Below are 136,354 nucleotides of genomic sequence, written 5' to 3'. Positions count from 1 at the left end.
GGAGTATCGGTGTAGGCTGCAGTTCCATGGGCATTTCTTCATGCAATTGTGGTGCTTTAACTGAAGAAAGACAGTCTGAAAGTAACCCACAGAATAAAAAGCATCCATTTAAACCTGGTTCTGTTCCTGCATCCAGTTCACCACTCAGCCGCATAAAAGCTTTTCTGAAGGCAAGCAGTGACAGTGATGCTGGCCTTTTCATGTCTGAAGTGTTTGTGAAACTGCCATCTCAGGGCCCTGGATATGAAATCACTGCTATAAAATGTACGATGTTTGTTCCCTGTGACACTCTCCATGCAAGGCAATTACACACGGCATCAGAATTTGGCACATAACGTGTCTTTGCAGGCTGTGTGTGAAGGTCATTGTCCTGAGAAAACAGGAATATTCAACTTAGTGTTCATTCCTAATGAGAACCTTTCAGTTCCTTCAAGTAACTGCTTCAGATGCTTTACACCACATTGATTCTCATTGCCATTAGAAGTGAGAACATGTTCCTGATGTCTTCTTCCTTTCTCCTCAGATAATCTGATCAAAGCCATCCTGTCAGCAACCAAAGATTATCGTCTAACTCCAGCTCTTGACAGGTAAGATGAGTCCTTCAGAACAGAAGGAGTAGAAGTGATTCCTTTCCATATGTCCTAAATAAACTGTTAGATATTTTTTGCCAGAAATTGTTGCCAGTACATTTGGATGAGGATGAGTAAATCAGAAGCTGAAAACTGAGTCCTCTTTATAGTAAATCTGTAGACTCTGGAGACCTCTGTTAAGTCAAACATAAGTAGAAAAAAGCATTTAGCTTTTGACTATTTCCTAATCTTTTGTTTCATATATTGTTACAAGACGTTCTCTTGCCTCATTTTCAAATAAGTAAATAGCAGATTTTCAATAACCACTTTGCTCTTTTCCAGCCTTTCTCACAAAGCAACAAGATCACAAGAAACTTTAGAAAGAAAGAAGGGACTGGCTTATTTCAACAATGTTTTTTACTAATACCTCACTCTCAAAGTAGGAATGTTTGGTTGTGTTGGCCAAGCCTGTGGAAGGATGAACAGGATATCAGTCTCCTGGGTCCTGTGGTATTTGAATTGATGCCTTTAGAAGCTCCTTTGATTCTTTCATTCTGTTGTAAATGTTGTTTCTGAAACTTATTGGCATGTTTGCAATCAGCCTCCCAATGATAGTCCTTTGGTCCTTCCTATCCTTGCTTTTCTGTCATTCCTTCCATTTGTCCTGCAGGTTTGGTTTGGTGCCACCTCCTGAATTAGGGGTAGCTTTTTTCAGAAGCTGTCAGAGGTTTTTACTCTGGGACATGAGCTCTTTTCAAAGTCCTGGTAATACTTCTTTCCAGTGGTATTTGACCCAGGCTGACAACACAGTTCCTGCTTTCTAAGCACATGGGTTTTATTTCCTGGCCCAGCTCCTCTGCTGCCCACTTTTCATGACAAAGTTCATAAGCTTTTCCAGCCTTTCCATAGGTCTCCATGTCTCTCATGCTGATTGTAAAGCTTGCCTGCTGTAGTTGGGAGTTACTATCTGTATGGAAGCTTCTTCTTAGTCTTTCACAGTTCTGTGTGTTAATTGAGGTTTCTTTGAAGTTTGCCTTGCCTCAGAGCAATGCCAGATAGGGTTAGCCTTCAGACTTCTGATTAATTTGAAAAATTATGTCCAGAAGATAAAACCATTTTACGAATTATCTTCTTAGAGATTTTGCACACAACTGAGTCTCATCCGTCTGGGGTTTATCTCCGTTCTGGTTGAAGAGTTAAGATTTTAATCTGTTGAAAAATCCACATACAGACTCTTTCAGAAGGTTGCTCATATGAAATTAGTGTTAACAACAGGGGGCAGGTGGAAGATTCTTGCAGTGAAGGTTAATGTAGTTGTGACCCTTGCTGCTCACCTGTTTTGTGAGGAGTAGAATGTTTCACGCTTTTTAAAAGTAATTTTTCAGGAGATTCTGTAACATAACCACTCTAGCATGAGCTGCTTACTTTGGTTTGTGTTCTTTATAACGGGTTTGGTGCAGAGATAGGAAATATCTAACACTCAAGCCCCGTGAAATATATGCAAAATCCCTGAGATACCAAGTGCAAATGAGACCTCAGGAACAGGCTAGACATTTATTTCTGTGGTACTACAGTAACAAGGTTTGGTGGTGTGTAAACACACAGATATCTTGGGGAAGTACTGTTTCCTTGGGAATCGTGAGAAAGCTGTATCGGTGGATGTTGGTTGTGTAGAACATATGCATCACAATCAAATACCTTCCAAAGCCCTTCCAAGTGAGCAGGTCTTAGGAAGGATAAACATAGAAGTGTGTATGAAAGAAAGGGACTCAAGAAGGCTTGGGACAGCAAGCTGCAAAGTGAGAGCCTAAAGGAGGAGGTGGATGGAGTTGCAACAGAGGAGTTATTAGGAGAAAGAGCTTGAGAACTGTAGGAGGTGTTAACGCTGCCATAGTGCTGCTGTGGTAAACCAGCTTGGTGGTTTACCAAGATGAGGACTTGGACAGCATTCCTGAAATGTTCTTCAGCTGTGGTCATCACTGAATTCCAGTGCTGGCAGCAATGGGTATCTGCCATTTGGGATTCCTAAAAAGTTGATGGAGAAGACTGGTGGAGGAAGGTTAGCTCCTTTCTCATCTTGTCTCAAGCTCCAAGCAGATCCTAACAGTTCCCCCCCATGGCAGCACCAGTGTGCCAGGGGCAGAGCCTTGAGTTTAGCTGCTCCCTTCCTGCTCACTGGTCAAGGAGAAAGTCTAGACTTCTCCCTTTTGCTCAGCACCTTGAAGCAACTGGAGAAACCCTGACTTAGGGAGCCTTGAAAGGTCCCTTCCAACCCCAACCATTCTTGGTTCTGTGATAAAGGACTGAGAAAATGTCTTATTGTGGAAGAATTAGGTAAGAGACACAACCTAAGTCTGTGAGGTACAAGGGGCCTGGCTTGGGAGATCTTGTGGAACCCTTCCACTTGTAGGCTCTTAGAAGTCTAGTGGACTGATTCTAGAAGCAGGAAAAAGGCTCCAGGTTCACCCTCTTTTCAGAATGGAATTACACCAATGTTTTCCCTGTTGGCAAAACCAGTGAAAGAAGCCATATTTGATACTGCTGCTGCCTTTCTTGTGCTGCCGCTATTGTTTGAAAAGGGACTTTAAAGTGGATCAGTGAGATGATTCCAGTTTACAAGTTCTTCTCCCAACCCAGGTCATTCCAGTGACTTCATTGCCAGAGCTCCCCTCTCACTGAAGAGTTGTGTGGGCACAGAGCTGAAATGGCAGCAGGAGAGGCGGAAGCTGGGATGGGTGGGGAGGGTGAGCACTGCCCAGCCCACTGGAATAAGTGTTCATGTAACTATACACTGAAGGCAGCTTTCCCAGGGGAAGGGTGGGAGAGGCAGGAAAGGTGAGGTCAGAGCAGTGCGTGAGAGCATAGGAAGCAAAGAGAGGATTAGAGTTGTGTGGTGGAGGATCTCTACACCAAGCCTTTGTGAAGCCACCCGAGCTTCTCCGTTTCTGTGCACCTTCACAAATCTGGTCCTTGACAAGTCGCATTCACTTGCCTCTCATAAGCCCTGGAAATTAACTTGTTTGTTTGATTATTCCTGCGCTAAAGGGCATCCTGATGTACCTTTCCTGACACAATGTACTGACATGGTGCTGAAATGAGGCAAACGTGATCCTTCCGGGTATGCGTGCACTTTTCATCATCACACAGCAGCTTTGCCAGCTCGCTTCAGCTAATCCCTCCATTGTGTTATAACTAGCAGCAGCTGGAGGGCATGTGAACAAAGGCTGTGGTTCTCACCTGTAACACAGTGTACATGGTGCCCTGCTTTCTTCATGGCTCCTTACTACAGCACCGTTGTGTTGAATAGTAACCTGCTCCTGCTCCAGGACAGGGGTGGGTAAAGCTGCAGTCATGTTCGGGAGGGTAGCTACAACTCACCCCTGAGCTTGTCCGGAAAAGTTTGGAGATCCAGGGTTCTTTCTCTAGAACCACTGACCTCTTTCTTCTGAGCTGGCGTGTCTTTGTCCCTAACAAGATGTCAGTGAGCCTCATCTTTGAAACTTCTTGCCCTCCGTTGGCTTTTCCAGTCCCACTTATATTGCTGACATTTTTATTGCTTGATTTAGTGGCTTTTCCAGTGGCCTGTCCCTCATTCTGCAAATGGATCAGGGCCTGGTTTATAATTCCACAGCCCATCTGCTGGCTGGACTTCAGTGGATTTTTGTGTTACATCTCTGTGGTGATGACATGTAAATTTCCTATGAAAAGACATAAATATAAAAACCGGACTGACTTTTTTTGTATTGACTCCAGCTGGTAATGAAAGAAAACTGAGAGTTTGAGCTTACAACTGTCACAGTCTTTACTAATGCAATATATTACCTGAACAAGTGCTGAAGGGATTTGATAGAACAAGAGAGGTGTGTGTGTCCCTCTGGTACAGGTTGATAGCACCCATTTAAGTAACAGCAGCCAGATCAAACCAGAATATAAGCTTCCTTAAGCACCAGCAGCCCTGAAGATGTATGTTTTAATTATTCTGTTATATCTTTCCTCAAAGCCTTCAGATCCAAAGTTGCGTAAGGAAAAGCTTTGTGGCTTTTCTCCCCTGGCAAATCCCTAAAGCACTTTGATAAGAGAGAAGAGGAAATAGGAATTGCTACAACGCATACATGTGTTTACAGTTCTATATTGTTCAAGAGAATCTGAATGAATCCTGCTTTTCATGTGGATGAACTGAACCTTGGAGTATCTGTGTCAAGAGTCTGTACATCTGGCTGCAGCTCCCAGCTTAGGGCTTTTGGGAGTATCTGTTGTGGAAAGCCCATGACCGTCCTTCATACCACCCTGGTAGCAAACTGAAACGTGGGCTGTGTCTGATGTGTTCAGTCCTTGAGCTCTTCTGGAAAAGAAATAGGGCTTTGACATACTGTGTAAACAAGCACAAAGGTGTTTGCACACTTCTTTGTGGAGAAACAATTGAGCTGTAACTGATGCTGCTTGCACTGTGTATTTCTTCACCCAGAAACTTGCCTGGAGCCAGCAATGACTGTGCAGGTTTCCCATGCTCAGGCACAATCAGTAGACAGAGTACATTTGAAAGAAATTTAAGCTGTTAGAAGATCAAAGATGAGACCTTAGGGTCAGAAAGTTACTAATGAAAAATCTTATCTGCAGACTTAAGGAAAAAAGAGTATGCATTTAAATGTGTCAGAGCCACAAGGGTAGTAGAGTGGTTGGGATGTGAAGCTGGGCAAAAGTGATTAACCTATCAATTATGATGAGTAAAGGCAGAACCATTCAATTAAGTATTTGTTTTACTTTGGGAGTGAAGATAGATGTCTTATTTTACAGCAACAGTGAAATACTTTGTGATTTAGTAACTACAAGGATATTAAATGACAATTATATATATTTTAACGTTAGCAAGCATTGAAGAGTGTTTAAAGAGTTAAATAAAGAATTCTTTTTGTTATTACTGTTTGCTTTTTAGCACTTCTTGGAATGTTTGATAGAATAGGAAATGTTATGCCATTCCTGGAGAAATTTGGTAGATAATAAAGAGATAACTGTAAATTGGTTTGGTTTTGCAGGAAAAATCCTGCAGAGGACAGAGCCAGGTTGGCAGCATAACTGATGTTATGTTACTTTGGGTTCATGGAAATTAAATCTTGCTATGTAGAAGATATATTTTTAGATGAACTAGAAGCTTGAATGATAAAGGTAAACTTTTAGAGGCCCACATTAGTTATTTGTCTCTGTCCATTATGTTCTGATTCTATATTACACCATTTAGAGGTATCCTTTTTAGGAATAGGATATGTTACACAGCTTTAAAAAGTTATTGTCAGGGTTGAGAATTAATCCTTTAGTGACACTTCTAGTGTAATCCTGCTGGCAGGTGTTCACAGGGGCTGAAACCAGTTTGCAGTATGTGTGAAATTTCACTAGGAAAATTTGCCAGAACCAAAGACTGAGAAAGTAACGAGCAGGAGGGCCAAGTCAGTGCTGACTATTTTGTTGCATCCTTCACTGGCGCCAAATCAAAAATCAGGCATCACAGAGATAACAATGCAGGTCATGTTGAAAAGATGAGGATTATATTCTGCAAAGCAATGACTGTAAGAACAGGATTGGAATGATGTAAGTAAAATCTCTGTGTAAAAGGCAGTCTGCCTTGAGCAGCATTAGCTCTGCATGCTGGTCTTCCAGAATCCATACTTTGGAGATCTGGGGAGAAGTTGACAATCGTTCAGGGAGGTACTGCAACTGTGACTCAAGATCTAGAAGAGTTGCCATACCGTGCAAGATGTGATGAGCTCACTCCAGTTTGTATGGTCTGAAGATTAGGAGTGGGGTTTGATCAGTCTATGAATCCTCTGTGGGAACAGGGCCATGAAGCTGCTGGAACAGCTTTGGCTGGTGGAACTGGTTCTTTTATCTCATGTGCAGCCACTCATGCTCACCAGTCTGTCCTGTGAGAGGCAAATGTTTATACACAGTGCTTTGTCAGTAAGTGGATCTCATGCAGATGTGGAAGGGACTACTGACAGTAGATGGTGCTTTAATTTAGCAGAAAAGCGAAGAAAGCGATTATGTGGTTTGAGGTTGAAACAAGCAGATCTGTATTCAGAACTGGTAAGAACATCCTAACAATAAGTGGGAAAAGGATAGAGCAGAGTGCCTGGAGCTTGCAGCCTTTGGATTTTAGCATGGTATTTTTCTTCAAAACAGAAAATTCAAAAGGAGTCATTAGCTGAGAGCTGAATAGAGAAGGTACAGTATTTCACCCAGCAGTCTGTTGTTTAAGAGGTCAAAATAATCAGCAAAAGAGTGTATTTCCTTCTGAAATATCACTTGGCTGGAACGGAACTATGTCTCTTTCTCCCTCCTACAGCACCTTTTCTTTCAAGGTTTTGACAAATCTTTTACCATCTTTGTCGCTCATTTTGGTGAACTTGGGGCTGACTCTCCCTTCCCTCTTTGTCACAATATACTCCTTGAACTGGATCTTGTGTTCGATTTCTCTTTGTTGCCAGAACTGGTTTTTAGTTTTTTAGCTATGCCATCATCTGTAAAATTCTTTTTCTATTGTGGTTTGATTATCACAAACACACATGGTTCTTCAGCCTTTGGGGACACTGGGCTAATACGTCCATCTGCATGAGGAAGTTTTTTCTTTTGGAAAGGCTCAGATCTGCAGTGGAACTTCATCTGGGCAGGGGAAGCTGTTCCTGAGCATTTCTTGGTGCTGTTAATTCTGCACGTGTCTCCAGCTGACGGCTCTGTCAGCAGAGTGACCTTCAGTGGTTTAGCTGAGTCTTTTGAGTGCACTCCAGCCCTGCTCTGCAAAAAGGGACCCCACATAAGCAGAGCTTTCCTGATGCTGGCTCTTTAGACTTATCACAGAGAGGACAGCCTAGAAGTGACCAGTTGACTGTGCCTGGGACTTAGGAAGGCTGCCTAGTTCAGGGATCTGCTCCAAACAACTGATTGCCTTGGACCCTTTCCGAAAAAGGCTCTGCAGACACGTATTCCTTCAGTGAACTACCGGAGCTGGAGGCACATTGCCAGAAGAGCCAGCTGCGTTTGGGATTAGATGGCTGGAAAGAAGTCCTTTCTCTGTCTTCAAAACAAAATCGCTTTTTAACATCTGCTGCAGAGAGTTCTCGTGACTCAGGGTTCCACGAGAAACTGTTCTCTTCCTTGTCTTTCCTGTTTCTTTGTTAATTAAGGTTATTTTCCTTCCCTTTTCTCGCCTGTTGTGTCTCCATATATGTTTCCTACTGGACAAACATGGGAGGGGTCTTTTTTTCCTCCCGATTTAATGTTTTTCTGTTTCTTTAAGTCTCATGATAACAGCAGCAATTTTGCTCTCAGCAAGGTGAGCACACCCCAGATAACCTGGCAAGATCTGCCTGCACTCATAAAATTGCTTGGAGAGAAGACTTCCTCACTAAGCCTTTGGTTTATTGTCATTTCAGTGCTGAATGAATAATGAGATGGTTCAAGTAAACAGATGGGTTTGATTCCAGCCCATCATACCAGGGGTGTGCAGGGAGAGGAGCTGCTTGTCCTGACAGCTCATCTCATTAGGCCACACGTGGGGTGAGGTGTTGAAAGCAGTTTATCACATGTAATGCCTGGGCATGACGAGGTGAGCTGGGGATCAAGTGTATCTCTGTCCCCCTCTTAATTCTTAGTATGTGCAGAGGTTTCCTGTAGTTCTCAGATGCATGCAAACTAAATATGTGCTCTCTGTGTGTTTGAAGTTCTGTTACAAAAATCTCTTCTCTCCTCTGTTTCTTCCACAGTCTCAGCTGCCGGCGATGTATTATTGTGGGAAATGGTGGAGTACTTGCAAATAAGTCATTAGGGTTAAAAATTGATGACTACGATGTTGTCGTCAGGTGAGTCTTTGACATCACGGTTCTTGTCACATATTCAGCTTCTGTATCAGTTCACTTGCTATGCAGGCAAACTTTAACTGTACGAGTGACTTTATCCCTTTGTATGGAAGCATTAACTTACAGGGAGGGTAAAAATAGACATGAGCTGAAAACAGTTTGTTTTAAATGATGATGGCATCAAAGGGCAAGGGCATTCCTCAAGCTTTCTCTTTTCCAGAGCTTCTTGGGAATGTGATCTCTGGTATGATATGACTTGAACCTTCCCTTCATGGCTCCTTTCTAAAAGCTGCTGCTTTTGTGATACCCTTAGGTGGTGAAGCAGTAACTCATGCTGTTGGATCTGCTCCCAGGTGTATCCCTGTGGTGGCTCAGGAGAGTCTTATTGGTCACACACGCGCAGCATTCCCCAGGAAGTGCACCTCACAGTTAGGATGGGCAGGACTAAGAGTGAATAGGATGTTAGGAAGCAGGAAGCCTCTATGAGAGAGGACCCAGCAGTGATTAAACACCTGTAAGTGTGCCCTAGAAGCTGGCCATACTTTGGCTCTGTGTCACTGCAGATGACAATGTTGAGTTAGGCAGCAGAAGCAGAGTGGTGGGAGTGCAAAGGACCACAGTCAGAGGTAGGACTTCTTGCTCTTGCTGAGGATCTGGATCATGGCCATCTCAGAATGCTTGAAAAACGTACTGATATGTGAAATCACAGGTCTAGTCATAACTCTTAGTAATAAATCTGTCAAGTCAGGGAGGCGTTCTGGGTGACTGGAGATTAACAAACATAATACCTGTACTAATGGAGAGTGAGAGAGTGTGCGTAGGAGGGAGGGAGGATGTGCTCTGGGGAACTACAGACCCATTAGTCTGACCTGAAAAAAAAAAAAAAATGCAGTTTTCCATCAGGTTTTGAGTCATGAGTAACAAAATAGTACGATGGTAAATAATAAAAGTGGGATAAACTGCAATGTAAGTTTATAAAACTGGTTTAACATGGCCTAAGTTGGGGGTTTTTTTCCTTAGTAAGATAACTGATTTTGTATTAAAAGAAATGTATCTGATATAATCTCTCTCAACTTTTATCAACTTTAAGATGTGGTGAAAAATAGCAGATTCTTAGCTAAAGGTAGAAGGAAGAAGGGGATTAATAAAAGAATTTAAAGCAGGTACTATTTAGCATGGTCTCTATTCTCTCCCATGTGTAAGGAATGAATAGGACATACAGAGAGAAATAAATATCTTCTAACTCTGGTCAAAAAGACCAAGAAGATCCCTTTCAGTCTTTGGTTCCTTTGAATAGTTACCTGCTTCTCCATCAGTATGCTGGACACAGGAATGGCTGTTCAGAACAGGACGAAATTTTTACAGCCCTTCTCCTAGTTCATCCCACTATCAGTTGCTAACAAAGAGCTCTTACTCCTCGTCATAGTTGGGTGACCTGTAGTTATTTCAGCTGAGTTAAAATGTAGTTTATAGCCTTTCCTTGGGCTCAGATTGTTCAAAAAGTAGCAAAAGAACAGTTTCAATCCATCTGGACTAAGCCACCCACTAAGATTTACATCAGAAAGGCCACTACTTAATTTCCAAATGAAAAGTTCAACCTTTTCTCTCCACATCAGTAAATCTGTCAGCTTGCAAGCTGAGAGGATAAGAGGGCAGCTAAGCACCTGTGCTGTTGGGTGGGACGGATAGAGAGAGAAGTCAACTGTAAAGGTTAAATGAAGCCAGGTGCTTGGATATGTATCCAACTGCTTGCTTTATTCCTGTGGAAGCTGTGGAAGTCCCATGTATTATAACATCCTTTTTCATATGCTTCAGAACTCCTTTGAAGGGTGGTATTTAGGACCTAGGGAATGAATTTTAAATGAAAAAATGTGGTACGTTTGTGGACAAAGGAGTGATCCAGCAGTATGTGGAGGTCTTTGATGCCTCCCATGTTACCATGTGAAAATTGCTAATTGCAGCAAGAAATTTTGTTCTTTGCAGTGAAGATAGTTCAATTCAGCTTTGTCAGTTCTAAGAGAGCTTGGAGTGAGTTACTGTTTTTCTTTAGCTAGACCTTATCAGATTTCTTCAGACCTTATGCAGATGTTCTTCCCAGCTGTCACACCATTTACCTGGCAGGATTTCTTGCAGCAGCCAGTCATCAGTGCTCTGAAATGCCTCCTTAGAATAGACTGCAGACTGGGCAAAGGTAAGTGTGTATCAGAAATTCCTGATTAGAACCAGAGAGGGATTCACCTGATGGTGATACTTGAGCATCTGAAAGAATCTTCATGGTGCCAAGGTTAGGAATTAGTGTCTCCGTATGTAATCAGTGAATATAGACAGGAAAACACTCTGGAACTTCTTGTGGAGAAAAATGCCTGTCCATGGGCAGTACAAGGAGGCCTGATGTCCTAACTGTGGTTTTCCAAGATTTAACTGTGTTTATAACCACCAGTGCATCCTGCCTGGGAAGGGGTTTGAGCTGTGGAGTCTGCACCTTTGTGGACATGGGCTGTGTCTGCCAGAACTTTCCATGCTCCATTACCTGCACTGCCCTCGGGGCGCTGCCCCTCGACCTTGCTGGTGCTGGCTCCATCCCTGTGGCTCCATCAGCAGCTCACACTCGGGCGCTTTGCTGGAGACCCGAGTTCATTTCTCTTGGGGAAATGGTTTGATTTATTTCATGTCTAGATATGAAGTAGGGCTCCCAAGTTTTGGGAGTGTTGACAAAATAAGCAGCAAAACAGTGAACCCAGCGGCTGGGGATGGGAAAAACCCTGCCAAAGAGCTGCACAGTGACGTTTGAAACAACTGCAGACACCTCCTCATCCTAAAGAAAACAGATGAAAATATGTAAAACTAGCTTTCTTTGCAGAGTGTTGATGGTATTGGTAGTATTCTGTTACCTCTAGAGCCTCATGCTTTTGCTTTATATAAGGTCATCTGCCCCAAAGAGACACAACACCTTCAAGTTTAAATGCTGCCCACAGAAGAAGTGGGTGATGTGTGAATGCACCATCAGCAACAGAGGAAAAAGCAAGGGATCAGCCTGGCTGGGAGCACTGTACTCAAGTCTAGTTCCTCAGAGTCAGGCTACAAAGGGTTTATAAACCATGTAAAAAGACTTCATCTGCTGTATTAATTGCGGTGGTGCTGATTCTTAAATTGTTTTGCCTTTAATATTTTATCCCTGATGATAAAATAAGTATTTTTGCTAAAAATGCCTAAGAATGTATTCCTCTAGATTTTTAACATAATTTCAGATTTTATAGAGATTTTTATTCTACTAAAAAGTTCTGCAATGTAAAATGCTTACCCAGGCTGGAAAAGACAAATCTAGATTCTCATTAACATTCCTACATGGCAAAATCTGCAGTCCATAAGCACTTTCCAGTATATTGAACTACACCAAGTCAAGAATGCTGCAATAATTCAAGCAGGCAATCCTGTGCCATCGGAGGCTGCTGTTTGATGTCAGCAAGATTTGTATTCCAAGTTACATGGAATTTCCTCAGATTTGGACTTTTAGTTTTGAATAGAAATTCTGAAAACTTCAACATCATGAAAGTCATCATTGCTGTTCATGCCAAAGCAGTTTGCTTTTTCAAGGGAGAAAACTTTGTGCCTGAGAAATGTTTTAATGAAAGCACAGCTAAATACATAGCATCTCCTCGGAAATCAGTGAGTGTCCCTGAGAGCAAAGCTGTGTGGCTGCTTGGGTGTTTTCAGAGTGGGATGAACTTCCACAGCAGAAACTCGGAGTTGTTGGGGCTGCAGTGGTGCTGAGCCTTGTCCCAGCCCAACCTCCTCCTTTGTGCTGGCATTGCAAGGCAACTCCCCCTCTGGATGGGCCACTTTGGGGAATTGAACCAGGTGTGGATTGTTCCTATGGGAATTATTAGTTGGCCTATCTCCCTATGCAGCCTCACTGAAGCTGAGTGGTGTAAGGTCCGGGCTGGGGTTGGAAAATGAGGCCAGTTTCAGTTTGTTTAAACTGAGGAAGAGCCGCATCATCTCTTTCAGCACGGCCTTGCAGAACCCAACTCACACGTCACAGGAGCAATGGGCTGTTAAAATATTAATGCTTAGTTCGTTCGCTTTCCTTTTCCAAAGCCTCCGACCCTATTTAAATCGCAGGAGATGATATGCAGAAATGGTTTGTATTATATTCAATGATAGAATTTATGTAACTTCTAATTAAGCTGTTGTCACTCGGTACAAACCTTCCTTAAGTGTTTGTGATGAAAAAGAGTTAACATTTGCTACTGTAGCAGCTGCTACAGGGGGCTCTTGCCCCCCTGTGATTGCTGTGTCCTCAAGGCACAGGAGTGTAAGTGGGAATCTGAGTGTGAGTGGGAATCCGTGACAGTGTCTTCTCTGGTCGCCCTGCAGGCTGAACTCGGCTCCGGTGAAGGGCTTTGAAAAAGATGTGGGTGGCAAGACAACACTCCGGATCACATATCCTGAAGGTGCAATCCAGAAAATGGAGCAGTATGAGAAGGATTCCCTGTTTGTTCTGGCAGGATTCAAATGGCAGGATTTCAAGTGGCTGAAATACATTGTTTACAAGGAGAAAGTGGTAAGAACTCTGTCAGCTGACACTGTGAAGGTCACCTAATTAGTAATGATGGGCAGACGTTATATCACCACCCTATCTGCCACATTTTGGTCTGAGGAGAGTTCCACTCCATTTAAGTGAAGACTTTCTTTACCTACACAGACTTCAGCTTTAATTAAATATGTTTACAAAGACACCTCTCTGTAATCTGTGTTGAATCACAGATGAGGCTTGCTATTCAAGATTGTTAGTGTGTACTATGAACAATTAAATTAATTTTTCCTTATCTTAAAGAGTATTTAAAAGGACCGGCTTTTGCATGGATTTTATGGACTCTTATGATTTAAGAGCAGAGTAAGGAAAAGACCAATGGGAAGGGGAAGAAATGGGAGTTTGGGAACAAGAATGTGGTGTCAAAGGAGGGATGGAGGAGAGCAGCAGCAGCACAACTTGTTGAAAAGGCTACAATCAGACTTAATGTGACCTCCTGAATAGCACAAGCCATTATATTTTGCTCAGTTACTGAGATTCACGATTTGTATTTGGTTAAAGTATCATCCAGAGCAACAGTATCAAGTCTCATTTTAAAACACTGTAATTATGGATGCACTGCTTTCTCCATGTAAAAATTGTACCCCCTTATTTGCATTAGTGCCCTTCTGAAGCGCCAACGACCTGTTAATAGTCAGGGTTGCTCTCTTTAATTCACCTACCCAGAACAGAATCAGGTTGTGATCAGTGACTTCTCACTCAAGTGGATGGTTTGTCTCTGAGGAAATCTCAACTAAATAATGGGTAATGACTTTTCAGCAAATAAGAAGACAAACAGATTAGCATTCAGGGGATGGCATATTCTATTGTGTGTTTAGAGACAGAGAGGAGGTTGGCAGCTCACCACACACAGAACGAAACAGTCTGGGAATATAATTGTATACGGTTGTTACAGAGAGGGCCTTAAGGGCTCATACTTTGCTCTTGTCTAACATTGGCACCAACTTGCAATTATTTTCTTCTTACCAGACAGATGAAGTTACCTGTCAGCCTCTGGGCAAGCACAAGTGGGCTTTCGTAACATGGATAATTGAGTCGAAAGTCATTTTCTTTGCTTTATGTCAGGCTCTTGTTCCTTATTCAGGGAAAGGGAAAGCTCTGGCAGTGTCAGTGCCCTGCAACCCAAATGCAGTTGCAGGGACTCCTAGTGTTTAGCTTGAAGCTCAAGGGATGGGTTGGTTTACTTCTAAACAAATTGAATTTCCACCTGATGCTTCCAGTCAAGTGATCGTCACTAGATTCTTGTGTGGTATCCCCTGCTCTTGGAAAGATGCAGCAAATAGTCTACTAAAACCTGCTAGAGTGGGGAGAGTGATTGCAGTTCTCTTAGCTGAGTGCTTCAGTGCCCAGCTTGGCAGAGAGCAGAAAGAACTTGAGCTTTGTGTATTACTTCAGTGTTCTTGTGATTGGCTCCTTATCCTTCAGCTCTTCAGAATAAACACTCTGAGGTTTTTTCAGTTCTTTTAGGTGATGTTTTCCAGATCTCTTAATTCCTGTTGCTCTTTTGAATGCTTGTAGTTAATTCATCTTTTTCTTAAAGAGCAGTGCCCAAAAATGTACAGACTACAACAAAAAGGAGGAGCAAGTAGATAATTCATTAACTTTGCAGTTCTCATTCTTTATGCATCCACTGTTTCAATGGCCTTTTCCACAACAGCATGGAACTAAAGGTGAGTGTCAGGTTCCTGGAGACCTGAGGTCTTGGGAAGAATTGGAGAGCAGCCACTTCCCCCACTCCACACCCTGTGTTTGTGCCGTTGGCTCCTCGTGCCAAAGAGCAGCTCTGTGCACTTGTCCCTACTGATCCTTTCTTCCAGAACACTCCTCCAGTTTGCCAAGTTCCTTTGGCAGAGCTTCCCAGCATACCTGCCATTCTTTCCAGATTCATGTCCTCTGCAATTTAATAAACATACTTTTTACTTCATCATCCAGGTTGATAATGAAAACACTAAACAACGTTGGTTCCTAGGCAGACCCCAAAATATTAACGTCCTTCCATTCCTAGAGTGAGCCCACTGAGCCTCCTGGATAGTTTTTTTGGCCACTTCTGGACTTGTATCACAGTTGTATCATTAATAACGCTTTTGGCATATTTGAGGAAGTGATCTGTCAGCTTTACTGAATTCCAGTTCATGTCTTGCTTCTCACCTATGATGATTTTTTTTGTCTGTATAAAGCAATTTTTTTAAAAAATAATTCACTCTTCTCTTTAAATGATTCACAAATCCACCTGGGTTGCTACTCAGTCTGGTGGTTTTTTGGGTTTTTTTTCAGGTGCTTATAAATAATTAATCCTGTTACTCTGGGAGTTGAAATCATAATTCAGCTCTCTTCCCCTTTTTGCCTTATTAAGGCTAGGCACTACTTTTGTCTATTTTTCAATCCTTTGACCCCTCCTACCTGTTCTACACAAGTTCCCAAATGGAATCCATGCTAGTTCTTGAGGCTGCTGAGCCAGTTCATTGAGTACTTTAGGATGCAGCCCAGTTGACTGGAAAACATCTGTCTTGTGCTCTGGTCTGATTTCTCTCTACTTGAGGCTGAGATCTTGCTGTCACTGGCTTTAGCTGCAAGCAGGTGGCTCACACAGCTGCTTTTTCTAGAGGAAACCAATGCAGAAAGTGCTCTCTTAGATAGGAATGACCCAGTGGAGAACTAGCAGTGCTGTGGGAATAGCACGTAGGCGTCTGTTTGTTCTGGTATTGAGTGTTAATATTTTCATCAGTGTGTCTAAGTTCAAAATGACAAATGTTTTCTGTGTGTCAAGAGTTTGTTTCTCTCTCAGCTGGTTTTCCAGAGAAAGGGGAGTCTTCCTTTCCTGGATATATCTGGAGGCACTCGCATGACCTCAGAGCTCTGTATGCCACTGTTGCTTATTCCTTTTCTGACATGTCCATCTGCAAGACTTCGTCCCACTGCAAACCAGTGGTTACAGTCAGGAGTCTGACCTCAGGATGGAGAAAAGGAAAATGGAAGCATTCTGCTAAAGAACACAACTGCTGTGGAAGTCGGCACATTCCTCAAAAAAATGGATTGATCTCTCCCCTCTGATATTTCCTTTGTCTGTGACTGCTGATGGCAACTGCAGTGTCCATGGGACAGTCACAGGTGGTTAATGAGACCTTCTGAATTCCTTCAGGCACCTGGAGCAGCTTGGACCTGCTGGACCAGAGATTCCAGGCCAGGTACTGGGATCCTTGCTTAGTCCTCTCTTGAGTAAGTGAAATCAAAGGGAGCTTATCTGAGGAAGAGTAAATGAAAGGCGAGTGGGTATTTATTGCTGGGTCAGTGGTCAGATAAGCTTGTTCTCCCTGCAGCTGAGAGGGATTTGCTCTGTGTTGTGTTAGTCTTTTGGCAGCATTTGCATACTGGAGAGGGGATAAGTGCTGTGTAGAGAGAAGGATTTTCAGGAGATGTTATAAGGAAAAAGAATCAGTGTGATGCAGAAGCAGCAGAACAGTGGGGCAGGGTCCTTTATGTGTTACATACAGTCTGGTGCAACAGCCTCCCAGATATCTGTGTGATGCATTAGTGCCCTGGGAGACACTATATCCAGAAACAGGAGCAGTGGAAAAGGGACCTCAGGAAACATAAAAGCTGCTTTTCATTTCACACTAAGCCAGAAATATCTGGAAGCAAGTAAAAACTTGAGAGAAAACATTAATCTAGAAAAACGACAGGTTTGGCTAAATGTTCACTGTCAGCAGCCAAACAAAGGTAGTCTCCATCACAGAGTTCTGGCTGAGCTGGCACTCCAGACTGAGGTCTTGTAGGTAGATAGTGCATAGTGTATCACCAGAGAAGGTAGAGCTGCCTTTAAGAAGGGGAAGAGTGAGTGAATCTGAGCGACTAAAACGCTGGTAGCCTGATTTCAGTCATTTGACAAGCATTAATATAAACCAAAGGAGAAAATCATTGCACTGATTGCAGCTGAAAGGAGTATGGGATGGAGAAAGATGACATGGTTAGCAGAGGGGAGTATTGCACCATGCTGACCTAATAAGTCAGTGTACAAGTGGAAAGGAAGTGGGTTGGAGTCCCAGAGCCTGCAGTTCCATGAACTCATGGCTGTTGCAGAAGGATCACAGATGGGAGCTGTTCGTGCGTCTGTGGTGACTGGCCTGGCAGTGCTGACTTGGAATCATTGCTGTAAGAGCCTGTGACACTTCCAGGCACCCCTTTGCTGATGAAACAACTGCTGCCAGTGCATCCCCAGAGGGGGATTACTCATGGACAGTTACTCAGAACAGTTACACTTTCTCCCGGACTGTTTTTTGCCATCTATATATGTTGTGATCCACCCTGCTGCTTCCCACTTCTTGTACCCTTCTGCATCCGCCTGGGTGTCTCTCAGTGACAGCAGCTCTTTCTGAATACACAAAATACCAGAGGAATTGCAGAAGGATAGAGGCTTGGTCATATATTGTTCTTCTTAAAATAATGGTCAAAAGCTGAAAGCTTCTCTGTTTCAAGGAGGGTAGATGCTTCCTGAAACAAACAGGAATTTACAAGTTTCAGATATACAGAGCAGCTATCTCAGCCTGGTACTGAGGCCAATTCCAGGGTGGTTTCTTGGCTGTCATTAGTAAATTAGAGGGAGCTCTCTTGCTTGCTAGGGCTCACATCCCTGAACATCTGGCACATGGCAGTAAAGCAGCCAAGTGAGGGCAAAGGTGCCACTAGAAACTGGCAGCTCACAAGCTTCCTGCTCATGTGGTAATGAGCCTGTGGACGATTCCAGCGGGGATCTCTGCAGTCTTTGCCAGGAGGAGTCACTTGTGCAGGAAACGTCTGCGGCACCTAGAAGTTCTCTTTGATAGTGGAAGTCATAGGAGCAAGTGAGCACCTGCCTGTGAGTGAGGCCAGCCTGGGTTGTGTGTCCCTTGCAGGGACATGTCTCTGACAACTGGCACACAGCAGTGGTGCCCAAGGGCCGTCACCTTTCAGCAGTGGGCATAACATAACCCCTGCCCCTGTGTCACAGCACGTGACTGCTTCTTGCAGAGACCTTGTGGATGTGGCACTGGGGAAGGTTTTATTTAACTTTTTATTGGGGAACTACATTATTATATTAACCCAACAGCATACTCCTAGTTGTGGTAAAATGTGTGCTATGATACCTTCCTGGCACAATCAGTGAGTGTTGCTGTGCTGGAGCCAAGGCCAGACTGCTGCCAGCTCTTGTGCTGTCTGCTGAGCTTTTGTTTAGAGCTCCTCCTCTTCCATTAGTTAATGGCCCTGTCATGCTGCATGTTTGCTAGGGCAGCCTGTGAATGTCACAGCCCTGTAGTTCACTGCATTCCTCAGATTATAAAATAGCCTTACCTGTGGGCTGATTTACATCCTAAAACAAACCTGAGGAGCCATCATGCTCCTCCTGTCATCTTCAGGAAGACAGCGAGGCTGTGAATCTGTTGTTGCTGTCCCATCCCAAGGAAAGCTTAATTCACATGCATGTCTTTTCAGCTTGCTTGGAACTTGAGACCAGCACTTGAGCAGGTGGTTTCTCTGGGTCTACACTAGGGAGGGAAAATCTGCTTTTTCCAATGCTGTTCCTTGCCTTTGGTGACGAAGGGAGTGGCCACTGCAACTGGAGGGTTCACTCCAGAGTGTGCTTTTGAATTACAGATGATTTCTTACCCTTTTCTTCTCCAAGGGACTTGTTGCTTTAAGACTTGTTTGTCTTGTGTACCGTGGGTCTTAGCAGGTTTTAAAGGACTGTGAGAAAGACATGTGGGAAGACTCTTGAAACAGCATTCTGGTTTGGTGGAGCTGTAAATCCCCTACCAGTTTTCTTAATGCATTGTGAATGTAAAGCTTGGTTACAGATTTGTGGTGCCTCATCCTGTGCTGAAACACAGCTTCAGCTCATCTGCTTAGAGATGTGCTTGGGTGGGCATTGCCTTGTGTCCTCCTGCTCTCCTTAGACTCAGATGAAAGAGAAAAAAGCTGCTCCGCCATAAAAGAGAAAAGCTTTTGAATTGAGAAGTCAGCTTAAGGGTTGTTTAATTTCTTTCACAAATTTGAGTTTTCACCTAAATAGCTATTTATAACTAATCCCTTCGGAAGTATAATTTGGGAAGGCATGGCTGGTGAGTAAGGCAGCCCGCCTGCCCAAGGGGCATGACGAAGCTTGCAGTGAGGAAGAGGCAAGAAAGCCTTTTCAGTGGTGGTTGTCCTGTGGTCCTAGCGCATGGTTTAAAAACCATTTCCACTCACAGAATGTGGGGGAATTCTAGGAGGAGTTGTAGCAGGGAACACCTTACCACATCATCAGGATGGTTCGGTGCCTCAGTCAAGGCACCTGAACCATGACTGAATGTTGAAGCACAGAAAATGCTTTGTAAGAAAGTGAAAACATGAGGCAGACTTTTCTGGCTCCTACCAAATCTCTGACTAAGATGAGGTGGAAGAGTCTCTGCAATGCATTCTGCGGAGAATATTCCATATCCCTTTGCCAGAGAGTAGCTCCAAGTTAGCTCGTCTTTCTGGTATGATTGTTTTGCCATCATTGTTTGGGGTTTTTTAGGTTTTGATCTCTGGCTGTGTAGAAAGCTAGTCCGTACTGTCTGGGGGTTTGTGCTGCCATGGTCAGGAGCTGTTTCACCATTGCAGTGCATTTTTGGGAATGGGCCAAGGGAACCATGGAAGACTTGCATATGAAAAAAAAAATCCAGTTTCCAGAAGATTTAAGGAGAAGTATGAGAGAAGGTAAGCCAGTTTTTTCCAGTTATGGTTTGAAGAGAGGCTGGAAAATATGTAGATATGCTATATAAAATATTGTCCCTGTTGACCAAGAGAGGGAGAAAAGTTTGTGTATTTTGTGGTTTTTAACAAGCTTTCAGGTAGCACTGTGGTGGGGACCATGCAGTAGGCAAATGACCCAGTTAGCAACGTGGGCCTTGGGGGAGACTTCCTGGCCACATTCCCAAAGGAAGGTTGTTGGTATGGAAAGGAGTATGGATTGCAGGCTGGAGCTTGCCCTTCATACATACCTGCATGCAACAGCATAATGAGATTAGGCAGGTCACTACATAGCTGAGAGCTGCTCCCACCCAGGCATGCACAGTGTGTCTGTAAGTGCACTGTCAAGCATCAGCTGGTAGCAGGGGCTGCTCTGGTGCCTTTGTAACGTGCCTTCATAGCATTTAATATTGCCAGGTGAATGTGTCCTGGACAGTAAAACTTGTCCACCTGGATTGGGTAGCCATTAATATCTACTTAAAATCTGTAACCATTCCCCTAAGCTCATAGGGCAGATGAAGAAAATAAAAAATAGCCATGACCACGCTATTTCCTGGATGAAAAAAATCCAGGTATCAAAAGTTGCTAAGTATCTATACTTGTAGGAATGACATCATTTTAGACAGTTTCTCTTTAAAATTAAAATAAAATTTGTTGGTGTCACTGCCCTTTTAGTCTTTCCCACACCATGCATGGGGTTTGTCCTTTTATTTTTGTCCCTTGCTTTGCTTGCTGTTACCTAACGCCAGTCATCCTTGCCCTATACTTTTATTAATGGAGGACAGGCATTTAGCCATGCTAGGCATCAGCAGTCCTTAAAGAACCTTTATCCCACATCTGCCAAGACAGCATCATCTTCATTTCTGGCTCAGTAATCCCAGCTGTAACGTGAAAACCAGAGAGCTCCAGTCAGATTTTTATTTCTTCAGTTTCTATTCCTGTACATCATTCTTAAATGAAGAGACCCAAACAGGATTTACCCCTGAAGAGAATGTATCATTGCCCTAGAAGCACATCCTTTCTGGGATTGCATCCCCATCCTGCTTTATCTTGAGACGATTTCTTCCTAATATTGTCACCATCTAATCTCTTCTGATGTCAGCTGCCATCCAGCTGACAGTTGCTGCTCTTGCCTAGATATTTGATCACTCCTTCCTTCTCATCCAAGTCAAAAAAGATGGGCAATTTAGAGCTGCGGTTTTTCCACATCTTGCAAAGTCAACGTGAGGGCCAGCTGAACAGCTAGTGCAGATGTCTTGAAAATGCACCAGGAGGGTGCTCTTGTTGCACTCACTCTGTTTGGCAGGCTCTGGCAATATTCAGACACCAGTATTATGCAAATCCAGGTAGGTGCATTTCAAGGTCATAGTGCCTGTAAGCTCAGGTTGCCTGCCTCGATTGGAATATCTGAGCCAACGTAAAGAAAATAATTCCAAATCTGATGCTCATCTAAATGAAACACACAGTTCCTAAACAGCAGAGCTAACAAAAAAAATGCCTGATTGCCTGTGGATTTGTGTCCTGCTCCCTTTTGCACCACAGTGCTCTGTGATATCCCCCAACTCGCCCGCTGCTTGCATGGCCTCACCTCCGCCTGGCCTCCCCAGCAGCAAGGTGTGTGTCCCTCCCACCCAGCCATACGTGGTTTTACCACCAGTGCAGCCCACGCCTGCTGAGGGTATTGCATGGCCCACATGTGCAGCAGATGTTCCTCCATATGATGAATCCAGCACATGGAGAAAGTGCCAGGACGTCGCCAGCAGTGAAACTGAAACGTCACCCGGAGGGTATCGGCTATTTGTGCAACTGTTAGCAGAATAAAGTTATTCTGTGTTAACACTTCAGTAAAGAACTACAGGAATCATTTGAATTCTGCAAAGCCTCCCTTAGTCTGAGAGATTTGAGTTCAATTTATTTAGTTACGGAGTTCAATTTATTTAGCTTATGTATGAGATTTTGAGGGGATTTACTTGTAGTCTCTCTCTCTACCTAGAGGGAACATTTTTTCTCACAAGACTTTTTAATTTTGTCAGAAGAAGTGTATCTGAAGCTAGGCAAACGACCAAAAAAGGCAGCACATTTATATCAGTGTAAGTATTTTTGCTGCATCTGCCCTACAGGCTTGATGAATTTGCTCTTGGTGTCTTAAAATCAAGACTGGATATCTTGGTCAAGTTCTACTCAAACAGTGTGAGAGTAAAGGACTGGAAGAAGTTGCTGATGGAGGAGCACTGCTCAGTGCTATACAGGGTGTCCAGGAAGATGTCAGCAGGATTTCTCTCAGCCTCTCAAGCCATGCTGAGAAGAAATAGCAGAATGTGGTGGCTAGAAGCTCAACTAGATAAAATCAGTCTGAACACACATAATTTCCTTGAAATCTGTCCTTAAAATTCTCCGATGGCATACTCGCAGAGGAGAGCACTGACTGCTGGTATCTTTTTTCTGTAATGCAGACTTAATCCAGTATGTGGGAAAAATCTGTGTCCTGGGAGTACAAGGGACAGGGCTGCACTCTGGTGTTGCCTTCCCACCCTCCTGTTCTGTGACTCTGGGACCCTCTGTCCTCACTCTCTGTGACCCGTTTGTTGACTGTGGGGAGCAGGGTAGCCAGCCAGTCATCCACCTGACAGCTTGTCATGGAAGTAAGTTATTTACTTTATCCAGTTGTCTGCAAAGGTCACAGCAAATTTTTCTCTTCTTGAGGCACAATTAGCCAGATCTGTTTCTGCATCCAGAGGGAGAAGGCTTTGTGGAGTCTCTGAGGTGAGCAACCTCCAGCATAACAAAATTCCCCAGAAGAGCTCTTTGGAAAGCATTGCAACACCACAGGATGCTGTAAGTTCACCAGTGTGGGGTATGAAGACTCACAGAGGAGGGGAAAGACACTGATTTGATTTTGTAAATAAAATCACATGCTTTCTGTCAGTGGCTGAAAAGAGACTCCCCTTTCACACCTCCAGGAATTTTGCTATCTGCATTTTTTATTTAAAGTGGGGGGTGGGGGGAGAAAGTCTGAACGGTAAATATTTATCCAAGATGTGTGGTTGTTATTATGATCCAGTCTTCAGCCATTTTGAACGGTGTCATGATGACAGATGTTAATTCAGAAAGGAATAGATTGGACGATTTATGCCTGGAACACATGTGTTCCTTGGCAGGCTCCATGGATTACTTGCATAGTTAGAGCTGTCTGAGCAATTTGTAACATTTTCTCTGCCTCGAAGCACCGAGGCCTCCAGGACAGGGGGTTGACCTATATCTTCAGTCTGCTATAATAAACACTGAGGTAACTAAACTCCCCGGGTGCTTTTATCTTCCTAAATTTATCTCTTCCCCCGCGCTCCAGCTGTGTGTGGTGCTTCTGGTTCTACCCAAGAGGAATGGCAGCTTCTTTCTGCAGGAGAGAAGGATGCTCCTGTGTTGAGCTGTGCATCCCTGACCTCCTTCCTCTCCTGACTGAGCAACACCCCTACCTCAACACTCACAGCTACTTAATGCAAACACTTGGCCTGACAACAGAAGTGAAAATAGACCAAGCCATATGAAGGCAGTGAGCAAGAGGGATTCAGGAAAGACCTGACTTTTTTTTGGTAGTATTTCTATTCTTGCAGTGATTTTATGCCAGGTGTCTGAGGGTGTTTCTTCTCTTCTTCTCTTCCTAATTAAGACAGATTTGTAAAACTGTTAGTGTCTTAATTTTTATTATTTATTTAGTCAGAGGGATAAAATTGGAGGAAAATGGCCAAATTGTTGAGTGCACAAGAGCTTGGTTGGTCTACGTGGAAGTCTTTCTCATCTTGACCATCACTTGAGTTCTGACCATTTTTGATTAAATGAGCTTTGCCCACAACTGACAAGGATAGAAAACATGGAGCCTGGCCCAAGCAATCAGCACTTCTGCTATTTGGAGAAAAACTCTTTAAATGTAAATGTTCTGTTTGGATTACGGTTTATTTAAATTCTAATCTCTTAAGAATATTAAATAATCTTACTTAAAAACTCTTCTTCTGTAAAACACCAATTATTAATGCAAGTCTAGAAAACAAAGTAGGGCAGGAGCTTCCTGGCATCTTCCCCGTTTCTTGTTATTTTGACCTTTCTGCCTTCTCCTCTTAGAGGACACTGAATAATTTGTATATATTCTATATGAACACTCAGTGAATATACAAATGATTTGGCTTCTCATTTCAGCAAAGATGCCAAAATAGAGGAAGACAGATTTTCTGTGTACTCTTGCTGTAAAAACAATGTAAAAATTTCCCTGGAGTCTCACTTTGAGATAACTTCAGAAAGCAGTGAGGGTTTTTAGGCCATAATTCTTCCTGTGGTGATCCTTTAGCTTTTTTTGTTGTAATGTGCCAAGATTTTAGTCTAAATATGTGTTGTTTAATGAGTTGCTGTTTGTATTCAAACTCATGAACCAGTTCAGCTCCCCGAAAAAGACTTTGCTGATGGATGTCCTCAGATGCCCTGGGATGTCCTTGTGCTTTGTCACCCAAGCCTGCAAAGACAGCTTTTTAATAATTTTTTTTTCTTTTCTTTTCTTTTTTTTTTTTTTTTTTCCTTCTGAGCAGGCATATGGTTGTAAGTGGAGCAGGTAGCTGAGCTTGTAGTTGGGGTCATAGTTGGGATCACCTCATATTTTCTGTTATAAGCAATGGGGAAAATGCTTTATGGTTTTATTACACTGGCATCTTTGAGCTGATGTTTTCCATGCCACATGTTTGGCTCGGCTGGAGAGTTCAGCTGAAATAACTCAGCTGTCTCAAGATGAGGCTACCAAAAATGCACAGTTGTATCCCTGCTTTTTTTTTTTTAAAAAAGAGAAGTCTCCCACCCTATTTTGCTGAGGTTGTCCCATTCTTGAGCCTGGTGTGGCTGCTGCTGTTCTGTGAAATCCAGGGCTTGGTCTGATGTTCCATGGGGGCTGTTGGACGCTGTCAGTGCTGGGCACAGTCAGTCCCGCTGTGGCTCCCCTGTCCCTGTCCCCTGTTAGCTGGGATGCAGTATCTCAAGGGATGTAAGAACCAAGTAGGATTTTCTCATCAGTTACTTTTCCACAAAGTGTTTGGGGTAAGGGCAGCAGACCAGGGAGCAGGGAATATCTCCTGGACTCTCAGGAACCCCTTTTCCTCCTCCCAGCCATCTAGACAATGTGAAGGAGCAGTAGCCTGCTCTGGGACACGGCAAGAGCAGGAGTGATGGGGACAGCAGAGAAATGAAGGGTTTATAACTGGCAGGAAACTCCTAAAACACTGGCACTTTAAGACTTTTTAAAGTGCTGTATGATTATAGAAATCAAGCTGCCAAAAGTTAAAAAAGGCAAAAAAAAAAAAAAACACCACTGCATTTTCAATGTTAATTCAGTTCTCCTGTGCAGATGTTATCCTTAATTACATAATTATATCCTGGCTTGCTCAGAACACAGCTGTCTATCTAGTGGAGAGGGAAAACTGAGATTTGGACTAATTTCTGTAATGTAAGACATTCAGCCTTGTATGAGTAGTTGTGGGAGCTGTAGAACATGTGGATAGCAGAGAGGAAACGCGAGGAGGAGGAATGGTCTCCTGGTTACAGACGCTGAGGGTTCCACTTGAGGAGATGTTATACACATGAAGAATTGCAGAGATACTCAAAATGTGAAAGCATAGTTTGTAAAACACTTAGATACATGGTAATATAAGAAAAATCTTGTGAGAAGATGAGAAAGTCAGTATTCTCAACAGCAATCCTGAGCTGAAATTGCAAGAAAGTCCTACTTCAGCAATTACGAACCCTTTCAGTCCTGGTGTCCTTTTAATAGATGTTACATGAGTATGACATTTCATAAACTGTGTCATAAAAATAATAACAAAAGTAAGAAGCTGGTCCCTTGTGGGAATAAAACACCCTATATATAATGATGATATAGGGCCTATTCTTCTTTAGGATTTTTCTGAAACTACTACTTTCGATATTTTTTCATTGAAGGATAATTAGTCAGAGACAAAAAACCACAAAGCAAACGTAAGTTACCTAAATCCATTCCTTTCACTAAAAACTTCCATCTTTTCTAAGAAATTTCAGAACAGGAATACTTCTTCAAATTTTGGCTCAAAATCCAGCTTACATTTTGAACAAAAGACTCTGTAGGACAGTCTATCCATCACCCTGTTTGCACATAGAAGACACATCTACTGACACACCGTATGTGAGCCATCATTTATGCTTCAACTTGTGAAACAGCATTCATCAGAAAAATCTTCCGTTTTTCTGCAGCTCCTCTGACATGTTCCAAGTTCTGTTTCCTTCACAGGACAATCTCTTTTTTGACGGTGTTTTGTTATCTTACAACTGTGAACTACAGTTTGCTCTCAGTTGCATGGATAAAACCATGAGAATACTTTTTTTTTTTTTTTTTTTTTTTAAGAGGAATTCCTTTTCATTTACAACATGTCATAAAAATAGCTTTGCTCTCCTGACTCCTTAGAGCTGGTCTTAGCCTTGTGCTGTTTAATCCTGTGAATCAGAAGCCAGCAGCTTGTATTGGACCAGCCACACAGGAGGCCCACGTGTCTGTATTTGGGTTAGCACTCGGTTATGTAGGTCAAATGAAGCTGGAAATTCAGTAGGTCTGGTTGAATATGTTACCTGCTTATTCACAATATATGTTTGCAGGTAAAACAGGGCAGAAACTTCCTGACAGCCATGGGAATGAGCACATTGCTGAGTTAGAGCAAACTGGTGTGTGACACACCAGTGCCACCCTCATGTCCCAGGTGGATTTTGTCACCACTGAGGTTGCTGCTTTCCGAGCTGGTATCTCTGCACGGTGTAGCCAGGCTGCTGTGTAACTTACGTGTCTGTTTAAAGTTTGCAACTGCTGCTTGGATTGAGTTTCCTTTCTCTCATGGTTTTTGACTTGGTTATCAAGCCTAAAGAAATTTATCTCTAGCCAATATAATGAACTATTAGCTTAACTATATCGACAAAGAAGAAAATATTGCTGCTTTAAAAAGAAAAAAGCTCTAGTAGTGCCATGTTTTGAGATGCTTTTGTCTCCATCATGCTTTGCTGCCTTTGTTTGCTAGGTATGAAATATATTAGGGTTTCACACTGAGAAACATTAGTAAAAACTAAGTTTGTGGCCTTTATAACCTGTCAGGAGTTCTTTTAGGTGCTGTGAGGTAGTTGGCAGGTGGGGCATAATGACTGGGGAATGGCCTGGGAAACTACAGCCAGTTGATTTTAGGCCTGGTCAGGGGGAGGGTGCCTCGGGAAAAGAAACAAAACTGGTAAAAAATGACAAGTGTCGTGTTGTTGGGTAGTCCAAGAGCTGCATCTCTTTTGACAGCAGAACAAAGAGAAGATGAGGGGAAAGCTTGAGCAATGCTCCTACTTCAGGCAGAGTAAGAGCTTTTCAGTGGGGCAGATAAGAGCGGAAATAGTCTCTAGAGCATTTCTAGGCTCTAGAGACTGAAGATAGGTTCATTCAGGATGAATGCTGGCCGTCAGAGCCGTGTGCAGAGGATGGGGAGGGGTTCTCCATGGCTTTTAGAAAGTTGGGTAAATATGCTTGAAGTGTGGGCTAGTGGGTCTGGCAATTGACCATTAACCCAGACTGCAGGCTCTCAGCACCTCTGTTCTTGTTGCTAAAAATTCCTTGTTGCTTTGATAATCAGTGCAAATGATGCAACTTCATTTATATTACCACTTGCAGAAGAGCATTTTCTAGGCCTCTGTGTCTACTTGACCGCTGAGAAATGCAGCGTTGGCTGATAAGATGGTTATTTTCTAGTGGAAACACACTTTCCATGTCTAATCCGGTCATGCCTGAGCAGAAATCTTTCAAAAGCCTCTGCAGATGGATTGCAGTGGTTTTGCTGTACCTTGTTTGTGTGACAGTGAGAGCTTGTGGATGACGGGTACAGAATAAACCACATTCCAGCCTTGGTGGGGGCAGAGATTCCAATTAACAATGTGCTCACAGGCACGGTGAGGTCTTGTGACTGGTGCATCATCCTTTGACTCTTTTTTTGCCTCACGTCCTTCTTCCTCTCCATTTCTGGTGTTAGCAGAGTTTGAAAGAGCAGTAATCTATTTACCACAGGCTGCCTCTCCATTTGGTTGCCTCTCCATCTCCTCTCTTCATTTGGTTGCTCTGCAGCAAAGTATTGCATACCCAGGCTTCATGTTGCATGTAGCTGACCTTTGCAATCATCCTGTCCACTTCCCATCAGAGCTAGAAATCTCAATGAGCTCTGCTGTTTGTAATCCTAAATCCAGCACTGTCACAGAGGCTCGAAAGAGCCAGCATCTGCTTCATCAGGATGCAATGGCATTACCTCTCATTTTTGCTCAGTGTATTAAAAATGTTACTGTGGGAGACTCAGCCTGCTTCTAGTGGCTTGTATTTTCCACAGAGGTGCTTCTTGCCTAAGGCTCTGAGTTTCCATATTTTATTTTAGCCAGTGTTGTGATTTGCCTCGGTAAATCTGAGAACAGGAGATGGAAAACTGGAGAGGAAAAATAGTTTACAACTGGCTGTGCCTATTAGCCTTCAGTATTCTGCAAATGGACAGAATGAAGGGTTGCAGCTGGATTGTCTTGTCCCCGGAGGTATTTGGTGAGCCCTGCCATTTTTTATCCCTTTCTCCTAATCTCCTATCTTTGGTTTGTCATGTCTGTACCAGTTTGTTCCTGGAGTGGTGTCTTTAGAGGTGGTGTCTCTTTCTGCCTTTCTTGCTGGATAAGAACTGTACAAGAGACTGGCTGGAAAGCCCTGGCCTATCTAAATTCTTCTGTACTTTTAAAATACTTTCCTCTAAAGCCTTCAGTGATGTCCTTTGCAATTATACAATTTTGAAACCACTCCAAGATTGCTTAAAAATGCCACGGCCCTCACAGACTTGTTCTTCAATCACGTTCTCCTGTCTGCCTCTCTGTGGTGCTTATTTCTTTATGCTTGTATCATAAAAGCTTCTTTTGGCAGCCTTTGGCACTGTCAATACTGATCTGTGACTGGGACTCGGGGTGCACAGTAATACCAACAAGTAACAGTGGAAGCTTAACACAAGGATAACACAATTTCCAGCCTGGACCCTCTGGTTTCCACCTCGGTACCAGGAGGTGATGAGGCACTGCAGGAACATTGCCTAAGCAGTTTTCAGACTCATTTTCTGACCGTTTATCATTGTGCTGATCAGGACAGGAGTTATTTCATTGTGACAAGCGCTGCAGGTTCAGCCACTGCGGCGGACAGCGGAGGATGCCCCCAACCTCCAGCTGCGAGTCTGAGCTCCCGAATCCGGCAGGGAAAGCGTGCCCTCCCTCCTCATGCCCGCTGCTCCTCGGCTCTCCTGCCAGCCAGAGAAAGGGACAGCGTTCCCCGACGGGAAGTAATTGCTTTGGAAACCTCTCCGAACATCTGGGTCCGATCAGGCTGAGCATCCAGGCGGGGCGCGGCGGTAGCGCGGAGCCTCGGCGGGGCTGTGTCGGGGAGCAGCCCCCCGGGACCTGCAGGGACGGTGCTGTGCTCCAGAGCCTGCCAGGGACAAGCTGCAGAACAAAACCACAGCGCTCGAGAAGGGAGCGCGGGACCGCGGGGCTCGGGGAGCCAGACCACAAGGCTGGGATTTCAGTAATCCTGAGCCAGGAAAAGAGGTTCTGGTTCTTTAGTGCTGCACGGGGCTTTGCCTGCTGTACAGGTGGAAGTGAGAGCTGCCTGCTGAGACTCCGTGTTCCTCCCTACAGTTGTTTTAGAAACTACAGAGGGAAAACACACCAAGATGAAAGACTACCTCAGGTGTCCCCCAAAACTAACCTCAGGGGAACTGCCCAGAAAGGTTACAGGGAAGAGCACAGAGCAGATAGAAATGAAACAAAAGGGAGAAGCCAGAGCAATTTCAGAGCAGTGTGATAGCTAAAGGAAATGCTTAGGGAAATAGTCATGAAGAACAATAGGAGAAACAGCTAAATAGAAGGGAGTAAAGCAGTCTGGTTGTATTTCCAGCTGGGGATAGGCACCCACATTTATTTTGCACTGGCATTGAACTAGCTGAGAGGAGCCCAGGTGTGGTCCTCGTGGTTCACACAGTGCTGGGAAAATGGACAGTGGTGGTATGTGTGGTTATTTTTCTCTGAACAGCTCCAGCAGCAGCAAGGAATAAAACTCTCAAATGTTTATAACCTTTCTTCTTTTTCTGTGGGTTTTTTTTTTCTATTTAATGTTTCGTGTGTGATGTAAAAGCCATGTAAAACCTACTGAAATTCCAGAATTTATACAGACTCTCCTGTGGAGTGTGAGTCCAAACAAAAGGCACCTTCTGTCCACTTTAAATAGCTTGCAGGACTTTGACTTGAATTGTTCACAAAATTTGGGCAATGCCATATTTAGAGTTGTATGTGAAATTGCAATTGAACTTATAAATTTATTTTAGTTTCAAGGCCACACAGTATTTTTCCAGGGTGTGCCTGCTTAAGCCCATGATAAGATGTTTTCACTGAATGAGTAGCTGTTCAAGATTTTTGTTTATCATCTTCATTTTTGTGAGACCTGGAGCATGCTTAATGCAAGTGGAGTCTGCAACTTTTTTTTTTCCCCCCTCCTTTCCTGGAACCGAAAGACCTCTACTTTACATGTGCCCTTAGGAAATTCCAAAGGTTTAATATTTATCCAATTTTTAATGAATTTTCACAAGGAGGCAAAACCCAGCTGGCATACCAAATCCCTCAAATCCCTTGGTCAAATGGATGCTGGACTTTATTAATATTTGTAAAGTTTTTTCCTACTTTTTATAAATGCTGGGATCACTCAGTGGCTGAAAATGTCTTATAATGGAAAGTGTTAGATTGCTTTGACACCAGGCATTCTTTCTAATTCTACTATGATGAAAGAACATGAGTGATAATTAAGAATTTTTTCCATTTAGTGTCCCAAAGGCCCTTGGCCATTGTTGAAATGTGAACTTAAACCCATGGGATGCTTGCCCTGGTTCTCACAAGTGTATTGTGTTTGGGCAGTTTTAAGGGGGCACGGATGGCAATGGGATTTGGCTTTCCTAGAGCATTGGTTTGGATGATGGTGTGCACCCTCCTCAAGTTTGCTCTGTTAATGCCTTTTGTAGCACGAGCCATCTGCCAAAGTTTCAATTTCAGGCTACGAAATTCAGCAGCTAAAGATACCCATGGGAATGTTCCATAAAAACACTCTGTAAGGTGTTCAGCAGCACGTGGTGTGAGAGTTCACAGGAGCTGAGCGCTGTACAAGGAGCGTGTGAAATGCAGCAGGCATTGGCTGAGGTAGAATTCCAGTCCATAATTACAGGGGTGATCACTACTGGGCAGAGGAAGCTCCTGAGGATTTTGCAGTGGCTAATAGCATTTTCATTAGTGCCTTGAGAGCAGCTGTAAAGTCACTGGTAAGCTGCAAGCAACCCAAAACTGGTGTATATAATGAATTCCAGTGTTCTTTTTGTGTAGTGCAGTGTCTGTTTCTTGTCATGAGGAGCTCAGGGAAGATGGCTCAATGCTTCAAGAAGGAGGTGTTCAATCAGATTATCCTGCTCAAGATGCTGGTCAGCAGATTAAAATTCCTTCCATCCTCCCTGTGCCTTGCTCTGAATTAACCCAAACAGAAGTGAAACGTTGGAACACAATTGCTCCCTGAGTCCTGTGAACACAGAGCCTCTGGTTATTTTGGGGGCACTCTGTGCTATTCCTGCTGTCACCTGGAAAGGTGTCAATGATGGGAAGCAATGATGCAAAGCCATCAGTGAGCGAAGGTGGGAAAGCAAGTGGCAGAGTGGCACAAGCCTCTCCCCAGGCAAGGCTGTCTGGGGGTGCAGCACTCATCAAGGCCACTGTTCTTCCGTGTTTGCAGAGTGAAAACTTGAATTGGGTAAAAATAATAGACATACTTAGTTGTTTCTTCCCTTGTACCGTGAACATTCATGACTGTTCACAAGATACAATGATACCTGTGTAAGCTTACAGCTTAATTCACATAAAACCTAACAGGGGAGGACAAATCTAGGATAAAGTGGGAAGTGAGCTTGTAGCTCACACTGCAAGTAGGACTGTCACTTTCATCTCTCTGAATGTTCTTGAAAGCATTTGCTGTCCAATGGTGTGTCTCTTTGGAGGCAAGTGGGAGTGACCACAGAATGTGCTGAAATGTTTAATTCATGGATCAAAGAAGCTGAAGTGCCAATAAGAGTGAAAAGATGCCACTTCTCCAAGAGACACAGGTCCCCCACAATGTTACACTGCTGCCCTGTGGCAGTGAGCAGAGACAATGGAAACTGCTGCAGCAGTGCATTTTAATATTTTTTAAAATAAAATAATAGAAATCTGCTGTATTTTGTATATAATTCTGTTTGTTGTTTTATCTTTCTTTTTTCTTTTTGTTTTTGCTTCTGTTTTTGTTACCAGAGTGCCTCTGATGGCTTTTGGAAGTCAGTGGCAACCCGCGTCCCAAGGGAACCTCATGAGATACGTATCCTGAATCCCTACTTCATCCAGGAGGCAGCTTTCAGCTTCATTGGACTGCCTTTCAACAACGGCCTGATGGGCAGAGGGGTAGGTATAAAGCAAAGGAAGCAAAACCTCAGAGAAGGATGTGAGACCAAGCAGCAGAGGAGGCTTTCACTGTTCTTATTTTTCCTTTGGGTCTCCACTGTTGGACATTGAAAGGGAAGGACTTTGGCTCTGTTACAGTGGCAGCTCTCAGACTTCTTCAGACCTAGGCAAGAACCTTCCTGATCCAAGGATTTTGGGGGAGATCATCAACACTTTAGCAGTGCCTTGAAAGCCACTGTGAAGTTGCATCCCAGGTTTATAGTAGAAGAGGGTAAAGGTTTGCTTTATGAGGCCTTTGGTAAGAAATTCTGGTTCTTATCCCAACAACTTTTATAGGTAAAAGCTCACAAAAGGAAACAATGCAAACCACAGTTTCAGTTCATATTTATTAACAAAATTCCTTAATGGTCATTCTCATATCTCTCACCCCCAGTGCAGCTTTTTGGAGTGTTAGTGTGGGAGTAGGTGGTGACTTGGGTTTTCTGGATTATCTCACATTGCAACACTGTCCTCAGAACCTATTTATATTTGCTCTACGTAATATATCAACCATTAGAGTAAGTATTACTTGGGTGGGTAAATTGCTCATGTACACATGTGATATAGTTGTTGATAGAGCCCACACGTGACATTTTTGGGCACATTAGCACAGCTGACAAACCCAGAGAGAAGCACTTTGGCTGTACAAGGTCTGCTTGGTCTGCCCCTGGTATTGTCCTTTCATTGCTATCAGTGCAGGAGATTTGCTGTGTCGCAGCAGGGATCTGGACTAGACAGAATAGTACCTCATTTTCCATACTCTAATTATATCCTGAAGACTTCTGCAATATTAGAGACTTCTATTTTGTGCAAGTCAAATTGGGTGGGTGCATGGAGATAAGAGATTTCCTTCTCAAAATGCAAAGTGCGAGATGTGCAGACAGATTCAGCCGCATGGAATTGGCCTTTTGCAAAACGCACTGCTGTGTGCAGAAGCTGTCATGGGATTCTGGGAACTCTGGATTTTTGTTCTGTGCACTGAAGGTATCTTATTGCAAATAGTCCAGTCAGCAAGGAATTAACTTACTTCATCTCTCTGCATCCTCCAGAACTTACCCTTAGAGCAGTATGGTCTTGATGTGTCTTCCAGAAGATCAGGAGTGCTGCCCCAATAAAGGACAAAAATCATCATACTTTATTTTCCTCCGATTTGTTTTTATTTTTAAACACGTTATTTTAATACACAAGTTATTACTTAAACTAAAAGGAGAGGAGAGAATCCGGAAATGAAAATGCTGTGAACTGAAGTTTATGAGGTTTTGATAGGTTGTTTAACACACATCAGATTGGGAAATGAAGGCATCTTAATTGAAACCTGATGTTTCACTTCACGAAAAGTCCAGTTGAGCATTTAAAAATAGTTTATGGTTCTTAAAGGCAAGCAGTCTTTGCCCATGACCCTTAGTAGACTGTGTGAATTGTAGTTTATTCCTCCAGATGGGGCAGCAGGAGCTCTGCAGGTGCCTGTGTGGGGCTGAGATGTCAGTGTAGCCTGGGCGGTCTGTGCAAGGACACTAATACAGGGATTCTGTCAGAGTTTGGAAACAGAGAGAGCGTTTCTGCCCTGTGGCTGCAATTTTACTGCAAACATCAGCTATGGACTGCTGTCATGGAACTGCAGGGGCTTCACACTTAGTGAATTCTGCTGCACCACTGCAAAGTTTAGAGCTTTGTGAGTGCAAAGGCTCCAACAGGAGCTATTGCTGTCAGGGTAAGGAGGGAAGAGTCTGAGCAAGGCCCTGGTGATACAGATTTGCTACATTTTTTGCTTAGATTTTAAATGGAAAGAGTGGAATCAGAGCCTGTAGACCAAGAATCCGGCTGTTACTGAAGATTTGTGAGAGATCCAGCCAGACAAGTGGGGCAGCAAGGAGGACTGTTCCAAACCTGTGTGACCCAGCAGCTGCACGGCTGGTTGGGTTTGGGGTTGTGCTTTAGCCATGAGAGATAGCCTGGAAAACTTTACTCGAGAAAGAAGCATATGGACATGGAAAAGGGAGATGCTGGGGACTAGTAAGCAAAAGCACAACAAGCAGTGTATCCAGAGTTGCTCCTGGGCAGTGGGGCTGGAGGCAGACTGGTGCAGTGTGCTGTGCTGGGCAGGCTGCACAGGAGGATCAAGGCTGGGGATGCCTTCGTAATCAAGGCCAACACAAAATCCTCATAAAGAGCAGTAATATTCCACTCTCCTTTGGTTCTGATGCCTAAATAAACTTCAGTGCTTCTCTTGCACACCACATATGGTAACAATGTGCTGCCAATTAACTTTGTAATTTGAGGGCTTTTTCAGCAAGGTTGAGCAGAGCTAGTAAAATAGTTTGAGGCTGATCTCAAAGCATTTTTCCCAGGATTCAATAAAGGGTGAATGTAGTAACATCCTCTGCTTTGATAATATAATTTGGGCCAGATGATCCTGGAGCATAGTAGTGGGGTACAACTCAGATGTGCATTTTGATTGCACTCGTGGCAGTGGTAGCCAAAAGTCTTAGCAAGGAGCGAAACTCACACCCAGAATGAATAGTGACTTCTCTCTGGGACTGGTAAAGCTCTTCAGGAGTTTTCTTCCATCCTGCTGAAGTCTTAAGATGGGAGAGATGTTCCACAGTATGTGAACTTCTCTTTCTTGGGATAAGCTGATGATAAAGAACAAACACTTAGGGCTCGTAGCGATGTCTGAGGGAAAATAATTGTTAATGCCTGAAGATGGTTTAGCACAAAAAGAAAAAAAAAAAAAAAAAAATCTAGTAATACCCTCTCTCTGATTAAAGAATCCTGTTAAGGTGTGGGTGCAGGGTTGGCTTTCTCACTAGCCAAATGTGAATTTTGTTCCGGTGGAAGTTCTGTTTAAACAGGTCTTTGGATCTTGAAATCAGATATCACTTGTATTGCAGCTGGTGGTTCAGGCTTGCAGTGGCACCCCTTACACTGCAGGCAGTTTACTGAGGGACAAGCGTGATCCTCAGCTCAGAGGTGTCACTGCTGGGTGCACAGACACCCCTAGGGATGGTCACTGCTGTGGTGCCTTTAGCTGTGTGCTGAATTGTCCTGTCCCCTCCTCTGGGAGCCCTGAGCCTGGTGTGAGGTGGAAAGGAAGACACTTCAGGTGACACAAATGATCAGGAGTCCGAGTACTCCAGTGCAGACTGCAATGTTTGTTTTACTCTCTGTGCTGGTGCTGTGCATCCATGGATCTGTTTATGATTTAACCCAACTCCGTAAGCCTTTTGTTTGTTCATGTACTGGAGATGGTTGAATCTATAAACTAAAAAGATAAAGCATCCTTGTTTGGACTTCACCCAGCCTCAGCACTAACCTGGTGAAGGAGGAGCCATGTGCAGGAGGTGTTACCAGGCTGATTCAGGCATCCAGCCATGGATTAGCACCTCTGTATAGTGCTGACAGCTCGGGGATTAACCTCTGATGCTGGAGTGTTAGCACATCCTGGCCAGGGCTTCTCGTAGCTCTTACATGGTTTTCCCTGTGGGCAGGCAGCCTTTCCGGAGGTGCCAGCAGGGATCCTTTGCTCCTTTGGCAGTTTTCAGCTCCCTTGTCTCATCATCATGACCTTTTCTCTCATGAGTTGCCCAGGTGTCAGCAAACTTTGTCTCCTGGGCTGTTCTCACTGGACTATGACTGTATGAAGGCTGTGTCTTGTAACCTGTTGGGTCTTTGTGGAGTAGAAGAGAGGTGGGAGTGGCAGGAGCAGAGCAGTCTTCCGCTTAATCCTTTCCAGTTACGTGGTTCTCCCTTTTTTGCACCCTGATGGCATCTTCTAAGGCAGACAGAGGGACAGGTAAGGAGCACAGCAGCTGCAGTCAGTTAAATGCAGAGACTTAGTGTCACTGTGAAGCTTTGGGTTTGCAAGGCAGCACATCTGCTTTGTGGGCTGGGCTGTTGCACCCATTGCCACTGCAGCGGGATCAGTCCATGAGCTGCTGGCGAAGGGACACTCAGACAAACCGGCGCTGGGGAGCAGGAAAATGCACACCAGCCTCTTCTTGGTACCAGCCCAGCCACCTGCTTCTGCACACGAGACATGGCAGGGAGCTGAAGGGGGTTTGCTTCTCAGTGAACAGTAGACCACAAACTCCCATTTAGCACGTGGTGAGCGTGTATGTGCTTATCACAGAGCAGGCAGAGTGTAGGAAAGTCATGCCCTTGCTTGCCTTAAGTCCTTAGGTCCTTTAGAAATACTCCCTGCACTGCACTGGAATCTGCTCTACAGCAAATGGTGAATCAGAGCTTGTGCATCAGGTTAGATTTGGTCACAAGTAGTTGGACTTGGCTTAGGTGTTCAGGAGCTCAGGAGGGAAGTGGCAGAAGGGAGCCTGCTGGGCAGTCCTGTCCCCAGCCACCAGCCGCTGGCCCTTCCCTTTGCTCAGCTGCAGACAGCCAGTCCTGCAGGCTCTGTCCCACTCACAGCAAGGGATAACCAAGGAAGCTGAAGGAAGGGCACTCAGATGCTCTGCTTTGTCTTTTGAAGCCCACTATTGCAGCTGTTTCTGTCCGTGGGTGGAGGTAGCTATAGGAGCAGCAGCGTGGATTGTAAGCTCCTGTGACAGGGACCATTCCAGAGAATGCCAGGCACTTGCCTGCTCACAATGAATGATGCTAAATTGCTTTCTATGCCCTATTTCCACACTTTTCAGCTGAAGGAAACAAAGGGTAGGTTTGGGTATGCTCCGATGCAAACATAAAGAAAGAAAAAGAAAATATGGTGATTGTTGTGTATGTTGTGACGACTATTACAGTTTTGTTCTGTATTTCTTTTGTTTTGAAAACTTCACTGCTCTTAGGTGATCAGGTCTGTAACTGATAAAACTAAGGTAGGAATTTTTCCCAGGTAAGCAAATTTTGGGTTTTTCCTCAAGGGATTTAATATAGTAGTCAAACCAATCTGAATTTCCAGGTGCATTATTGTTTGGAGGGAGTTCATTCTTCAGTAACACTTACCCTTTTATTGAAAAAGGTAACAATTGGAATAGTCTGAACAATCCAGTAAGTCTTACCCTGAACTAAGTAAAATCCCATAAATAACTGGAATTCATTTAACATATTAAGGGAGTCAAATATTTCTAAAAACAGATTTACAGCAGTCATTTCCTTCCAGTCCAGCAGGCAGTGACACAGGAATGACCCGGGCATGGAATGAAAAGCAGCAAGAGCTTTTCACATGCACCAAGCAAAGAGCAGTTCCAGCCCTGGTGCAATCACCAGCCCTGGATCTTCAGCACAAGCCCACGAGGTAATGGTCAGCCTGGAGAGAGCCCAGAGGAGCTCCGGTGTTCATTCCTGCTGACTGACTTCTTTCAGTATCTGAGTAGAAGTCAGTCTTTAAAGCCTCTTCAGGGGGCAGAATGGAAGATGAAACATCAATGTCTTGAGGCGAAGCATTTTGTCTTCCTGCTTGCAGCAGAGAACCGTGTAGGAGCAGTTAGGAATACCTGTCCCGTGTCTGTGCTGCTAAAGGCAGTTCTGGTCCCCTGACCTGGAAGCACAAAGTGGCTGTGTTTGCGATGCACAGAGCTTGCTGTGGTCCCTGATACAGCACAAGATCAGAAATCTTTGCCTCTCTTGCCTTTCCACTTTTCTCGCCAAGATCCACCACGTACGTGCTCACCTTGCCCTGGAAGGAGCGGTGCTCCAGGGGCTGAGGCAGGCTTTGCCCAGCACTGCTCTGTTTTCTGCTTCTGTTTGTCACATGGCCTCTTAGTGTCATCCCTGGCTCATCTGTCAGCCTGCTGTGTTCTCTCAAATGGGACCAGGCAAAGGGCTGATCTCTGGGGAACATTATATTAGATATTACATTTTCCAAATGTTTGGTCTTAGGCAAGCAGGCCAGGCTTGGAAATCTGGACTTTCAGTTCTGGACACGTTATCCAGTGAGGTTGCCCTTGTAGCTGTTTACAGATGCTGGAGAGGGGATACTAAGCCTGGTACCTCCATGGCCCCCAGCCTGGACAGACACACGGCAGGCAACGCAGAGCTTGCAAGGCCAAGCTCAATGCCTGTGGCAGGGAATTGACAAGGGGAGAGGGCTGCCAATGATTTCTGTGCTTTGCTATTCCCAGCTCACACTGCTTGCTGGGCAGCAGTTCAGGTCAGAGACTCACCATGGCCACATCTGCAGCAGTGGTCGCGTTGGGTCATTCTGGCAGCCCCATGGTCTTACCTGCACTGGGCAGCCTCTGTGCAGTTGGGAGACATCCCAAGAGGTTCCTGCCTCAGCACTGGCTGCTGTTGGGCTGTAGCTCTTCCACCCTTTGGTTGAAAGCAGCACTGCTTGCTGATACAGGAGTGCCCAAGCACACAGAGGGCCGTGAGGAGGAGGACAGGCTTTGAGCTGGTCTAACACTAGATTATTATTCCTGAGGCAAGTTGGTGGAATTTGGGGGGTTTTGTCTTAGGAAAGGCCTCAAATAACAAGAGGCCTGCTCAGTTGTTTGAGAGAGTTTTATTTTCATAACACCGGAGGCGTGGTGGTTGCTTTGGTATGTCTTTGGGGCACGGCACAAGGGTGTGTGTGGTGAGATAGCACTGACGCATTGTGCAGGGCATAGCAAGCCAGATTTGGCACAGCCATGTCCATGATGCCTAGCTTCTTTTGGAGTGACTTGTCCCCCAGCTTGCCCCATACGTTGTATATGGTCCATTAGGTCCAGTTTAGAGGTTAGCAGCTAATGAATTTATATGTACAGTCAGGAGAGCTTGGAAGCTGTGTAGATGCAGCCAGGGAGTAGTTACAGCCATTTCCTCTCTAAAACATGTCTCCTCTTACTTGCCACATCTTTGTTAAGAGGAAAGGAGGGGAGAGCCCTTTCCCTTGGGCCTGGAGAGTGCTGCTCTGTTGCATTCTCTGCAGCACAGCCTGGGACACGTCCCTAGATCCTACAAGGTGTTTCCCATGTTGCAAGCTGGGCATGAGGTAGTGCTTCATTTTCAGCAGGGGGAAGGAGTAGCAGAATCTCAGCAGGCTGCCACAGGAGAAGAGGGCTTAGTTTCTGTGGCTTAAACCAAATCAGAGCTAAAGTACTGTATTGACTTACCAATGACACTTGTTAATCAACAATTGTGCTTTTTTAATAGTTTTGTTCGAGGCAGCTCCTTTTTCTCCGAGACTGCCTAATTCCGCAGTTACTGCTGAATCCCTCTGATGGTTGCTTCTTTTTTAAAGAAGATGAGCACTTTGGAGCAAGTGCCCAAAGTGATCTGGGCACGTGTGGGTGCCCACACACTTTGTACCACGTTCTCCTCTTAGGCAGGTGCTGTTATCCACGCCATTTACTATGAGTAAGTCTCTGCAAGCACCCCTGTGCTGCCCTAATGCTGCCCTAATACTGCCCTCAGTGAACAGCAGGGGCGATAATTTTGACAGTATTTTCAAGAGACACCTCTCTAGGCCACAGGATTCTGGCTGCAGCAGTGAGATGTGAGGCTGCATCTCACCAGTGAAGGCTGCAGAATTTTGTCTTCAAGGGGGACACATATTAAGCTATAGCTACCACAGTGTTGGAGTCAGTGCGGCATAATTTAATTAAGAAACTGTCATCAGATCATCAGTTTCCAGATGTGATTTTTAGGGTAATGCAAAAGTATTTTTGCTAAGGATACCCTGTGAATTTCTGATAGTTGTAGGGGCCAAATCAGATGTATCTGCTACAGTTGAAGATGTTAGGAAAGGTAGTCTCTGGTATTTTAATAATTTTTGATAGCACAGCAGGTGGTACTGAGATAGTGGCATGTCAGGAACTACTGAAGAACAGAAGCATATGAGAAAATTACCTCCTATTTTTCCATAAATACCATTGGATCTATTATCGAAAGAATAAAGTCAGATTATTTGGTGACCAAAGGAAAGTTCACTTTCGATTTCTGTCTTCTGTTATTCTCCAAACAGAGTATGCCTGAAAGAAAGTTTGGCAGCCCTCCCGTAAGGTTGGGTAGTGTGATTAATTCTCTGTGGTTTGGAAGACTCACATTAGAAAGTTAGCTCTTAAATGTTAACTTGGCCAGGGAAATTCCCTCCAGGCAAAGACCCTGTGTCTCCCTTGAGCGGTACCGTGGGAATGGGCCCAGTGCAAGAGTGGGTGGTGTTAACACCATCATGTTCCCAATGACGACACAGTCTCAAGGATGTAACCATTTACTCACTGTGTTTTGGACACTGTAACTACAGCTCTGCCGAGGGAAAGGGTTTTGTGGCACGTCCACTTACCAGCTGATGCAATTCCAGCGACATACAAATGTCATCTTCCGTGCAAAACGTAAGGCTGAGAAATCAGAATTAAAACTGTCACGTCTGGAAAGACAGGATGTTCTTGGATATTTTGAAATTTGGGGCAATGTTCTTATCCTTGCCCAATAAACTTTTTCCATTTTTTTCAAACCCCTACTTGGTTTTTTGTTGTTGTTGTTTTGTTTTTTTTTTTTTTGGTTACCAGTGAATTTACAGTTAACTCAAGTAACTAGAATAAAACAAGTATTGTTTTCGTGAGTATCAACTGAAATTAAGCAGCAAGAAAAATTATTCTGCTGTTTTTCCCAACATCTAGAGCTGGAACAGGAGGATGTAGGAAGATCTTGTCATTTCAGATGTGCTCTGTTACTGTTGTGCTGCAAATGTTTGAACTTAATGTCTCATTGATTTAGCCATAAGCAGTTTTTGCCTGTTTATTTTCAGATTAGAATAATTCCGGTGCACTGTAGTGGAGTTCTACATAGCACACAAATTGTGCTCCCAGCTCTGCACATCTCAGCTGGGATAAGGGTGGCATTCTTTGCTTGGAAAACATCGTTCTTTGGACTGGTCAGGCAGTCAGAAGTGAGCAAGGTCATGTGCTGACAAAAGACAGTTTCTTTGAATGAGAAGCAGAAACTCAAAACATTGTTCCCAACCTTTTTGAACACGCAATAGCATTGCTCACCAGTTCAGGTTGAAGTGTTGTAAATGAAAAATACAAGTGTGCAGTTGGTTTCTATATCTCAGCTAAGAGCTGTCACCCTTGGTGACTGTCTGAGCTTGTCCTCTGAATTTGTGAAATTTCCAATACAGCCAGTGTTGGATACTCTACAAATGAAGATGTGGGTGAATTTCTCTGCCTCTCCTTTGGCCCTGGGGCAAAGTTGCCTCTGGATTTATCTGGTTAAGGGAAGCTGGAAAAGTCAGTGAGCTAGGATTTTACATTGGAATCACATTGCTGTCCCAGCAGAACACACAGGAGGAGTTGTAGCTGTACAGCACTGCTGTCACAGGGCCTCGGCAGAGCCCAGTGAAATGGGAAGGGCTTGAGGCTGGACTTGAGTGCAAATTGCAGATCAGCAGATGGGAAAGGACAGCTGGGGTGTCCCCTGGATGCTACCACCCATCTCTGACTGGCTTCCCACTGCTCCTTGTTTTCCCACTCTGTGGTTCGGAAGGAATGGCAGAGGCCAGTGCCCCTTTACTGTCAAGGTGCCCCTGAGCAAAGGAAGGGATCTTGGAACACACTGCCTGATCTCCTCTCCATCTCCCAGAGCTGTTTAACAGCCTTAAACTGCTTTTGCCGTCAGTGAAGTAAGGAGTTTGTGCTGTTCCTCACTTTTGCTCCTGTATGGTGACGTCTTTGGGATGAGTATTCGCCCTGAGCCTAGCTGGAAGCCAGTAACATGCATTAACATTGTAATCCACTATCTACCTGTTTTAATTTCAGAAAGCTAATGTATCCACTGTGATTCATCCTCCAGCTCACCTGCTGCCCTGTTCTCAGGACAGCAAAGTTGTGGAAGGGGAGTCTGACCATTTCATTAATTTCTTTACAAGTTGGGAGGCTATCAACCCTGCAAAGCTGGCAGGTTGAATATAGCCGAATACCACGTTCCTGATTTTCTGCTTAGTAGCGGCAGTGCCCCCGTGAGCAGAGATGAAATAAGAGGAAATCTTAGATTATAAAAATGGCAACCTGCTAATGACTTCCATTCCTGCTTTCTCTCCTCTCAGAACATCCCCACCTTGGGAAGCGTAGCAATAACCATGGCGCTGCACAACTGTGATGAGGTGGCGGTAGCTGGGTTTGGCTATGACATGAGTTCACCCAATGCACCGCTGCACTACTATGAGAACATCAAGATGTCTGCCATCAAAGAGGTAGGGAGCTCCTGCCAAGCTCATCCTCTTCCCAAGCCCGCTGGCCACCTCGACTCCAGAGCCTGACTGGGATCGTGATGTCACCTTCCAGCTTTCCCGTGTGGATCAAAACACAGCTCCACCCATGCATTTGCCTGTAAAATTCTAGACATTCTGCCAAGCTCAATGTATGTTAAAAATGGTTATTACTGCTGGGAAACGTTCTCTGGAATGTGTACATAATGTGATTTCTTCTTTGAGTGGCAGGGAAAGGATTCACATAAATGTTCACTCAAGAAGAGTGAAAGGGATCAATTCTGCTTTGGGGTTGAAAAGATGAGCCCTCTCCTGCTTTTTGATCCATTCTATTGCTCTCTAATCCATAGGTTTCTTTTGTGAGATGATCCCCTCCTCAGGCCCTGGGAAGCATGGGGAAGGTGAGATCAGCCTGTGTACCTGAGCTCTCAGCTGACTGTTCAGCAGCACCTCACCGGTGTGAACGCACCTGGGCTCTGTGGAGACTGCTCTGTAAAGACAGGTCCACATTAAACACATTTTCTGCTATTATCACAGTGAAAAAAACAGTATTTTTGAAGGAGTAAAAGCTCTCATATTGGTATAATGCAGCAGTATAGATGCCTCTAGGTCTGTCCATTTCCTGTACCAAACTAGAGCAAACTTGGACACTGGTCAAAGCTTCTATAGCGGGAAGGTTTGCTGCTTTTTTGGGAGAGCGCCTTCTTTCCCAGCACAAATCTTCCTGAGATTGTTTCTCCCTCTTCACTGGATAGAGAAATTTGCTCTATCCTACTCCACGCTGTGAAAAGTTGTATTGTTCATGACAAGTTCATGACAGTAGCTGTCTCCTGGCAGCTGGCACTTGTTCACCTCAAGCACTTTGCCATTGATTCAGACCAGGAGGGAAGCTAGGAAATTGTGTTTTTCCAAATCACAAGACTCTGTGTGTCGTAGTACTCTCACAGGCTGCAGGCTGCATGACCCTAGGCAGACTGAGAGGAATTATAAATCAGTGCTTAGTCGGCTTGAGAAATGAGAAGAGTGTGTTTAATTATCAGAGTAATGAGACCTTGGAACAAGCTCTCATCAGAGCTAAGAGAACAAACTGAGTTTAGGAAAAGGCTGTGAGGAAGTCCTCAATATACCAAGGGACTTGACATTGTGGTCCTGAGGTTCCTTCTGGGCCTGTGGAGGTGGCAAGAGAATCTGCTTAGCTCAGTGGAGTAACCATGGATTTAATCAGTCCTTGCTGGGAAAATGCATGCCTATTTGAGGATTTAAGGGGTATGTCCAGAGAAGTGAATTGAGTCGAGGTGATGTCTGTGTTGTGAAATCCCTGAATGGAAAATAGATAAGGAATATAACTTTTGCAGTAGTAGAGGAGGTATCACCATCAGCTTGCCCAGTTCTGGGCATCTGCTTATAACCCCTGCCAGAGACAGGACCCTGGGCTCCAGGCCCAGGTCTGAGGCAGTACAGCTGCTCCCTTAGTCTTCCAGCAAAGTGATGGCTACACCAGAGAGAAAATGGCTGCAGATGCCTGAATCCAGCAGTGAATACAGAGACTCTTCAAGAAAGTATCAGGAAAAGCTTTTGGTGCCAGTGTTTCCACTCTGGTGAATCCGCTGCCTTTGGTGGAGAATCCCTCTTGCCCAGTTGTTCCTCCTGTCTCATAAGGATGTCAGTCCCACGGTCAGCTTTTGGACATGGGGACACCCACAGCAGGTGTCCTTGCCAAGCTTGTTTTACAACCTGCTTTGCGTCTCTGCCCTCAAGGACACCACTGGAGCTGGCAAAGTTGAAGTCTTGCTCTTCATTCTGACACAAATCAATGGGAAAAGCTGGCAAAAAAAGTTCGATAATGGAACCTCTGGTTGAAGTTGCAGGTCCACATCACTTGGATCTTTGATTTTGGAGGCCAGAACTCCAAATGGGATCCAAGGCCACTGGAAGGCTGGAGGAGGTCACTCTTGGACATTGTGCATGGTGTCAGGAATAGACGTTGCGTGGCACAGGACAGTTAGATGAGGATGGACACGTGAAATTCAACCAGTAAGGTCTCCTAGAGAGCGCAGCTGGTGCCTTATTTGCCAGGCCTCTGCTGTCTGGAAGCCATCAGTCATCATGTCCAGGATGTTCTGTACAGAGGTGAGGGAGTGCTGAAAGGTTCTGGTGAAGCCTCAGTAATTCAGATGTCAGTGGATTTGTTTCTGCAGCCAGGGCTGTTGTTGAGAGCTCTGCATCCCATCAGAGCTGGTTCAAGGAGGAAGGTTCCTGTTCCACTCGAAGGCTGATTACCTGATATGTGTCTGCCCATCTAATGCTCACATCCTCACCCACAGGCTCCTCTTACATTTCACTGCCCTGGTACAAGAAAAGCCATCTGTTCCCAAGTATCAATAATTAATGCTCCTCCTGCCTCTGCCCCGCCCAATATGACAAATTGTTTGTGATATTGTGGAATGTGAAGAGCAAAGACAGGATCACATTTCTTTCTCTCCTATTTAATATTAATGGTAGCTGGTAATTGTTAGTCATCTGAGGGTGAAGTTGAAAGGTGAAGGGCATAATAGGTGGGTTCTGTCTTCTGCAGTTATCTTCAAAGAATGCAGAAATAGAGATTTTCCCCACTCCAGACTGGAAGCATCTGCTTGATGGAAGACCTGCACACAGCTTGTGAATTGGGAGGCTGGCCTGCTCTGGTACCTTGTGTCAAACCCTGCCCTTGGCATTAGTGAAAGAAGACTGACCCAGAACCAAGCTCCACCAAGGTTTTTGCCTGTTCCATCTGCTCTGGCACCCAAAGGTCCAAGAACATCCACAGGATTTTTCTCAGTGTTACTTTGGAGCTCTGGGATTGTGTTCAGACCTAGTTCTTCCTGGTCCTCCTCTACATTTCAGCCTCTAAAGGAGCGACTGCAGCAGGCTATGCCTTGAAATTATGCAAGTATCATCTTTGTCCTCTGGCCTGCAGACCTGTGGAGGCTGAAATGTTCATTCCTGGGGAGGGAAATGGAACAGGTTTGCTTAAATAGCAGCATCACAGCACTGAAACAACTGCAATGGGATGCAGCTGTTCCACCACAATGAACGTCCCAGGTAGGAACCCCTGCAGTTTGAACAGGCTGTGGTGGGGCAGAACCTCAGTTTCTGAAGTTCAAATCTCTTCAATGCCTGCCAAGCTCCTGCAGCCTGAATGTCTTAAAATCCTCAGTGTTTAAGCCTAGAAAGCAGCTGCAGGGAAGCACTCCAGCTCCACCCTGAAAACATCACTGTCTTTACAGAGGAAATGTAAACACCAGCAGTGTCCTGGGTCCGGAGATGCCACACGTGTGTGTGGACTGTGGGAGCCTGTCAGGCAATATCCCTCAAGCCCCTTCCCTTGCCTGATATCTGCAGGGAAAATGGGTCTGCTGGTGAGCAGGAGTCCTCTCAGCAAGGTGTGTCACTGATTTACACTTGAGGCTGCTTGACATCTCTCTGGACACCCTTGAAACCCTGTGACTCATCTCTAAGCAATTTGTTCTGATTACATAAAAAAAGCCAGCAAAATGCACTCAACTTGCTCACAGCTGGGTGGAGATGCCTCTCCCATTCCAAGACTGAGGTGATAAAGTCTCTGTGGAAATGAATCTGATTTTTCCTGTTGCTCTGTGGCACTGGCAGCTGAATTTCCTAAAGGAGAAACAGGCATACCCAGTCCATAGTTTAGCTCAGCCTGTGCTTTCCCCACCGGAGTGAAAGCTCTCAAGGTCCAAGATTGTGCTGCTATTGCTGCCACAGAAGGAAGCTGCCTAGACTGAGTCTTCCAGGATCTCCAGCTCCTGAGGGCTGGGCAGGCATTTCCTGCCCCAGAAGAAAAGGCTCTGCAAGGAGGGAGATGCACTGGAGCTTGATCACTGTTAAAAGTCAAGGAGAAGTGTATGATCTTGGTACTCAGTTCAGTGGTATGGCTGCAAACATGTATGGATTCTCCTGTGCTTGGGAATGCTCATCAGAGTTAATTTCTCCAATTTAGTACTGGATAGCTTCTTTACACTCTCTCCTGGGTAGCTCAGTGTACTCTGGCAGGGTAAGTCCAGGCAGAGCTGGTGGAGAAGACCCTTTTCTGTTCCTCAGTGTGCTCTGGAGAGCTGGAAGCACACTGTGGGGTGGTGCTTTCAGTTTCAGCTGTGAGCTGGGAGATCAGTGCAATTAAAGGCCAGTTCTTCTGTCCAGCACCTTCTCCCCTGGTCTCTCAACTTCTCCCTGTCATGGCTGGGGTGCAGACTCCTGGCTTGCACTTCAGCCAGAGGTATCTGGGTGGTGTCAAGACAAACTTTGTTCTCTGATCTGTTACTGGGACTCCAGTGCCCAACAGACCCAGTGCTGTTGTATAAACTCTCACAGGTAATTTTTTTCAGCTCTTAACCCATCTCTTTGTTTTAGCTTACAAAATGCAGAATGTCAAAGTGTGTCATCTCTGTTCAGGTTTTTTCAGTTCATTTTCCCTATTCCAAATAACTTTGCAACAGCTTTTGTCCCTTGCCTGCTTCCATGACTGCTGTACAAAAATTTGAGTCTTTGCCAAGGTGTCTGCTCACTTGTTTCTGTTTTCAAGGCAATGAATCTATCGGAGCTGGATTTTCATATACTTTATTGTATTTTTATGCCTTGCTCAGGTCCTGTAATGCTTCCTGTCCAAGCACTCCATAAAAATGTATTTTTATCACAGGTCACTGTCTTCTATTAATGTAGAAGTGTCAGACCCACTGGGAACATAGCGAAGGAAACGTAGAAATGGTGGCGAGGAAAAGGGATAATTTTAAAATAGAGTGAAATAGAAATTTTTTAAGGATGGGAAAGTGACTGTTTAGAATAGTAAAAACAGATCCATAAGGAGCTTATGAAACTGAGAGAGCGGGGGGCTGTGCTAAATCATGGGAACGAAGCACGAGACAGGCTCCCAGCATCCCTGCTCCATGTGCTCTGCCCCAGCACACAGTCTTCCCAAGCCTCATGATCCAGAGGTGAGCTTCTATCCCCTGGTCATTTCTTGCAGGAGCAAGAATGTGTGCAAGGAGTTACCTCAGATGCCACACAGGAAACATCCTGGGCTGTCTTCTCAGCAGCTGGCTGCAGACTGCCTCACGCACTTACGAGTGGTAAAAAGGGCAATTCATGGATAAAAGCCACCCTTGCTCATCCAGAGCCTGTCTGCAGCTTTTGTGTCCCACAGTGGAGCTGCTGGCCGGTCTCCTTTTTACTGTAGAAGCAGGTCAGGCACCAGCACTGCTGCTGGAGGTGTCAGCTCCTTTGATACAGCTGTGCCCAGCGCCTCAGAGACTCAGTGCCTGACCTGAGGGGGAGGTCCCTGGCAGCCTTTGATGGCTTCTTTCTGATCACGGGCCCCTTCCCCAGCAGGTCTTTGTGGGATGCTGAGGACACCATCTTGTAACACTTCTCATTCAGGCTGTGTAAGGGCTGTCACAAGGGCCAGGGGAGGTGGCCTGCAGCAAGGCAGTGACACGCAGCTTTGTCTCTGTCTCTCCCCGACAGCAGCCACCTCTCAGAATAATCCACAAACATCGAGTTTGGAGTCTTGAACCATAAAGGCACAAACAATAGTGCTTTATCATCATCTGGGCTCTCTCTGTGAAGCCGCCTTTTGCATTTTAAATCGACACAAGTTGCTTGGGAGGGGGTGGTAGGGCTGCTTCAGGCTTCCAAGTACCTTAAAGTTCGTGGTAGCCAACGAGAAGAACAAAACTCCTTTGAAAGCCGGGCAGATGTCTGGCGTGGTGATTTATAGACTGAAAACATGGCTATTGGAGCCTGGCTGATGAATTGTGATTGCAGTACAAGGAGTGGTGCAGACTGAAATGGAGGTCAGCTTTTGAGGGGGAGGTTAGGGGCTGGGGCAGGGGCACCTCTGAAAGGGCAGTGCTTTTTCTTGGGGCCGGCAGTGATGACTGATGAAGTTTATACATTTTTGTCTTTGTTTAAAAGCCACCTGTTTGACAGAGTTGGGGCTGAGCAAAGGCCTCACATGCTGTTCCTGTGCGTAAGGACTGTGTGTCTATATAACAGAAATCTGGAAAAGATTGTTGGAATAGCAGCCCTGAGCAGAGCACGGGTATTGCCCTGTCCAGAAGGACGGGAGTCCTGTGACACTCAGGATATCACTGTGCACTAAGAACAGCAAGGAGGGTACGGCTGTAGAATGCACAAAAACAGATCTGGGATTTGGACAAGATCTCTGTAGGAGAAGGCAGTAAAAGATCTACAGAGGTGTGTTGGAGCCCAGCTGCTGACCCCAGCATTGAACACAGATGTCTGTAGGGTGCTGGGTGCCCCCAGCAATGGAACTGTCACGGCTGTACAGCAGGACTGCCAAAAGGTGAGCCCAGGTATTCCCAGACACAGTGGCTGGCACAGCTCTTCTCACCAGCTGGGAGGGCACAGGAAGAGCTGTGGGCTTTTCACAGCTGTGTTTAGCATGTATGAAGACCTTGCAGAGGGACATTTTAGGAAATAGCCTTTGATCAAGTGCCTTCATGGTTAAATTAAATGGAAAGTCAACAGAAGGGATGATATAACTCAGATTTAACTCCCAAAACAAGGGAGCTTGATAAGCAGGGCTGTATGTAGACTCAGCAGTGGTGGCAGGGGGCTCAGTGGAATTGGGACATGAGTGCAGACTCTGACCTCTCTGAATTTAGGCCTGGCCTTGGAGAATGGGCTACTAAAAGCAGACTCACTGAAGAGGTCACAGACTCATTGTAGTCTTGGAGTCTTGTTTGTGAAAGTACAATAAATATCTGTGATTCGTATTTGCAGCAAGGGGAAAACTGGCAGAAAAAGGCTGTAAATATAACTTCTAAAGAACTGTTTCAAAGTGGTGTTGCAAATAACACAAGTGAGGAAAAGCATCAGAAGATTTCACTCCTGATGACTGCAAGGGACAGAGATAAAGTAGAAACTGGCGAAAGTCAAGTTCAATTAGGTAATGCAAAGGAAAATTAGCAAATACTGAACAGTGTAACTGACAATCAATTAATAGGGAAGCAAGGAAAGAATTATCAAGACTGACATCCAGGGAGGTGAAGGAAACAGAAGGACTAAAGTAGGAACCACATGAATGTATATATATATATAATATATTACCTCTATCGAGATGATATAATTAATGTGAGGGAAAGGGTCGCTTATGGTGAGAAGTTCACAGAAAATGAAAATTACTGGGTCAGCACTGAAAGGCAAAAGGTGTTGAAGCTAATGCAGTAGGTGTGAGAGCCCAAGAGATCTCTTTTCACTTTGAGCCAATTAAGCTGCAAGCCCAGAGGAAAAGGTCCACAATAAATCTATCAGGTTCCACAGGATTAGCTTGTAGTGGACATAATACCTCTTTTTCCTTTTTATTTTTTTTTTTTTTTTGGGGGGGGTGTGGGGTGCAGGGCTGGTATGGAAGCAAGTCAAGGAAAATAATCCTGTCATATTCAGAACTCTTAAACTAACCTAAGAGGTACTATTCAGAACTTCAGAGCAGAGTTTAAATGAAAGAATAATTAAATCCTGAAAGCAAACACAGCATGGATTTACCAAAGGCAGGTTACAAAAACTGATATTATATCTTTGATTAAAAAAAAAAAAATCATTCTTGGGACAGAGGAAGTGTAGTAGTCCTGCCTGTCAGAAGTTCAGCTGAGCGTGCAATCCTGTGCCCTGTGAGATATTATTAGTTAAGCTTCAGAAGCCATGGTTTGGTGCAACACCTGTACATGAATAGTCTCTCTAAGAGACAACACAAAAAGCAGCATTGAATGGACAGCTGGGAGTTCCTCTGCAGGAGGTCAGGTTTAGTGTTTGCTTTAATGATTTTTGGCACAGAAGGCAATGGTGTGCAAGTGGAATTTGTGATGAGACAAAACCAGGTGTGGTCAATACAAGGGAGGATCAAAATACCGTCCAGGAAGGCCATGAGCACCTTGAGGAGTGAAGTGAGTGTCATGAAACCTAAGAGTATGAATGGAAGGTCATGCTATTTGGGGCAATAATAGACAGTTTGGCTGTAATCTGGGATAGCATTATTTGGCCGTGGCAGAGCAGGAAAGTGCTTAGGTAGGTACAAATAAATCATAGAATAATTCAGGTCGCCAGACTGTTACTGGGAAAAAGACAAGTACAACTCTGGAAAGACTAGAGGAAAAGACTTCTTGTCGAGTATGGGAATTGCCTCTGCAAGAGGCACTGGTGAGCCTCTTTTCCTAGTTCATGAGAAGTAAATATGGAGTAAATAGGGACAGAGGGAGCTACTATAATTCTGTGAGATTTCCCAGGCTTCATGGTGTAAATGAACAGCTTGTTTTGGTGGAAGAAAGACATTGCTTGTTTAACTTGGTGAAATGAAGACTGGAAAGAGATACAGTTTCTCTCTCTATGTGTATTAAGAGTAAGCAGGAGCAAAAACAGCTGTCTGAACTTTAAAGCTGATGTAAGAATGACTGGGCATAAAGGAGCTGTGAGTAAATCCCCTGAAGACAAGAAGATGAGGGCACCCAGCTATCCTTTTTGTTTCAGTATATCTGAATCCCAAGGGGGTTCAGGCAGAGTGGGGCAGTCTGATGATGAAAATTAAGCAGCTCTAGAGACAAGGCAGTGAAGGTTAAAGACAAAGATAAATTAGCACTGGTGGAGACTGGAAACCAACTGTTGCCAGTGAAACAGCTCTTCTTGCTCTGCTGTGATCTCTGTGCAGGTTTTCATGGATGAATGCTGCTGACCTGCAGAAATACAGAGGATGTAACAGAAGTGAGAAAACCCCTTCTCTACAGCTTGCTGTTTTTCTTGAATGCATTCCTCATTGACTTCACTCTCTCTAATTAAGCCTTCCTGTATTTTAATTGCAGCATGCTTGATAAAACTAACGTGGTCTGAAGCTGAGGCATTCCCTGATTGTAATTGATTACAGACGGGGAGCTTACCTTCTTCCTGGGTTGGTTCTGAAACATTTGCTTAGGCTTAAAATATTCTACTTGGCTTTTCTTGAAGTGACAGATGATGTTTTCTGCTTCTTTGTGGAATTGTCAAGATAAAAAGGATAGGTGGTTTGGGGCTGCTGTATTTGCATAACCCTGAAAGGTGGCTTTAACAGATGATAGATTTTCACCTAATAACTGTGACCAAGCACTCAGAGCCGCTGCCACCTCCCTGGGATGAACAGCCCTGGGATAACAGTGCCCTGGTACTCTGCTCTCAGAGTAATTCTGCTCCCTCTGTTTCTCTCTCCCCTGGAAAGAGCAAACATCCACTACTCGGAGAGGGACACAAAGCACAGAAAATCCTAGCCTGATCCCTGGAGAGCAAGAAGGGGTCTGGAGCCTCCTGGGATGTTCCTGTTGGAACTCTCAAAGTTCATTACTCCAGCCATGGGCTCAGGCAAGCAGTCTATTTGATTCCACAAGTGAAAGCTGCATTGGATGCAAGCAGCAGAGGAGAGACAGGGCAGAGCCAGTCTGCCAGGTTGCAGCAGTGGTGGTGATGTGCAGGGACAGGAGGGTGGAGGTGACCGTGAATGCTCCAAACTGCCCCATTTCTGACTTTGAGGCAGATTGACAGGAAAAGAGCTGGAGTTTTCTACTGGCACTATGCTATTTAAGGTGTATGCTCTTTGAGGTGTATGTACCCTGAAACCTTCTGGGGTTTAGGGTGTATTTTGTTGCCTTTTCCTGACGGGAGCAATGGGACTGAGGTGCCTGCTATCCTGTCACTTTTGAGAAAACTGCTCTGGCTCTTGTCCCCACTGCCGCTGCTAGTGCTGGAATGCAGCTTCCTCCGTCTGATCAGCTCTGTCTGTCAGTGGGGTGAGTGAGTCCCTCTCCTGTAATCAGTAACCGGAGCTGGTGTTGAAGACATGCCTCATCCCTCCTGCCCGTGCTGCTGTCGGGCAATGAGGGAGCAGCGCCGCACGCTTGGGGAGGGATGAAAGCCTGTTCTCACCAGGGAACCTCTTCCTCCGTGGGCTTACATTAACCACAAAACATTAGAGAGTACGGATATGGACATCACTGAGATCCATAGATGAGGTGAGAGGCTGAAGTGCCTTTTGCATGACTGTCTGCTTGTAAAAAGGAGTTAGTGGCAGTGCCTGGGGTATAAAGCAGCCTGGATGCTGAACAACCACAGTTCAGTAGGTCTTGCCAGCAGCTTTGTGGTGAGTGCTGGAGCCAGACCTAGCTGTAATGTGAGAGACTGCAATTGTATCACCCAAAGTTTTGTTATCTACCTCCTGGACTTAAATTCCTCCTCCACTTGTACTTTTCACAAAGCAGATTTCCTCTTGCCATCAGATAAGGCACTTGCACGTGGCCTGAGGTGACGTGTTCTGGGAGGTTTGAGTTTGCCTACGAGTGGCTGCCTCCCCAGTTCATCTGTACAAAAACCACAAACTCGAACAGCTGTCCCGGCCGAAACCAGTGAGCTTCTCACACTGTGTGATGAGGCTGAAAGGCTCAGGAGGGCTCAGATTGTGCTGTGAGGTGTCGGGCTCCTGGTGCTCCCGGCAGGGTTCAACAACAAGCCCAGCCAGAAGCAAGTGAATGCGCTGACTTGGTGTCGCAGCGTGGCCTCTGTGCCGGCAGACAGTGCTGGGGGGAGCGCAGCCACACACTCAGCTGCCTCTGCCGGGGCTGAGCCTTCCTAGCAAGGGGCTGTGCTGGCAGAAGTGACACTGCTGCATGGCAGGGACCAAGCCCAGGGCCCCCAGCTGACATGCCACATGTGGAACTGTGTCCAGCACGTTGGGGGATCCTGGCTCTCTGGCTCCAAGGCACGCTCAGCCCTGCTCTCCCAGCTCTCTCTGTGCCACTACTGTTCCCACTGCTGCTTTCTGGAACTGATGCTTTTTTCCTTTTACAATGCTTTGTAACTCTTATTCCCAGTGCCACTTTTCAGTTTCTGTTTTTACATTATCTGAAGCCAAGCACTGGGTTGTTTCAGGGCAGCATCTTTTCAGTTTAGAGATAAGACCTTATGCATTTCCAGAGTCCCAAAGAGCACAAACACAGTTCTCATGTGTGGTCCTGTTCCCAATAGTTGTGTAGCCTTTCCAGCCTTCAGGTAACAGTGTCACTGGACGCACAGAAAGTCAAAGACTGCTTTTGAGCACAGATTACAAGGTAATACCTGCCTGAAGTTTCTTTAGCAGCTTTAACTATTGTCGTTCCTGTGCACTGAGAGGGTGGAAGTGGCTTGTAAATGTGCAGTAGCAGCAAGAAAGAGAATTCCAAAATGTGCCCGAGATCTAGAGAGGGACCTTCAGTACCTTGAAGTGTCAGCCCACTGTGTGCACGTCATGCCTGGGGCTGTCAGTGCCACACAGCAATGATGGCTGAGAGCTGCTTGTCCCAGACAGGACAGGGCAGGACCAGCAGGAGGACAGGAGAGCCACATGGTGCATGATGTATACAATCAGTGCTTTGCAGGCAGGTGCCCACAGTTTGGCAGTGGGTAAAGTGGATTTCAATACCTATGACAGAGTGCCCTCAGTGGGCTCATGGAGCTGATGCTTTGATGGTTTGAGGCCATGTCAGGGAGGCTCCTGTAGAGTGATTTTATCATGGTTCAGATTGTGTTTAGAGCTCAGATTACCTGCTGACCAGAGCACTTTGCCAAAACCATATACTTTGATTCTTGTCCTGTTGGGAGATTTTGGGGAAAGTTGCTTTTCCCTGTTCTGTTTGGGCTCCGTAGTGTGACAAACCACTTCTTACTTTCATGATGTGCTTCAATAGTCCCAGCACAGGGGAGTGATGGCAGATGCTGTGATCCCAGCCCAAGCCTGCTGCAGGGAACACATCTGGGTGGGCTGACACCAGCTAATAGCAATCACTGCTCTGAAGTGCCTGCTGGGAGATGTGGCCGTTTCATCCTTCACATTGTATTAGTGTAACCTTGAGCAGGTGATTTCCTCTTGATAGAGCTAGCAGAAGCAAGAGCCAGCTTTTATGGGGATGGTCATGGTGTCTTTCAGCTGCATGCAACCCCATGGACTGCCATGGCCTGGCAGGAGCTCTGTGTGGAGGGTACGTGTCCTGCTGTTGTGTCCTCTGCCAGCTCTCTTCCCTGGCACACACCATGATCAGTGCTGTGCTGTTGGGCTTCTGTGTGCAGTAGCTTGGGAGGGCACATCTGCCCAAGGGACCTGGATTGCCCAGATCTCACCATGCCAAAAAACTTCCCCCAGCCCATGGGGAAACCTTCTGCCTCAGGTACACAGGTCTGACCCTGCTGTGTCAGCTTTACATAAGAGAAGGTCCTTGGTGTGCAAGGGCTCTTCTGATCTGCAGCAGGATCTGTGTTCTTGACAGCCTCCTAAGCTTGAGGGACAGGAGCATGCTTGGCCAGGGTAGTTGCTGACCTCCTGTGTCTCTCGTTTTCTTCCAGTCCTGGACGCACAACATCCAGCGGGAGAAGGAATTTCTGAGAAAGCTGGTGAAAGCCCGAGTCATCACTGACCTAACCAGTGGGATTTGAGTGGCTGCAGCCACAGCGTCCAAGGGAGGAGATGAAGACACGCTGCAACTCTGGGAGCAGGCACTGGCAGCCCCCTGCAAGAATCCCACCTCACTGAAGATACACAGAGATGCCCAGGTGCTCTGGGAGGACCCTCTTGCCAGTCTGTACGAGGGTTACATCTCCCACCTCCAGGCCTAGCTAGACCTGGCAGGAGGTGGGCAAGGGGCTGAGTGGACAGTTCTTGAACTTTGCATCGCAGACAGATCTTCTGCATCCTGAATTAGACAGGAAAGACTCAGGAGAGAGAAGGTTTGTGAATAAAATTATTAGTGCCAAATGGGAGGTGATGCTGCCCCAAGGCAGCAAAGCCTGAATGTACAAAGTATTATTTTTTAAAAGACTCTTCTGGAACCATACTAGAAATACCAAGGTACAAGGCAAAGTCTGCTTGTGCACAGCCCTGCGAAAAACCTGGCCTCTTTATGCTCTATCTGCGTTGTCACCGGCCTCGGACCTTTCCCCAGGAAAACAAATCCATCCAAAACTTCAGTGTCATTGGTGCTGCTACAATTCAAAGGGAGAATAATCGCTTCCTCTTATTCTCCACTTGGAACTTCTGGATGGAGATGAGCATGGGTTTGTTTTTCTGCATTTTTCCTCCACTTCCTCCACAGAGGCAGCAACAGCAGCAGCCACTGTGTTTTTCATGGCCATTTGCTCTGCCTCTGCCCTGAACTCGAGGTGGAGCAGGGAGCCGGGGCTTTCTCCACCTCCAGTAGACCCTCCCCACCTTCCTGCCTGTCACGATGCAGAGGAGCCTGCCCCGTTGTGCTCAAGGCTTTCAGGTCTCTTGGTTTGTGCCTGCGGTGCAGGGCCTCCATGGAGTCCGTGCAGACTGGTGTCACTGTTTCTGGACAGCATCTCGCTTTGGTTTTGTGTGGGAGGGGAGTAATTTATTCTTTGGAAGGAGGTCAGATTTTGAGCAGAGATCTCAAGCTTTACAGTTTGAGAGCAGACTGCTGAAGACGTTTGTTTTACGTTCCAGACTCGATCATGTTCCCTATTTAAGCGACGTGTGACCTCAGTGGTGATGGAACCTGATGGGAACTCTCACCCTCTGCTCGGCCCCTGCTCACTCCATTTCCAAGCTCCTCCTGTGCTGCTCTAGCACTGCTGCTCCTCCTGCTCTCAGGAGCACGTCCTCCCTTTGCCGTCCCAAGATGCACTATTTGCACATTTGATTTGTATACGTGTTTCAGAGGAGCTGGAATAAACTGATCAACGTGGCCAAGTGCGAGGGCAGCGGGGTGGTCCCGTGCACCTGAAGAGCATGGGCAGAAGGGAGAGTGCCAGGGGAACGAACGGTTACACGTGGAAAGTGGCTCCTGTGCTCTGCTAGCCTGGAGCAGTACTGTCCCAGTCAGGGGTGTCAAGGCACTGGCACACAGCCAGCCGGTGCTGGGGTCAGTGGAGGGGGATCCCAGAGGGGTGTGGGTTGGGCTCATGGTCCTGGCACTGTGTCTGACATAGTCCCAGGATTGCAGTCTGCCTCACTCTGGACTGAAGGGAGCATGACCCTGGCATGGGCAAGGAATGCTCAGAGCAAGGCTCGTGTGGCTCCTCTAGACCAACTCTGCACCCACGGACTTGCAGGGACTGTGGCTTTGGACCTGAGACCCTCAGGGGGGTGTGCAGGAGGGGCAGGCAGTGGGGCAGACAAGCAAACTGTACAGAATGGTTTGAAACCAGGCTGCAGACAGAGGCAGCTCCCAGGACACAACACTAAGTGCTGCTTACAGACCAGTGTGGGATTCATCCCTCGGGAGCCTCTCCTGCCTGCTGTGCCTGTAGCCAAGGAGCTTGCTCAGGGGCAAGTCCTGCCCAGCTTCTTGTTGTGGCTGCTGTTTCCCTTGTCATCTGGGAGCAGCTCAAAGATCCTGCTGCTTCTGGGCTGCAGAAGGCATGCTGAGAGGCTCTCCTTCCCTTTACCCTTCCCATGTCCCACCCCCACTGCTCTGGCCTCCCAGCCAGGCAGTCCCTGTTCCCTCAGGGACATGCCTCCTGTCAGGATGTTCTGTGAGGTTTCCAGCAGGTTTTGGAGCATATGCTATGGCAGAAACTCCTCTGAAGTATCTCCCAGTTTATTTTTTGTTCTCGAGGAGTCTGTGGGACTGGATTTCCAGGGCTCTCAGCAGGCAGCACTCCCTTTGCAGTTCCTGGGTGTCGGCCTGGACTTGGGACCATCTGCTGAGTCCCAGCCACGCTGGCAGTGGGAATGCTTGGTCTGGATCTGGCTGAGGTTGTGGCTGGGGAAGGGTTGGCACCAACTCTCTGTCTTGATGCTTTAACCAGCTGCCATGAAAGCCCTAGGGCTGTATCCATGGGCTGCAGTCAGCTGAGATGGAAGAGTGGGCAGCTGCATCCAGAAGGAGGAGGGAAGAGCCTTTGGTGTCTGTGCTGGGCCCCTCTCCACCCGCTGGGGGAAGGACCCCCACAGAGGATTGTGATGGCATTAATTTGATTAAGACTGGTTTATTGAACACTACAAAGCTACAGGGCACTTTTATCTTCCAACTCACTGGCTCCAGGTCCAAGGACACAGCATGGCCACCTCTCAGCCTTCCCTGTCATCCCAGCTGTCCACCACTGCCATGAACAAGTCCTGATGGGAAGTTGACCCTACAGACCAGGGAGATGACACCAAGCCCTTCCCTCCACCTTGAGAGGGGTCTCCAGGCAAAAGAGTCCAAGTTGAATAGTTGGGTGCATGGCCCAGAGTGACTGTGGTGGGTCAGGACCACCTGCATGTAGAAGGAAAGAGTGTTTAGGGACCAAGACTCTCCTCTAGCTCACTGTCACCACAGAGCAGCCCATGGCCGGGTGGTGGAGCTCCAGCTCCAGGAGCAGTGCACAGCCCTGGGTTTTGCTCCTGGGTGCCGTTCTTTTGGCTGCCTCCCCACCAGGTGCACCTGCAGCCACCTCCTGCCCTTGAAATGCTGCAGTCCCGGCAGCTCGGAGCGGTGCACACGGGTCAGAGCAGGGTCAGTGGGACGGATGTGAGTCTTGGCCTCTCCCTCACAGTGACTCACCTTGTCAGATTGGAAGGGAGAGCCCAGGGGAATTCTCCACAGCCTAAATATAGAGCGGGGTTGCCTGGTGCCCTGATGCGCTGCGGTGCAGAAAGGCCACTCAGGTGGCAGGAACCTGCCTGGAGATGGCCCAGGGAAACACAGGGAGATCAGAGGCCAGTGACCACAGTGAGTTTTGCTCCAACTGGTGCAGAGAGCAGGTCTGGGGGGCTGCAGAGCAGCCTGCACGTGCTGCTCTGGAGCACAGGAGCTGCCAGAGAGCTGCTGCTGCTGTGCTGTCCACACCATGGGCTGCTTGTGCATTTGTAGCAGTGCCCACCGCACTGGCACTGGGCTCCCACCAGCAGCTCACCCTGTTAGGCCTGGCCGTGCTGTGGCCATGCTCAAGCTCACACGTGCCAAATGTAAGCACCATGGCCAGGTAGCATGAGGCAGCGGTGGAATCCAGCCCAGCATTCCTCAACCCAGCATCTCTGGGCTTCCAGTGTCTGCTTCCTTGGAGGGAGACGTGGAGAGGCCCTGCCCAGCCATGCTGTGCTACCCCTCGGTGTGAGTGCTGCTGGCGGTGGGGGAAGGTGGCAGGAGGGGGGCATATGTGTCAAATGGGGGCAGTTGGGTTGGGCGTGGGCAGAACCGGGCACGGGCAAGGGCTTCCAGAGTGTTTGGCAGGGAGGCAGCCACCAGGCTGAGCTCCCCAGGCACCAGCACAGCGTGTGCTCTCGGTCTGAGCGTGTGTCACTCGCAGTATTGAGACGTGTCCTTCAGTGCAGGAGCCCCTTTGGGGCCGCTGCCCAGCCCCTCTGGGCTCTGGCTCCTTGCACAGCCTGCACAGGGTCTCGGAAAGGCCAGTGCATTCGCTGGTACTGTACCAAGCCAAGATGCAAGAACTCAATGAGTTTTTAAAATTAGTTTTAGTTTCTGCATTTTTTTTTTTTTTTTTTAATTTCCCCTGTAGGCAGGGAGGGTAAGAGTCTTGCAGGCTCCTCCAAGCCGGCTTATGTCACATCAATTCTGTCATATCAAAGAAGCAATAAAGCTATCAAACAAGCTTGGCTGGCCTCTTTCTTCTGCTGCCTTGGGCCTTTTTTATGAGGCAGAAGGATTCCCCTGGTTGGGCTGTCCCTGCCTGGTTTCGCTGCTGACTCCAGAACAGTAATCCAGCTGCCAGGAGCTGCAGCTGGCCCATGCCAATGGCCTGGCGCTGGGGACAGGAGTGGGCTGTGCTCTTCCTTGCAAGTGACTTTGAGGGGTGGGAGGGGGGATTGCGGGTTGGGTTCATTTAACGTTGGAAGCACAGGCATCGGAGCTTGTCCTGCCTGTGACAAGCTGCCTGTGACTATGGCTGCTCTCCTGGGGACTCCCTACCAGCAGGATGACTTCCTGCCAAGGGTCACAGCAGCAATCGGGCCGGGTGTGGCCCTGACAAAGGCAGGTGTCCGGCCAAGTGACCTTCTCACCACGGTGTCTTGGAAAAGGAAATGGTTTAGGAAGCCAGGGACCGAGGCTGTGACCAGCTCTCATACCTGCCAAGTCCCAGCTGGAGGAGTGTAACCCCTTAGGCAAACCCTGGTGATGCCACTGGGCTCCCAGAGCCACAGGGTATGTTTGGGGACAGTTCCATCACTTGGAGGCATGGGAAGGCTACTTCCAGGTGCGTGGCTGGTCTGCCACACCTCCCAGCTTCTAAGAAACAAGGGGTGGGTTGTTGCTAGCCCGAATAGGGCACCAGAGAAGCAACTGCCCAGACCTCCCTGATGCGTGGTTGCAGGTTTCGAGGAGATGCTGGAGTGGTTCAAATCCTCCTTCCATCCCTCCTCTCTTCCCAGCATTTAAAGAGCAGGACCACCACTGCCATTGGGCTGAGCCAGCCCCAGGGATGGCCCATGCCCTGTCCTGGCCTTGGGAGGGATGAGGCGGAAAAGAGCACAGGGCCTGGGACCAGGGCACACAAGGATGTTCAGGTCAGCTGAGACAAAGAGACTTGTTCAGAGATATCCCTGAAAGAGCCACGTCACCGCTGAGATGGGACACAGCCTGCGTCACAGCCCTCTCCCACGTATGTTTTGTCACACCCAGCCACAGCCTCGGACAGCAGTCACGGCATGCTCAGTCCTGCCATCTGGCTGGTCTGCATCACCCCCATCCTGCCACATGCAAGGGTGGCATCTTTAAGGACAGATGTCACAGCAGGTCCTGCCTCAGCTCAGCAGGGCTTATTCCAGACCAGACAAAGCACTTGGGGGTACCCCAGCCCCAGGGGTGTAGGAGCACGGGCTGACACAGGCAGTGCCAGCAGCAGTCAGGGAGCAGGGAGCCCCTCTGTCTGGAGACCTGTGGGGCTGGAACCTTGCCCTGCACCCCAGAACCCCGTGCAGCCTGACCCAGGCTCAGCACGCCCCAGGGCAGAGCCAATACTCATGGGAGCCCTAGAGGGGAGAGTAGTGCTGGGATTGAGGCACACATCTGGGACATGCCACCACGATTGTGGGGGCATGGAGAGAGGGTGCTGCTGGTGGGACATTAGTGGGGCTGACAGCAGCTGCAGGCTTATGTCTGCCAGGACAAGAAGAAAGGGCAGAGGAGGGAGTCGGTGCCTCCAGGTATCTGGGATAGCAGCCTCAAAGGCAGCACGCCTGGAAGAGAACAGAGGTGAGGCTTTGCACAACCACCTCTTCCACACGACCGGGGACACTGTGGGCTTACCTGCATGAGGTCCCCTGGATACCCTGTGTGATGTCCCACATAACCCCCTGAACACAACCAGCATCATATCCTCAGAACTTCCTGGCTGTGTCCTGGGGACATGAAGACCTGCCCAACCTGTAGGGAAGGTGGGAGGGAATGGGGTAACCCCTCTGCCAAGCCAGCACCCCAGGCTGTCTCCAAGCCCTGAGCATTATCACTGGGAGAGGCAGCCCTTCCCTTCACTGGCTGCCCTCTCTTCCTGGGCAGCTTCCCTAGTATGGCCAAGGCTGTGGCCAGACCCAGCTCCACGGGGACAGCCAGGCAACCTGGAACAGGCCATGCCACTCACTGAAATTTTCCAAGCAGGCAGCTGCGTTAGTCTGTAGCCCTGCAAAGCAGAGGATCCTGTTCCGTGTCACCCACCCCCAGCTGTTTGTCTGCCGCAGGGGTGCACCAGGGCCTCCAAAACTCCGCTGGGCCAAGGCATCCAGGGGCACTGCCTCTGATGTCCGCGAGGATATCTCAGATGGGAGCAGCCCCAGGCCACGGCCGCGGAGCACCGGCCCCACGGCAGAGCCCACGCTCCCACGCAGCCCCGCTAGCGATCAGGGAGCAACCCATAGTCACGGAGTAGGTCAATATGCTTGTGCCAGGACGGGAGTGGGGGAGAAAAGGGGGGAGCCGGGGCCACACGGTGCCGCTCCAGGGCAGGCGAAGCAGCTGATCCGGGCCGCGTGCCACCTCCGCTGTCCCTGCTCGCGGTGGCGGGGACGGCTTAGTGGGCGCCGCCTGTGCCCGCACACTCCCTGGCAGGTGATGTCGCAGGAGGACGCGGGAGTTGTCACCCCCGCGCTGGATAATCCGAGGAGATGAGAGCAGGCGAGGCGGCGGCTCCGCAGGTGGCTGCAGGAGCGGCCATCCGACCCTTCCGCGGGACCGCGGGGCGCAGGCTGCCGGGCGGTGGGGAGGTTAAAGCCACGCGGGTGGCCCGGGGTCGGGGCGACCCGGGGACCGGCGTGCGGCCGTGCCACGGCCGGCGAGCGAGCCGCTGGCCCCGCTCCAGCCGGGGAGTTGCATAAGCCCGGGGAGTCGCGCCGAGGCGGCGGAGCGCCGCCGGGGCAGGTGACACGGCTGGCGGCACCGCGGGGCGCGCAGCCCGCCCGGGCGCCCTCGGACCCCGCAGTCATGAGGGCCGGACCCGGGGGGCTCGCCTGGCCCGGGGCGCGTCCCGGCGATCAGCTCCGGCCAGGGGAGCACGTGTGAAGCGGGGCCGAGCGGAGGCGGCCCCGGGATTTGGCACGTTCGCAAGGAGCACTCGAGAGCCCCGGGATGGACGCGGAGGGCCCCGGGCGGTGACGTAAGGACTCGCACGGGCTCCGCACGACTCGCCAGCCGGCCCCCATGTCCCCGGGGCCAGCGGCGGCCCCGGCGGAGGGAGGCAGGGCGACGGCAGAGGTAAGGAGCCCGGTGGCGGGCCGCCCGGCCGAGGAGGACCGTGGCGCGGGGAGCGGGCGGGCGGGAGGCCGGACTCCTCCTCCGGCGAGGCCGGGCAAGAGCGCCGGGCACAGCGGTGACCCGGGTCAGCTCGGGGTGCTTAGGACGCCCGCCGGCCCCGTCGCTGCCGGGAGCCGCCGGGATGGCCCTGACCCTGCCCGACAACCCATCCCCGTCGGATCCCCACGCGTGCAAAAGGTCCCCGCGGGGCCCTGCCCTCCGACGCGGGGCGTGGGATCCCCGCGCGGCTCTGCTCCCATGGCGCTGCGGAAAGGGCTGAACCCTTTCCCGAGGGTGTCCGTGTGTCCGTCCCGGTAGCGCTGTGACCGGGCTGTCGGGGCAGGGAGCGCCGATCACGGGGCGTCCGTCCGGGCTGCGAGTCCACCTGCCCGGGGGTCGGCCGACGGGCAGGTGGCGGTAGCGGGGGTCGAGTGCCTCCGGGGGTCCCGGTGCTGTTCCCGGCACGGCGCGAGTTTCCGCGGGAGCTCGGAGGCGGCGCGGATCACGGCGAGAGCCGGTGCTGAAGCGGGTTGGGCTGCGGCTCCTGCTGCTGGCGGGATTCCGGTGCCCTCCTGATCCCGGCGCGGTCCAGGCGCCCGTGCGGGTCGGAGTGCCGGTGCCACTGCCTGCGGATCGGGGTGCCGGTTGGTATCCTGGTGCCGCTGCGAGTCGGGGTCCCGGTGCCGGTGCCCGCCCCGCCGGTCAGGTGACGGTAGCTGGAATTTGACACCGGCAGCGACGACGGGAGCGGGATGGAGCCGCCGCTGCCCCGCACTGCACGTCCGCCTGACGCCGCCGGCACCGCACTCCGAGACGCAGCCGGAGCGGCACCGGGAGCAGCGGCGGGAGTCGGTGCCGGCGGGGCAGCGCCGGCCCCCGCCAGCGCCCCGCCCCGGCGCAGCGGCGGCGGGCGGCGGGGGGCGGCGGGGAGCGGAGGCGATGCGGGGCAGCGGCGGCTCGGGGGATGGTCCCCGCCGCGGGCACGGTGAGTGCGGGCCGGGGTGGCGGGCGACAGCGCCCGCCCCAGCCTGCCGGCGGCCCCGAGTCTCGGCGGAGGCTCGTACCGGGAGTACGGGGGGGGAAAGAGGGAAACCCGCTTGGCCGCCCACCTCCCGGCAATACTCGAGGGTCGGTGAGGAGTCTCGGGCCGGCCCCGGGCAGGTTTCCCCGGTCGGCTACCGGGGTGCCGAGCCCTAGCCGGCGGAGGGAAGCGCCGGGCGCCGCGGCGGGGCCGGAGTTCCCTGCCGGGGCTGGGAGAGGGAGCACCCCGCTGCTGGCGCCCGGGGGGCACGGGGACGGACTCACCCGCCTCTTCCCTGGGCTACCGCCCGGCCCCTTGGGCAAGTCGGACAGGTGTGCGCCCTGGGCGGTGGGCAGGCGAGAGGCAAGGGGCGGGGGTTCCCTGTGCCCCCGGCTCTGCTGTCCCTGACTTGAGGCCGAGTTTGGTCTCTGCCGTGTGTCCCACTAGTCCAAGCCCGGCCAAGCTTTGCGAGGCGGGTGCCCGCTCCTCATCATACGCGGGGCTGATTTCTGAGCCCCATCACTCCTTCTGCCGGGGTCAGCGCGGAGGGATGCAGGGCCCCCGCCAGCGCCCGCAGGTGCCCGTAGGGGTCTCTGGGCATCCTCCCACTCTTCCAGGTGGGACCCGCGGCTGCAGGGCTGGCACAGCTACTCCGAGAGCCGAGACACTCACCGCGGGCCTGGGGCACCGGCTGGACCCGCATGAATGCACTTCGCGAGTGTCTGCTGCCTCCCCCGGGGGCCTGGCGCAGCCACGGGACATCCTCCCGCATCGCCCCGTGCACAGGGCAGGCAGCGGGGCTCTCGCCGGGCTCCGCACGAGTGAGTGTGAGGTGGCTTGCTCAGGGATTGCACCAACAATTGCTGTTGCTTAGCCCCGGGCGGGAGACACGTGGCGGGGGTCCAGGCAGGTGCTCGCACGGAGGGTCTCGGTTCCGACCTCGGGAAAAAGAACCCTCCTGCGTCTACGAATCGCCCGGCAGGGCTCTGGCAGCATTGTTTGGGGCAGATCTGAGCCAGATTTCCCCCGTACGGGACATGGGGGTCTGCTGTGGGCTGTGCGGCTCTGGAGCCCCGTGGGGTGCCCAGGTGCTCGGCTCAGCCCCGCCCGCGCTGGACCAAAGCAGATGTCGAGCGGGGCTGCGGGGCCAGCGTGGGCTGCGGTTCTGCGCGCTCGAGGAGCTGCGCCCGTGGACGGGGCCCCGAGTCTGAGGAGGCGCTGGTTGCGTTCGTCCGTCGCTCCGCTCTGGGGCTCCCGGCGGCGAAGGGAGGCTGCCCTCGCTCGGCGCCCCGCCGGCAGCGCTCCCGCTGCGGAGTCTGGGGCCGTGCTGCCGCCGGACGGGAGAAGCCTGAATTGCAGCGGCTGATCCGCCCGTCCCGTCCCGTCGGGACGCTGGAGCCGAGGGGCAGCAGCGGGTCGGCCGGCCGCGGAAGCGAGGACCGAGGAGTCCGTCCCTTCCCAGCAGGGCGCAGGGACCCACGCCCGGCCCCTCCGGCGGTGCCGGCCTGGGAAATCCATGACCCGGCGGCAGCGGCTGGCGTGGGGCCACGGGCCGCCACGGGAGCGAAGGGCAGCGTGGGCCGTGTTCGGCCGGGCTGTGGCGGTCGGAGGGCGGTGCGAGCCCTGCCGGCACCGGGGGCACATCCCCCCTGGTGTACGGCCCCTACCGCAGGCACCTGGGGCTGGCAGCGCCCGCTACACACCCGTGTCACAGTGTGGCCGGTGCAGGGTGGCATCAGATTCCGCAGCTGGGACTTAGGGACCGTCCTCTGCCATGCTAGAGGCACTGGAAGAAATTATTTCTTCTTCTTTTCCCAGCAATACCCAGGCTTGTGCTCTTACTTTTTTTTTTGGTCAGGGGTGCTCTCTGCAGCATGCCCCCATCCCCCATTGCTTCCTTTGCCATGGAAGCAACTGGGACGTCCTGGGGCAAAGCCAAAGTCATAGAGGAGATGGAGGAATTCCTGAATGCAGAATGTCAGTAAGCTCCAAGGGGACAGCTCCGTCCTGAGAGATAGGGTGTGCAGCAGATGGGCCAAGGAGGGTACAACCCCATTTGGAACCACTTCTAAAGCACTTCAAAGCCAGGGTATCCTAGCTTTGGACACTGGGGCGCCCCTGCATTGCACAGGGGAGCTGGGGAAGGAGGCAAAGATATGGCTGCAGATGGGAGTTGCCCCATCACCTCCTGGGAGACATCACTCCCCTGAGACCATGCTTGCCGCTTCGCTGGGACCACGCGCAACAGGGATGCAGTTTCTTCCTACATCCCTGGGTAGTGGATGCCAAGCAGTGGTGTTGGGGTGAACAACTACAGTGAGCCTAGCACGATGCTCCACACCCCACTTTGTCCCCACAGGACCTGCCTGCCCATCCTGCCCCTTGCAGTTCCACTCGTGCAGGCTGCTCGGGGTTGTGTGCCCCGGCTTGGCACAGGCAGCAGCCTGGGGAGCCAGCGTGGGGCCAAGGGGTGGCTGCACCCAAGGAGCCTGTGCTAATGGATTTGGCGTTTCCAAGGTCAGGCTCCCACTGTGAGCAAGAAAAACATTCCCAGGGAAGGGCCATGGGAAAGGGCCCCCCCGCGCAGCACTCCCAGCCCCAGCCGCTGCCTCATAGCCCAGCCTGGCATCCCAGGCTGTTCACACAAGGACATGGCTGCAGTGCCTCTGAGGAGAGGTGCTGTACAAAGGCTGGGGTGCCCAAACTGCCCAGTCTCTTGGAAGGGTGTTCGGTGTGGTGAGGATGCTTGGCTGTGCTAGGAGAGGAGACGGTTAGGGGTGGGCCATGAATGAGGTGCAGGAGGTGTTGTGAGGCTCTGGGAGATGAGGGAGGTGGTGGCAAGCTTGGCCAGGGCAGGGGAAGCATGTGCCAACTCCCAGCCAGCCAGCTCTATACCCACCCTGTGTGGGCACTGACCCCAACCTCTGTACTTGCAGCTAGCATGGACCAGCGAGAGGAGCCACCAGAACGAAGGCCTGCAGGACCTGCCACGCACCCGCAGCCCAAGGTGAGCCCAGTTCTGTCTGGCCGCAATGGCCAGGACCACATAACCCCATCCCCACCCATCCCCAGCTCATGGAGCCTCATTCCTGGTGTGGGGGACCCTGGTCCGGGCTGACCCTGCTGTGCTGTGCTTTGTTGCAGGAGGGGGCACTGTGGGGGTTCTTTGCCATCCTGTCGCTGCTGGCTGGGCTGGCCACAGGCACCCTGCGAACACCACACTGCAACGAGACGCTGGACGCAGCCCCCACGCCACGGGGCACGGCCACTGCCAGCCTGTCCGCGGAGGATGGTGTGGAGGCACCGCTTGCCGCTGCCTGGAGCCAGCTGTACGGTGCGTTTTGGGACAGGGCCCCCAGCCTGGGCATGGTAGTCCCGTGTGTGGGGCATGGGCAGGATGGGAGCCACTGTGGGGAGCCCCAGCCTGTGTGGGGCTGTGGCTGCTCTTTGGGGCTGGGCTGAGGGGATCTCAACACATGGGGCCCTGAGCTTCACGCTGGGTATGTGGCAGAGCCCTAGAAATGAGAAGATGAGGAGGTTCTTGGCTGGAAGAATCTTCCCACACACCCACACACTCCCTCAGGCACCAGCCATTGCCACGGTGGGTGCTCAGGGGGGATCCGTAGGTCACAGAGGGGACCGGCAGGCTCAGAAGGAGGGCAATAGGTGCGGGGTGTGTCCTGACAGTGCCATCTCCTCCATGTGCAGGGGACAACACGACAACAGGTAGCCCAGGTGCCGCAGAGCTGGCGGAGGACCTGCTGCTGCGTGCTGAGCGCTCACCGCCAGGCACCAGCAAATCCAAAAAGAAGGAGCAGAAACACCCACGGAACAACCGTGGGCGCAACTGCCACATCCGCAACCTGATGGTGAAGGTGCGTGACCTGGGCCTGGGCTTCAACTCGGACGAGATCGTGCTCTTCAAGTACTGCAGCGGGTCCTGCCACCGGGCACGCAGCAACTATGACCTGACGCTGGGCAGCCTGCTGCGGCAGCGGCTCATCGCCCCGGGGCCACAGGAGCGGGTCCTCAGCCACCCCTGCTGCCGACCCACCCGCTATGAGGCTGTCTCCTTCATGGATGTGGAGAACACGTGGCAGACAGTGGAGAAGCTCTCAGCAGCTGAGTGCAGCTGTATTGGCTGAGGAGGGGGCCGCTGGCTTGGCCCCTGCTCGACACATGCCGACAGACTCCAGCTTGCCACATGCAGCGAGTGGCACTGTTGCCCAGAACAAGGGTCTGGCGGAGGCTGGTGCCCCTGTTATTATGTGGCCACAAAGAACCGAGGTGAGGTGGAGTCATGACTGGGGCGTGGGTGGCCAAGCCCACTCCTGCTCAGTGCCAAGCAGCTGGTGCCACTGGCTACATGGGGTCCTGCCCAGGTGCCCTGGCTCAGCCCTGGGAGAGCAGCTGAAGAGAGTATGGACCATTCCCGCCACTCCCAAGGGCCTGGCAGCCCAGTGTCTGTCAGCAGCACTCCTACGCCTGCGCTCCAGGGGCCAAGCGTCACCTAAGCTTCAGAGGGGGCAAAACCTCCCTGTCCCGTCGGGCACCCTGGGGTCAGTGGGGCAGGGAGGGGGTGTCCCTGAGAGCAGGGATGCTGTGGGGTCAATTTGCACCGGTGTGGAGTGGGGGGACAGCAGCAGCCACTGTATTCTGCAGGGTGTTCCGTCATAGACGCCCATTGGGACCCCCACCCCTGCCTGGTTCCCAGAGTAGTGGCAGGGTCCCCCCGCTGCTCCGTGGTGCTGTGGCACTAAACTATTTATTACTCTAAATTATTTATTTATTGTTCTTGAGCGGCAGCTCCTATTTATGACTTAGGGCCCCCGGGGGCCGGGTGTAATTTAACCCCAGCGCTGCGCTGAAGCCCTAGGCAGCGCCCCGTGCACCCCGCACCCTTTTTTTCTATTATTTGTAAAATTTGAGGGATAAACTCTATTTTTGTACAGTCGCCTTTTCCTGTAGCAATAAAGCGATGGGCTGCGCGTCCGACCCCCTGCGTGTGCCCGTGCTGGGGACGGGGACGGGGGTTGCCCCGGAGGCGGCAGCGGGGAGGGTGCGGAGCGGCGCTGCGGGGCGGCTCCCACCGGCACCAACCGCCCCGCGCGTGGGGAGCGCGGTGCGCGGTGCCCGGCAGGGGTCGCGCGGGGGTCGGGACTACCGCTCCCGGCGTGCGGCGCGGCGCTGCGGCAGGGCCCGGGCTGCCCGGCCGCGCCTGCGGGGCCGCGGCGAGAGGCGAGGCGGGGCCGGAGCGAAGCGGAGCGGGGCTCCGGGGCTGCTCGGGGAGTCCCGAGGGCGCCTCCCGGCCCGACCGCCGCTCGGAGCCGCGCCGCCCCGGTGCCGCCGCCCCCGTCGGGGCGGGGAGGCGGGTCCCGCCGCGATGCGGCTGCCCGTGCGCCGCCGCTGTCGCCCGCCCGCCGCCGCCTCCTGAGCGCCGCCGCAGCCATGGAGCGGAGGGCGGAGGCGCCGCCGCCGCAGGGCCTCGACTTCACCGTGGAGAACGTGGAGAAGGTGAGCGGAGCCCGCCGGCCCGGCCGTGGCCGTGGCGGGGCTGGGTGGTGCTCGGCGGCGGGACGCTGATGGTGCCGCGGTGCCGCGGGGGATGCGGCTCGGGGAGCGGGGGGCACCTGCTCGGCGGTGCGGGGCACGGCGGGGGCGGCGGGCGGCGTCCCCTGCGCCTCCCGCACCGCCGATGCTGGGGGTCCGGGACGCGGGGCCGGAGGGGGAGCCGCCGGGGCAGCCCGGGGTGGGAAAATGATGTGGCAGGAATGGGAGCAGAAGGGAGGGGTTGTCTATGTTTCTGGCTGGCGTCCTCTAGGTCGCCAGCTGCAGCGCTGGGCAGGGAGAGCCCACGAGTCTGGTCCTGGCTGCTGAGCCAGATGCATCAATGTGAAGCCCGTTATCAGCGTCTCCATTAGGCAGGGAAGGAAGGAACTTTTGCCGGGTGCTGGGAGTTATTGGATATTACAGTTGGGAAAAGCCTTCAGCGGGCGGATAGCCCACTGATACCTTTCTAAACCAAGAATCCAGCCCCTTTGCTCCTGCTGAAGCTCAAGGTCCTTCAAAATATCTGCAGGGCAGCAGAAGTGAGGCTGATTGCTGAAGTCTGTGATCCAGGGAATGGCCACGGCAAACCAAGGCCTGCTGGCACCACGCTGCTGCTGGGATGAGCCCTGAGCAGCTGATGTGTGACCCGATGTGTGACCTGGGGTTCACCACAGAGACTAAACAGAGTATCTCAGTGAGCACACCTGGGGGGGCAGCTGGACAAAAACCTGCCCTTGGCCACCTTGGAGGTGATGGGGGCAGGGCAGCAGACGATGCATCCCTGAAGGGCAAACAGCAAGTGCATCACTCTTCTGCTTAACCCTGTAGCCAGATATCCAACAGACATCCATAGCTTGGTCCTCAGACAGTTAGTGGGAATCCCAGTGTCCTCATTTTTCCTCTATAAGAATAGACTGAGATCCTTGCCAAAGCAATACTCATAGGCGTGCTGGTGGGTACATAGAATCATGGAATCATTTAGGTTGGAGAGGATCTCAGATCATCGTGTCCAATGGTTAGTGCAGCCCTGCCAAGCCCACCACTAAACCATTTCCCCAAGCTTTTCACACCTGTCCTTCCCCAGTAGATTGCCTGGTCTCACAGGAAATATCAGGTTAGGGATGTCAGGTTTGTCACCGGGCGCTGGTTGCCTTTGTGGCTGCAGGTGAGACACAGCCCACCTCCTCCAGGGAGATGGAGACAGAGCACAGCCAGGGGATTAACTGATGTCTGGAAAATCCTATGTTCATACAACCTTCTGCAGCTTAATCTGCATACATCCAGGGCTGCTGGATGATTTTGCCTCTGACTCCCTTTCTTTTCATCAGACACAAACCGCTCCTTTGTTCGCACCAACAATGAGGCGCACACTTGCCTGGGAAGGGTGTGCAGTGCCAGGGTGGGGGGCACCCGGCACAGGCTGGGTGAGGTGTGGCTGTGGTGAGAGGCAGCTCATCCTTGCCAAGCTGCTCGGGATTTAGTCTCCCAGTGCCTGGGAGGAGGCAGAGATGCCCTCTAGGATGCTTCATCTCCCCTCCCCCAGCCTGCCTCTGCCACTCCTGATCTCCGCAGGCTTTGCCATCTCAGTAGTGTCCTCTGAAGGTGCAGCTGTGGACTGCAGTGGGACTCTGAGCTGCTGCTGGGGGGCAGCAGCACAGTCCCTGAACAGGGGAAGAAGCATGGGGTGGGATCAGGAAAAAACACAGAGGCTCAGCAGCTCAGAGCCTTCCTGTGTCCGTCTTTTCCAGGAAGGTCTGTGGGGTGCAAACTGTGCAAAGTGAAGGAAAGATGGGCTTTGCTGGGAGCAGGGTTGGTGGGAGGCAGGTGGGCAGAGCCACTTTGTCAGAGGTGGTGCTGGCAGATGAGTGATGCTGCTGCTGGCCTGGGTTCTTCCACCTGCCAGGTTTTGTGCATAGCTCTATTAATAATACTGAATACTGATTAAAGTCGGGCTTTGACTCCACTCTGAGTCAGTCAGTGATAAGTGCTGGGGTTAGGAACAGCATGATTAGCTGGTTATCTCTTAAATCAGAGGGCTGAATCCTTTCCAGGTCCCCTGCAGTGGAAGTCATCATGTGTGGCAGTTGTAGCTAGGGCAGTCCAGCAAGACTGTGCCTGCCACACTATGCTGATGGTTTTCACGGAGAAGATTCTGTCCCTGGAAAATCCTTTTGTACCCCTTCTGTTGTTTATTATGCAGTGGGGTTTTGCAGGGCTCTGGGGTGTCTGTGTAGCTGAAGAGGATCATTGCTGTGTTTATGCATATCCAGTGCCAGAGAGAGATCCCTCCAGCTGTGAACAGTGGTTTCAGGGAGGCAGGAAGGTGCAGGTGCTGGAGGCAGAACCAGCTGACAGGTCTAAAAGCCTGTGGACAGGTGCCAGGTTCAGGTGCTGCACTTCAGGAACCATCTGAAAGTTGCCCCCTGTGTTTTTTTTCTCTGTTTTTCCAGAGGGAGCTCTCCTGTGGCACAAGGAAGGAGCAGGGCTGCACTAGGGCTGAGCTGTTTTGATAGGGTTACTGTGTCAGCATCCCCCAGTCCTAGCTGAGGGCTGCTTGTCTGTATTTTGTTTTCTTCTGAGTCTGACCTAGATGCTGCTGTGACTTCAGCACAGCTAGAGCCGGCTGGCATGGCCATGCTGCGTGGACCTGCTGGGAGTCCAGCAGCTCTGGGCTGGCTTTGCTTCCCCTGCACCTGCTGCTGAGTGGGGCTCTCTTGCTGTGTTTGAAGGGGTTGGAGGTAAGGGAAGGCTGGGAGAGCCAAGGGCTTCAGGCTGTGAGAGTGCTCAACCTTTCATTCCCTAAGTGGTGCAATCTATTTTGTGACCTGCGTGTGCTTTTGTGTGCCCAGGAGCTGTCCCTTGTGTGACTGACAGCCTGGTGCTGGGGTAATGATGAAGATGGATTGCAGATGTTTAGTCCAGGCTACTCTGTCCTTCTTAGAGGAGCAGTGCACAAGCAGGACTTGTGCCCTGAAATCTTGGTTCCCCTCAGCACTTAATACTGCAGTATTGGACAGGAGAGGAAGAATGCGAGATCCTCCTCACACGTTCTTAGTGCAGTTGAATCTGCTTCAGCAGTGTCGCCCTTTTTGAAATAAGAAAAAAGGCAGTGCCATTCCTCCGTGAATTTCCCAAGTGCAGGCTCTCGCCCTCTTTTTTTGTCTAATTCCTTCCAGGTCTTTCCTCCCTTGTCCTGCCTCTGATCCTCTGGGGTGTTTGTAATATTCGCTGACGTCTTTTCCCTAGCATATTAGCGGTCTGGCATCTCTGGGCCTTCCAGATTGCCGTGTGCCTCTCTGGAGATGCCTGATGAATGCACAGAGTCTCTCTGGCAGGATGGGTAGGCGGGGTGTCATGGAGCTGACATCCGGAGCCTAGCGCAATGGGAGAGGGACGGCTTTGATCACTGCTCCTCTGAGATGCTGAGCCTCGGGGATGTGGCAGCTGCTGGGGCTGCCTTCTGCCCAGGAGGATGGGGAGGAGAAATCAAGTGCATCTGGTTTATTCAGAAGGCTATTGCCTGTCTTCAGAAACCTGATCAGGGCAAGGGAATGGCATCCTCTGTCTGGTAGTGGATTGACCACTTAGTTCTTAGAGGCAGCATGTGTGAGATGTGGCAGCCACACTGGGGATGCCTAAGCTGGAAGCCTTAAGAGGAGAGATTATTGCAGAATTGAGGGAAGCAGGGAGTCACCTTGTTAATGTTTAAGTGAATGTTCTTGCAGAAGCAGATTCCAGCCAGAGCCAACCTTGGCTGAACACATGGCTCCTTCCTGTGGTGTGGTGGTGATGGGATGAGAGGGCAGCATTTTACTGTCCAGTGCTGTCTGAGCTCTACAAGGGCCATTACTGGAGCCTCATCGCAGCTCTGATGTGTTACGGTGCAGGAATGGATGGGATTGGTGTCCAGGCTCCAGCAGAAATTCCTGTCTCAAATTGCTTGTGTACTCCATCATGGAAGTGTTGGATAGAAACGAGGGATTGTGGATGGGGTGTCTGGCTCACCCTTGCAACTCATCCTGGGCTTTGCGTCTCCAGGATGAGTTGGTCCTGCTCACCCTTTGCTTTTTCAGGCCCCTGCCCACTCTCACTGGGAGCTCAGGTGTGTCCCACAGCCCCTGTCCCTGCTGGGGACCATCCTGTGCTCTGCAGAGGGCTGATGGCAGTGAAGCAGTGGGAGGGATGCCAAAGCTGCTGAGCTATGTCTGGGCTGCAGCCTCTTCTGAACAGCCAAGGGCTTGGTGTGGGCAAGCTGGGCTCAAAGAGGGGCTTCAGAGCGGCAGCATCTTTTATTAGGACAGGAGAGAAAAACCCTTTTCTTTTGGACTGCTGGCAAAATGCGGGTCCTTTAACAGGAGCAGCATGCCTGGCGGCACACACCCGGCTTTCTTTTGCTTGCATTTGCTATCCTCGGCAGGCTGCCGCCTTCCCGGGGTGCTGGCTGCTCAGCCTGCCCCACTGGGGCCGGGGGGGCCAGCTGCTGCAGGCAGGGGGGGCAGGGATGATGTTCCCTTCACTTGGCACAGCCAGGGTAATGGCTGTGCTGCTGCAGGCCTGGAGCACTGACGGTGCGAGCGCGTTCGAGTAGAACGGACAGCGAGAGACTGCAGCAGGAGACATCCCGGGAGCCCTGCTGGAAGGGGGCTGGTGGTTGCCAAGGGGCTGTGGCCACCGCTGCCCCCGCCGTGCCGTGGCTGTGGGCACGCTACGAGGAGCAGAGCAGGAATGTATTTTGCAGCTTTCTGTTTCCCCAGCTGCGATGCAGACCTCACTGAGGGCTGTACTTGCTGTCAGCTCTGTGTGCTCAAGCAGGCTGGTCTTTGGAGGGCAGCTGTCTCCCCATGGAGCCCCCAAGAACAGGAGGCAGCACACTCCTGCTCTGGGGTCAGAGCCACGTGTCTGAGGCTCCTCTTGTCACCCCATAATGGCACGGCCACAGCACGTCCCTGCAGGGTCCCCGTGTTAATGTAGCTACGCAGTGCAGCGAGGGAGACAGCCTGCTGGCACTGGGCTCCCTGCGGAGGCTCTGAAGGGTGAGAGCTGGGGGTTCTGAGCTTGTAGTGCTACCTGAGTGCAGCCTAAGATCAGGTGCCTCTGCTTGGCTGTAACTCTCCTTGGACTGCTCTCATTCCACCCGACAAAGGAACCAGCATGGGATCTCTGACCCACGTCTTTTGGGCAGGCTGCCCTGCACTAGTGCAGCTAACTTGAGGGGCTGATTTTGCTCCAGTAACTAAAACCTGTCTGAGGCTTTGGTTGTAGCTTTTTAGAGCAGGGAAGAGCCATCATAATATGCTTGAATTATTTTCAGCCAAGCAGAGCTGATGTTGGGGAAGGCTCCTTTCCTGGCCAAAGGGCATAGCTGACAGCCAGGCTGTTTACCAGCTCTCACATTACAGGTCTAATTGCAGAGAAGGCAGGTCTGGTGTCAGCCACCCATTCAAATTGGAATGCACAAAGCCTCCCTGTTAGATGTCACCCGATTTCATGCCTTCTGCTTCTCCCTCTTGGCACTAATGAGTTCCCCTTGTCATCTCCAGTGCTTCCTGATGGACCTCAGGGTGCTGGCCAGTGGTCAGACTGAAGTCCAACAGCAGCCGATGCTGGTGCATGGTCTGGCATGGGGCAGTGTCTCCTTGCTGAGGAGGATCCTGGTGGGTGTTTTGGTGCCCATCTGCAGTCCCCTGCCCAATGCTCTCAGCAGAGGGTGGTACTGAGCTGATGTGCATGGTAGGCCAGGGAGAGAGCCTAGTCTGCTCCAAGGGGCTTCTTCTGCCACATTAAGCATAGGTAGGATGGTCCCATATTTATGCCCAGCCTTGGAGGTCCTCTGGAAGGGTCTCCCACGTTGTGTAGAGTACTGGATGGAGTGTGCTGTTGGTAGCCGTGGGGCACGTGCTGCCTTTCCTTTCTACCTGGTGTCCTGCATGCAGGCAGGAACAGCTATACTTTTTTCAGGAGCCACAACTGGTCCCTTCCTGGGCATAGTGCTTGCAAAAGGGGGCTGAGATAGATTTTTTTCCAGAATATTCTTCTGACTTCCAATAGTTTGAGCTTTGCATGAGCTTTCAGCATTAACTTTGCTTCCATCCTCTGAATTTCTTTGTGTAGTTGGTTGACTTTTTCATCTCACCACTCACCTTCTCTCCCTGAGGTGCTGAGCAGTGGGAGGCTCCAGCATGTCCTTGGGGACCTTTGCTGGAAACCTCCCCAGACTCCCTGCAGGAGGAGAGGGAGGAGCAGGGCTCTGAGCTGATGTTGCTGGGCACGAATGCCTCTCCAGAGGGCTCACTGGTGACTGTGGGGACTGTGCACAGGAGGGAATACGAGGGATGCAGGCAAGGTGCTGGGATGGTGGTGGTGGGAGAGCTGTCCAGATATCTGCAAAGCTGGCCCAGCCTGTTGTCTTAACAACCCAGCTGCTCACTGTTCCTTTAATGCAGGGGTAGTAACATCTCCCCAGCACAAGTGTTGAGGGGAGCAGCTGTGATAGTGCTCCCTCTTTGCCTTTGTTACAATGCAGCAGCCAGGATTTTTTTAGCACAGCCGGTGCTGGAGTCTCTGGCTGGGCTGTGTGCAGCATGTTTGCGTGCTGGAGGTGTGTGTGCAGGATGTGTGTGTGCTGGAGGTGTGTGTGGGATGTGTGTGTGCAGGATTGGTACCTGCTTGCAGCTCAGCTTCATGCTGGGCTTTTCTTGGTTGCTCGCTCCTCTCCATTCAGTTGGATGATCACATGGAAGCACCGGAGGCTGCTGGCTTGAAGCAGGCCCTGTTGGCAGGATCAGGTCTTAGCCAGCAGCACTGACAGCCCCAGCCAGGTGGGGGATGAGCCCTCAGCTGCTTCCCAGCAGGCAGACTGTGTTTGCCAAGCCCTGCTCTGCTGCCCTGCCATGGTCTGCAGGCACCTGTGGAAACCCAACGCTGTGGGCCAGGTCCATCCTGCACACGTGGTGGGGTCCGTGTTTTACAAACCTTGTGCAGGTTTAAAGGTTAGGGCTCCTTTGTACACGCTGTGCCTTGTAATATATGATGCATAGGGATTTTTTCTTCTCCCCACAATTTTCTAAGCGGTAGCACTATTCAAGATAGAAGAAATAAAATCATTAGGAAGTGCATGGAGGTGTAAAAATAGAGGCTGGGAAGAGGTGGGGAAGGATCCTGGGCTAGGGAGCATGCAGAGGGCACTGCTGGTTTCACCTTGTGACAGTGCCCAGCAAGTAGGGAAAGAGTGGGCTGTCACCATTCTGGGAATCTCAACTGAGATTTATTTTGGAAGAAAAATTAGCAGCAAGCTCTGATGGGAGCAAGAGACTTGAGCTGGTAATGGTTGGGAGCTCCAGCTTCAGCTCTGCTGCAGGATGACTCAGTCCTTAGCACAACATCAGGGGTAGGAGCCAGGTTCCTACCCCCAGGAGTGGCTGAGCTTTTAGCACATCTGCAGCTGCTGCTCTATAGTGAATTGTTGCTTTGCTTGGAGGGGCTGACAGTGCTTACCTCTGCCCCAGCAGCTGAGTGATGCTTCCTGCATCCAAGTCCAAGATAACTGGGAACAGAGCAAAGGTTTGGCTAACTGCTGAGAGCTCATGGTCTCCCCTTGGCTTGCTCTGTTGGGACAGATTTCTCTCTCCCATGTCCTGCTTACATAGGGTTAACCTTTTTTGTGTCAGGATACGTGTTTTAGTGGGTCAGACGCCGTCCCTCTGCAGCCCATGCTGGCTTACTCCGTCTCCTACGACGTACTTCCTAACCTCTTTCTTACAAAGAGGTTATCCTCATTTTCCCCTGTCACAAAGTCTTGAACAGCGGTGATTCAAACTATGGCCCAGGCAATGCCGACCCTGTAAAGTTCCTGCCATATTGTCCTGCTCTTTGGTCTCACACTGGGAAGCAGCAGGAGGCACAAGCCCTTGCTTGGGAAGCTTGTTCCTGTGCCCCAAGCTGCCAGTTCTGCATGCTTAAAAATAGGGTTTAAATCCTCTCCTGGGTACAAGAACCGCAAGAATTTCATGGAGCGTTTTAGAGGGGGAGGGGGAGGTTACTTGAGACCTGGAGCCAGGGTGGGGACACAAAAAAATCCTCTGCACCTGCTGCAATCATCCTCTGGTTTGCTGGTGGGGTGTGACGGGTGCCTGGTTGCCCGACAGGTGCCATGGATTTTCCTTGCTCCTGGCATGTGCAGTCAGCAATTTGAAATGAAACGTGCTGTGCCAGGCAGAAATCCTCACTGCTGGAAGATGGAGTTCAGACAAGGGGTAGTTATTCTTCTCCTCCTTGTGTGAGGACAGCGCTGGTTGCTGGCTGTACCCGCTCAGGATAAGTAGCTAATTAAGGTTGGGCTTCGTATCTGTATAATACTCCTCTGCAAATAAAGCCTTGTAGCCTGTGTGAAGCTGTTCATGTGGATCTGAGCTATGCAAAGCAGTAACTAGATCTCACAAAGCTGCAGGAGCAGGTAAGTGATGTTTCCCTTCTCCCTATGGAGAGATGGACTAAGCAGCACTGGGCTGTCACAGAAAGCGGTGGCAGAGGCAGGGTTCGGTTCAATGCCAGCTCTCTTGGCTCAGCTGTAACTGGGTGGGTTTGGGAATATTTTGAAGGGACTTAATGGAGAGATTAATCCCTGAACTTAGTGACTGTGGGTTTTCAGGACTCTCCATAACCTGATAGACAAAGATCTGCGGTGGCTCTTGCATTCCTTTGGATGCCAGCTGTGGACCACAGCGCCTTTCAGAAAGTAGGTGTGAGTGGAAGGCAGGAGTGCTGGCCAGCCATGTCCCTTACGGTCCTCATGTGGGAGAAGGGTCCCACGCCCACGCCAGTGATGGCACATTAGCAGGGAAGCAGGCAGATTCAGCATGAGTGAAGGTGAAGATGGGAAATGCAGGAAATGATGTAAGGAGAAGACATTTCTAGAGTGAAGCATGATAGGAGGGGAAGGATGCTTTGCAGGTCCTCTCCTGCTGTCAGACCACTCTGGCCTCACTGGGAGTGGGAAGAGGGAGGCCAGCTAACAGACTGCCCTGGGGAGGGGGTCTTGCTGTGCAGGGCAGCCTGGGCACTGGGCTCCATCCTAGCGAGCCTTCCTGGGAAGCCTTTCCCAGGCAGGACAAGCCACAGTGGTGCTCCTCAGCTGCTCTAGGGTGCTTCCCTCTCTCTTCCAGGCTCTTCATCAGCTGTATTATGACCCAAACATCGAGAACAAGAACTTGGCTCAGAAATGGCTGATGCAGGCACAGGTGTCCCCCCAGGCATGGCATTTCAGCTGGCTGCTTCTCCACATGGACAAGGTGCCTGAGATCCAGTACTTTGGTGCCAGCGCCCTCCACATTAAAATCTCCCGTTACTGGAACGACATCCCGGCTGACCAGTATGAGAGCCTCAAGTCGCAGCTCTTCACCCACATCACACGCTTCGCCAGCGGCTCCAAGATCGTGCTGACCCGGCTGTGCGTGGCGCTGGCCTCCCTGGCGCTCAGTATGATGCCAGAGGCCTGGCCCTGCGCCGTGGCAGACATGGTGCGCATGTTCCAGGCCGAGGACTCCAACGTGGACGGGCGAGCGCGGTGCCTGGCGCTGCTGGAGCTGCTGACGGTGCTGCCGGAGGAGTTTCAGACCAGCCGCCTCCCGCAGTACCGCAAGGGCCAGGTACGCAGCGTCCTGGCGCAGGAGTGCGGCTCTGTCTTCCCTTTGCTGGAGCAGCTGCTGCAGCAGCAGGACTCCCCGGGTTTCATCAAGCAGAAGGTGCTGAAGTGCTTCTCCAGCTGGGTTCAGCTGGAGATCCCGCTGATGGACTGCGAGAACCTCATCCAGGCAGCTTTCACCTCCCTGCAGGACCCAGAGCTCTTTGACACAGCAGTGGAGGCTGTGGTCAATGCCATTTCCCAGCCCGATGCCCAGAGGTAAGGGCAGCCTCTCCTGTGTGCTGCAGTTTGGTGCTCCTGGACATCAGCAGGGAAACAGGGTGGGAAGGAAAAATCTCAGGCTTTTTTCTAGCTGTCGTTGGCTCTGAAGGTAATGATGACAGGTTTGGAAGTGGGAGAGTATCAAAAGCAGTTTGAGGCTGTTGGTTTCTTGTGGTTGGTCCTGGAATGCTTTGCACTACGGCTGACTTGTAGAGTCCGTGAAGTCTTGGGCAGCTGCAGCCCATGTCCACGCTGGCCTCTGAGGCAGATGAGGATGCTTGCTTCTGGCTCCCTGTGTCAGGTCCTGCAGCAGCCAACCAGAGAGCAACTGCCCGACTCTGCCAGCAGAAGTTCAGAGACCTTCCTCTGCCTTGTGCTGCTGGTCCAGCCAAGGAGCTGATTCAAGGCAGAGATAATAAAACCAGATCTGTCATTTTTTTTCCCTCCTCTTGGCTCCACCAGCTTGTGCCAGCCAAGGGCTCATCCTTTGTCTGTGGCCGTGGCTGCCCTGGGAGCAGCTGAGCTGGTCCTGCTGGGGCTGCGCTGTGGGGCTCCGAGCTTGTCTGCTTGGCTGCATTGCCTGAGCTGCTGTCAGCTCCTGGGACCAATGCCTGCAGGAGGGACAGTACATCTCCAGTTCCCGTGGCCACATCCCTTCCTGGCTGCTTAGCAACCTTCCCCCGAAGAGGAGGGTTTCCTTGAAGGCTGAGCTGCGCTGCTGCCACTGTGCATGCCCTGTGCATCGCTGCACATCGCGCAGGCTCCCACCCTCTGCAGCGGTGGGAATGATGCTGCCCCTGCCGTTGTGAGCCCTGGTCCTCCCCTTGGTTAAGGGTGGGGGCAGCCTGCATGTTCCCCAGCTCTAGGGTGGCCTGGGGCTGTCCATTTTAGTGAGGAGGAGTTGCATCTGTGGACTGCAAATCCTGGGGCACAAAGGGACCCATGAGGATTTTAATGTGTTGCTGGATGGGGGAGGGGTTGCCTCATTTGCTAGTGTTTAGAAGGTGAGCACAAGCTGTTTTTTCTTGTGCCTGGCAAAGGCTGTGAACCGGCTCAGACCCTTGTAGCAGGTCTGGGGCAGAAAGTGAGAAGGTGTGAGAAGGTCTTCTGCAGTTCTGAAATGTTGGACTCTGTCTTCCTGCTTTCCATTTCCCTTGAGTCTCAGAAGTCCCTTGGGCGTGATTCCATTGTGCAGAAATAGCAGTGCTGCTCTTTGATTGCATTAAAAGGCTGAGTTTTCTGCTGAGCTTTCAAAGTGAATTGTGGAGAGAAGTGTGACTGACAGTGGGGTTTCCTCTCTTCTTCTATGCTGACCTGCCATGCAGTTTTTGGCCCCATTCAGACCTACCATGCTGGCTGCTCCCTTACAGAATCTTCAGTACTTGCTCTCCTTCCTGCAGGTATCATCAGCCATGCAGAGCACCCTCCTGTCTGCAGACGTGTGGGCAGTGGCCAGGACAGGGCAGGCAGCTGGCCTGAAAGGCTCCCCAGTGTGTGAGCCTGGTGCAGCTCCTGCCCGGGGACGTGGGGACAGCGGTGGCATTGTCACAGGGATGCCCTGCCAGGCAGCGTGTGGTGTCGGCTGCTTCCCAGCCCTGGTGGGCGCTCTCCTCCCCTTTGTTTTTTGTGTCCACTATAATGTGTTCTTCCTCCTTCATCCCCTAGTGCCAGCTGTCCCTGCCCTCCGGCTTTGTCACTCAGCCAAAGTGGATCCAGCTCTTTCCCAGAGCCCCCAGGGGAGCCTCCTGACCTTTCTGTCTCTTATCTTGATAGTCTGGGAGATCCCTGCTGCTCTTCAGCTGCTCTCTTCCTCCGTGGTCTCTCGCCTTTGTTTCCGCAGGGCCCTTGGCAGCAGGCTCAGAGCATTCCTGGCTGCTGGCATGGTCCTCTCCAGAGCTTATTAGGGCATTGCTCCATGAGAGGGTTAGTCTTGGGACTCTCCACTTTGCCATGGGTTCCCTGAGTGCTTTCCCCCCTCGCTCCCTCCCAGCTGTCTTCTCTGATGGTGCTGCAGATGTGTTCATGCAGATGTGCTCCTGCCACCAGAAGTCTCAGTGGCTCATGAACTTGGCTTCTGACTCTGAGGATTATATAGTTTGTGGGTCATCTTGTCAGGGGAGCACCACCTTTCAAGGCAGCTCTCCTGCCGCAGCACCTGTGTCCAGGTGTGACCTCGTGGGTAAGGACCACGTGGCCCCGGTGCTGCCTCACTCTGGGGTAAGTCACTTGTGCTGGCAGCTCCCGTTTCCCTGCTTGCAAGGAGCAGTGAGTGGTTTCCTGCCTCTGAGGTGTTACTAGAGATGATGCACCAGAGATGTGTAGGTGCCAAGTGTTTGATCTCTATACCTGCCAGGTGGGTGGGAGCCCTGTGAACCCAGAGAAGGGGATTTGCTGGGTGTTGCTGGAGTCTTGATGCTGCTCCTTTGTTAGGACATGAAATTCCTGAGAAGAAGCCTTGGAGGCTGGGCCAGGAGCTAGCACTGGAGCATCTCTGAGCACACCTCTTGTCTTGAAGGTGGTGGGAAGCTCCTGAGTTGTGGGAGGGGAGGATGGAGATACTGCTGCGTCTCATTTGCAGAGGAGAGTCTTGGGCTCTACTTTCCACCTCATTTGAGGATTATCCACTCAGCTAAATGGGTCAGAGAGCTTGGCAGCACGTGCTGCAAGGGGAGAGCTGGCATGTGGCACTTGGCCTCCTTGTAGTGCAGTGGGTAGAATTGGAGTGAGATAGGGATCTCCCCGTGATGTGTGCCCATGGTGGGAGTTACAGAGCACGGATGTTGGACACCGAGTCTCCTCTCTGAAACAGCAGGGTGTTGCTACAGTGGTGGACCTGGCAGGATTGCAGGTGTCCATGTGGGATGGTATACAGCCCATCTCTTTCTGGTCTTGGTATCCAGTATTGAATTTTTGAAGAGGAGTTTCACTTAAAGAGTTTTCCAAGAGCTTCATTAGAAGCAGGTTTTTAATAAGATTAGGTTATTATCTCATCAAGAGATGGTTCAGATTTTGGATCAGGAAGGATGAGATTGTCCCATATGCCCTCTACAGGTTGTCCCCCACAGAGGTGCAGTTTGCAGAGGGTTGTGAGAAGAGCAGCAGTAGGTGCTGGTCCCAGAGAGGGAGCTGCAAATGCTGCAGTTCACTGGGCTTTGGGAAGGGACCAGACAAACTCATGAAAGCAAAATTTGCTCAGCTCCTAAATACCGGGATAGCAAATCTTGCTGAGGAAGGCTAAGGCAAATCATTGCAGGGAACTGTATGGGTAAGAGTCACCATGTGGCTGCCATGTTCATAGACTCTGACACAGGCATTCACAGTTTTTGGCTGCTGGAAACAAGCTGGGCACCCAGGGGCTCTTCTGAGCTGGGATGATTTTGTCGTCTTCTGCCTGACAGTGATGTGGGGGGTGGGAAGTGGTGTCTGGCAGCACCTCCTGGGGCAAGCTCTGCACCTGGTCAGGGATGTGGCATCAGCTGGTCCCCCTGGACTGGAAAGCAGCACTGGCCAGGTGGAGTGACCTGGGGCTCCATGCTCCTGGATATGGACTAGAGCAGCTCAGCTCTGGCTGACTTGACCACAGGTCTTGGGTGACTGGTTAAAACAACTCATCCAGAACAAGCATTTCCCTCTTGGCTAGGGACCCTTGCATCCAGGATGCCCTTATGTCTGCAGAACAGTTAGCAGAGCAAGGTAGTGCTCAGGAGACATGGTTCACTCGATGTTTTCTAGAAGTCTTCAATAATATGGGATTGCAGCATGGAAGCAAATCTAGGTGGTCATCTCTGTTAGCTGTGCAGGGATTCCAGAGGATCAGCTCAGGTCCAGGCACTGTGAGTATTTCAAGGTAACTGGCGGAAGCAGGATCCTTGTCAGAAAAAGTCGTAAAGACATAAAAACCTCCCTAGGGTAATGTGAACCCAGAGCTGTGGAGGAAGGATGGCTTTGCCTTACACTGGAGCAGTGGAAGGTTCCATGTGGCTTTTTGTTTGGGCACTGCCCTGGCTCCCTTGGGCCTACCCTGCATGCAGCATTGGTTCCCAGGGAGAGGAGCTATTGAATTTCCAAATTCTCCATCATTGCATTGTTCCTATACTGCGACATGCATAACTCACAGGGCATCGGAGGCTTTTAAGTGGTTTATTCAAAAGTAAACCCTTTTCTGTGTGATTTTCTCTGGGGGAGAGGGCGAGAGGAGGGTGACCCCAGCAGCACAGAGGGAATGCTGGGATGACAGCTGGGATTGTAGACACCTTGTTTCCTCTGTCTTCTCCTGCTAACCCGGAGAGAAAGCTGCCACCACCTGCACAACTCTGTCCCTGCACCGATGGCACCAATGGCTTTGTTCTCTCCTAGATCATCCTTAGCAAAAGGCACCCTGCCACGCCAGGGTGGATGTGTGGCTGTCCTGGTGTCAGCAGTCACATCTCTTCCCCAGGGTGGGCACAGGAGAGCTGGAATCATGTATGCCTCCCACTCCAAGCATCCTTAGCCCCGCACCTGCGTGTAGGGGGCGGGCGGAGAGCACAGGCTGCGGCTGCAGATAACACGCCTGGGCGGGCAGGGAAATGGCAGGGAAAAGGCAGGCTGCTCATCAGCCTCCAGCACGGCCTCTCTCCAGGGGCCCTGGGCTGCCTTTCACCTTGGCTGCCTCCTTCCCGTTGCCTTGGTTACCATCCCTTACAGGCAGCGGAGGGGAGGCTGATGTGCGGGATGGGACGTGGGAGAGCAGTGCCGCACGGCTGTGGCAGCCCGGGATGTGCCGCGGGGCCAGCATTGGCCGTGGGTGGGACAACGGTGGCTGCCCAATTCATCCCAGACATGCCACACGGTCTGGATGTGCCCAGGCCCGAGAGTCTCGTGGTTTCCCGCTGGCAGCTCAGACTGCCTCTGTGCAAATCTGAGGGCTGCAAGCATGGTGGGAAGAGCACACAGGTCTGCCCTCGCTGCTGTTCTGCTGCACATCGATGCTGCTGTGCCCAGGCACGGCTCCCTCACAGCTGGTTGTGGCAGTGGCAGGTTGGAGGTGCTGGCAGCCCCGCTGGCAGGTGTGGGTGGGCAGAGGCAGGGGTCCACACCGTGGTGCACTGGGGGGTTTGCCCAGAGCTGATGGGCTCAACACTTCTCTTCACTTGCAGGGGCTCTGCTGCAGCAGTGCTTGGGGCTGCAGCTTTTGTCCTAACACCACAGGCTGCAAGGAGAGTTCATGTAAGCAGTGGGGGCTCCTGCATACATCTCATTGCACAAAGCAGCCTTCAAGGAGGCAAAGCTGGGCAGGAGCCCTGGGAGAGCATCAGGAGGGGTGGATGGCATGGCAGCCCATGCCAGGGAGGGAGTGCCTGGCACTGACTCAGGCTGTGCTTGCAGGTACGTGAACACCCTCCTCAAGCTCATCCCGCCCGTGCTGGGTCTCCAAGAGCAGCTGCGCCAGGCAGTCCAGAGCGGGGACATGGAGACATCGCACGGAATCTGCCGCATCGCTGTGGCCTTGGGCGAGAACCACTCCCGGTGAGTGCTGGGGATGGTGCCCAGGAGGGGGACCGAGCTTGGAGCAGCCTGCTGTTCCTCACATGCTGCTTTGTCCAGGGCCTGTCCTGCACCCAGTGACATGTGTCAGGGCAGAGGAGTTGGGCTCACAAGTAGAACTGACACTCTGACCATGCTCTCTGCTTCCCAGAGCCCTCCTGGACCAGGTGGAGCACTGGCAGAGTTTTCTAGCCCTGGTCAACATGATCATGTTCTGCACTGGCATCCCTGGACACTACCCTGTCAATGAAACCACCAGTTCCTTGACCCTCACCTTCTGGTACACACTGCAGGTCAGTGACTCTTGTGGACAGTCTGCCTGGGCTCTGCCCTCCAGGCAGGGCCAGAGGCACCAGTGCATGGGGATTTAATTGATCCCAGGGATTTCTGATGTCCTCACTCCCTGCCCTGCCCTTGCAGCTAGGGCAGGGCACATACCTGGGAAATGCTGGCACTGTGGCTGGCTCTTTCTGCCACCGGTCCTCCTTAGAAGTGTGAGCCATCCTTTAAGGGCCTCATTAACAGAACTAATTAAAACTTCATGTTAATTTCTTTTCTTTCCGTCGGCAGACCTGGTTGTTTAGCTCCTTGCTGTGTGCCTACAGCAGGCAGGAACGAGAGCATGGCTCTGGTGGCTGCCCAGTTTGAGGTCCCTGGCCCAGGGTCAGTGTTCCCTAGGTTGGCAGAGCAGCCCTGCCACACTGTGCTCTATTTTTAGCTCCCTTTCATCCCTCAGCTCCATTCCTCCGCAATCTAATGTGGCATGGCTGAGCGTGGGCAGGGAGGGGAGCGAAGTCAGAGCCTTGCCAGCAGCTCCTCTGCTGCACGAGGCCAGGCTGAGGCTCCCACCACCTCTTGCTGCTTCTCCAGATGGGTCTGAGGTTACAGGTGCATGCAGCAGGGTGCTGTGCTCGGTCAGCTCTCTCACAGCAGTCTGAGGCACACGTGCTTCCAAGGATAGGACATGGCAGGACACTGCCACCCCCTATAATGGTGCTGTCTGAGGGTTCACCTACCTTCTGGGGCTTCTGGCATCTTGCCCCTAGATAATGCTGCCACTGCAGAAGGGCACAGCATCAGGTGGATCTTAGGGAGCTGGAAATGCAGCTTTCCAAGGCGTGACAGGTCCCACCAGATCTGAGAGATGTGCCTGAGTCCCCTGTGCAGAAAGCATATTACTTCTGTTTTCCTTTCCCTGCAACATCTGATGTATTTATTCCTCCTCCTGCCTCCAGGATGATATCCTGTCCTTTGAGCCAGACAAGCAGGCGGTGTACCAGCAGGTCTACAGGCCTGTCTACTTCCAGCTAGTGGACGTGCTGCTGCACAAAGCCCAGTTCCCCTCCGATGAGGAGTATGGCTTCTGGTCTTCGGATGAGAAAGAGCAGTTCCGGATATACAGGTACAAGTGGGAGATTTGGATTTGCTTGTCAGGTAGGTGAGGATGCAGGGGCAGCATTCTGCCACCCTGGAGACTGAGTGCTGTATGATGAGCTAAGGAGAGACACAGAGGAGATTCCTCCCATCAAGAGCTGTTTTGGCTGTGGTAGTAACATGGAAATGAGCTGGTTTAGCTCATTTGGTGAAATTTTGGGTCAGGACCAGTTACCCTGCCCAAGAGGCCATAGGATCACTCCGTTGTTTGGGACAGTGTGCTTGTATGAGCAGTGTCTGTGCTCTGTGTTCTCTGTAGGGTGGACATCTCTGACACGCTGATGTATGTGTATGAGATGCTGGGCGCTGAGCTCCTGAGCAGCCTCTATGACAAACTGGGACGTCTCCTGACCAACACGGAGCAGCCATCCACGTGGCAGGTGAGCAAGGGGACCCAGGTGCCAGGCTGACAGCTACCAGCCCTCAGAGACCTGTCCTCGCCCTCAGTGGGGCATTGAAAGCAAAGGGACATGACAGCATGAGGAGCATGAGCACCTTGCCAGCACATGTACAGGCTCTCCAGAGTCTGCTGTGGAGAGGAATAGGTTTTTTCCCTCCCTGTCCTTCGTGCTGCTGAGGAATCAGCCTCTTCAGCCACTGTGGGGGTGCTGAGCTGGTGTCTGGAGCTGGGGCAGCCTTGGACATCAGGGGCCAGTGCATGGCTCTGACAGTGCCTCTCCCACCCTGGCAGCACACGGAGGCCCTGCTCTACGGCTTCCAGTCCATTGCTGAGACCATCGATGTAAACTACTCCGATGTGGTGCCAGGACTGATCGGCCTCATTCCGCGCATCAGCATCAGCAACGTGCAGCTTGCTGACACCGTCATGTTCACTATCGGTGAGTGGGCTGGGCTGGGGAGGGAAAGCCCCCCTGAGACCATGTCTGCCCAGCAATACCAGTGGTGAAAAGCAAAGCTGGGCATTGCAGAATGCAGAGAGCGAGAACCTGTGGTGCAGTCCTGCAGTCAGATCCCGTCTGTGTATGCAGGGTCCCTGTCCGAGTGGCTGGCTGACCACCCTGTCATGATTAACAATGTGTTACCACTGGTGCTCCAAGCCTTGGGCAACCCTGAGCTCTCCATCTCCAGCGTCTCCACCCTGAAAAAGATCTGCCGAGAGTGCAAGTACGACCTGCCACCTTATGCTGCCAACATTGTCGCTGTGTCACAGGTAGGAGCTGGATGCAGGTGGACGTGTGGTGGTGACCTGGGATGTGCTCTGTGCACAGGATCAAGGCAGGGGGACAAAGGAGCAGCTCAGGGTATCTTGCTTGGCACAGGAGATTTTTTGTCTGTTTTGTTTACAGGCTAGTTAACCCATGTGCCAGGCCCTGTGTCCTTTTGTGAATGCAGAAATGGCAGCCAGTGGCAGACACGACTGCCAAGGGGTCTGCTGGGGTTGCACGTGGTGTCTGTCCTTCCCCTGGGGTTTTGTTTGCCTTGCTGGGAGCAGCAGCCTGCCAGCTGTGCACCTGCCACCCTGCTAGTGCCACTGCTAGCATGTTGGAGGGCAGTGCCCTGGTGTTCCTGCCTCTCCTTGGAGACTGAGCTGATCCCTGGAGCAGCTTGTCCTGTGCTCCTTCTTGACTCTCAAGATTCAGGGCAGGTGAGGCTTGGAGTCCTGAGGCACTAGGAGAAGAGCAGGACTTGGGCAAGCTGCCAGGATGTACATGGGAGCAGAGAGGTGAAGAGTTCTTAAAAGCATCTCTGCTTTTAAAGCCTGGGGAACACTGTCACTGGAATAAGGAAACCCTGGCTGAGGCTGACTCGTTGAGCAATCCTGCTGCCGAGCCCATCCAAGCCAGGAGCTCCCCTTGCTGGGTGGCTGAGTGGGCTGGCTCAGGGGACAAGAATTTTAGTTCTTGCCTGTGGCAGGTTGTGAGGAGCACACGATGTTTGTCTGGGCCCACACTGGTGTTAGTTGTCTTGACCTCCTGTGTCAATCCTTCCTCCTGTTGTCAGTCCTGCCTCCTGGAAGGGAAGGGCCTTTCTGCAGTACTCACCCTCTTCTTTTCCTTTCCCTTTGACAGGAGGTGTTGATGAAGCAGATTCACAAGGTAAGAGAGGCTGACTCACACCTCTGCTGATTCTCCTTGCCCCCCATGCCCTCTTAGTCATGCTTAGCTGAAGACACAAAGCTGTCCCCAGAGGAGAGCTCAGCATTGCATCCATGGTGTGCAGGATCAGGAGAACCTGCTGGCTGTCCCTCGCTGCGCTGCCAGGCTTCACTTCACCCACACAGGCTGGGGTTGTGTCAGGAGGGTATGTCCCCTAGAGGGGAGGAGGCTTAACTCTAGCAGTTCCCAGTCTCTCCAAACCCAAGGATACCACGATGACAGGCATGTTTTCAAGAGGAAGAAGGGAGTTAAGTGTAGAAACTGAGCCCCAGCCTTGCCTGTGACTAGGGCAGGATGACTGAGACAGACTGCAAAGGATGATGTGTCGAGTTAGGGCGAGTGGCGCCAGCATGGAGATCTCTGGACACCAACTGGTCTTTCCTTGGCAGGTGCTGGGAAGAGGCCAAGTGTGCTGAAGCCAGAGCTCCTGTTCCTTTGGAACAGAAGCTGTTAGGGAGCTGTTCCCCCCTCCTGCAGTGAGATGCACCTAAAGGGACCCAGATAGAGCAGCTCAGGAGCTGCAGCACACCCAGCTGGGACCCTGGCAGCTGTCAGAGGATGGGCAGTGGGCTAGGCAATGACGTGCCCTGTTGTGTCTTCTGTGTCCCAGACAAGCCAGTGCATGTGGCTGATGCAGGCTCTTGGTTTCCTGCTTTCTGCACTGCAAGTGGAGGAGATCCTGAAGAACCTGCACTCCCTGATCACCCCCTACATCCAGCAGCTGGAAAAGCTGGCTGATGAAACGGTGAGTGCCTGTGTGCTACCTCCATCCAGAAGTGGTTTCTGTTGCTGGCTGTAGCCCTGGGGCTGCTGTGCTAATGCAGCACTCTTAAACATGGGCTCAAGGGAACCTTTCTGGCATTTTGCCTCTGCAGTTCTAGTTCCTCAGCATCCCAAAGACATGACTGTGATTGAGTAGTGCAGTCTGTGTCACACTTCGGCTTTATTTTCCCTGGCAGCCCAATCCCTCTAACAGGCTGGCCATCATCCACATCCTGGGCCTGCTTTCCAACCTCTTCACCACCCTAGACATCAGCCACCACGATGACGACCATGAAAGCACCGAGGTCAAAAAACTGCCAGTGCAGCAAGGACCCAACCCAGTGAGTAGAGCGATAGCTCCGTGTTCTCTGCCACTGGCCAAAACCTCACAACTCACTGCAGGGGAGGGGGGTTGATGGGGAATGCAGCATGTGCCAGCAAGAGGGTAGTGCTAGTTTATTCCAGCTAAAACAGTTCCTTCACCTCTCCTGAGGTGGACAGAGATGGCTTCCCTTTTGGATGCCTCTTGGCTATATGCTGCTCTGGAGGATGGCCTGTGTGCTACCTGCCAACTGTGAGCTGTGCCAGGCTGCTTCAGAAAAAAGCTGTCCAGCTTTGGAGAGGGGTTGTGCCCAAAGGTTTGAGTCCAGGCCATGCTTAGTCTTCAATCTCCCCAGTGCCATGGGGGCCAATTCACTTCAGTGTCTCTCATTCCTTATAGGTGGTGGTGGTTCTGCAGCAAGTCTTCCAGCTCATACAGAAGGTTCTCAGCAAGTGGCTGAATGACGCCCAAGTGGTGGAGGTAACCCAGCTTCACCTGTATACTGCCTGCAGCTCTGCCTGTCCTTGCTGACCTGAGAGGAGGACAGCAAAGGACAAACTCTGAGTGATAGCCTGTGAGAGACATGGCTTGCTGGGTTATCTGGACCAGTGCTGCTTGCTGTCACCAGCAGCATCAAGTCATTCTTGTCTGTCTTCCTTCATCAGCTCTGCTTCTCTCCAGTAACTGGTCCTGTCATGAGCAGGGAGAGGGGATCTACCCAACCTATGTTCTGTAAGAGAACATCTCTGAGCTGAACTGGACCTGTATCATCTGGTGCTTGTCCAGTTTGTTCAGTCCAGTAATGCCCATGTACAACATCCCACCAGCCATTTCTCCCCAGCCCTTGGGGAGCCTTCCTGCTGGAAGGGAAGGGTGGGAAGGGTGTTTCCTGATCACAGGGCAGGCCACCAGTTCCAGCGCAGGTCTGAGCCCTTTGCCTGGCTGGTCCTTATCCCCACTGCCAGCTCTTCGCTCCCCTGGGACCCATCCATTAAGCCCTGGGAGAGGTCTGCTGATGCCCATTGCTCATGCAGTCCCTCTTTTCCCACAGTCTGTCTGTGCCATATTTGAGAAGTCTGTGAAGACCCTCCTGGATGATTTTGCCCCCATGGTGCCTCAGCTGTGTGAGATGCTGGGGCAGATGTACAGCACCATACCCCAGGTCTCTGCCATTGAACTCACCCGGCAGGTATGGCACTGTGCTTGGGACGCTGGGGATGTGCAGGGCCAGCAGAAGCTTCCATCCTTCTCTCTCTTTTGCAGCTGGTTCACATCTTTGCCCATGAGCCTGCCCACTTCCCTCCCATCAAGGCCCTCTTCTTGCTCGTTACCTCAGTCACACTGACCCTGTTCCAGCAAGGTACGTAGGATTAGCCTGTCTTCGCACTGGGGCTGTTGTCAGGCTTTGGCATGCATGGAGTCTGGAGGCGTCTTACCAGGAATGGCTGTTTTCACTCCTAGCTAAGCTAATTGGGGCCATCTCAGTTTCTTGGATTCATCCCAATCCCTGGAAGGTGGGTACCTTCCCTGCAGGCAACAGAAGCAGAAAACCCCTGAGTGCTCTGGACCTCTGTACTGTTACAGCAGCCCAGGCTGGATATCACGTGCAGCAAGGGTCAAACTGGAACTGCATTCCAGCTTGGCAGGGAGGCTGTGCCCACAGGAAGATCTCGGGGCTTCTCTGGGGACCACTGCTGCTTGTAGTGGCCTGAAATAAGGCTCTCACATGAGCAGGAGAATGTGTGTGTGAACAGCTGGGAAATTACTATTTCAGAGTCACTGGTGGCCAGCAAGTCCCTGCTGTGATTGCTGAGGATGCTGGTGTTCTCCTGCAGGGCAGAGGCCCCTCTTTGGCTCACCGCCCACCCTACAGAAAGCAAATGGGGTTAGAACAGGCTCCTTTGCACCATGGCTCCCCTCTGCATCTTGGGGACCTGCCCTGTGACAGACAAATGTACATTGGAGCTGCTGAATCTGGTCCTTCAGCATTACCACGTGCGGCCCCCAAGGGGTCTCGTCCTTTGCTCATGGCTGGGTGCCAGGTAGGGTGATGCTGTCCTCTAGCTCAAGGTTCAGAGCTCTCTAGAGAGGTGGGGGGAGACACGAGGAGCCCTGCTTCATCATCACGCCACGGTCCGAGCAAACCCCACTGTGCTGAGGTGTCGCTGTGGTCGGTGACGAGCGGGCCAGGCTTCCTCGGATATCAGGAGCTCGTGCCAGCGGCGTGTGGATGTGTCTGTGCTGGAACCCTTTTGCCTCGGTGCTGGGGAGCTGGTGATGCCTCCAGGCAGCAGCAGGCACGTCTGCAGGAGGAAAAGGGAGGGGACAGAGCCCGAGCTGTGCCGACACTTGGATGCGAGCTTTGCTCAGGCAAGCGGCTGTTCAGCTTGGTGTGTGCCCAGGACTGTTCCCTTGGGTGGGGGGCCAGCTCTGGGCAGGGCGAGCCCCTTCTGCTGAGCCCACGTGTGGCAGGAGAAGGGGGGCATGCCTGAGCCTACAAGGGCCAGGAAGGGAGTGTGCACAGTCAGATGCCAAGGTAGGGTGAGTGGTGCTGGCACGGAGATCTCTGGGCACTGAGCTGCTCTCTCCCATGAGGATGCTGGAGGAGACCTCCAGGAGGGTCCTGGACTCACCGTCCTAGAGAGCATCTGGGAATGGGGTGGGAAGGTGTCTGTGCCAGGGTCTCCTGAGCAGCTGACGCTGGTGACAAGCATGTGCACGCCTGAGCCCAGCCAGGCCTGTCAAGCATTTGCTGAGGTGTTGTCGTTCACTTGCAGTTACCTTCCAGGACCAAACAGTGCTCTGAAGACACCTGCTCAGTCCCCCACAGTGCAAAAGCTATAATTCTCCTTGTGGAGATGGTGCTCAGCTAGCCCCTGCTCCTCCTCCTCTTCCTCCCCAAGGAAATGAAGATCTCCTCCTTGGCTCTGCAGCACCCAGGTGCTAGCTGGAGACCCTGGGGCTTTAGACCCTTTCCTTTGCAGTTTCTTTCTGTTCTTGGGTTCTCCAAGTTTCATGATTTTTTGTATGTTTTGTTTCTTTAACTTGCTTCAAGCTGCTCATGTTGCCCATCCCTTTCCCCACACACCCCTCCTCCCTTACACTCCTGTTTTCACTTGTAAATTCTTTCTGTATCACATAACTATATGATGTTGAGTTGCTGTTTGTATGATTTTTCTCTTAAGTTACATCTTTATTATATTTTAGGGCCCAGGGATCATCCTGATATTGTTGATTCATTTATGCAACTCCTGGCACAGGTGTGTTTTAGTTTCTTATTCATTCACTTTCTGTTCTCTCTCTTTCTCTTTTTAATTCAATTTAAACCTATTTTTAGCTTTCTGTTGACAACGTTTTTTTTTCCTTTTAGTTGAATATCGAGTTTCTCCATCTGTTTCCGTGGAAGTTGAAAACAAAACATTCTCCTTTAGTTCTGGGTTCACACCATCCCCAGGGCAGTGCCCTCCTCCGCAGGGCAGCTCCAGCTCCCTCCCCCTTGCTGGGCTGAAGGTGGCACGGGGCGCTTGGTGCTGCTGCTGCAGTCACCCTTGGGTGACAGACAAATTAGAGCATTAAGTGGATGTTTTCCAACCCATTTACCTGCCCTCTGATGAGTCCTCTGGAGCGGGGACAGGCTGAGCTGGCTGCCCTGCCCAGGGGCCAGTGGGAGGAAGTCCCTGCTCTCAGGAGCAGGCAGCTGCCAGGGTTTGGCTCTGAGCAACGTGCTAGTGATGGCATCTGGATCCAGCAAGTGCCACAGTGCCTCCTGCCCCAGCAGCCTCTCCGGGTGGTGGCAGTTCCTGTGCGGGAGCTGCTGGCTCAGCGGCACACGGGGACAGTTTGCGTTGACGTGGCAGGGGCTGCGGGCTGGCACGTGGGCTGGCACTGGTGTCAGTGCTGGCGGTGGGCAGGCAGGGCCAGTGCTATGCTGTGTGTGTATATACACCTGCCCGGTGTGCTCCTCAGCCCCCCGTGGCCCTTGGGGGAGAAGCCCTGATGTCCTTCATGTACTCAATGTCCCTGTCATGGACATGTTCCCTGCCCACCTACCCACAGGGCGGGTCTGTGGTGAGGAGGGGCATGGCAGGGTTGCTTTCTGCTCTTTTCTGTAATGGGGAGACCTCTAACCACACGTGCTGGACCAGTGGCTGTGCGGGAGCACTCACCCAGGCTCCTCCCAGAGCTGTGGCCATCCAACCCTTGCTGACAGCCCCAGGAGGGTGCCTGGCATGTCCTGGTGCTAAGCTGTCAGACCCCTCTGATTCTCCCATGGGTCTTGAGGGTTGGAGTGGGCAAGAGGGCTGCACCTGACCTCCCCCAGGCAGGGTCTCCTCACCGTTCTCACGCTGATGCCCAGAGCCTGCTGAGACCCATTGCATCTCAAAGCCATACTGCAGCCTTTTCTTTCCTGCTTTTCATCTTGAAAGATGTAACATAATCAAGGCTATCAGACTTATGCTCTGGTTTTGGTTTTGGAAGCTGTGACCTTTTAACGAGGGTTTTGAACATGATGGGAGGGTGGTAAATGGGGTCTGGCATGAGGTTCTTGGTGGTGTCCTCACTGCTAGCAGTACCTCCATTTGAGCACTGTGTCTAGTTTGAGGCACAACATTTCTGTAGATTTATATGAGGGACCACAGAGAAAAGCATCTGGGAAGATGGCTACCTTGTACACATGGTGGGAGGAAAAGCTGATGGGAGCCTGTGGAGCTGCACGAGTCTTGGAATGTGTAAAAGGTAATGTGCCAGTTGTAGGTAAAAAACCCTTTTCTGTTCTCCTTGAGTGGGACAATCAATAACAGGAGGAAATCATGGTAAAGGATCCAAGTCTGGCAGGAGCAAGACTTCGTAAGAGGGCAGGGAAGCACTGGAAGATCACATAGGAAGCTGTTGTTGCATGGAGTTCTTGAAAGCACCCAACAAGCCCGTTGCTCTTGGAGGATAGGTGGAAGTGATCCTGTCAGGGTGTAAGGCACTAGGTGACTCTGAAAGACTCTCTCAAGGCTACTTGTTGTTTCTTTGGAAAATACTGACTTTTTCTCTGGCTTGCGTTCCTCCTCTGTGTCTGGACACAGAATATTTGTGCTTTCTTGGAGAGAAAAGTGCAACCATGCTGCACTTCTGTGGGGTGTACTGTGAGACCAAACACCACCCATCCAGGGTGCTGGGAATTTGTTACACATTGTCCTTGTAGGCAGGATCTGCAGGCAATGCTGGGGCAATGTGCTGGCAGCTGGCCCTGTCTCATGTGTGTGGATCTCCAGGTATCCTTCAGAGGCACTCCTGCAGGAGCAGCTCAGAGGCTCCTACCTCTGTGTCTTGCCATCTTGGATCACTGTGAGACATCTGACATGCTGCCAACCTGACACCACCCACTCAAGACCTGTAGTTTTCCTGGGCTTTGTATTCCTGAAACCCCATGGAGACCGAAGGATCCCATCCCTGTCTTCTCTCTTCACACATAGAACCTAAAGTTTCCTCTTCCTTGGCCTGACCCTTCTCACAGACTGATGATCTAGTGAGGTGCTTTAAAACCCATCAAGAATTTGCCTTAGGATTCCTGACTGACTCCTTGCTCTCAGGACTTTGACGGCTGTCTGATAGCAGAGATGGGTCCAGCCTGTCCTCTTCCAGAGCACCGTACCCTGCAGTGATGCTGTTGAGGATTCATAGATCAGAGGATTAAACTCCAAGGAAACTGCAGATCTCTTCAGACCAGATTTTTGTGTGGCAAGAGGTGTGTTTTCACCCAGCCTGCTCTACCTGCTGACCCCTTGGCAAAGTAATGCATCTTCCAGAGCAGCAGTGAACTTGGACACAAGAATGTGTCAAGGTGGGGACTTTCCCACTTCCCTGACCGTCTGCTTTTGTGGTTGATCACCTTGGTGGAAATAATCTTCCCTGTTTCAAGTTTGTCTGGTTCCTCCTTGCAGGCACTATTTCTGCCCGCTCTGCCGGCAGGTACTGCCATGCCTTCTGGTAACTCAGGAGAAGCTCATGAGGCCTGCATATCAGCTCTCTGTTGCCAGCACACAGGGAACCATCTCTCTCTGACACAGGATTCCTGCTGACTTATCTTTGGACTTGGTTGTAGCTCGTGGAACTGCCCAGTTGTTGCAGCTGATCCTTTTGCCACAACGTTAATTGGCAATCCACTCTTGATGACGGCTGGCTGATCATGACAAAGGTATCACACTACTCAAAGCTAAGGATAAAATAACCAGTCTGCCATAATGCTGCACAGAGCAGTGCCAGCATCCTGTTCTCAGCTGCTCCCTCCTTCCTCTGCTGCATGCTGGGATTGGTGCAGAGCATTGCTGCTGCAGTGCCCAAGGTGAGCATCCCACCTGGAGGCTGTGGGACTCACTTCCACCCATGCAGCTGGAACGGCTTTGCCCAGGACCACATGGCCGTGGTGGCTGGGGCTTGCACCCAGGTCTGCACTGGCAAAACCAGCCAGGTTCTGGGGAAACACTGGGTATCACGTGTGTTGTGGGTTGCAGGTAGGATTTTGGGACTCTCCAGCCTGCCTGTGCATCTCATCCACCCCATCCCAGCAGGACTTCTCACTTGCACAGACCTTGGGAGCATTTTGATAACTTCCCCTGACAGATCCTTGGGGCAGTCTGGGTGTGCAGGGACTCACCAGGCAGAAGATGCAGGATTCACCTCCTGTGATGGCACAGACAGAGCCTGGCCAAGCACAGCCAGCTTCATTCCCCATCTCTCTCCCTTCACGGTCTGGTCCAGGCTGCATGCAGCAGTTGAGCTCTCCACCTCACCTGCTCCAGCCGGACTCAGAGAATCCCATGGAGGAAGTGAGTTCAGCAACCCCTTGCTGAGGCTCACTGCTCCTGCCTGGCTAGCCTTATGTGCCCTTTTCAAAGCAAGAGGCTCTTTTCTGCCAGGAGTGGGGCCTGGGAAGAGACTGGGTACTGGACACTAAGGCTGTGTGTTCTGGAGAGCTGCAGGACCTGGCGGTGCAGTCCCCACTGTCCTCTGTCTGCTGGAGGAGTGGGTGTCCCTTCCACGCCTGTCTGCCTGTGAAGAAATGGGCACAGAAGAGCCTGCTCTGAAGATCCCGCTGGTGGACTCTGAGCTGCTGTGGAGAAGAACCCAGCGTTCCCTCTGTGCTGTCCTGTAGGACAGTTCATCTTGGAGAGCGAGTGCCTGTCTTTGCAGTGGCTGCTCATGCAGAGGATGTGGGGGGGACGTTTGAAAGCATTTGAAGACACGCTCCCACGTGGGCAGAGGTGCTCTGGCAGGAGACAGGGAAGATGGGCTGGCAAGAGGAGGTCCTGGAGCAGCAGCAGGGTTCCTGGTGCTAAGGAAGGAGTAGCTGGACATACCTGGTATTGGGAAAGAGTAGCTGAACCTGCCTGGTGTTGCTTTCTTGTAGGAGAAACTCCACAGGGCCCCATCTTGTGGGGGTAAAAAGCATCTCTTTTTACATTAGATGTGCATATGTACCTAGATCTGCCTTGGGCTTGCACTCTGCTAAGTGTCCTATGGGAAGGAGCTGTCCCAATACTGGCATGCTTTTCTCCATGGCACGGATGGAGTGAGGGGCAGATGCTGCAGTGAATCTGCAGGAGAGCTTGGGGGGCTCTGCCTACAACAGGTCTGGTTTGGCTGGGAGAAGCGTCCTGCAGGTAGGTGCAAACCTGAGCACACTGGAAGACTTGTGCCAAATGGATCACTTGTAGCATGCAGGACTCGGGTTAAAACCCACAAATGGGCAGGGTAGAGGAACTTGCAGCTGGGTGGTTATCACGGGAGCCAGCTGCTCTGAGCAACCTGCTGCTGGAAGAAAGGCTCAGTCCCTGCTGTGTAGCTCACAGTAGGGCCCCAGCAGGAGTAGTCTCGCAGGGTTAAAACTAAAATATGTCTTGCAAGCATTTGTCCTGTGTGGGGCCAGCTGAACAGCAGCGGCCTCGATGAGTGATGTGTTGCTAAACCATTGCTCAGCCAGCAGTTGACCTTGTTATGTTGGTGCCAGTGCCTCAGGAGCAGTGGTGCACAGCCTGTATATACACACACAGGTATAACGTGGCCCCCCCCATGAAGCTCTCCGCTTGTATCCAGCAGGGAGCAGGTCCCTGCAATTGTGCCATCTCCACCTGCTACAGCGATGCCTTCGGTGCCCAAAACTGAATCCTCTTTTGCAGTGTGTGATAGAAAAGGTCAGAAAGGAGATGGGGTAACTCTGAAACCTACTCCTCAACTTCTTGTTTTCTGGCATCTGCACTGGACAGATGGCTCTGGACTTTTCCTGGAGAAGACTGGGTGGGAATTAAGTCTGTTTTGCACCAAGCAGAGATCACAGGGGCAGATGGCTGTGTGTCCTGGGTGCTGTTGACTGAGAGCTGTCCCTGCTTTTATCACTGGGAGAAGGCTCAGAGGGCAGCAGTGGCCCCACACAGAGCCCAGCCCAAGGGCTGCCTGCCCCATTGTGCTGCTCTCTGAGCTCTAGGCACACAGCGGGGCTGCTCCAGTGCTGTGGGTGCTGTCCCTGGTGTTGCAGTGACAGCAGGGCAGGAGGCATGGCTGCCATTCCCAGTGCTTTTCTGCAGCAGTGGGTTTGGTAGTCAGGGTACGGAGGTTGCTGCCTAATAGAGCAGGGCTCAGTGAAGCAGGTCAGAAACCCTTCCCATTGAGTGGAGGGTGCAGGCTGAAACATTTCCACCCAGTAACTGCTCAGTGCCAGCACCAGGGGGACTAAGTCATTGCACAAGGTACCACAGCTGAGGGTGTCTCCAGCAGCAGTGTCTGACCCGCACAGAGCCTGGTGGAATCACTGTGTGGCATTAAAAAACCCCAAGCTTTCTTGATCTCAGACTTGCTGCTCAGGAACTGCCAAGAAATGTTGGCATCTCACTGTCATCTGGTGCAGTCTGGGGCTACTGCTTGAACCAGTTGCTGTAACCCCAGGGATGCCAGCATCTTCAGGAGAAGAACGAAGTACACGGGTGGCTGGTCTCTGCTGAGCCCTGCATGGCTGCCCTTGTCCTGGGAGCAGTGCTGCTGCCTGATCTGCTCTGGTGGTTGGAGCCCTCTGTGTCAGAGTGTTTGCACACCACTGTGGCACTTATCCTCAGGTCCTGGGGTCAGTGGATCCTGGGCGGAGCAAACTGCCTGGCTGTTTGAACGATATTCTTGGGGAGGGGTAAAGTGATGGTTTCCTGCTGTACTGTGTGAATCTGCCCTTTCCTGGGGGTGTGCTCAGGTAAGTGTGTGTCCAGGCAGAGGCTGTCTGGGGCACCGGGTTCCTTGGAGGCTTCCTGGCTGCCTCTGCAGCGCGGGGTTCATGCTGCCTGTCTGTGTGCCTTGCAGGCTCTGAAAAGGAAACCGGATCTCTTCCTGTGTAGCAACCTGGATGTCAAAGCAGTGTTTCAGTGTGGTGAGTACCGGGGGCATGGATGGGCATGTGGTCCAAATAACCCTGAGGAGAAGCCAGCCTACTCCTCCTGTAGAGCTGGGTGCAAAACAGCCAAGGGCTGGGGACCACAGAGCTGATTTGGGAGATGGCCAGGGGGTTTCTGGCTGCTAACTTCAGCAATATTTGCCTGCAGGTGTCCTTTCGCTCAAGTTTCCCGAGGCCCCAACAGTCAAAGCATCCTGTGGCTTTTTTGTGAGTATCATGCCATCATGGAGTCCTCTGAGAGCTGGGAAGGCAGGAGCGGGGCTGAGGGTGGGCACAACAGCCTGTGCTGGCACTGAGAGAGCCTGGCCTCTGTGTTGCAGACGGAGCTGCTGCCCCGCTGTGGAGAGATCGCCCCGGTGGGACAGGTCGTGCATGAGAACGGCAAAGCGCTGCTGCAGGCAGTGCTGGAGGTGAGACACGCTGGAGCACGGGCTCCATTCCTGAGCAGCATCCCCACAGAGCCAGGGGCATGGGTGGGAGCAGGGAGAGTGACCATGTGGGCTCAGCACGTTGTTTGCTCTGTGGCAGGGCATCGGCGGCCAGGCTTCCCGCAGCCTCATGGATCACTTTGCAGAAATCCTCTTTGCCTTGAACAAGCACTGCTTCAGCCTCCTGAGTGTCTGGATCAAGGAGGCCATGCAACAGGATGGTTTCCCCTCGGCCCGAGTAACTCCAGAGCAGAAGGAAAACTTCAGCCAGCAGATCCTCAGGTTCGTGTGCCACTTGCCCTGGCAGCTGTGCCCCACATTTCCCACAGGAATGACCCCTCTGCATGCCCAGTGCAGCCCTCCTACTTCACGTTTCTTCCCTCCCTCTGTCTTAGCAGAGAGCGTGTGAACAAGCGGCGAGTGAAGGAGATGGTGAAGGAGTTCACCTTGTTGTGCCGAGGGCTGCATGGTACAGAATACACAGCAGACTACTGAGCACCTGGCCAGGACCGCGGACAATTAGCCTGGACCAGTTCTTCCCCACGAGGAAAAGCCCCCCCATCCTCCCTGCCCTGCTGCAGTACGGCTCATAGAATAACCCTCCACCTAGAATTAACCCACTCGGGACGCTCCTCAGCTAGATTTGGTGGCCGCATCTCGGTGTCAGCATCTTTGTTTCCCCCAGCATGCTCCCTCCTCGAAGGGAACAGGAGTGCTGGCTGCAGGAGGTGGTGGTGGGGCAGGGGAAGCCCGGGCAGAACTGCCCCAGCACGGGCTGCCCCATCCCCGGGCTACCAGCCCCTCCCCAGCCCTTCCCCGTGGGTGCTTGTGCCCCGCAGTGGGGAGGCGGCCCTGTGCCTGCAGCAGTGGCTGGCTGGGCGGGGGGGTTTTCCCCCTGCTCGTTTGTACGTGTGGTTGGGAGGGGGGAGGCCCTGCACCTAATTATATTAAGAATATTTCTATGTTGTGGCTGTCATTATTGCAGTGCCCTGACTTTGCCTGCCTCTTCCCTCTGGGGAAGAACCGAGTGGAGGGGGTTAAATCAAGGCTGGGATGCCTCAGTGTCTCCCTGGCTTTTGGGAGGGATGGCAAAAATCAGTCTGTCCTGCTTGCCCAGCATAGAACATAAACAGCCCTGCCTCACATGACAAGGGCTGGGATCCACCCCTGCGAAACATGGGGTCCTCCCTGTAGCACAGGATGTGTGCACCCCATTCCCATTCATAAGAGCAGCTGAGGGGCTTGTCTGTGCTCAGAGTTCCCCTGCCCTTGCCTCAGTACCCCAGCCCAGCCTGTGCTTTCACTGTTGGAGGTCCTAGTTCTGGTTTTCTGTTCCCTCTGGCTGGTCTTAGCTGACACACTCAGGTGGGCTTTGCTCCCCAGGTGAGCACCATGATACTTTTTCACTTTGGGACAGCTAGTATCACCCATCCGTGCTCCTCAGCCCATGTTTTATTCTAAAAAACAGTTCATTCACAAATCCTCCTCAGCTTTAGCTAGCAGCAATAGTCCACAAAAGCCTCAAGTCCCAGCACTGTCAGCTCTTGCAGAGTTGTGACCTTTACATGTAGAGACAAAGCTGCCCTGGATGGAGACTGGGTGTGGGCCAAGTGCCTGTCTCTTCTGGCCCTGCTGCTGCCCTGGCCACGAGTCTCAGGGTGCCACAGGCATTTCCTGAACACAAGTTGCATTCCTGCAACTCCTGCTCTTCCACTGCAGTATTACTGACCCAAGGCCGCATCCAGCAAGGTGCCAGCTGGCAGCAGGTCCAACACCCAGTGAGGCAATTCCTGGGCCCCCACATGGCCCCACTCCTGGCTGGGTGCTAATGCGCAATCAGGGTTGCTCACACCCTTCATCCTCATAGGCAATGGCAATCCCTCGTCGGCCCTGCACAGCCTTGGAGATGGGGGTCTGTCCCAGCTGCTGCTCCAGGCCCCGCCAGCTGCGGGACTCCAGGAAGGAGGCTGGGAGGAGAAGGGGAATTGTTACCAAAGCAAGAGGGTGGCACTGCTCCTGTACCAGTGCTCAGCCCCACCATGACACCAAGACAAACCTGCAGGGCTGATCTCTGCGAGTGTCCGTGTCTGGTCCCTGCAGGCTAGGGCGGTGCTGGGGGGCAGCTGAGAGGTCAGGGGGCCACAGAGGTGGGTAGCACGCATCTTTCCTGTGATCAGCGAGACATCGGGAACAGCCTCTGCTGCGGGAACAGCCGGTGGGAGCTCAACATGCGCACAGGCACCTGGCAGAGAACAGCAGTGTTAGCCTGGTCCACCTATCCTGGAGCTTACAGGCAGGGCAGCTGGGTGAATGTGCCCTGGGAGGGTGTTGGGCAGCTGTCTCTAGCTATTACCTGGCAGCAGGTCTCGGAAGTCTGTGAGGTAGTTCCCCGTCCACTCACGGGCTGGGTTGCAGGCCAGCTCCAGCTCATAGGGGGTCACAACAGGTCGGTAGAAGTCACTGGAGTCCAGCAGGGAGTTCTGAGCACAGGCCACCAGGACGAAGATGTCCACCTCCGGGAAGTTGGCCAGCTTGGCGGGGTTGGGCTTCCCCACAGCCAGCGTGTAGCTGCGCTTGCCGGCCCGGCACAGCAGCTCCCGGAGGTGCTGCAGCACGGTCAGATAGCCCGCCACGCCAAGGGTGCCCACCAGGATGCCCACCACGCTGGCATCCCGGGCCCGCTCCACCAGGTACAGGCGGCGCATCAGTGCCCGGTTGACGTTGAGGGTCTCACGGCGGCCGCAGCCAGTGGCAGGGTTGAAGGAGCTGAAAGGGCAGCAGTTCCAGGTCAGCATGAAGCTGGTAAGGGCAAGGCCCTCAGCTCCCACATAGAACATGGCATAGTCCTGCAGCCCTCCTGCAGCCTCCACCAAGAACCGGCGACCAAACTTCCGCTCCTCCCCAGGCACTGCAGGGCCAGGAGGGTCTCCACACACCAGCCTAGAGAAGATGACATTCGGGTACTCGGGGCACAACTGCTGCTCCAGCTCACCTGAAGGAAGAGAGGAGCGAGAACAAAACTTGGCCACAGTCCTGACGTGGAAAAGGTGCAACAGATCAGGGGAGAAGACAGGAATCAAAGCTGTCAATGTCTAGGGAACAAATGCTTGCTTGGTCTGACCCTAGCAGCTGTGCGGAGCTCAGAGCAGCACCAGAGCCCTCCCTTCCCTGCCCCAGAGCACTCACCCATTGCATGGGCATAGACCACATCGCTGAGCACCACCACACGGCTCTGCTGCTCGGGGTAGAGCTCCCGGAATGCCTCTGTGCAGCGCCCGACGTCCAGGGGCTGCTGCCCAAAGATGTGCAGCACCGGGAGCTTTCTGCAGGGGCTGAGGCAGGCTGGGCCGTAGTGCAGCACTGCCTCAGCACCCACGTGCTCGGCAGCCACTTCATCCACGCAGCAGCTGCGAGGAGAACCCGGTGTTAGCTCTGCAGCGCTCCCTCCTCACTGGCACCGCCCTTTCCCTGCCCGCAGGGGAGTCCCGGGACACCCTCCCCAGCCCCACACCGACCTGCCGTACGTGGTGTCTCCTAACACGTACATCTGGGCCCCAGTTGCTGCCTCCATCCGGCCTGCCACCTCCACTGCATCTGCCAGGAGCTCATCAGGGAACTGCAGGGCGACCTGGTGGGAACAGGGGTGAGGCAGACTGGGAATGAGGCACCGGGGAGGGTGATATGGAGACAGAATGGATGGAACATTCCCTCGGCAAGTTTGCTGATATGAAACTGGGGAGAGTGGCTGATACCTGAAGGCTGTGCCGTTCAGCAGGACCTTGACAGGCTGGAGAATTAAGCAGAGAGAAACCTAATGAGGGTCAATAAGGGTAAGTGTATGGTACTGCACTGGGAGAGGAGTAACTCCAACTACCAGCACAGGCTGGGGGCTGACCTACTAGAGAGCAGTTCTGCAGATAAGGGCCTGGGACCTCGAGTCTTGGTGGGTGACAAGTCGACCATGAACTGGCAGGGCCCTTACAGCCAGCAGGGCCAATGAGATCCTGGAGTCCATTGGGAAGAGTGTGGCCAGCAAGTTGAGAGTGATGATCCCGCCCTTCTACTTGGCCCTGGTGAGGAACATCAGGAGTACTGTCTCCTGTTCTGGGCTCTCAGTACATGAAAGACAAGGAGCTACTGGAGAAGGTCCAGCAGCGGCCACAAAGATGATGAGAGGTCTGAAGAGGAGATCTGCTGTGGTTTAGGAATGGTATTCCCCAACTCAGTGCTCCCAGTGAGCCTCTCCAAACCACGCTGCCACTCGCTTGCTCTCCTCTCCCCTTCCTTCTACAGCAGGATGGAGCAGAGAATTGGGGGTACAAAGGGTAAAGATCACAGGTCACGATCAGAGCAATTTACTGGAAACAGCAAATTAAATAAGAAAACAAACGGTAACAATGACACTATTAACAACAATGTACAAATGATTCGCACACAAGTGCTCAATGCAGGGCTCTGACAACACCTGACTGTGCCACACTAGGGGACCCAGGGAGGACCCCTTCCCTGTCCCCAAAAAATGATGGGAGGTAGTACAGAGTAACCTCTGGGTCGTGACCATGCCCTCTCCTGCAAAAATTAACCCTGTTCTGCCTGGAACGAGGACAGGATCTCATTAGGTCATATAAATATCTCAAAGGTGGGTGCCAAGAGGATGGTGCCAGACTCTTTTCAGTGGAGCCCAGCCACAGGACAGAGGAAGGAGCCGTGGCCATAAACTAAGACAAAAGAAGTTTCATGTTAACGTGAGGAAGGACTTCTTTACACCGACAGTGGCAGAGCACTGGAACAGCTGCCCAGGGAAGTCGTGAAATCTCCATCACTGGAGACATTCCAAACGCACCTGGGCGCGTGGCTGTATAACCTGCTCTGGTGACCCTGCCCTGGCAAGAGGGCTGGACTGGATGATCTCCAGAGGTCCCTTCCAACACTAACAATCCTGTGAGGCACCGGGAGCGGTGGCGGCGCGCAGCCCCCGGCCGGCCCCACCCTCGGTCCCACTCACCTTGCGGAACCCGCCATCTCGCACGAAGGCGGCGGCCCGGCCCATCTCGTAGAAGCCATCGAGGTCGCTCCGCGGTGCCGCTGCCACGGCCGCGCGCAGCTCTCGCCGCAGCGCCGCCTCCCCATCACTGCTGAAGGCCGTGGCCATGGCGGCACGCGGGACCCTGCGCCCGCTTCCGGGCTGCGGCGTGACGCTGCCCAATGGGAGCTCGGCCCTGCCTTCCCCGCCCCAGAAGTCCCGCCCACAACGCCGAGGAGAGGGGACGACAGCCAATGTGCTGATGCACTGGTCGCGGTGCATTATGGTGTGTGTAGTTCTCCAGGCACTGTCAAATCAGGCAGCCAATAAGCGGGAGCGGTGACAGCGGCGGCGTTCCGTTACTTCCGTCGGGGCGCTGCAGTTCCGGTCAGGTGCCGCGCGCGGGTCAGGTGACCCGGCCCGATCTGCTCCCGCCGCGCCGCCCGGTGCCGCCGCCGCCGCCGCTATGACGGGGCTCGCCCTGCTCTACTCGGGGCTCGGCCTCGCCTTCTGGACCACGCTGCTTGGCGTCGGTCAGCGCCGGGGCGGGGGAGGGCGCGGGGCCGCGGAGAAGGGGGTCAGGGGGGTCAGGGGGCCGCGCTGCGGGGCTGAGCCGTGGGGTCAGAGGGATCTCCGGGCCCGAGGGGAGGCTGCGGTTCCTGCCTATGCCCGTGCTGGCTGCTCCTTTGCTGCAGAGGGGCTGGGAGGGTTGCTTCGGTGTGGGAAAGGAAGGCGGGCGTTGAGGGGTGCAGCGTTGTCAGGCCCCCGGTTGCCACTGTGCTCCCCGGGGCTGGTCCGTGGTGTCCGGCACGGCCGGGAGTGATGCTGTGGGGCTCCCCAGCCTGGGCATCACTCCTCGGGGCTTGTAGCTGCTCCCTCGGAGCCCCCAGCGGTGCCGTGTGACTCCCAGTGGCTGTTGGATGTGCAGGTTTCAGCGGTCTGAGCCTGTCTAGCTTGATCAGTTGATTTGTTTCTCGGTGTGTGCGAGAGCAGAAAGGTGCTGGTGCCAGTCAAGAGTCGTGTTTGGAATCGGTAGATTAGGGGAGGTAAAGGCAGGAGGAGCCTGGTCCTTCAGGCTGCGATGGTTGATGTCTCTCGGGTGGAGAGATCACCTTGCTTTGCCAAGCTGTGGCAGCATGAGAGAACATGCAGGTTTGGATAATTGTGGAGCTGCTGTTTGGCCGTGTTTCAGCTCGTGCCAGCCCATGCTCTGCTGCTCAAGGTGTGGGGCTTTTGGAGGATGCAGTTAACACCCTAGGGCCAGCAGGTCGATTTTGTGCTGGGACTGCTGGTTATTTTCTCTTAGCGCAGAATGAAGTGACCACAAACCAGGCAGAGGCTGGGGAAACCTTGGCCCTTGTTTCAGAGTTTGGGTGAGGGGAAAGAATGAGTCTGAAGTGAAGGGTGTCTCACTCCCTCGTGTTTCCAGGGCCTGGTGAACCTGGTGTGGGCCTAGGGCTGCCTCACTGAATCATGTAGCTCACACCAGTGCAGATTCATCCTGTGAGCGTGAGCCTGTCGGAAGATCTCACAGAGCTGAGCCCAGATGCTCTTAACTTCCCCTGCCCTGTTGCTGTCCCTTTTTGAGGAAGTGGTCTTGCTCCGTGCAGTGTTGCAGTAGTGTCTATGTAGTTTCTGTCTTTGTCCTAAGCCCTGATTTGATCCTCCTGTCCTGCTGCCCTATCTTTTGTCCTTCTTGGCTTCAGGGCTGCAAGTCAGAGCTCACAGGAGAGTGTCCTTTACCCTATTTCTTTTGCATATGAATCTAAGGTTACACCTGCTCTTGAAGAGATGAAAGGTGCCCGGAGGATCTGCCCTGAGCTGGTTGTAGCCCTTTTTTACCACTTCTGGAGAGTGGAGGCAGCTGAGGCTGGCTGGGTTCAGTTCCTGTTCTGACAGCAAAGCCAAAACACAAGTAACAGACTGGCTGCACCCAGCACTGGAGATCATCCTTGAAGGTTGCCAGACATGCAGGCTGGGCTGTGGCTTTCCTCTGTATTCCCTGTGGTAGCACCATTCTTCATTCTTGTGTGTTGCTGCAGGGGAGGGGGGTACCCCAAATCTGTGGCAGAAAGAGTCACCAGTGTTTCCACCTCCCATTATGGGGCTCACTGGCTTGCCTGACAGTGCTGGTGTGCTCCCCTGAGTGTGGTGAGTGGGGTGCTGAGACCTGACCTGTACACAGAGGGGTGAGCACACAAGAGTAATGGGGACATCCCTGCTACAAGGGATCTGCGGTGCTGAGGCCTTCCAGTGAGATGAACAGTCCTGCAGATCTTGGCTGTGCTCAGGGAAGGGCTTCTCCAAGCTGGGGAGCATGGTCCTGCCCCCATATTTCTGCTGGACACACTGCCATCACCCCCTACTTCCAGGCTGCTACTCTGGGGTGGAAGGGAGCAGTGAGACACAAGCAATGACCTCTTTGCTGCATTTGAGCATTTCAGAAGTCTCCCATTTCCTCTTTTCCCAACCGTATGTGGGATCAGCGGCACGCAGGCACTGACTGGTTACAGTCAGATACCGTAGAGCTCTCCTTTCACCTTCTCTGTCTGGCATGGAGCACACAGTGCCACGATGCCTGTGCTTATCTGTTCCTTAGGGCTGGGGCACCCACCCTTTCCCAGCAGAGAGCAAGCTTCTCTTCTGGTCTGCAGCCATGTTTCCCGCTCAGAAGCTCAGAGTAAGGCAGGATTTCAGTGCAAGCACATCTGTATGTGCCTGGGCTGGGCAGGGATGTGATTCTTGGGTTGTGGTCCCTGGTGGGAGATGAGCACAGCAGGGCAAGCCCTCCTTGGAAAGGAAGGGCTTTTCTGAGTTTCTCAGGGCAGTGCTTTGGTGTCTCCCACCTGTGTTGGAGTATAAATTTATCTGGAAGTTGCCCTGGGGGAAATGCTGAGGACAACAGTCATGTCTTGAGCCCAGAGCCTTGGAAAGGGGGTGTTGGAAGAAAGATGGAGCTTCTTGTGTTGATGGGCTCCTGGGAAGCAACTCAAATGATGATGGGATGGTGATGTAGCAGCATGTGATTGTCAGTCAGGGCACAGCCTTGCTCCTCTTGTCCCTCCTCAGCAGGGAAGAGCTCACAGCAGCTCCCCTGGAGCTCTGGCTCTCCAACAGGGCAGAGCCATTGGAGAGCCACGGTGGAGGCGGTGCTGGGGCTCAGGGCTATGGATTACCCTTGAGACCCTGCAGCTCAGCATGCTCTGTGGGTGCTCAGCAGGGTTAGGGAATACAAAATGTGTGTGACAACTACCATGATCATCTGCTGGGCAAGGCTGGGATGGGGTCTGACAGTATTGCAGGCCGAGGCTGTCTATCCTGTGCTGATGTGGAAGTGTTGGGGTCACAGGGGTAGGATTTGGAGGGCACACCTTGCCCCACATCTCTGTATGCCTGAACCAGTCTTCCCAGTAACCCTCCTTCATGCCGTGCTGTGCTCCTGGGCCTTTGCCTCAGGGCTTCTCAGGCTGGGGAGGAACCAGCAGTGCTGGATCCAGCTGGTGCCTCCCTGGAGGTTTCCATCTTGTTCTTGCTTTCCAGGGATCTGCTACACAATATTTGACCTGGGCTTCCGCTTCGATGTGGCTTGGTGAGTTCCCTGTAAACACGGGCATCCTCAGGGCTGTGTGAGGAGGCAGGTGGTGCTGGCAGTGCCTCCAGGAGCAGCACTTGCTTTTGAGTGATGGGCAGTGCTCAGTGCATCACAGGAGAACAAGAGCTGCAGTGAGCAGGGCCTCTGCTCCCGGGAGGTGGGATGGAAGCAGCCTGTGTGTTCCTGTGGCTGGCTCTATATGAGGTCCTGGTGCAGCTACTGCTGCTCTGCCCTCCACGTCTCAAAGCCCAGGCTTGCGCTTCACAGTGAGGGTTTGGGAGGAAGATCTTGATCCGTGCAGGTGAGGGTCCTGTGTTTCTGGCTGGCAGAGAGAGGTTCTCATGTCCCGCTGTCTGACTGCCCAGCCCATCTTGGGCCTCATAATTTGGTGGAGGGGTACCTGTTTTGGGGTAGGCTGTGTGGTGTGACTATGGGGACTCGGCCTCTGTGCTAACTCAGGACACTTCTTCCTCTCCAGGTTTCTGACAGAGACCTCACCCTACATGTGGTCCAACCTGGGCATTGGCTTGGCCATCTCCCTGTCTGTGGTGGGAGCTGCCTGGTGAGTGGGACTGGCTCTTCAGCATTCTCCTGCTGTGCCACCTTGATAGCTGTGTATACACTGCAGTTTTCCCACAGCAGAGCAGGGCAGAACAATGTATACATGTAGGGCTGTGGGTCACCACAGCAGTGGGGCTGAATTGCTGAGCCACTGTGGGGTCTGGGTGAACCAGCCCACGGGCAGCAGTAGCAGTGAAAAGACAGGGAAGTCTCTGGAAGCTGTACCCCTCAGCCCAGGCTGTCCAGTGGTGGTGGCTCTTGTGCCCCAGCAGTTCTACTGGTATAGGTGGTGAACCCTGGGGCCACTCATACCCTGGGAGTGGCTAGGCTGAGTGCTCAGTGTCCCCCAGCTGCACGCCTGATTCTTTGCTCAGCTGAAAGATCCTGGTTTCTGTATAGAATCCTGTGCTTTCCAGACTTTCCACCAACCACCCTTGTCTGCTACAGGGGGATTTACATCACGGGCTCCAGCATCATTGGCGGTGGAGTCAAAGCCCCACGGATCAAAACAAAGAATCTGGTGAGGTAAGCACAGAGCTGGGGTTAGTTCTTGTGCTGCACCTGAGTGGAGCAGGTCACAACTCAGTGAAGAGACTTCTGTCCGTGCTCTAGCTGGGTGCTGCTGGCAGACTGTTCCTTGCTGAGCTGCTGATGCTGTTTACTTTCAAAACAAAGAGCCCTAAAAGAGCCAGAGTGCTGCTTTGATGGGTTGCTGTGTGATATCACACTGTGAATGAGCCCAGTGTGTTCAAAACAAACACCCTGAGATCACACATCCTGCCTGGGCAAGGGTTCTCCTTGCACAACCCTTCCACAAGGAGCAGAAACAAGCTGGTGAAGGGCAGGGATTCCTAGGCCTGCTTCCCACAGAATCCTTGCAGCTTACTCAGGTGCTACAGCAGAACCAGCATCCAGCCTTTGTGTCTGACAGCTCCCCCTAGTTTGAAAGGAAAGCAGTGGGTAGCTTCCCATATGGCTATGGAGGAGTCTGGCTGGCTGGGCATGAAGTGGCAGGGGCTCCTTGGAGTGGGGTCTTTCCCCTGGGACACTGGTCAGACTGAGATGCTGTGCTCAGGCTTTGCCTTTCTCCCACAGCATCATTTTCTGCGAGGCCGTGGCCATCTACGGGATCATCATGGCAATAGTCATCAGTAACATGGCTGAGGTATGGGAGCGCCTGGGCTGCCATGCCATCCCTGTGCCAGCCTTGGGACCATGGTGGGCATGGGCAGCTGGGCATGGGCCAGTGTTCTGTGGGGACTTTGAACACTGTTGTGCCTTTGGGAGCCCCTGGGCTGGTGGTCTGTGTAGTGATCCTTACCTGTGATGAAGAGAGAGTTGGGAGAGCACGCACAAGGGAGATGCCATGGAGCCAGCCTGGCATGGTCAGGGACTGGCTCTGGCCAAAATGTGGCTGCCTCATGCTGTATCAGGGACAGGTACCTTTTCCAGAGACCACAGACTTGTCCCTAACTCAGGTCCTGTGCTTTCTCTCAGCCTTTCAATGGAGTCACTCCAGAAGAGATTGGAGCCAGGAACTACCATGCAGGTAAGGACTGCTGGGTCTCTGTCGCTGTGAGCACTGTCACACCCTGAACCCCACCTTCTCACCTACCCATTGTCTGCTCCTGGTGTCTGAAGGACATGTGACTCTTCTGCCAAAAGGCAGGTTTTTACTTACCTTCTCGATGTCCTCCTGCATCCAGCGGGCTGTGCTGCCCAGCAGCAGCACTGCTGCTTGCCTGGGTGGAACAGTGGCCTGGCCCTGCGAGAGCTGGGACACACCTTGGAGCACTCCTGCTCCTCAAGGGGGGGTGTTGCTGGGGCTCGGCAGCTCCGGGTCTTCTGTCACCTTGAGGCAGAGCTTCTGCAGCATGTCCTGGGTGCAGGTGGAAGGGGGTTACATCCTGCCCTTGCACATTCCTCTCTCACAGGTTTCTCCATGTTTGGAGCTGGTCTGACCGTGGGTTTATGCAATCTCTTCTGTGGAGTCTGTGTGGGCATTGTGGGCAGCGGGGCTGCCCTGGCTGATGCCCAGAATGCCAGCCTCTTCGTCAAGATCCTGATTGTGGAAATCTTTGGCAGTGCCATCGGGCTGTTTGGGGTCATTGTTGCTATCCTGCAGGTACCTGCTTCCTGAGGCCACCAGGCCTACATGAGCACAAGGTGCTGTCACTCTGGGTGTCACCAGCCCCTGGGGAGACACATTTGGTTTTCAGCACAATCTTCTGCATTGGGTGGGGAGGCTTCTTACAAGGTTTGGGGTGGCACAGCTGTTCCCACAGCATACTGTGCCTATTTGCAACATTGTGAACCCTCCTGATGGTCCGGACCTCTGTCACCAAGAGTGTCACCTTGCATGCACCTTGTGTGATGCTCATATCTTACCAGTGGGACTGATAAGCTGTCTGCAGCTTCTGGATTGTCCTGGGGTGCTTGGGTGGGACTGGGGTGCTGAGCTGGGGTTTGTGAGCCACAACCTAACCTCTCTTCTTTTCTTTCTAGACATCTAGAGTAAAAATGGGCTGAGCCCCCTTGCACTCAGCTTGTTCCAGCCCACCCCAAGAGGTTCTGTATATACTTATTTAATGTTTCTGTACTTGATTGGGGTGGGAGATTCCTGACGTCGGGAGCAGGAGCCTGACTGCGTAGAGCCCCGTCCTGCAGATCAATCGGCCCTTTGGAAGAAACAAATTTCTCTGTGTGAATTCTGCCCCCAGCAGCCTGGCCCAGCCCGTGGGGCCCTGCTGCTGCCCGTCCCTGGTGTGTAGAATCGACCATCAGTGCAATTCTGTGTCAGTGAAATAAATATGGTTCTTGTCCAGGTCTTTCTTCTCCCTGTGCACGCTAATGAGATTTTCAGAGAGCAAGTGCTGTTTTGGGCTGCCCCAGTGCTCAGAGATTCCCTCTCTGTGCCTCTGGCAAAATCTCTGTCCTGTTCCAGGAGCCTGGTGATGTCCTGCCTGTGTGGGGTTAATTCTGTTGCCTTCTCAGGCTGCAAGAGCCACCCTGTTTGGGCTGTGGGAATGCAGAGCTGTGTCTTGCTGCCTGGAGCAGGTGCAAGGCTGTTGGAACAGGCAGCAGGCAGCTCTGGGTTGCCTCTGCCAGGCTCCTAGCAGCCCAACATGAGCCCAGCACAAGCTGTTTTGGGCCTTTCAGCTCCCATCCAGGTAGTTTAGTGTCGTGGGGGTGTAAACAGTGTCTGTCGCCCCATTGTGCAACTGGGGAGCACCAGAAGAGCAGACAAGTGAAACTTTTGCCTCTTCAAAGGACATCTTCCAGCCAGCAGCTCCGTGGTGTGACTGTCAGCTGTGTGCTGGGGCTCTCTGGTCTGCAGTGCCCCTCTGTCCAGGGGGCCTTGGCAGAGGTCCCAGAGGTGGGGACACTTTGTGCTGGCTCTGTTCCCTGTCCCTGGCTGTGCTGAATAGTGTGGGGAAGATGGCTGTAGACAGCTGGACCTGCAGCTCATCTGCTCCTTGGGGGAAGGGAACAAGGTCCCTCTGCATGTTCTCTGCAGAGAGCCTGGAGGCTGCTGCTTCTGCTGTATCCAGCACAAGGCCCTCATCCTGTTCTCCTACCAGTACATCTTTGTAGAGAAAGCACTGATCTTCCCGTGCTGTGTCAGAGCCGATGCCTGCTTAGAGCTGCCCTTCTCTCTTCCCACGTGGACGACTCAGGCTGGGGCAGCCATGACACTGTTGGAGCCTTCTGATTCTTGCCCTTGAACAAGGGCAGCTGCCTCTACATGACCCCCCCTGAGATCTGCTGCTCTCCTGCCTCTGTTCCACATCGTCCTATGAGTTTTGGGATTGCAGTGTATTTCAGCCCTGAGTGCATGACAGTGGTGGGGGGAGAACTAAGCTGCTGCCCCTGCTAGCTGTGCTGGCTGCCCCCTGGGCCTGGAGTCTCTCACAATGAGGAGCAATGTGAGACCTGTGTAGTGGCAGGACACAAACCGGGCTCTGCCTGGTTGGAAGAAGGAGTGTCAGGTGTGGGCGGATTTTTGCCTGTCCTGTGGGTACTGCAGTCATTTCATCAGACCCACACCAAGCTCAGGAAGGAGATGCCTGAGGTTGGAGAGGCTGTGTTGATGTTAAAGAAGCTGCTTTATGGGTTAATCATCTTCGTGGTTAGCAGCTGTCTTGAAAGACTCACCCACTTGTTTTACAGGGAAGGGCCTCAGCCTTGCACAGATAGAAATGCATCTGCTGTCAGAAATGTGCCTCTGTGAGGTGCTTTTCCACTCTCCCAATCCTGCCTATGTATATCACAGCTTTGGCAAGGGAATGGGCTCTAGACTTGCCCCCAGTCTCCGGACATGAGACCCATCAGGGTGACCCACAGCCCAGCTACCATAGCCAGCAGTGATAAGGTGAGCATGCCCTGTACTCACCTCATTCTAGGTGTGCACGCTTGGTTCCAGGACTTCGACTAAACACCTGCTGCTCAAGCAGAGAAAAAAAAGCTTAAACAAGGCTTCAGAATCTTACACCTTGTCTCATTTAAAAGCATCAGCAGCGGGACTTAAAAGATATTTTGGTAACCATGTGTAGGTATTGATGAGGAAAATGCCACCTGCTGAGGAGCCAAACCGAGAGCTGGAGGCTGAAGTTGGACTGCTTTCAGCTGGGCTTGTTTGCAAGGCTGGAGCAGGGCTGGGCTGAGTGGGTGCCATTCAGTTCTCTTCTGAAGGGTTGTCTGCTGAAGCGAGCTTCTGAAGGGGGCTGGAAAGGCCTCGCTTGAGTGAGCAGCCAGGCATGGGAGGAGAGGCCTCAGGGGACAAGGTTGCTCTAAACAGGCACAAGTGCTGGGGAAGGGACCTGAGGGGGTGGCAGGAAGGGAAAGGCTGTAGACAGCGCAAAATCTACTTGTGGTGGATCAAACTTGCGGTGAGACCAAACCAAGATCTTTCACTGATGCCTTTGTGGTAAGGGGAGTTAGATTCCCAGTGTTTCCTAGCAATGAAACATCGAAAGGATGGTCTGGGGGGAAGGACCCACAAATAGGTCGCAACGGACGCTGAGCTAGCACCAACGGCAGGGAGCATGGCAGTCGCTGCAGGTGGGTCCTTGAAAGCGCTGTTTTCCGGCAACAAGGAGCAAGGGAACGAAGAAAAGCCGGGACACCCCGTGTCTGTGTCCCGGAGGTGCCTGGAGGGTCCCCGGTGCCGCGCCTGGGGCCAAGGGCTGAGCATCCCGTGGTGGAGCCGGAGGCATCGCGCACCCCGGGGTGCGTCCGCCTTCGTGGGAGCCCCGTCCGAGGGCCCCGGTGCCTGCGGGACTGCCCTCCTCGCTCCGGGGCGGGCGGCGGCGGCGGCCCCGCCCGGTGCGGCGGCGGCGGGCGGAGCCGGCGTGCGGGCGCGGCCCCATCTCCCTGCGGCTCTCGGCGGTGCGGCGGCCCGGCCGGCTGGGCCCCCCGCAGCCCCGGGCATGGGAGCCTGCGGGCCGGCGGCCGGGGCTGGAGGAGGAAGAGAAGGAAGAGGAAGAGAAGGAGGCGGCGGCGGGGGCCGCTGACCGGCGCCGGGGCGGCGCGGCAGCCCCGAGGCCGCGGTGAGTGGAGGGGCGCGGGCAGGCCTGGCCGGGCGGGGGAGGCCCGGGATGCGATCCTGGTCACTCGTGGGCGACACCACTCTGGCTCGGGAAAAAGCCTAATTTTGAGGTTGTTTCTCATTTTTAAAATAAGTTTTTGCATGTGTCGGGGACCGGGAAAATTAGGGGGCGGGGGAGTGTTAGTTGTGCTGAATGCGGCCCCTCTCCCCACTTTTGGCCGGGAGGTGGCCACCTTTAGGGCGTCGGGGCCACCTGCTCCCGCCGTGCCTCCCTTCTCCCAGCCCTGGGATGTCTTGTGGGAAGAAGGATCGAGTCCACGGGGTTGAGTATCCCCTCCAAAACGAGCATCACCAGCCCCATGGGCACACGCTGCGCTGGCTTGAAACCCTGGGGACCAGCTCTCCAGCCCCAGGTTGCTTTTGCCCTCTCACACCCTGCACAGATGCTGCGGTGGGGGGAGATGACATGATATTTCATAACCCCTTCTTTAGCAGTTTGAGCCCACTCATGTTCGTGGTGTCCTGTGGCTGCTGCTTGATAGAGTGCTTTGCTTTTGTTCTTGCTGAGCATTACTGTCTACTTGCCTCGTGGACCATTCTGCCAGAGGGCCTCTAAAACCAGCTCTGATTTTTTCCCTCTTGCATACCCGTCTGGCTGTGGAGGCACCACCACTCCATATACTAGGCATGTTTTGGGGAGGGTTTCTGGCAGGTGCTGGGAGCAGGCAGGTCCCTGTGTCATGGGCTGTGTAGTGTAACAAGGCACTGTGATCAGGGGAAAGTTTGAGCAAAAACAGCAAAGCCAGCTTTTCTTCAGAGAGCTACTTCCTGGAAAAAAACTGGGTGTGGGGTTGGGCTGCTGACACATGCCAGGACACTCCTATCCACAGGGACACTCTCTCTGCATCCTGCAGAGAGAGGGTGGACATAGTTGGGGTGTTGGGCTCAGAGTCTTTTCTAGCACCTCAAAGCCTGCGATGGCTTCCAGGGTCTGCCTGCCAGGCTCAGTCCTGCAACTGGGAGAGGACACTCCAGAGCAGGGTTGGGTGAAGGATCCTGCTTCACGCCTCAGCCCTGATCCCCATACCCATCCAGTGTGGCCATCGCTGCCGACTCAGTGCCCTGCGGTTCCCTGGGGGACAGGGCCTGGACAGGGCCGGCAGCTGCCAGTGACTAGTTGCCAGCACTGTTGGGTGCTCTCTGCACTCCTGCTGGGGGTCTTGCTGCAGACCCCCAGCCACCAAGGTCCCAAGGGGACCATGCAGCAGCTCTGGCCTGTCCTGAGGTCCTTGGGGCTTTGTGAACCCCGGTGCCATCCCTTGTGATTGCTTTGCCATGTCCTAGCAGCTTCCCTGAAAGCAGCGACTGGCATGGCAGGGATCAGGGCAGGAGCTGGGGTGCATGGCTGTGCTGTGGCCTCAGCCCTGGCAGTGGCAGGGCTGGGAAAGACCGGATTGTTTGACTTGTCTGGGACTCTCTAGTGACTCTCCCAGCTGGCTTCCTGTCAGGACTCTGGCCTGGCTCCCGGTGTCATGTGGGAGATAAGGGGACCCTGACTTCCTGCAGTCCAGAGTCCCAGGAGGCCTCACCATCAGGAGGAGGGGAGAGGATCTGCTCCGCTGGCTGTAAGCCAGACCCCCCTGGATGTGGCAGGGAACCCTGACTCAGGGGTGCTGAGATGTCCTGCTCAGCTCAGCTTGGCTTGGCTCGGTGTCTGCTGTGCAGCTGCTCACCCGCTGGGTGCCTTGAGGAGGGCTCCTGCCGGCGTGACTCTCATTGCTCCCCCGCTTTGGTGCTGCTGCTGGGATGTAGCTCTGTGGGGAGGGAGCAGGATGGGGAACAGTGAAGTGGGGGTGCCTCAGAAAGGGGTGTGTGGTGGGGACACCTGTGGTGCCCTTGGGACATCCCAGGCTGGCCATGTTTTTGGAGAGCATAGCCTTTGTCAAGGGCCCAGCCTCCATAGAGGCTCTTTGTGGCCTCTCTGGAGGTGTCTGCATCCTCTCTCTGGATGGGAAAAAGGGAAGGGGAGTGGGTCTGTCCTATTCTAGTCTTGGCCTAGGAAAGCAAGGAAAGTGCTTGCTGTGTGGGGCTGAGGACCTCTCATATCTTCATGGCTGTGCCTTCAGAGCAGGGATCCAGGTGCAGCATTTCTTCTGGGGTGCTCTCTGGGATACCAGCCTGCAAGCCCTTCACATCTGCATCAGGCCTGTGCTGCTCCTGCTATCCCAGTGTCGTTTGGGCCGGGCTGGGGGCTCAGGCTCATGGTGTCCTCAGCGTGAGGTGTCTTGGCAGGATCAGGACCGTGGCTGGAGCCGCCCCCCTGCCCCGCCAAGCGCACATGTCCGCCTGTCCGTGCCCAGAAGATGACCAGGCTGCTCTTGGGGGTGACCCTGGAAAGGATTTGCAAGGCCGTGCTGCTGCTCTGCCTGCTCCACTTTGTCATCATCATGATCCTCTATTTTGACGTCTACGCGCAGCACCTGGACTTCTTCAGCCGTTTCAACGCCAGGAACGCCACGCGCGCTCACCCCTTTTCCAACTCCTCCCGCCCCAACGGCACCGTTCCCAGCTACGGGCCAGCCGGTGCTGAGGCCCCATCCCCCAGCACCAAGCCCAGTACCAACCAGTCTGTCACTGAGAAGCCCTTGCAGCCCTGCCAGGAGACACCACCTGGCTTAGGTGAGACATGCTGGGTGAGTGCTGGGGGTGAATTTGGGCTCTGACTCTGCACATGGGGCTAAGGTGGGTGCTCATGGCTGACATCCTTATCCCTTGGGCCCTGGGCATGGCTCCCCCGTGAAATAGTAGAGAAACCCCAGCCTGGAACTGTATCAGGACAGCTGGTTTCAGGTTTTGTTAGCCCAGTCTCTCTGTTTAGGAAAGGTTTTGGGCGCTCTCTGCCCGCGGCAGTGCCGGTCCCCTTTGCAGGTCCCCCTCGCTGTTTGCTTTACCACTCCAGGCAGGAGCTGCAGGTGACCATGACCCTGACCATGTGTCCTGTGGGCATTGCCCTGCCCTCCCCCCTCACAGTTGGGCGCCTGCTCATCGAGTTCAGCTCTCCCATGAGCATGGAGCGAGTGCAGCGGGAGAACCCTGATGTGCGTCAAGGCGGCAAGTACACCCCTCCTGACTGCCTACCCCGGCAGAAGGTGGCCATCCTCATCCCCTTCCGGCACCGCGAGCACCACCTCAAGTACTGGCTGCACTACCTGCATCCCATCCTGCGCCGGCAGAAGGTGGCTTATGGTATCTACATCATCAACCAGGTGAGGGGGGCAGGGGCAAGAGGGTGGCGGGGCTGGGGTGGACGAGCAGACATTGTTGAGTTTGCCCTGCAGTTCGGTGAAGACACCTTCAACCGGGCCAAGCTGCTCAACGTGGGATTCATGGAGGCACTCAAGGATGATGAGGAGTATGACTGCTTCATTTTCAGCGACGTGGACCTCATCCCCATGGACGATCGCAACCTCTATCGCTGCTACGAGCAGCCACGGCACTTTGCTGTTGGCATGGACAAGTTTGGGTTCAGGTGGGTGCCCTGGGGAGCTGGGATGTTCCTGTCCAAGCAGGGCTGGAATATCTCTCTGGGATGGCATCAAGGCAACCATCTTTGATTGTCACCTGGGGCCGGCATGAGATCGGTGGCTCAAATTGTGGACCTGAGATGGGAGAGGGCACAGAGCCCTGGGTAGGAGGGTGACAGAGGGTCAGTCCTTGTACTTGGGGGTCCCTGTGGGGCTCACCTCCATCTTTGCCTGTTCCTGGGGCTGACCCATTTGCTGTCAACCTGCAGGCTGCCCTATGCCGGCTACTTTGGCGGTGTCTCTGGGCTGAGCAAGTCCCAGTTCCTGAAGATCAATGGCTTTCCCAATGAGTACTGGGGCTGGGGAGGAGAGGACGATGACATCTTTAATCGGTAGGTGTCCAACCCCTCGCTAGCACTGTCTGGTTGGGGTGTAGCAGGCTCCCCACCAAGCACTGAGTTAGCACTGTTACCGCACCGGTGTTCCCGGTTTTGTAGGGGATGTGCATGGGCCGTGGCACATGTCAGGGAGGGACTGAATTACTCTCCAACTTTGGGGTTGATGACCCTCATGGATGGAACTGGCCTTTCCCAGGGTGCTGGGGGGCTGTTGGACACCCCTCTGCCTCCCTTGTGGCTGAAGCCTGCAGCATGGTATGCACTGCATCCGTGGGGTGGTGTGCCTGTAGGCTCTGCTCCATACAGGGGCTGGGATGCTAGACTTGGATGTGTCCAGGGCTGAGATCAAAAACTTGGAAGCATCTCAGTGGTGTCCATGCAGCAGGCACGCAGTCATTCCTGCGAGCAGCCGGCAGGCAGCAGTACGGCTGCGTGCTGAGCAAAGCCCAATCCCCCCACACACTGCGCTCAGTGCCAGAGCTGGACAGTGGCCACCTCACCTCCTGTGGGTCCCCCATGGTGCTGCCCAGGGAAACAGTGTGCAGCCAGTAGGGTGTAACCAGCCTGTAGTGGCTAGACCAGCAAATCACCCTTGTGGGAGCCCTGGGCACAGTAGATTTCCACACAACGTGGGCTCAGGGTTGGGGACAAGAAGTGTGTGGAGCTCTGGAAGAGCTTCAGGCAGCCCTTGATCTGAGGGGAGGCCTTCAAGGGAAGGGCTAGGCAGCGGCATTCAGGGAATGTAAAGGGCAGGGGCCGCAGAGGGAAGGAGGAAGGGAGGGAGGGATGGATGGCTGCACATGGATGGCAGCCAGTGTGCAGCACAGGCTGAATGCTGCTGCCGGTCCTTGGACGGGAGTGGCACTTTGGGCACACTGCCATGGGGCAATGTGGCACCCTACATCATGATACTGCCTGGGTGAGGCCTGGCTTTGCTCATCTTGGCATAGCTTTGTTTAACCAGGGACAGGTTTATTTTGCCTGGGGTGTGACCCTGGAGGTCTCTGGGCTGGGGAATGTCCCACCCTGGTGCCCGCACACTGATCCCACCCTGCTCCTGGCCCCCAGCATCTCTCTGAATGGCATGAAGGTGTCAAGGCCCGACATCCGCATTGGGAGGTACCGCATGATTAAGCATGAACGCGACAAACACAACGAGCCTAACCCACAGAGGTGAGTGAGCCACAGAGCTGGGGCAGTTGGCACGCTGCGCGATCACTTGCCTGCTCACCCCCACAGAGGTCCAGCACTGCTGGCACTACAGTAAGACATCCCTCCATCCTCATCCTGGGCTTCCTTCCACCAGGTTCACCAAGATCCAGAACACCAAAATGACGATGAAGCGCGATGGGATCAGCTCGCTGCAGTACCGACTGGTGGAGATCTCCCGCCAGCCCATGTACACCAACATCACGGTGGAGATCGGCCGGCCACCGCCCCGCCTGGCCCGCGGCTAGTGCTCCTGTCACTGGGAACCCCTGTGCCTAGGCTGGCTGGGCATAGTGGGTTTTGCCCCAGCTCAAGAGCCAGGACTGAACAGGGATGTTTTCTGCCTACTCTGCTGCCTTCTGGAGACGGCTGTCCCCCAGCCAGCCCTTTGGTCCCCAGGATTTCTCCGTCTCCCCCATCCCCACGAGTGTGTTTGCAGGACCCCTGCCCCATACGTGGTGTGTTGGTGGATGAGCCCGGCTGCCCTGCGAGCAGCTCCTGGCACAGAGGGAGGGGGCAACCCCAGGCCTGGCAAGGAGCCCCCAGTCCATGCCAGCTCCTGCCTGCACCCTGGGTGGGGAGGGTGAAATCCCACTGCTCTGTGAGAGCTGGAGGGTCCCCACCAGCGCTGTGAGAAGTGGGGTGCAGGCTTCCCCCTTTACCAGCACTGGAGCCACCGCTGCCCCAGCTGGGGATGGGAGCAGCCTGGTGCCCCCTGGCAGGCAGGATCTGGACAAGGTTGCTGCCCTGGTCAGGCACTGCCCATGTTGCTGGGCACACAGACATGGCTTGCTGTCTTCCTCTGCTTTAGTCTGGTGCTTAGAGCTGGGCCCTGTCTCAGCTCTGCCAAACAGAGACCTCTGATTAGTGAATGCCCCTCGCTGTGCCTCAGTTTCCCCAGGGCTGGGGGATGGCAGCTGTATCCCATCCCCTTCCCCAAAGGCAGGTGCTGTGTGTGTGTGTGCAGCCCCTGCCTGCGCCTGCCCTCACCTGCCCTCCCCACTTCGGTGGGGGAAATAGGGCTCATTTGAACCCCCCAGCCTCTCTTAGTGGGGGCTGGTGCAGCCCCTCTAGCAGGGAGAGAAATCTTCCCCTTGAGGTCTCCCCTTGTCTGCCTTCCCTCTTCCAGGCCAGGGGCAGGGAGGCTGCAGGCAGGAGAGGCCAGGACCATGCAGGGCAGGAGTCCTGTGCCCCTCCATGGGACTGGGAGCCCCAACACCCCTGACACTCCATGGGGGGCTAGGAGCAGTGGTGTTGGGAGCAGGGCAGCTCGCCAGGGCTGGGGGGCACCGGCGACTTTTGTACATTTGAATGTCTGACCCTTTTTTCAGCGTACGTTGAATGCAACGTTCGGTCGTAGAGACCGGGGGTTTTGTATTTAATAAAAGTTTGAAAAGTTGGCAGGCTTTGTGGGGGTGGGAGAAAGCACCACCTGATGAGGAAGTGGGATTGTGGAGTGTAGAGGGGAAGTCCTGTCTGCCACCTCCATCTGCTGGCTGGGAGGCAGAGCTCCTGCCTCACCCTGTCCACCCTTGGGGGGGACCCCCCGCCCCCGGTTCACTCAGGAATGCAGGGGGGCCTAACAAAGAGCCCACCTAGGGCGAAGTGTACAGGGCAGAGCCAGCTGCCCTCACTGTGCCATGGACAGTCGCTGCCCTCCCATCCATGTGGGGACAATGCTTTCCCCCAGCAGGGATAAGCCCATCCTCTGCCTTGCCTCCAGCTGGTTTTGTACGTCCAGGTAGGGCAAAGAATTCCCCAGAACCTAGCTGATTGCTGAGTGCCGATACCTGGTATCAGCGGGGAATAGAGCTACACACATTTAAGTGTGATCCCCCACTCTTCAACCCCTCCCTCCCTGATACAGTTCCCAAAAAAGGGTACAGCAGGACACAGCCTCAGGAATATAAATCTCATTAAAATCTAGGATACTTTAGAACTCTACACCAGGAGAGACACTGGCACAGGCAGTGCTGCCCAGAGATACTGGCACAGGCAGCGCTGCCCAGGGACGCGCGCGTTATTGCTAACAATTAGAGGTGAAGGATAGCGGCGTGACTCGAGGGGCAGGGCACGGGCACCATGCGGGAACCTGCGCCCCTCGCCGCAGCACGACGGGGGGCTTGGGACGGGGAGCTGGAACATCCTGCTGGGGCTCGCCGCCCACCGCCTCCCGCCACCGTGCCAAGCTGTGCCATGTCCCTGTGCCAGCCTCAGGGCTGCGACATAGGGAGCTGGCTGGGAGGGGAGCAAGTGGGGTAGGAAGGGTCTCATCCCATCCACCCCAAGTCAAGAGCTCCAAGACCTTTGGCTGGAGCTGGAAGACAGATTTAAAACTGCCCGGCCTTTGCCAGTGCATCCTGTCCCACTAATACTGGTTGGGGACTAAGCATCCCCAGATGGCTCGGAGCGAGTGGGCTGGTGCAGCCCTTTGTGTCTCCGCTGGTACCTCTTGCTAAGCAGCAGCTGGAGGAGGCCGGTCCATCCTGCTCCCCCTTAGCACCATGGAGAGTCCCCCCCTGCCAGTGCTGGAGCTGCCAGGGAGAGCTGGACCTCATCCATGTCTGGTTACCCCCTGGCCAGGCGTAAGTACTCCCCAGCCTCCTGCCCCACTGTGGGGCAGGCAGCAGCACTGGACTGTGCCCATGCTGCTTGTGGCTGTGCCCAGCTTTGCAGGCGATGCCTGGCCACCCAGAAGGGCACCCGCAGACCCCAGTGGGGCCACAGGGTGGAGAGGTACATGGAGGGGAGCATCCCAGCTCACTGCCTGTGTAGCCCCGGCGTACCGTGCATATGTGCATGCCCACGTATGCCACGTGTGCCCATGCTGTGTCTGTGAGGAACACACACGTGCACGCACGTGTGCTCTAAGTGCTTGTGTCTTGCCATCAGATCCCCCTGCCAGTGCAAGCAACATGTTTGCCCCCCCTCTCCCTGTGCTGGCCTGGTGCCTGGCAGCACCCCTGGGTACGACCACCTGTGAGACCCAGTAGGCTCTGAGCCACAGTGGGTGTGCACCCAGGCTGGGGGTCCCTGCAGTGCCAACCCCTGCCACGATGGCCTTGTGCACACACAGGTCCCGGGCAATCCTGGCATGCCCAACCCTGGTCCCACCCCATGTCCTCCCCTTGGGAAGGTCAGGAGGGTGTCCCATGGCAGGGCAGGCTGCCTGGCTTACAGAAGGGGGGGTGAGAGCCTGGGAGCATCCCACCCCCCCATCCTGTGCATACCCCCAGGTCAAGGCCCCTGCAAAGTGCCTCTGGCTCCCGGCCCTCCCGGGGCTGTGCCCCCTCCTCTCTTGTCCCAGCGTTGAGCACAAAGGTTACCGTAAACACGAGGGTTAACGAATGCCACGGGGGCGGGGGCGGGAGGGGTTAACCGGCGAGGAGGTGGGGGGGGTCTCGGGGACGGGTGCTGAGAGCCCCCATGGTCCGGTGCGGCCCGGAGCCAGGCTCCGCCAGCGGAAGGTGCAAGAGGGTTAGAGGGGGTGCGGAGATTGTGGGGGGTCACAGTCTGGAGTCCTGGCTGTGGGCTGAGCCATTGCTGCCCCGCACGGGGGATGCAGCCACCGCTTCACTCTGGCCCTTCTCTGGCTGCAGGGGCTGCACCTCCAGGTGGGACTCGGTGGAAGGGCTGAATGCTGGGGCGTAGCGCCCGCTGCGGTGCTCTGGCAGCGCTGGGCCCCAGTCCTTGCTTGCCTTGGTAGCATTTTTCAAGCGCTAGAAAGGGAGAGGAGGGAGACAAGATTAGCACCCACCATCCTCCCCTACCCCAGTCTGCACCAATATGCCAGCAGTTTCCAGGGCTACACAGACATGTGGTGCCCTATACATGCTGCCTGCATGCAGCCACTGCTGACAGCTCCAGTGAGGTCAGGGACAGCCTCAATGGCAGCCCCAGGTGGGATGTAGACAAAGAGGTGTAGCCCCCGGCAACCCACCTCAAGCAGTGTGTCCCCCTCAGAACGGCACACTTTGTAGATGGCGTAGATAGGGATGCAGATAACAGAAGAGAGCGCCATGAGGAAGCCGATGCTGATGGCCCAGGTAGGGTAGACATACTCATTGTAGGAGATGGGCCGGTACTGGATCACTGTGAAGATCAGGATGAACTGGGAAGGGATAGGCAGGATCAGCCAGTGGGGAGCAGCCAGCTTGCTCTGTGCCCCCACAACTTCCCCCCCCTGCCCTATTGCTACTCTCCTGAGCCCAGCACTCTCCAGGGAGTGCCATGGTGAGTTCCTCACCCCCTCCTCCCACAGCCCAATGCCCCACGGTTCCGATGCTCACAAATATGATGGCAGGTGAGATGAAGCGCCAGCAGATCTGGAAGAAGAGTGGGGGAGGAAAGCCCAGCATCATCTCAATGTCCTTGAAGTAGTTGCGGTGCCCTGGGGAGAAAAGTGACCATCAGCCCTGGTGGTGACCTGAGCCCCTTCACTGCTCCAGCCTCAGCACCATTGTGGTGGGACCCATCAGCCCCCCAGGCCGCAGCTCCCGATTGGGCAACAGCCTCCCCATGTAGCACAGACCAAACTGCTGATTGGCCAGATGTCAGGGCAAACCCTTCCCCATTGGCTGGTTGAGCCAGCCCTACCATCTGATTGGCTGCAGGCAGCTGCACCTACCATAGATGTACATGATGGCCACACACATGATGCAGGAGATGACCACCAGGGAGAAGCTGGCGGCGTAGTTGTCCATTAGCAGGAGCCAGTAGATGCCCGCCTGCAAGACAAACGCATTGGCACAGCTGCCCCTGTGGTACCACAGCTGCTGGCAGGGCAACAGCACAGCCATGCTGAGTGTGCCAGCAACACACAGCTCGAGTACCACCACCACCACAGCTGGCACAGCAATGGCACCCCGTGGCAACAGTCCCATGGCCACCTACCTGTGTGGTGAGCGGGACACCCAGCAGGAAGCCAGCCACAGCCACTCCCAGCGTTACAAAGGTCTTTTTGCGGATGATCCACTCGTTGCCCACTTCATCCACAATGGCCGTGACCAGAGTCTCCAGCAGGCAGAACTACATAGGGGTCAGCATGTCATCAGCATGGACCCACCGTGCCACCCCATTTGAACCTGCTGGCCCCACTGTGACCTACCTGTGTACCCAGCCCCAGGAGGATGAGCATAAAGAAGAAGAGAATGGACCACAGTGGCGAGATGGGGAGCAAGGTGAGGGCCTCGGGGTAAGCGACGAAGGCCAGGCCCGGACCGTGGTCAGCCACCTTAGATACATCCACACCCAGGTGGTTGGCCATGAAGCCCAGGATGGAGAAGATGACGAAGCCAGCATAGACACTGGTAGCACAGTTTGTGATGCTGATGATGATGCTGTCCCTGTGGGAAGAGGAGTCAGGAGTCAGGAGGAGTCAGGAGTGGACACAAGGGCAGTGGCAGGGCTGGGGACTGTGGTCGGGCACCCACCGGTAGCAGTTGTTGTTGAATTTGTTGTAGGAGGCCATGGTGATGAGCCCGCCCCAGGCACAGCCCAGCGAGTAGAAGATCTGCGAGGCTGCGTCACCCCATACCTGTGGCAGTGAGATGGTCAATGCTGTGCCCCCAGCCCTGCTCAGCCCTGGCTGCCCGCCATCCTTCGTCCCTGCTCACCTTGGCATTGAGGATCTTGTCCCACTGGGGTGTCAGGTAGTACATGATGCCAGTGACGGCCCCCTCCAGCGTGATGCCGCGCACGAAGAGGATGGTGAGCACCACATAGGGGAAGGTGGCCGTAAAATACACCACCTGTGGGGCAGCACCTCAGTGAGGTAGGGCTGGGGGCAGGAGTTGGGACACAGGCAGGTTTGGCTAAGGTGTGGCTACGGGCTGGGGTTACGGTCCAGAAAGTGGAGTGACTGACTAGGAGAGGATAAGGTCCAGAGAAGGGACTATCGTCAAGGAGTTGGGACCATGTCACATGGGAGGAGCTGTGTCCAGAAGGGATGTGGCCAGGTCAGAAGGGTGTGGCCTTTTCCAGAGTGGGAGGAGCATACACGGAGGATGGGGACAAAGAGGAGGAGCTGTGCCCAGAAGGGATGGGGACATGTCCACAATGGGAGGTTCATTCCCAGGTGGGGAAGGGCTATGCCTAGAGGGGACATGGCCATCTATCCCGAAGGCATGTCCACGGGGAGGGGCCTGGAGAGGGAGCGCACAGGTACCTTCCCCGAAGATTTCACGCCCTTGATGAGGCAGAGGAAGACGACGACCCAGGAGACACCGAGGCAGCCCAAGAGGGGCAGCCGCACCTCACCCAGGTTCCCGATGTCATCCGACAGGTTCAGCACATACCTCCTGTATGAGGAGGGGGCAGCAGTGTCAGCGGGGCCCGACCATCATCACCTCCCCCATCCCTGACCCCAGGCCCCGGTACCTCCAGTACTCCTCGCTGGGGCTGGTGCGCTTCTGGGTGGTGTTGAGGAGCTGGGTGATGTTGAGGGCAACACGGCTGGAGACGTTCCCGTCCAGCACCCCCACGCAGTCGGGCGTGTTCCAGGGGTTGCTGCAGTACGTCCAGGGCAGCACGCGCGTCATGGACACAAAGAAGTAGTAGAAGGCAATACAGATCACCACGTTGTAGTAGATCCCGATGTATGTGGACACCACCATCATCCCGTAGCCCACGCCTGGGAACAGCACCGGGGAGGGGTGAGCGGCAGGGTGCGGCGGCACGGCATGGCGCACAGCACCGGGGGTTGTGGCATGGGAGGAGTGCGCTGCATGCAGTGCTGTCAGCAGTCTTGCAGCCATGCTGCGGCTCAGTGCCTGGCTTTGGCACGGGTGTGAGGAGCACCGTGCATGAGATCCCCTACCTCCAAACAAGCCTAGCGGTGCTAAGGGTCCCCATGGGCACGTGGCAATGCACACAGGCTGCAGGGAAACCCTTGGAGTCTGCAGCCTGAGAGAACAACTGGATGGGGGTGACTCCTGGCCACAGTGATTTCAGGCCTGCAGTTACCTGGTGGCGTGTGACAGGCCACATGAGCAGGGAAGTGCACCCCAGGCTCAGCATGCCACTGTGCAGAGCACACAAGAGCGTGTGCATGGGCTGCTTGCACCCAGATGTGACACTGTGGGCATGTCACCTGGGAGGCAGCCTGCAGGTGTGGGCCAGGGGAGCCAGCAGTACAGGAGCACACCAGTAAGCCGGGAGATGCACCTGGAGCAGGGTCCAGCCATGGCAGGCCAAGCACATGGGCACAGCACCTGCTGCCTATGGTCCAGGGAGATGATTGCAGAAGCATGCCCACAGCTGGACATGCCACAATGTGTTCAGGGGACCTGAGTGGCCTCTGCAAGAGTGATGCGCTGGGGACACGTGTGGCATATGCAGGGATGTGTGGGTAATGCCTGCAGTGGATGCCAGCGCAGGGCTGGGGTTTGCGCAGGAGATGCGACGCGTGTGCGCAGGAGCACGTGTAATGCGTGCGAGGGATGCCAGGCAGGCTGTGCAGGGCAGTGTAGCCAGGGTGGGCATGTGCACAGGGGAGCAGTGCAATGCAGACCGTAATCCGTGTGCAGGGCACACGTGTGCAGGACTGCACGAGCTGCAGGTGCCTGCACTGGGCCATGTCGTGTGCCAGAGGTGCGTGCGTGCACCCCAAGTGTGCGAGGGTCACACCGGCTGCCAGGCACTGTGACAGCAGGTGTCCCATGCTGGCCTGTGCCTCTGCGGACAGGCAGCTCCTTACCTTTGAACATGGGGCTGACCCTCCAGACGCCAAGACAGCCCTGGCTGGCAAACTGTCCAAAGGAGAGCTCCATGAAGAAGAGGGGGATGCCACAGAACACGAGCATGATGAAGTAGGGGAACATGAAGGCACCTGGTGAGCAGGAACCAAAGGATGAATGAGCAGCAGCCCCAGGCATGGCTAGGCAGGGCTTCCCGTGCCCTGCACCACCCCAGGAAACACCATGCGGGGCTGGGGTGCACACCCCCGAGCTGCCCAGAGGAACGCCACTCCCCCGGGCCCTCACACGCACCTCCGCCATTGCGGTAGCAGAGGTATGGGAAGCGCCAGACGTTGCCTAGGCCCACGGCATAGCCCACGCTGGTCAGCACAAACTCGATCTGGTTGCCCCAGTTGCCACGCTTGACGCTCTTCTCCTGCTTGCCCTGCTCCCCGGGCACGGCGCCGTTCTGCGGAGAGACGCCGTGGGATGTGTCAATTGGGGACCCCCCTGCTGGCCCCGTTGGAAGGGTGACAGCCGCCAAGTGGGACTGGGAGGTCCCCGGCATCCTTCCCCATCCCGCCCCCCCGCCTGCCCCACCACACACAGGCAGTGCCAAGGAGGGGGAGGGCAGCGGTGTCGGCCCCCCCCCGATGAATGGCTCTGCCCAGAGCCCGGCTGCAGCAAAGGGAGAGCCTGCAACTCATACAAAGCAGGTCCAGGCGCCAGAGCACAAAGGGGCCTCTGTTCTCGTGCCCCCCCTACCCTGTGCCCAGCGAGAGAGGTCCTGCTGGGTGGCCACTGCCCACGACTGGGGGCGAAATCGTGGGACCCCTGGGTTGAAGAAGAAGACCCTCTCAATGGGAAGTGAGGTGCAGTGACTAAACCAGGCAGGGGCCTGGGTACCCCCCAGAAAAAGCACCCTGCTTCAGCCAGGGTCCTACTGCCATTCAGCACTAAACAAGGGCACCATGGCTGGGACACACAGGGGGTCCCGAGCAGTTGGGTCCCCTGCATGGACAGCCCCAGTGCCCAGTTGTTTCTTACTGGGGGGGCAGGAGGGCAGAAGGGGGCAAGAAAGGGCGCTTTGTGCAGACTGCCGCACAATGCGAGCTCACACCAAGGAGGACAACAAAGGAGATGAGTGCCTGTCACCCCAGCAGGGATGGCACCCATCACCCCCTGGCTCTGTCCCAGCACAGCCCTGCGCTCATACTAATGTCCTGCATGGATGCTGTGGAGCTCTAGCAGGTTAGGCCGAGGGCAGATGGCATTTCACAATGCAGAGGTGCCCCAAGCCCTCCCCTCCCCACCTGAGGCCAGCTGATGGATGGGGTGAGGGTGCTGGTTGCCAGTCCATAATCCCACAGCACCCACGCTCCTACAGGAGCGGCACAGGGCGCAGCAGCCCTGGGAGCCTGTTGGAACTCCGCAGCGTCTCACCAGCAAGGACACCCCAGCGCCCGTGCCCACCTCACGCGTCTCCCGCAGCCGCCCCCTCTCCGTGCGCTCCCCACCATGGCTGACAGCGGCAGTGAGTGGGCCACAAATGGGAGCCGTCACTTTGGATCTGCTCACGCCGGCGGGGCGCGGGCAGCAGGCGCGGTGCACCTAACCGTATCATTTGATTAGGGCCCGCGCAGCCGGGACGTGATGCCCAGCGACTCCAGCACCGCGCTGCCAAACAAAGCCATCTGCTGCGAGCGGGGCCCGCACGCGCCGCGGGCTGCGGGGGGGCTGCAGGACAGCACGAGGGGGGATCGCAGGGCACCTCGGCCAGGGCTAAAGGGGCAGCACGCTGTCGTGCCCAGCCGGGGAGCCAGAGTGTCCCCGGCTGACCCTGTGAGGCGAGGGTCTGTCAGAAAAAAGCTGACGGCAGCTCCAGGTGCTGGGGGACCGCCCTCCCAGCAGAGGTTCTCTTTGTTGGGGTGCTGTGCAAGAGCAAGACTCAGGGGTCCTCAGAGCAGGGCACAGGACGCTGGCAGTGTCCCTATGCCAGGGCACACTGCCCACTCGAGCAGACTGATCCCATCAGGAAGCCTCTGATTAAGCTGCTCGCACTAACGAGGCTCCTAATGAGCAGCACAGCCAGCAGGAGTGGGGGCAATGCTCCAGCCTCCCTGACAAAGGGTCTGGTGAGGGGACCAGATACACTATATGGCACCGGCTCAGCCAGGATCCCTGGTGCCCACAGGGGACCTCATCCCTGTTCCAAGCCATCACTCTGCTCAGGTGACCCTGGCTTCACTCCCAAGCCTCATGGAGCACCCCAAATTTGAGTTGCTTGGTACCATTGCAATGAAACCACCAGGCCTGTGCTGCTCCCTCCTCTTTTCCTGCAGCTTTGGTGCACTTGTCCCCAATAAGGGGGCGGCCACATGTGTCCATGCACGCACAAGCTAGCACACGTGAGCAAACGCATGCTCACCCATCAGCTCGCCACAACACCCCCCCCCCCAAATCTAGGAAAGTCACCCTGCCCTTTACACTCATTAACCACCCTCCCAACCCCACATGACTAAAGACGAGGATGGGAAAGAACCCAGACATGTGGGAAGATGAAACTCCCCCCTTTCCCTGCTGTGGGAAGGGGACAGAGATGGAATGCAAAGGGAGAGCTGCCACCCAGCAACAGTGCAGTCTCTGGGGAGACCAGGTCCTGCTCCCAGGCCCCAGATTTTCCATGCATGTAAATCCAACGTGGCTTCAAAGGATGCCTGGCTTGGGTGATAACATCAGGGAGGAGGAAGGATGCCACAGGCACCCCAAATGTCTCCAGAAGGGAAGTTCCACAAGGGAATGCCCAGAACGTCCCAAAAGGGGACGTTTGGGGTGCCCAGGGCATCCTTCCTCCCCCTTCCCCAGGGAACCCCCCATACACCACGGCCAAAACTTCCCCAGCCCAGCAAAGCAGGCATCATCCATCACCCTGCCTGGCACCAAAGTCTTTCTCATGCTAAGCAGCATCGCCTCACACAATGACAGCTTGGCTGGGGTGCCCGGATGCCCCCCACTTCCCTAAGGGGCCCTGATTTATGGCTGGTAAGCTTGTGATGGTGGCAGGGATGATACTGGAAGGGGATGTCCTCACAGGAGGCATCTCCAGCATGAACTCCCCCCCTCCTTTTTCCCCATTCAAACTGTCCAGATGGGAGTATGCCAGCCCAGCAGAGGCACTCTGTGGGGCACAAACCTTATCCAGCCCCCATGAACCAGTGAGGGACCCCCAATTTCTCCATCCAACCTCCAACCTGGGGGCTGTCAGGGCTGCCCCTGCAATGCCAGCAGAGGGTACCAGCACCCCTGATGTCATCAGCCTGATCTCATTGCTCATTGCCATGGTGATGGCAACAAACTCATGGCTGTTTTAGGAAGGGGCTGCTGGAAGATAGAAAAATACACTAGTAACATCATTTGCCACAATAGTGGCTCTTCCAGGGCAAGAAAGCGGGGTGCAGGATGTTGGAGGCAGATGAAGTGGATGAGGTGGAGGTCCAAGAGATGGGGTCACTTAGAGAGGGGGTGTCCTGGGTGCCCTTGCTGTCTATTGATCCTGGGTGCTGGGGGCCCTCTAATCAGGCCCTGCACTCCCTGTCCCTAGTACACGGGGTAATGAATCCACAAGTGTCATCCCTGCATCAGAGGTTGCTGTGCCCTGCGCATCGTAACTCTCCCTGCCCTCTCTCTTTGGTGCCCAGTCCCAGTGTAGCAGAGGCAAGCTGTGCGGGAAGAGGCATCTGGCATGGTGCTGGGGACAGTCCCAGGGCTTGGGGTAATGCAATGATGAGGGGCACACCCAAACCCCAGGACCTCCCACAGGAGTATTCACAGCCTTTATCACCCCTCGTTGCAGAGGGTGTCCAGGCCCAGTGACAGCCCTGAGCATGCTCTGCGAGCCACCAGGACTGCCCTGGGGTGCCATGGGGAGGCTGAGGCAAACTTTGACATTGCTCATTGATGCCCATGAAAGGGAGGAGGGGAGGGGGGAGAAGGAGGATCTTTGCTATAGCCTGCCCCGACAGCACTCAGTTGCAATCCAGGACCCCTATTCTGCAAGATCGGTAGATTCCAGGGATAACAAACACACAACTGTCACAATCTCTTGTTGCTCCCAACACAGCTGAGGCCACGGAGAGGTTTGGTGCCATGCTCTGCCCTCCCTCCCTGGAGCACCCCACATCAAACGCTGTGGGGCTTGGGGATGTCTCTCCAGCATGCCACGGCTATAATCTACACCTGCAGCTCAGCCCTGTAGAGCCGCCACGCCGCAGACAGCACAAAGGGTTTTGGAGACCCCTGAGTGGTGGGGGGACAGCACTGTCATGGCCACCACTCCGCTTGGCCCGCCCCCCACTCTGCCCCCCAGACCCTGCTCTCACCTGCCCACTGACCTGCTGAGAGGGTCCGAGGGGGCCTGGCTGCTCGCAGCTGCCATCCGGGGGCCCAGGCTGGACGGCTCCGTGAGTCCCCAGCTTCATTGGCACCTCGGGCTCCGGCGCAGCAGCAGCCGCCCGCCCTCCCGCCTTCCCCCGCCCGCTGCCTCCAGCGCTTGGCACCGCTCTCCACTTGCCTGCCAGCCAGGCTCGGCCCCCTGTCGCCCGCCCCGATGCGGCACCGGCACCCCAGCACGCCACCTGCCCTGGCACCATGCCTGCCCGGCCCACCCCGCAGGCGCTGCCGTGCCTCTGCTGCCCCCCACGAGCTGTACCCCGCGAGCCAGGTGCCCTCCCTGGCTCGCGTAGGCAGGGCAAGGCAGAGCGGGCTGCACAGCGGGCTCAGCCCTGTCCCACTTAATGAGGCCTCATTAGCGGGGTCCAGCTGCTCGCAGCCCTGCACGCTCCAGTGGGCAGCGCTGCCCTCCCTGCGGGCACCGCTGCCCGTCTGGTCGGGGCCAGGAGCTGCTCTTGGAGCACAGCAGAAGATGACATTCCCTCAGAGCCCCCTATTTCCATGCCTCAACATCCTGAGCCCCACACGTGTATTTCCTGCCCCTACGGCCATCATCCACACGGCAGCTTAGCCCTGCTTGCCCAATCCCAACCCTGGGGATTCCAGGGCTGCAGGAACAGGGCATGGCCCTGCTTGGGGACAGGGGCACAGGGACAAGCCTTTCCGCCGGCACACCCCCGGCCTGGCGCCATGCTACTTCACCCAACTACATTCACGTCATACTGTGGGTGACATCATGGGGCCTCCATGGCAACCCTCACAAGGTCACTGCCCCAGGGGGACCATCTGGCTGGCGGGAGGGCTGTGCCACGACCCCTCCACTGCCCAGGCACCCCACAGCCTCCCTGCTCACCCCTTTGCCAGCGCGAGGTGGGACGCCGGCGGGACGGTGTGTCCCATAGGAGGCCAGGCTCAGGGTGCCCTGCAGCCAGGCTCAGGGTGCCCCAGCTGCTCCCAGCCCCGCGTCCCGGCCGGGGAGCGCGGCCAAGGCGCCAGCGACGCATGATGGCGCACGGAGGGCGGGGGGACGGGCCAGCGCTTTCGGGCGACCATCTGGGGTCCGGGCAGCAGCGGCTGTGGGCGCACACGTGAACAGCACACGTGTGCGGGGTGGGCGCTCAGCCTCCCACATGCCCGCACCCAGCGCTTGTCCCTTGTCCCCTCCTGCACCAGCCGCCCAGTAGCTGGGACATGTCCCACCCAAGGGATGGCAGCACCCAACTGTGCCCCCCCAGAGGTGCAAGCCAAGAGCCACCCCATGCTGCACCAGCCCCAGTGACCCCAGCCAAGTCCTGCCCTACGTGCAGCCGGGCAGCTCTGTGCCCAGACACCCTGCAAGGTGTGTGGGCACCTTGTGGGCATCCCTCCATGACCCAGTTCAGCTCAACACTTTGCCTAGGCTACCTGTGTGCCATGGCTACCACCATGTCCTGCCCTGGGCACACTGCACCCGCTGCCCCTTAGAGCAGCCTGAGCACAGTGCAGCAGGATCCACTGCCCTGTCTTGTGGATGCCAGACCCTGTGCCAGCCTTGTCCTGTGGGAGCAAAGTGCCGCTTCCCCGGCAGCCCAGCCAGCAGACAAAGGGGACAGCCAGCTGCACGGAGGCACACTGCGAGAAACAAAGGGCCTGCAGTAGGACCCTCACTTACCCTGGCATTCCAGTCCTCAATCTAGCTGCCTGGTGGCTCTGGGGCTGAACTCAAGAGACAGGGGTGACGGGTGCATGGGGGGTGGTCCACAGGTCTTCCAGCCCCCTGACAGGGCTGCAGGATGACTGGGATAGGAGTGATGCCCAGGGACCTGTCCCAGTGCCGCTATCCCCTAGCTCAGTGCTTCCCAACACGGCTGCCTTTCTCCGGCCCCATTCTACCAGGGCAGACAGGATTCTCCCGGGGCGTTCAGGCAGAAAAATCCCCCGCCAGCCCCCCCATCACTGCCCCTTGGTATTCCGGGAAGGGCTCCCGCAGCCAAAAGCCACTTCCGCAGCTCCTGCTGCTGGTCAGTGGCACTGCGCTGCTGGGGGTGTCTGGAACAGGCAGGGACCCCCCCACCCTTACCCAGCCTGAAGTGCAGTGGGAGCAGCACCCCAGTGTGTAGTCAGGGTGGTCTTGGATGACAGAAGGAACCTACCTGAGCTGGGTAAGCTGCAGCCAAAAACTGCCTGGCCGTGCCAGCAAGGCAGCCCTGGGAGTCAGGAGTCACTGGCAATGCTGGAGTCTGAACAAAGCACCCCAAGGACAACAAAACAAAATGTCCTTAAAGGCCTGGGAGGGAGAGGCAGTCAGACCCTCCCCTGTGGCTCACAGGGATCCCCTCTGCCCAGATACACAGGGACTGATCCAGTCCTTGGAGCTGTCCTGGACTCCATTGGGTATCTGCAGTCAGCGTTTCTAGGGCTTAGGAGAAGTAGGGTGAGCATGGCCCCTCTCAACTGCCTCCTGTTTTGGAGTAAACTTCACTGGAGCACCCAAAAACACAGATCCTGCAAAAGCAGTACACATTACCCTTGTCATCCATGCCCCAGGTGACAGGTGGGGAAACTGAGGCACAAACACATGTCACCCACCTACTGCCTCCATCACTCCTGTCCCTCCCCAGGTGAGGCACAGCTGGCACCATAAACTTGTTCAGCCCCAGGCACGGCACACAATGCTGGGCAGCAGTTGCACAGTGAGAACCTGGACTGAGGGTGGTGGGGGTGGGAGCTGCACCTACAGGCAGGGACGGGAGGACAGGCAAGGACCAAACTTTACGAGGTCACTGGCAGGACTCTGGAGGCAGGCCAAGGAGATGATGTTCCTTTCCCAGGGACTCGGGCAGCTCAGCAGTCACTGCAGCTCCTCCTGGGGCTCACAGGACACAGCAATGGGGATGCTTCAGGAGCAGCAATGCTCTCACAGGCAGGTACCCTTCTCCCCACAGACCCAATAGCAGCAGTGCCCTGTGCAGGGTTATCCTTGCACCCTGCAAACAGGGGAGGGCCAGGAAGCGGTCTGAGAGCCAGGAAGGCCAACACAGCACGTGTCAGACCCTGTGGCACCTGACACCCTGGCCCTGGGGTGGGCTGGTCAGGTACTTCTGAGAAGCGAGTTAAAGATTTATGGGGAGTGGGTGGGCACTCCAACGTCTGGCTCACTGACATGGGTGTCAGGCCCAGCCCTCGCCCCAGCGCACTGCTGACTGCTCCGATCATAACAAGAAAACATCAACGGCGTGGAGTCATGGCAAGCGCCATTTGCAGAAGTGTGTCCCCATGACAGACTCCAGACACATCCTCAGCACCTCCCTGTTACCAGCCCAGAGCTTCTCCAGAAGAAATCTGCCTTCCTATCCCACCAGCTGCCACAGCCCCTTCTCTGTTGGGGGCAGGGTGGCGCTGGGCTCCCTGCTGCAGGCACAGCCGGCGGGGCCATGCTGGGACACACGAGCAGAGGAACTGCGTGCACACGGGCGCGCTGCAAGCATTTGCTGGAGCATGCCGCTCCCCTGGCTCCTGGCTTCCCAGGAAAACCCTGGCTTCCAGCCCTCCAGCTGGAGTGTGCAGCTATTTCAGGAAGCCCCCCAGGAAGGGGAGGGCCCGGTGACCATGTCAATCTCAGCATTCAGCTCCTAGCCTTTGGGAAAAAGGGAAAAAGCCAAGCCAAGCACAGCCTGGGGGCTCACCTGCCCAAGGCAGCACAGCAGCCTGTCACAGGAACCTGAGCTGCCACAAGCATGGGGCCATCGCAGCCTTCCAACAAAGACATGTGGTGGGCACATCTCACATCTGCCTGGAACACCAAAGCCACCCCTGGCACAGGCAAGAGCACGGCAGCTCACAGCACACTGCAACACACCGCTCGTGAGGATGGAAGGTCAGGCACTACACTGGTGCCCAGTGAAACCTTCCTCTGCCAGTGCACCATCTTACCAGCCCAGTCTCAGAAAGCCCACTAGGTGAAGGCAAGGAAAAGCACCCTCTGGGGGCACCCACCTGGGCTGGAGGAACACCTGCACCCTTTGCCGACAAGCAGGCTGCAGAGTCGCCCGCCTGCAGAGCTGGGGTGGGTGATAAGGCTGGGCAGAGCGCCTGAAAACAGGCGATAGCATCTCCAGGCACAAGGAGACACCACACCCGAAGAGCCCCACAGGCAACAGGCTCATTGAGAGAGAGCATCAGCTCAAAAATCATCATGCCAGGAGAGCACTATGGTGCTACAATCCCAGCTGGAGGTCCTGGGAGGGGGCACCAAGTCCTGCGGGAGCCCCAGTGTCTGGCTCCCTGTGCCAGGTTCTCCGGGTCCCCGAGGCAGTGGCGCACACCAGCCCACCCCCCACACCCCTGCACTTACCAGCAGCCCCTCGCTGCACTTATCGGCCATTCCTGGAGGCTGGAGCACGGTGCCAGCTGCCCAGTGCAGGGTCCCTTGCCCGCCTGCTCTCTGTCACGCAGCACCAGCACTAGCGTCCTTCAATCCACCGTCAGAGCAAGCTGGGCAGAGGGGAGAAGACACCAAGAGAGATGTCACTGGTGGGGTGGGCACATCCCCACCCCAGGCCTCACCCTCCCTCCAGGAACTGGGGGGCTGTGCCGGACAAGTCGCTCCCCTCTACCTGCCCACTGGGTAGCAGGGCTTTTGGCGGAGGACGCAGGGCCTGGGGCTGGGTGGGTTGGTGGCGGGGTCTCTTCCTGCTGGCTCCCGGCCCCTGCGGCGTCTCTGAACCCCCTGGCACCCACAAGAGCGGCGGCTCCCAGGTGTTTCCCAAGAAGCAGTTAAAGATTTACCCGGTGTGGACAGACGACCTTGCGGACAGCTGGCTGCTGGCCCCCCGGCAGGTGGGCGTCAGGGGCCGCGGGCAGGAGCGAGGGCCCCTTGAGCTCTCCCCCAGTGAGAGATGAAGCTGAAGTGGCTGCAGCACACGACAGCGCCGGGACTGGGCGCTGAGCGGGGCCAGCGCAGGGCTCAGCTGCTGCGCAGGACACAGATGGGAAACGATTGCCTTCTGCCCCGGTGCATCGCATGCACGTGCGGCGCAGGGGGGCCGAGCCGCTGGGCTCTGCCGGGTGCCAGGTGCTGCTGAACAGTGCACGGGCACAGGCATCTGTCTCTCCGGCCCTCACCCCTGCCCCAGCCTGGGGCTGCTGGAGGCCCCAGGGGAACACCGAGGACTGACCTCACTGGAAGGGACAGACGCTGTTGCAAAACCCCAGTTTGTCTGTGCAACAAGCACTGGTGTTTGCACATCCCACACCAGTGCTCAGTATCCTCGCTGGCCGAAGAAGGACCCCTGACTCGCACCGAGGGTCGCCGACTACCACCGGCAGCAGTCAAACACCCCAGGACCTATCCCCGGGCTGCCATGACTCTGGAGCAATCAGCAGAAGACCTTAAGACATAAGGACGGAGCATGGGCAGTGTAGATAAGGGGCAGGAATCCAGGGGCCGTGGTGTGAACCCCCAGCCCCTCCAGTGCAGACAGCCTGCTGCCAGCAGATACCGCAGACACTGCACCCCACTGCCAATGCCCTCCTCAGCAGTGGCTGCATTTCCAGGGGAGCTGAGATGTCATCACCGCCACAAGCCTCGCTCCTCGCATGGCACAGGGTCCTCTCCAAGGTGGGAGGTGCAGGGCCAGCGGCCAGACCTCCTCCCCACCACACACCTACCGACAG

General features: G+C 53.2%; 7 protein-coding genes across 23 annotated transcripts in view; 5 read left to right on the top strand and 2 right to left on the bottom strand.

Moving 5' to 3' along the window:
• The window catches only part of ST3GAL3 (ST3 beta-galactoside alpha-2,3-sialyltransferase 3), a 174,714-nt gene extending 115,612 nt beyond the window's left edge, over positions 1-59,102 (top strand). For 9 of the 10 annotated variants that reach the window (XM_040072438.1, XM_040072437.2, XM_040072439.2 and 6 more), the window contains 6 exons: positions 524-587; positions 8,324-8,419; positions 12,794-12,980; positions 32,166-32,312; positions 42,328-42,474; positions 54,895-59,102. In XM_040072438.1, the coding sequence (XP_039928372.1) occupies positions 524-587; positions 8,324-8,419; positions 12,794-12,980; positions 32,166-32,312; positions 42,328-42,474; positions 54,895-54,984 (731 nt within the window). In that variant the 3' untranslated portion in view covers positions 54,985-59,102. The remainder of the gene's footprint in view (positions 1-523; positions 588-8,323; positions 8,420-12,793; positions 12,981-32,165; positions 32,313-42,327; positions 42,475-54,894) is intronic. The other variant, XM_040072440.2, reaches the window with a different exon arrangement.
• Positions 59,103-63,993: 4,891 nt separating this feature from the next.
• On the top strand, positions 63,994-68,217 carry ARTN (artemin). 3 transcript variants are annotated; one of them, XM_040072351.1, is made up of 4 exons: positions 63,994-64,076; positions 66,192-66,262; positions 66,400-66,589; positions 66,964-68,217. In XM_040072351.1, exons 2-4 carry the CDS (start codon positions 66,197-66,199, stop codon positions 67,398-67,400), a joined length of 693 nt encoding a protein of 230 aa, XP_039928285.1. In that variant the 5' UTR covers positions 63,994-64,076; positions 66,192-66,196; the 3' UTR covers positions 67,401-68,217. The 3 variants fall into 3 exon arrangements, with proteins under 3 accessions (XP_039928285.1, XP_039928284.1, XP_039928283.1); XM_040072350.2 differs by lacking the exon at positions 63,994-64,076 and adding an exon at positions 65,100-65,274; XM_040072349.1 differs by lacking the exon at positions 63,994-64,076 and having other exon boundaries at positions 65,884-66,262.
• Positions 68,218-68,665: 448 nt separating this feature from the next.
• Positions 68,666-99,681, top strand: IPO13 (importin 13). Of its 3 annotated transcripts, none has more exons than XM_040072346.2 (20): positions 68,666-68,769; positions 77,967-78,703; positions 84,074-84,214; positions 84,384-84,525; positions 85,468-85,634; positions 85,926-86,046; positions 86,358-86,505; positions 86,656-86,837; positions 87,697-87,723; positions 88,394-88,528; positions 88,743-88,886; positions 89,267-89,347; positions 89,919-90,056; positions 90,131-90,227; positions 92,075-92,127; positions 98,201-98,267; positions 98,440-98,498; positions 98,612-98,701; positions 98,820-99,001; positions 99,118-99,681. In XM_040072346.2, the coding sequence occupies exons 1-20, from the start codon at positions 68,704-68,706 to the stop codon at positions 99,212-99,214; spliced, it is 2,874 nt and encodes a 957-aa protein (XP_039928280.1). In that variant the 5' UTR covers positions 68,666-68,703; the 3' UTR covers positions 99,215-99,681. The 3 variants fall into 3 exon arrangements, 2 of the variants coding, with proteins under 2 accessions (XP_039928280.1, XP_039928279.1); XM_040072345.2 differs by having other exon boundaries at positions 99,115-99,681; XR_009208118.1 differs by lacking the exons at positions 92,075-92,127; positions 98,820-99,001; positions 99,118-99,681 and having other exon boundaries at positions 98,612-98,692.
• Positions 99,682-99,767: 86 nt separating this feature from the next.
• DPH2 (diphthamide biosynthesis 2) lies at positions 99,768-103,871 on the bottom strand. The gene is made up of 6 exons (XM_040072347.2): positions 103,725-103,871; positions 102,235-102,347; positions 101,906-102,126; positions 101,073-101,711; positions 100,776-100,961; positions 99,768-100,686 (listed from the first exon to the last, which is right to left on the bottom strand). Exons 1-6 carry the CDS (start codon positions 103,869-103,871, stop codon positions 100,556-100,558), a joined length of 1,437 nt encoding a protein of 478 aa, XP_039928281.1. The 3' UTR covers positions 99,768-100,555.
• Positions 103,872-104,116: 245 nt separating this feature from the next.
• On the top strand, positions 104,117-110,719 carry ATP6V0B (ATPase H+ transporting V0 subunit b). The gene is made up of 8 exons (XM_040073198.2): positions 104,117-104,275; positions 107,283-107,331; positions 107,813-107,896; positions 108,343-108,420; positions 108,991-109,060; positions 109,393-109,444; positions 109,830-110,020; positions 110,401-110,719. Exons 1-8 carry the CDS (start codon positions 104,209-104,211, stop codon positions 110,422-110,424), a joined length of 615 nt encoding a protein of 204 aa, XP_039929132.1. The 5' UTR covers positions 104,117-104,208; the 3' UTR covers positions 110,425-110,719.
• Positions 110,720-112,683: 1,964 nt separating this feature from the next.
• On the top strand, positions 112,684-119,973 carry B4GALT2 (beta-1,4-galactosyltransferase 2). Of its 2 annotated transcripts, none has more exons than XM_040072435.2 (7): positions 112,684-112,956; positions 115,736-116,122; positions 116,474-116,709; positions 116,782-116,972; positions 117,237-117,359; positions 118,434-118,538; positions 118,672-119,973. In XM_040072435.2, the coding sequence occupies exons 1-7, from the start codon at positions 112,941-112,943 to the stop codon at positions 118,820-118,822; spliced, it is 1,209 nt and encodes a 402-aa protein (XP_039928369.1). In that variant the 5' UTR covers positions 112,684-112,940; the 3' UTR covers positions 118,823-119,973. The 2 variants fall into 2 exon arrangements, with proteins under 2 accessions (XP_039928369.1, XP_039928370.1); XM_040072436.2 differs by lacking the exon at positions 112,684-112,956 and adding an exon at positions 113,332-113,444.
• Positions 119,974-120,472: 499 nt separating this feature from the next.
• On the bottom strand, positions 120,473-135,172 carry SLC6A9 (solute carrier family 6 member 9). Of its 3 annotated transcripts, none has more exons than XM_040072434.2 (13): positions 135,033-135,172; positions 126,563-126,719; positions 126,271-126,402; positions 124,953-125,205; positions 124,741-124,873; positions 124,190-124,324; positions 124,007-124,110; positions 123,682-123,919; positions 123,468-123,602; positions 123,202-123,301; positions 122,864-122,964; positions 122,515-122,685; positions 120,473-122,293 (listed from the first exon to the last, which is right to left on the bottom strand). In XM_040072434.2, the coding sequence occupies exons 1-13, from the start codon at positions 135,060-135,062 to the stop codon at positions 122,081-122,083; spliced, it is 1,902 nt and encodes a 633-aa protein (XP_039928368.1). In that variant the 5' UTR covers positions 135,063-135,172; the 3' UTR covers positions 120,473-122,080. The 3 variants fall into 3 exon arrangements, with proteins under 3 accessions (XP_039928368.1, XP_039928367.1, XP_039928366.1); XM_040072433.2 differs by lacking the exon at positions 135,033-135,172 and adding an exon at positions 130,642-130,774; XM_040072432.2 differs by lacking the exon at positions 135,033-135,172 and adding an exon at positions 130,630-130,747.
• Positions 135,173-136,354: the final 1,182 nt, after the last annotated feature.

The sequence above is a fragment of the Hirundo rustica genome, chromosome 9 (assembly GCF_015227805.2).
Source record: "Hirundo rustica isolate bHirRus1 chromosome 9, bHirRus1.pri.v3, whole genome shotgun sequence".
Taxonomy (NCBI): Eukaryota; Metazoa; Chordata; class Aves; order Passeriformes; family Hirundinidae; genus Hirundo; species Hirundo rustica.
Note: the sequence above shows the minus strand (reverse complement) of the source record. Positions and strands in the feature narration are given on the sequence as shown.

What these genes read in the sequence shown, in the direction of transcription:
- ARTN (XM_040072349.1), top strand. Translation starts at nt 66,044, where the DNA reads ATGAGGTGCAGGAGGTGTTGTGAGGCTCTGGGAGATGAGGGAGGTGGT. An exon ending in CCACGCACCCGCAGCCCAAG is followed by an intron (nt 66,263 to 66,399) that starts GTGAGCCCAGTT and finishes GCTTTGTTGCAG; the next exon opens with GAGGGGGCACTGTGGGGGTT. An exon ending in TGCCTGGAGCCAGCTGTACG is followed by an intron (nt 66,590 to 66,963) that starts GTGCGTTTTGGG and finishes CTCCATGTGCAG; the next exon opens with GGGACAACACGACAACAGGT.
- IPO13 (XM_040072345.2), top strand. Translation starts at nt 68,704, where the DNA reads ATGGAGCGGAGGGCGGAGGCGCCGCCGCCGCAGGGCCTCGACTTCACC. An exon ending in CCGTGGAGAACGTGGAGAAG is followed by an intron (nt 68,770 to 77,966) that starts GTGAGCGGAGCC and finishes TCTCTCTTCCAG; the next exon opens with GCTCTTCATCAGCTGTATTA. An exon ending in CCATTGAACTCACCCGGCAG is followed by an intron (nt 90,057 to 90,130) that starts GTATGGCACTGT and finishes TCTCTTTTGCAG; the next exon opens with CTGGTTCACATCTTTGCCCA.
- DPH2 (XM_040072347.2), bottom strand. Translation starts at nt 103,871, where the DNA reads ATGGCCACGGCCTTCAGCAGTGATGGGGAGGCGGCGCTGCGGCGAGAG. An exon ending in GAGATGGCGGGTTCCGCAAG is followed by an intron (nt 102,348 to 103,724) that starts GTGAGTGGGACC and finishes TGTTCCCACCAG; the next exon opens with GTCGCCCTGCAGTTCCCTGA. An exon ending in CGCAGAGATCAGCCCTGCAG is followed by an intron (nt 100,687 to 100,775) that starts GTTTGTCTTGGT and finishes TTCTCCTCCCAG; the next exon opens with CCTCCTTCCTGGAGTCCCGC.
- ATP6V0B (XM_040073198.2), top strand. Translation starts at nt 104,209, where the DNA reads ATGACGGGGCTCGCCCTGCTCTACTCGGGGCTCGGCCTCGCCTTCTGG. An exon ending in TCATCAGTAACATGGCTGAG is followed by an intron (nt 109,061 to 109,392) that starts GTATGGGAGCGC and finishes GCTTTCTCTCAG; the next exon opens with CCTTTCAATGGAGTCACTCC. An exon ending in AGCCAGGAACTACCATGCAG is followed by an intron (nt 109,445 to 109,829) that starts GTAAGGACTGCT and finishes CCTCTCTCACAG; the next exon opens with GTTTCTCCATGTTTGGAGCT.
- B4GALT2 (XM_040072435.2), top strand. An exon ending in ATGGACAAGTTTGGGTTCAG is followed by an intron (nt 116,973 to 117,236) that starts GTGGGTGCCCTG and finishes GTCAACCTGCAG; the next exon opens with GCTGCCCTATGCCGGCTACT. An exon ending in AACGAGCCTAACCCACAGAG is followed by an intron (nt 118,539 to 118,671) that starts GTGAGTGAGCCA and finishes TCCTTCCACCAG; the next exon opens with GTTCACCAAGATCCAGAACA.
- SLC6A9 (XM_040072432.2), bottom strand. Translation starts at nt 130,728, where the DNA reads ATGAAGCTGGGGACTCACGGAGCCGTCCAGCCTGGGCCCCCGGATGGC. An exon ending in GTGTCCCGCTCACCACACAG is followed by an intron (nt 123,302 to 123,467) that starts GTAGGTGGCCAT and finishes TTTGTCTTGCAG; the next exon opens with GCGGGCATCTACTGGCTCCT. An exon ending in AGGGGGACACACTGCTTGAG is followed by an intron (nt 122,294 to 122,514) that starts GTGGGTTGCCGG and finishes CTCCCTTTCTAG; the next exon opens with CGCTTGAAAAATGCTACCAA.